This window comes from Melanaphis sacchari, unplaced genomic scaffold, assembly GCF_002803265.2.
Source record: "Melanaphis sacchari strain LSU unplaced genomic scaffold, SCAv2.0 Contig10_pilon_pilon, whole genome shotgun sequence".
Lineage (NCBI taxonomy): Eukaryota > Metazoa > Arthropoda > Insecta > Hemiptera > Aphididae > Melanaphis > Melanaphis sacchari.
In genome coordinates, this window is record NW_020270420.1 from 1,847,813 (window position 1) to 1,953,198 (window position 105,386).

The 105,386-nt window shown below is 27.5% G+C and overlaps 2 protein-coding genes across 6 annotated transcripts; both read right to left on the reverse strand.

Annotated features, from left to right (window-relative positions):
* Positions 1-21,218: 21,218 nt before the first annotated feature.
* LOC112603644 (innexin shaking-B) lies at positions 21,219-65,096 on the reverse strand. Of its 4 annotated transcripts, XM_025352332.1 has the most exons (7): positions 64,854-65,096; positions 64,604-64,761; positions 55,606-56,272; positions 37,355-37,574; positions 33,380-33,668; positions 30,265-30,572; positions 21,219-21,728 (listed from the first exon to the last, which is right to left on the reverse strand). In XM_025352332.1, exons 3-6 carry the CDS (start codon positions 55,963-55,965, stop codon positions 30,332-30,334), a joined length of 1,110 nt encoding a protein of 369 aa, XP_025208117.1. In that variant the 5' UTR covers positions 55,966-56,272; positions 64,604-64,761; positions 64,854-65,096; the 3' UTR covers positions 21,219-21,728; positions 30,265-30,331. The 4 variants fall into 4 exon arrangements, with proteins under 4 accessions (XP_025208117.1, XP_025208116.1, XP_025208118.1 ...); XM_025352331.1 differs by lacking the exon at positions 64,604-64,761; XM_025352333.1 differs by lacking the exons at positions 64,604-64,761; positions 64,854-65,096 and adding an exon at positions 64,302-64,496.
* Positions 65,097-74,252: 9,156 nt separating this feature from the next.
* Positions 74,253-76,573, reverse strand: LOC112603615. Of its 2 annotated transcripts, none has more exons than XM_025352286.1 (7): positions 76,231-76,326; positions 75,910-76,132; positions 75,777-75,841; positions 75,470-75,610; positions 74,896-75,072; positions 74,520-74,735; positions 74,253-74,449 (listed from the first exon to the last, which is right to left on the reverse strand). In XM_025352286.1, the coding sequence occupies exons 2-7, from the start codon at positions 76,100-76,102 to the stop codon at positions 74,390-74,392; spliced, it is 852 nt and encodes a 283-aa protein (XP_025208071.1). In that variant the 5' UTR covers positions 76,103-76,132; positions 76,231-76,326; the 3' UTR covers positions 74,253-74,389. The 2 variants fall into 2 exon arrangements, with proteins under 2 accessions (XP_025208071.1, XP_025208070.1); XM_025352285.1 differs by lacking the exon at positions 76,231-76,326 and adding an exon at positions 76,382-76,573 and having other exon boundaries at positions 74,255-74,449.
* Positions 76,574-105,386: the final 28,813 nt, after the last annotated feature.

Below are 105,386 nucleotides of genomic sequence, written 5' to 3' on the forward strand. Positions count from 1 at the left end.
TTATTTAGTTATTAACTCTAATTTTTGAAATGTCTTCAAGTAACAACATTTAAAAATCACATTTTCAAATATTTTGTATTCCATTTACGGATAGTATTCTAAAGAAGTGCAAACCTATTTTTTTTTTAATTAGAAATGCTTCAATTTTATTTTTAACACAACATTGACTTAAGCTATATTTTTTTGATAAGTTGAATTCTTATAATATACCTACAGCAATAAGAAAATGTGTAATAAAATATGAAAATGTTCTTGTGAAATAAATTTTCACAGAATACCTTACCTCTCAACATTGACTATAAATAAATTCAACAACACATTCAATAATACAACAAAAAAAAACCGAAAGAGTTTTTCATTTTATCGAAAAATCATGTAAAAATTGGCTAAAACCACGCTTACCACAATACATCTTCTTGTAAAAGACTTGTAGACTAATCAGACAGCTTTTAAGCAGATTTTTATATTTTATATTCAGTATAATATAATGTATAAGAAGAACTATGTAATATTTGTATTTATGTAAAAGATTATGTCTGCTAATATAACTAATTTAATTAATTAAAAATTAAAAAAATATTAGGCTTTACTACAACATATTATTTAATATTCATATTTGAAAAATTAATATTTTTTTATATTTTGATAACTTTTTGTTTTTACTATCAATATTTTAATTGAGATTTTTATGTTAAAAAATTATAAACGTTTTTATTCCAAATATGAGTGAACGGGTATTATTCGCGCGTAGGTAGGCAACTGCAAATATTTATTAAGTAGGTAGACCCATTGTCAAAACGAATGTATTTTAGAGGTGTGTTAGAATTAATATTACGTCTTATGAGTATGTATTCGTTTATAAAATAACTTCAAACTTTGATGATGAGCTGTTTTTTTTTAATTTTATCGAATTTTATGATAATTTTTATGAAGTACCTACGTTTATATATTTACGATATTTACTTGAAATTTTCAAAACTCATTACTAGTTTGAATTTCTTATTATCACATTATATCCAACTGTTAAATTAATTGAAATAACTCTAAATTTATTAAATAACGTTATATTGTTCAACGTTGTGTATGCAATATGCGTCACAATGTGTACAATAATTAAATATACGCACACGTAATTATATTATATTATACACAACAGAATTGTTTCAATTTTGCGTTATAGAACTTTTAGTGATTTCAATATAATTGTCTGTCAATTTCTAAAGATAAATTATTATGTTACATAAACCGAAAATCTTATTATACGAGTATACTTGTATAATTTACAAAAATACGTAGACATTTCAGGAATCATAATACACGCATTTAAATATTGAATACGTTAATTTGATTAAACAGTGTAGCTCTCTATATTTTCTTTGACATTAACCACATTAATATACAAATTACAAGGTAACGCTAATTAAATTTTTTTTATTATTATTATTTATGTCACTTAATTAGTAGTTAGGTAAGTACATTATCCTTGGGCGATTGATCAGATCGTGTTTTTATTTTAAATTTACTTTTTATCAATATTTATCGTTATTAACATAAAATATTTATTCCCATAAGTCCTATAAATTTACATTCTACATAGCATAATATTATCATCCCAATAATTCACTATCTAGAAGAGATTCTAGAGAATTGTAGAATGTAACATACATATTTTATGATATCGTGTTATACATAGCCCAAACCTAAGAACGTTAAAGTTTAATAATTAATTTAAAAAGCATTTTCGATATTTGGATTAAGTAATTCATAAGGAAATATATATATATATATATCTTGTGTCAACAATTGATCTAACGTCTAACGTAAGCAATACAATATCGACTAAAAATTTTAAAATATTGCATTACCCGTAATAAAAAATTATTATTTAATGATTAATAACTAAATACTTACGTGTTATAATAGAATGATCACAAATTGTTATATTATATTATTACCTAATCATACTTTCCAACACTTTTAAGTTTGGAAGAAAGTCCGATATTTCGTTATACTGCGATACAAATTTGCAATTTTAAAATGCAACTAATTTCTTGAAAAATAAAACATCTAATTATAGATGGGTTATATATACCTATGTATTATGTAGTATATTTTATTTCAAATAAACACAAATAATATTGTAATTATTATTTTATTGTTATATTATTATAATTCTATTAACCATTTTTATGTTAATAAAAAATTAAACTACAACTATTTTGTTATTATCTATTATTTATTAAGTAATTTTACTTTTATAAATAATTACCAGTGTTTTAATTTTTAATCTGTGCCACATTTAATATTTTCCTATTCTGTCTGAATTAATTTTCAATTTTGCTGGGCTCAACAATTTTTTATTCGCCCCGCACTCCTTAAGTCCTGCGGATAACCCAGTGTACCTATATAATTTACTTCCCTATGACATAGTGACTTTCAAAAACTATAAACAAATACATTTTATACAATGAAGGTAGATTACTTACCAACAATGATTTTATAACGATGAATAATCGATTTCACACGACAAGTAGATATATGAGTATAACATGTATACTCAGATAAATATTATATAGGTACCTACATAAAGCGCTGTAATAACACGGTAAGTAAATCATTAAAATCTTTGTTGTATGGATAACGCTCCAATCAAATGGTTTGATCATCACACCGGTTGCTTATATTATTATACACAAGAATATATAATAATAATAATAATAATAATAATAATAACATATACACGGGCAGATGCCCACGCGTATTTCTCCTTTACACACAGCAGCGCACACGCGTATATATTAACGATTTGAAAACACGTTGAGTCATTGCAGAAATGTTTTAAGTCAATGCGATGACCGAGACTCGTGACGTGAACCATACACATAAAGCTATATATATTATATAATAATATAATGTACACCCTGTATGGTGAATGCACTATGTTTAATAATAACATTTCGTCTTTTGGGATCTCGAAGCCCGTCGTAATCATTGCCGCGGCACCGGCATCGACATCTGAGTGGCTGCATATTATTACGCATATTGGTACTAACAGCCCAACAAAATCTTATGGAGGCTTATTACAGTTTTTCCCAACCGGGTGACTTGTCATGAACATTAATCAATAACCGACAGGCGGAGACAATCATTATTTATTATGTTTATTCGAGATAAATGCGTTTAACCAATATGATAATGTATATTGTAACGTATCGATTTTTATATTATGTATTATTGAGAAAGAGGGAGGACAAAAACAAAGCTCTTACATATTTTTATTATATTGAAACCCATAATAATATGCAATCGTAAGTAACACAGGTGGCATTTTGTAAATTAGTCAATGTGGACATTGTTACATTAAACACATTATAATAATATTACATTCTTGTTACATAAGTTATTATCAGCAATTCTAACAGCGCACCATATAGGTACCCACAGCCTAATCATTATGGACATTATAAAATGTAGGTCGGTGGTTGACATAAGCGCCATCAAAACAAGATATAAGAAGTAAAAGTATCATAGTATAATATGCGCAAAGTTTAACCTTAATCAACTAATTTATTATAAGCTTATAACATCGCTCATCAGTATAAGTCAATATTGTATTTAACATTTTACTCAATATTAATTATTGACGATTTATGGTACCTAGTTAGTAATAGATTGTATAATATGGGTTACCTAAATATTATTTGCATATTATAAATTTAATTTGATTTTTTTAATTATTTATATTACCTTTATCATATAATTACTCATTGTTTATCTAATAAAATATTAATATCATCGGAGCATTTTTGCTTTTACATCTTTAGCGTTTATACCATTATGTATAAAGCTTGTAGGTACAACGTTAAGGCTACTTCACACTACACCGTGACAACGTAAACTGTGATTTTCTAAAACACATAATTTTATAATGTAATGAAGCTATTCAAACGTTTGTATTGATAGACTGAATGGAAAGTATAATACTTGGTGTAACACGTGTCTTGAGTAGGATTGGATTCTATTTCCTTACAGGTGTATGGAATATATTATAGTAATATATTGTAGTATACCACTCGCTAACCGCAAGATCCAGCCAAAAATAGTGACAAATTGTAATTCGGAAAACACAATTGACGTTATAACGGTAGAGTGTGAATTTGCCTTTCAAGCAGTGTATTGATTTATTACGTATGATTTTTTATAATCTATATGACTATATGCGTTCGATATTTTTAATATAGTGTTTTTTTTTATTCTTGTACCATTAAGTCGACGGACTTATTGTGTTTTACAAAACAGTACAATTAATCATTAATAAATTGTGTTAAAATGTGAAAATATTTATCACTATATCTAGCAATTACCTTCTCGTATATTATTATATTATATACATATTGCACACACACACACACACACACACACACACACATACGCGTTTAAAATGTATTCAACAATGTAAATAATGAGCTCATTTGCCGACTTCGAGTGTAAATATTATAATAATATGTAAATTATTTGAATGTATAAGCTCTTTAAAACTATTTTTTTCAAACAATCGTCAATCGCATTATGCACTCTCAACACGTTTTACTGGTCAACATATAAAACTTAAATAATATCTAATTAATGAAGAATAAATTATATTTTTTAAGTATTTTTTTTCATCCACTTCAATATAAGTGTTAAATTAAATATGTGCCATACTTATTCTCGATAAATTACAAGTCAATTTAAACATTTTTTTTTTTTAATTCTAAAAAACAATGGGTACCTACTACCTATAATATATTGTAACTTTTTTAAATTTAAAAACGTTACTAAGACTTGTTTCTCCTATTCCACTTTTATCTGCTGATATTAGTTTTTTTAGTCTGTTATCCTATGTTTATATTTATATTTACATAGTAATTAATACAATTATTTCGGTAGTTAACCGTGTTTAAACGTTACAGTCTACAACTACTTAGATACAACGGATTATAAATAAAAAGGGTTTAGGTGCAATTTAATAGATTCTAAAGAAGAAACGTGCAATCGTATCAATTAAGCGGGTCATTTCAATTCAACCGAAGTCCGTTAAAAACTATTTAAAAAAAAAACACTGTCGCTCAACAATAACAATCGGCTTGTTTAGTAGTAATTCATTTAATCGTAATAAAAAAAAATAAATAAATAATAATACACTCATGCAGTTTTATTTTAAACCAACTCCGAAATAATTACATCAAAACGTGTGTTTTACCCTCTTCCACCCATCATACGCACAGAATTAATGTTTCGATGATATTATACATAGTTTGATAGTATTCGTAAAGCCACGTTACAGCCCACGTGAGTATTATTAACATTAGTCTAGGTACCTACATTATTATACATCACTCATAACGCCGCCGTAAAACGATATTGTTTCGAGACGAACGAATGCGTTTAGTATATAAAAGCGAGCGGACAGATTATTTATACGCTGCAGCGTAAATCCGCAAGTTTTACCGAGTGCATTATACGGATCCATTCACTTTACACAACGCGTGTACACATCATGAATATCATTAAAACTATACGCAGTTGATTGTGCCGCGTGTACAGCGCGATAATTACAACTTACCAGCGTATAATAAGATATTATTATACTGTACCTGTGGCGAAGGCTGGGACATCAAATCATGAACATGGTATTACATTCTCGTAGAATGCGGTCGAAACGATTATTAATACAGCAAGCTGTTAAGCTGTACGTGGCTTATGAAATCGGCACCGCGGAGAGTGTCCAGCGAGTAGTAATAAACTACTTTTTCGCTCAGCTATATGTAGCGCCACCTCGCGATAACACTGTGCAAATCTCTGATCGCAGATCGTAGCTATTGCAATACGATTTATGTTTCACATTAAATACGTGTCAATTATATTATTATTATGACGATATGTCGATATGATACCAACGGAAAGCATAATGCGCGCGACCAGTATAGTGTCGAGCCGTCGAGTCGCAGCACCTGGTTATAAGACTTGGGCGCTCGATGTTAGGGTATTGTATCTAGATAAATATAGAAATGGGAATTTAATACGCTTTCGTCTTACCAATATCGGCAGATGAATCATTATATTTTGTTCTACACATAATGGGCTTAAATAGTATGTACAGATAATGGAATTTAAAGGAAATAGGATAATCGCGTGCATCTTTATTTTTTTTAAGGAGCAATCTCTATGAGAAAATTTTAATTTTATTAAATACACAATGAACGTTTATTTTTTTAATAATGAACATTTTTTTTTTTTTATGAACTCTAGAAGTAATTACTTAGTTGTTTTCAAAAAATATTTATATTTATTATTTTAATGTTATAAAATATTATTTTATTCTATTTTTCTCCATGGCAATGATATACAAGCACTATGTCTAGATATATTGAATACATATACTATATCTAATTATCTAATTAGATCGACACCTATACCTATACCTTTCTGAGCAACCAAAATTTGAAACGAATAAATAATATATTATTCAAACATATTATAATATAAAAATATTAATGATAATAACGTAATAATAGCGCATATAAGAGATGTTTTTTATTCTATACAAGTACATCATACTTATACATATAGGTAAATACACAATTTCATAAAATAAAGGAACATTTATATTATATTATCTCTAGCTTATAAAATATGAATACTAATGAAAAAAACATATTTTTTTTAAATAATATGAATATTCTACATAGTTAGGTATGTATTAATATACATACTCGTATACCTACGTTTTATTATTTTGAAGACATTTAAAGACCAATAAACGGACGCGTTATCGGATTATTATAACATATTATTATAAATCCCTGTACAGTTTCAATGTAAAATAATAAATAACGGACAAATAAGACATTCCAATATTAAAGTCAGTGTTTTGTATATCGATTTGAAAAATTTTTACATGCGTTCTTATTATCTCATACATATATTATGTTATTATGGTTATATCTAAGATAAATGAAAAAAACTGATCATCAAATATTATACAGATCTAAATTAATTTGTATGAATATATTAGTTTATATAAATTGTACTATTTTTAGTGTATTATTAAGGGCATTTATCTTCATAGACGAGACGTGTTTTATTCATCCGTAATCGTTGTTCTAAAATCTAAGCTATAATATAATTATTAGATACCACTGTATAATAATTTTAAGAATTATTTAATTTTTAATTTAATATTTATTTGTTATCATGTACAATTTTTAAATAATATTTATTTTTTAAAGTTGTGTATATACTTATCATAAATATATAATATAAATATAGATAATTCATATGGACATGAAAGATAAGTTAAAAAAAAATTACCCAGCATTAACATTACTTAGTTAAGTGATTTTCTTATAATTGTTTCAATACTAAGTCTCTATAAGTCAGTATCTCTTTAAAGCATCTTTTCAATTGATTTCCAAAAATATTTTCGTAGTTGAGTGCATAAATTAATGGGTATGAATAATTTAAAAGGTGAGTGATATTAAACTGTAAAATACAATATAAAATCAAAATATATTTTTTGTCTAAATAATACACAATTATTTACATAAATTACTATAAAATGCATTATAGTTCAATCCTAAAATGTAATTTTCTATTAACACAAGAACGTATAGGTATATGTGTAATGAATATTTGATAGAAAATTTATTAATAATATGAAATTTACGGTTGTATAACTTTGAATCATATAAATCATATGTAATAATAATTTATATTTTCTATAGTGTAATAGGTAGACATTGGAGTGGCGTATTTCGTGGATATATCTAGAAAGTGTCCAATTTTCATTAAAATATTACTCAACATCAAAAGAAATCTTATTCAAATTATTATATGATAATTAAACAGTATTAAATTTAAAAAAATATTAATCTATAAAATCATAATTTGGGGAAGATTAAAATTCTATATTGAATATTTTTTAGTTATTACTTTATTACAGAATATCTACTTATATTTGTTCTTAAACTCTCTTTTATTTCGTTTTAATAATATATTACAAACATACACAATTTACCACTGATATTTAGTCAATAAATGGTTGCAATCAACTACATAATATCTATTTATTTATAGATACAATTATTACTATTCCTAACCTTGTTTATTCGTGTCTATTATTATTATTATCATGTATATGGTATATATATATATATATATATATATACATATTTATAATTAATTATGCTTAAATATTTTTTTTTAAATTCACTTTTTTATAAAAATTTATAGGTTACTGTTAATGAGATGTTTTAAACTTTCAAGTTGAAATTAAAAAATTTAACTCTTAAACTGATACTTTTTTTTGTTTTCATGCATAATTACATAAATTAAATGGTTTGACTTTACTTATTGCATTGTATAAGAACAAATTTTAACTCACGACCGTACATTACAATACAATGTATGTAATAGAGATTTTTAATTTTCAATAGCTTATTTATTACATAATATAAATAAATATCAATCACATTGAAAACATTCATAATTCATTTAATCGATTAACTTATTTTTACAATTTAATTTTAAAATCATTACAGTTTTTAAAAACAACTTTTAAATTATTTTAATTAAAATAATATGATACTTTTAGGAAATAAATAAGAAATAACAATGACAAAGTTGTAATTTAAATAAATGCAATCAATAATTATAAAATTTGGAATTTATTGCAAATTTTATAACCTTACATTATTTAAACATGATTCAATTTTTCATTTAATATATACTATTATGTATAATATACTATGTATACTCGTATGTATCTATCTGTAATACTTAATATAGTTATTTGAATCAAAACTAATAATTATTTATCACATATTATTTCTATTTTATGAAAAAGCATAAAAAAATGCATGCTACTATTTAACAATAAAGCTGTCAAAAATGTTATCTGCCTTATTCTAAAATTAAGTAAATTCCAATAAAAATAAACTCTATTACACTATATTGTAAGAACATAATATGGTTTTATTTTTATATTTCAGTTAAAATAAACGAGCATGAACTATAGCTATTAATATTATTATACCACGACAGTTTAATTGGTTATGTATCAAAAATTAATCTAGCTTAGTTTTGCATGCATTTTTTATTCTTGGAAATTTATAAGGATTTTAAGTTAAAATATTAATTATGAACAAAGTTTGTAGAAATACATTACGAGATTTATGTATAACATTATAAAATACTGTTATATTAAATACGTTCATACAAAACACTTACTCATGAAATTACAAAAAAAATTCTTCAGTATAATTTACTTTTAAATGTAAAAAAATAAATATAAAGTACACTCATATTATAGCTTAACATTAATTATAAGTTATAACTAATCATGTTACTGTAAGCAGATTTTCATCATTACTATACTTACATATCAAACTATGTATCTTGTAAAATATTATTTTTAACCAGATAATATATAAAATAATTATTCGAATGATATTTTACTTGTCAAATAATTTTTCAAAATAATTTGTGCATGAGCAAAATATTTAGCTGTTCTTACATGCATACAAAAATATTACAATGAATTAAAGTTACTACTTACTGTTTATCAAGCAGAAGATTAAAACAAACAGGAAATTAAAAAAAAGAATTGAGACATTCAAAACACAAATTTGTTTACATTTTAACAGCTTCGGATTATATATCTAATCTTCTAGATGAAAGTTCTGTATACATTGATTAAACATTAAACTATATAATATGTTTTTGGAGAAATGATACATAATGGTAGATAGGTACTTTAATAGGGATACTCATTATCTAAAAAACTTAGTTTAATAAACAGATTTTTCGATCAACTATATCAAAATTAAAGAAACTTATCACAAATAAAATTATTCAAGATAATATTTGTTTAACTTTTATCTAAGCATAATATATATTTGGAATTTTTGAAGTGGTATCACTTGACACTCTTTCTATCGAATCAGCATAACAAAATGTTTTGATAAAATCACTTTTTACTAAATAAAATGTATTTATAATGTAAACACTTTCTTTAAAAAATATAAAAATTAAATTTATATTTTAGGAATTTATCAATTCTAAAATATTTTTTGTGTAATAGAAATCTTTAACAATATAATAGGTAAAATACGTAGTATGGTTATTAAATTATATGCAATAGTAATACATTACGATATTTCACTGAATATCATATAAACGGCCAGAACAGAAAAAAATGATATACTTCTGGAATCACTAGTTGCATCATCAACCGGAACCCAACTATTTTCAATATTTTCATCTCAATCAAATACATCATCGTTATCGCTACCGATCTACTTAACAAAATACAGTTTTTCCCAACGTATCATCTAGTTTTCTAGCAGTACTTTTATTATCACTACTCATACACTACCTTTACCTATGTAAATTAACCTTGTTAATATTACCCAATAGCCACTACTGCCGTGTGCTTATTTTAATCAATTAATTTTAAAAAAAATGATAATTATTAATGGTACCTACACATGTATAGTATGCATATTACACAGTTATAATATAGTAGGTAATAGATATAATATTGTGTAACTGTTTAAGCGTCAACAAAAAATTTAATTTCTGCTCTTTTACTAGATAGGTACACTGAAAATTTCAGAAGCATTATGAGTTAAATTATTAATTTCCATTAAGTATGCTTCCTGTGTTATAAACTTTATTTAATGAATAAAATATGTATATACTATACACGATGAAGCTTTTTATAATAATATATAATATACTTTTTAATGCATAATGTAGATAATATACTCTTTTTTTATACCGAGCTATAATTCATAAAATAATATACATTTCATAATTATATGTAGAATGATGAAGTAGAGTAAGTAGGTAGGTATAATAAAATTTACGTGAGATCTCGAATATTATAAATATGTTTCTATAGAAAAAAATATTGATTTTTAAGAGAATTAAATAAGAGATGATTCTATAGTTTATATGTTGCTCTGTAAGTCGATCGTTTTTAATTCTGGATAAACACGGTATAATTTTAATGGTGTATGTGTTCATTACTTTATGAAATTAACTATCATCATGAACAATATCGATTAACTGAAAAAAATTAGAAATCAAAAAACGACAATTTTACTAAAAATGATTATAGAGCATTGACTGCAATATATTTTACTTTTGAAAATCGAATTATTTGCGGGAAAAATCTGAAAATAGCCAAACTATTAATTATTATAACGCACCTGTATATCAGAAACACAAAACCAGTTCCGGTATGGAGATATATATAGTATGAAATTACGTATTTACAGTGTGAACGTGACGCGATCACGGAGAAACGCGCGTGGGCGGCGTAGGAGGTGACAGTCATGAATGGCGTGGCGCGTGCGAATGTTATCGAAAATCAATAGATCTTCGTAATCCAGACAACAACGATAAAAAAAAAAAAAAAATTATCGATTTTAAAGAGAAAACTTCGTGGCAAAATAAAGAAAATTACTATGTATTCCTTCTAAAAAGTAAAAACTAAACAAAACTCACGGATTTCGTGACATTATCAGCAACGATGATATTACGTCAGGATACACACAGCTTATCTTATTATCGTACATAATACACATATACGTTTTTGATATGTCTACACAATGTCTATATCGATTGAATTTCTTCTGTTCGATACTTTTAAAATGTGTTTTGAAAAACAATCATTATTCCCAATATCCATTTGTTAATAATTTAATAATAAACATAATATATACATATAAATACATATAAGTCAAAATATATATGATTGCCGACCAATGTTTACAATAATTCCAGCGGTTAGAGATATTAGATTAATACAATAGGTAGTTCAAAGTTTTAAATTACGTCCCAAGAATGACGTTTGTCAAACTTTTTTTAAGCTGATTAGCTCAAGAAGTTATCATACTTAAACCGAAATACGCCGAGCGTTATATTCAATTTAAATAAAAATATACATTAACAGTATTTTAAAAAGTATTTTAAATTTATCTAGTAAAATATACTTAAGCATAAACACCATGAACTACAATTAAAATGCATCTACATTTTACACACAAGTATAAATATTACTACAGTAATTCGTACTAATTAGTACCAATTTTGATTAATTTGATTAAATGATTAGTTATATTTTTAAGTTAATATTTCACTCCAATATATTTATCTGGACTCAAAATATACTTATTTTAAAAAGTTGTTTACTTACGAATATTATACACAGTAAAAACTCCAATCAATATATATATATTTAAAATTTATTTTTATGTTTTCATGAAAAAACGTATTTCAATTATAAATATAGCTAGTTTCAAAAATTATAACTCGCATTGGGATGATTAAACTTAATAATCTGCACTGATCGCAAAAAGTGAAAGTAAAAAATTATGCCTTTTAAATTTAATATATACCAACCTACCTAATTTTTTTCATGAATTATTAAAATAAGTGTTAAATGCAAATAAAATATAATACAACGAACGAGATATACAATCTCTTCTACAATACGCTATTGAATTTTAGTAAGAACTTTCTTTCGCACATAATAACTATTTGTTACAAATAGAAATATATTTTCTAATTAAAAATTGAATAAATTATCTATAAAGTTCAAATAAAATATAAAATAAAAGTATAATTACATGCATCGAGTGAAGTCTATAGTGTGACGTAATATAGTATTTTAATTTATTTTAAAATTTATTCAATTGAAATATACATGAAATGGTTTAAAATTTTAATGTGGGTTCTTGACGTGGAAAATATTGTTAATTGTAAAAGATTTATTACACGATTAGAAAGTGAAAGAGGAGAGAGTAATTTTAATTTTTTAATTTTGTAAAATATTTTTGTTTTCTTGTTTTTTTTAAACATTGATATTTCAAGTGATTTTTTTTTTGAAAAATTAACAATACCAATAATTTCCAACGAAATCAGAGTTTTTCAAACTACAGCAGAATGTGTATTTCAGATGACATTAATATTATTATTGTTTAATGTATCTCCGCTTTGCGACAACAAGATGAATGACTACGGTATCGTTGGGTTATTAATATTGATACTAATAGACTAAGCGCTACCTTAACATTCTTTTCTTTTTTTTAAGAAAAAAATTAACCCAATCAAATACACAAGTATAATTAATAAATTGGACCAAATCATTTTTAAAATGTTTAAGGTCTCAGTCCCATATTCGAATTATACATATCACATCATATATGCATGTAATAGTGTCATAGATCATAAAGATTGGAACGTGTATCACTCATAAACCATCGGACCATGACCTAATAGTGATTTTACCAAGCATTTCGGCCTTCGCGTGTAGGATAATAATACGAAGAAAAACGAAAACGGAAACAGACAAACAGACGGGAAAGTACCAGGCATTTATCAAATTGCGTCAGAATAAATGAATTCTTTTTTATCAAGGTATGCCTACCAATCCAATCGTTTAATCAGTAAATTCCATCGGCACTCCTGTACAAAGTTGTATTTAAGACCCCTCTTCTATTATATATATATATATAGATTTGTTTTTAAAGAATTTAACTTATCAAATAAAAATGCTAAAGATTTGTATTGCGCTTAAAACAATATTACAAATAACAATGACTTATGGGTATAATAGTGTCTCACGAATTCACCAACTAACATTTATGCTAATATTAAACCACACATATGCATAAATAAGAGATAGTATAATAAAAACTACTATTTTAGTTATAAGTTCACTTCGCACGTATACATGATATTGTACTCTTAAATACCCAAATCCATAGCTGGGTTAAGGATTTTCCACCCAAAATCGGAATAATACAAATTATACATTTATCACCTAGTCTGGCATACTGATATTTTACTCCAAAAAGTGTTACGTTAAAAAGGCACTTATAATTTAAACATTTTAATTAATAAATTTAAAACACATAAATTGATCAATATTTTATTCATCTATTTAATAAATTAAAATTATATTTACTAAATAAAAATAAGCAATAAAACATTCGTCCTTTTCACATTTTTGTTTTTTTTTTTATTTTTGCAGTCTTCAATAATATCGTCATAAAATAACCGATTTGCTAACTCATATTCAATACTTTTGACGTAAAATAACAAAATAATAAATACTTAACTAATAATATTTGGACCGTTGTCACTTATCGCGAAAATTTCCCCACATCATATAATATAAATAATACTTGGTATAAAGTTAAATTCAAATACGAATTCTAATGTTCCTTTGCGGGTTGCGATTAACTATATGAACAACTATATAATGTAATGTATCCTTAGCTATTACTGCGATTTATTTTGAACGCTTAATATTGACATTGTTTCACTATATCATAATGAATTCAAATTACTTGTGCTTATGTTTTTAAAATAATGTTTCAACGTCAAATATTATATCGTGTTACACCATAATTTTTTTTTTTTTTTTTTTTGTTGCCTTGCAATGTTTTCCGCCATTAGATATCTGTAATCAAAACAATCTAAACGGTAATAAAGCCTTGCCCAAAGCGATCGTCGTAACACGGCTTTTGAACCCCTTTGACTAGTCAACATCATAGTTATATTGTATGGAAAAAATTTACGATTTCAGATGTCTTTTACGAGTTTGCGACTTGTTCTTGTGATTTGCATAATATACGCATTTTATAGATATTTACGCCATGGCTAGTACGTAGGACGTGTTATAATGCATGTTGTCAACAAGTTTGGTTTTTCCATAGTTTTGTTCCAGTAAAAAAGTACTCGCATTATAGACATACGCGTATCGCATAACTGTGCTGGTATATCATAATATTATGTCTTCTATGTCTATATAAGGCCGTTTTTAATAGCGTTGCATACTGCCACCATATATTATCATAATACGGTTGGACTCGTAACAGCTTTTTTCGTGTGTCGTGCGCCGCAACCGTGTCGGACGATTAGAAATAAAACTAAACTGCGTTCCAACGCGGCAATAATATATTATATTATATCATATCATAACGTTGTAGTGTTTTAACGTTTAATCTAAATCGTGTTAAGATGTTGTTGCGAAATTTCGTTTCGTTATTATTAATTATTTTATTATTCGTCCCGTCGGCATAAATAATGAATAACATATAATACATAATATCTTTGTCTTCGTTGTTTGTAGGTACCTATAATATCATAAACATTTGTTGACAACATTATATCATATTAATTATATTATTGCGTTTCACACCAGTAAAATTAACACACAGTGATACACGAGTAAACCGCATGAAACTTGGTACAAAGTTGGTTAAGCGCTGTAGCTGAGAGGGGGGCACACAATAGATAAGTTTATCTGAGATAAATTATATTTGTGATTTTTTTTTTAATAGTTTAAACAATTTTAGTTCGAAAATTGTCAAATAATGATTATTATAAGCTCAATTTAAAGATAAGAAGTATAAGTAATGTATTTTTTCTAGCTACAAAGTTATATTTTATTATTTTTATTTATTTATTTGCTTATTTTTAATCTCAAAAAAATAAATTCTAAGCTTTCCTAGACACTTGATAAATACATTTCTTGGTTTTCATCTACAAAAATATACAAATTCTAATAATTTCAATTTCTAAATTTATTATATTATAAATTTTTATATTGTTTTGCGGTGAATACATTCCTATAAATACAATATCTCGTGTGCGTTTAATGTTTAATATAATACTATGGTCTTTGTATATAATTTGTTTTTATTATTATTATTTTGTATTTTTTCTCTATATATGAATGGCTATTAGATATATGTATATTCCACGAGTTATAATCGATTATTCCTGATACAATTTTTATTTATTTATCTAAATTACATATATTTATAAAAGTCTCAACAAATACAAAACCGGTAACTTAAAGCATTAAGATTATAAAAAAAAGAAATATGAAAAAAAATTACGACACACAACTTTTTTCAATAATTTGAGTAAAATCAATGTATAATGAGAGTGTATTTTTGTATTTCAAATCATTAACTTAAATTATTGATTTGCATTATATGCTCGTTCATAAATAAAAACAATAACTATTGTAGGAGAAAGACTTTTTCAAACTAAAATTTAAATATTTTAAATATCCTTTACGTCACTGACATAAAGTTTTTTATTTCGTTTTATTTATACATATTATACAAAGACTAAAATGAAAAACATATAACTAACGGACACGAAAATGATTTAAAAACGAACACATGTAGTGTGTTGAGTAATAACATAAATGTAAAAACCATAAGCACGTTTTCCATTAAAAAAAAAAATAATAATAATAAAATGACATATTACAATAATAATTGTCATGTAAATATGGTATAGTGCAGATTACATGGCATCCGCGTTCATTGACGTGATTTATTTATTCATTTGTCAATATTGTCGTAAGTGCTTAATCACAATAATAATAATGTATTTCCAGTGGTTAAATAAAAAAAAATCGTGCTGCCAGCAAACACTCCTAACTCCGATTAAAGCAACCAATAACTGCAACCGATTGATGCGACCACTTCGATTGTTAAGGTACGTAAATTATTTTTCGTAGTCAAGATTTGTATGACGCGTCGAATTACACACTCGCAATCAACAAACGTCTTTAAATATTATTATTTTTTTTTTTTTCATGAGAAAAACAAAATGTATTTAAGCATACAACAAGCGTAGCACATTTACAAAAGAGGGGAAAATAACATTATTAGGTTACGATTAAAGAGCCATTTGTTAATTTGGAACTTAACTTGGCATTGATGCGTTAGAACTGTTCGTGGATTAAATTAGAAGATCATAACATAATATTCTTTTAAATTTATGACGAAAAATTACAGGAAGTGAAGGAATATGAAAGCCGTTTACCAATGAATTTCAATGATTTTCTCACCTAATAAATAAACTTTATAAAATATTATTGCTTCTTCCTTAATTGTTTTAATGTTAATGTTTTTTTGAAAACAAATAAAAGAGCATTTATTATCTTTGAAAAACCTGAATAATGTTTAAATTTTATTTCTAAGCCGATCTCCACAATCTGAATTTCATATTGGCTTAAGAAGCATTTTATATATTAATAATTTAACTTTAAAGTTATAAAACTAATTATTACACAAATAAAAAACATTAAACACAATAGAGTAATATACGTAATCAGATAGACGTAATTTATATTTTAACAATAATAATTTGACGGTCTTACAGTTTTTGAAATCAAAAACAATTACTATCTACAGAGTCATATTATGGAGGCGATTTTAAACAGGATAGTCAAAAGTTATCTCTAAGCATCCCCGTATCTCTCAACTGTAAATAGCACAAAAATTATTCAAAATTTATGTTTAGTGAATTTCTAAACAAAATTTCACATCTTGACGGTTGTTACTTATTACTAGTTACCTGTTACGCACTTACGTGTAAAAAAAAAAAAATGAGTAAAAAATACCAAGCCTACGGTTTGCATTCTGGACATACAGTTTTATAACTATATTTATATAGTACTATTAAAAAATATTTTGTCTAGTTAATATTTTTAGCATATAATTTTACATTTTAAATAAATATAAAACATTAATTTTTAACAATTGGATTTCAAAACGTTGATAATAATACTTACAAGTACGATTTTAAGTTATCAACAATAATTCAAAGTTTACTATGACATGACACTTAAAAGACATGTATATATATATATAGGGGGACAAGAATTAAATCACAATAAATGTTTATAATTCAGCCTTACTATTACTTTAATACTATCATCGTTTAGACATGATCATTGTCCCCTGTTCATTCTCATCAGTTTCAGACCACGAGTGCAAACTTCGTCCTTAAACGTTTTAAATCATACCTTTAAGTTTTTTTTTATTATTTTATATGTATTAACAATCTGTAATATAATAAAACAATAAGTCAATTTGATATTTTTTTTTTTTTTTTTGTACAAAGTTTGGACGCTTGAGTAAAGGAGGCGTCCATTAACACCACTTCAAACTATTTTTATTTTTATTTATTTATTTAACGAAGTAAATCACGAGGCCAATTGCGTTTTAATCGACGGGAAGGGTTACCAGGGAGAGACTTAGAGGAGAGGTTTGAAATTAGAGGGTTTAAATGATTATTAGTATTAGAATGAAATATTTTATAGTGTACAAGGGCGATGGTGTAAATAGTTGGAATGTTTAGGTCTTTATGGATTGTATAATTACTAACATACCAAGGTGCATTTGTCAGAAGACGAAGACTAATCGACTGAAAACATTGGAGAAGATTTAAATTTGAATTTTTGGTCGAGTACCAGATTTGAATTCCGTATGTCAATACAAGACGAATTAATATTGTTTGTATAGGTCCAAGTGTTTTGTCACTAAGTAAAATTTTAAAACGGAGAAGTTATTGAAGTTTATGTTATTTTAGTTTCATTGATTTTCTTTTGGTTTTGATGTGAGTGGCCCGTGTTAATCTTTGGTCAAGATGAATACCTAAATATTTTACTGAACTTTCTTTGGAAATAGTTTCGTTGTTGAGTGTAACCGAGAGGCTGTTATTGGAATGAAGTATAAATATGATGTATGATGATTTATTTTCGTATACTTTAATTCTCCAAAGATTAAGCCAATTTTGTCGGTCATTCAGATAAGATTGAAGATTTTCCGTCGCAGTGTATATATTTGGGTCAAAATATACTACGCATGTGTCATCGAAAAAAGTAGCTAGACTAGTAAGGTTAGATTGAGGAACATCAGATGTTTAAATATTATAAAGCGTAGGAGCAAGAATGCTTTTTTGGGGTACACCTGATTTTGCAATGTGAGTATCGGAGAATTCGTTTTCACAAGCGCACTTGGAAAGTACTATTACAGAGATATGAGTTAATAGTAAAGTAGAGAGGAGCAGGAAGAAATCGGGTTTTGTAGAGAAGTCGTACCCACAAATTAAGTAAATACTCTTAACACGCTTACATAAATGAACTCCATTATTCCTATGACTAAATGGCCTAGAAAAAAAAACCAAAACAATATTATAATTCGGAAATTTCGATCAAGAAAAAGAATTTTGATGGAGACAGTTAAAGTTGATATTCTTGACAGTCGATCGCCGCGCTATACGTGAAATATGAACACATAATAATATGATAGTTTATAATAATAATAATATACTTTACTATTATTGCAACCGTCGCAAAACGCGTTTGCGTCGTCTTCGGCGACCGCGACACCGTTTGATAGCGTGTACCTATTATCGATTCTATTGCCTATTGTACACGCGACGACAAATAAATAAATAATATTACGATTATTAACGATCACGATTTATTGTGCGCTGGCGAAACTCGGCGCGATATTGTCACGATTTATTATCCGCGTCCTATTATATTTGCACGCGCGTTACACTTATTAAATGATTTTCAATCGTCGCTACTTGTAATTATCACCGTTAAATACCGCATTTTCAAATGTAAACACACACATTTACACTATGTACACCTAGCCGTTATTACTTTTAATCGCATTACACGCATGTCCGAGAGACGCTGCAGGGATTGCAGAAATTTTCACGATTTCGTAAGCGCGTGTTTTGGTATGATGAGATAAAAATTTGGGTGCAACACGATTAACACGACTGCGAACGTTTTACCTTTTTTTATAACGCGATTGCGAACGAATGTCGCTTATAAAAAAAAAATTTTTTTAGCCGAAAAACGAACGAATGCGAACGTTTTTATAGGCTACGTTGCCAATTTTATAATTTCTGAATATGTTTTATTTTTGTCGGAAATTCAATTAAATTTTTTTTTTTAATAAAAACTATTCGATATGAATAATACAATGCTACATTAAAATTACATTACAAACTAAAATAAAATTATACAAAATAATATAAAGTGTTTAAAATGTTGATTGATTAAAATAATTTCGGAGTATAAATATTAATAATACTGTTACATAATAAACTGAAAAAAATTAAAAAAATAATAGCTTTTCTACATTTTTTTTTTTTTCATTTTTTCTTATTTAGGAATTTCCAGTTTTTTGTAAATATAAAATTAAATCCTTGTGGATTTTATAAATTATATTCATCATCATTTTTTAATGTTGATTTAATTTTAGATTTATCTCTTTAGGCCATATGGTTATGTAAATTGTTTTGATTTTTGATAGCGTAATAGCAGAAAACCCTCATACCTATTATTTAATAATTATTTTAAAAATAATTATTTAAAAATTTGTAATTGACTTACACCAAATCAGCAAACACCGCACGATTAAAAGCAAGTAATGCAAATCGTTGCAAAATGTTCGCAATCGTGCTACGGGATAAGGTCTGTTCGTAATCGTATATCACCCAAAAATTTAAGGTTAAGTACCATTAAATCGATTTTTAAAATTATAAAACCCGGGTTTTGGTTAATTGGTAATAGCATACATGGTATTACCAATATTACTTTTATAAAAATTACATAAAACAATGTATAATAACTGTCTGAATATTATTATATTTATCCTATAATTAATTTAAACATTTATTTTGGTCACAAAATAAAAGTACCTATATGTAATATTTAGTATGAAAAATTAAACTGTGTAACACCTACTAAAATATGTTTTAAAATTGTAAAATTGCATTACTAAAAGTAAATAAAGTAATTTTTCCCATAGGATTTACTTTATTAAAAGTTAAATAAAATGAGGTTCCGATATGAAGTGACATTTTCATTAACCGAACCTTAACTATGTGCCAACAAAACTGTAATTTATTTCAAATTATATACATTTAATGATAACCGGAATCTAAATAACTTAAAATAAAATATAAACAGACAAAGACAAAAATATATATATTTTGCTTTTATGACCAAAATAAATGTATAAATTAAGTTTTTATTTTAGAATAATACATACGTTATAATGCATAAAAGTATTTCAATTTTACAGTCGGAAGGTGTTTTTTTTAAATCTTAAAAATTCAAGTCTGAAATACCAATATTAATTAAAACCATAATTTCTAATTTTGAAAATCTACACGTATAGGTATAATAATACCTAATTATAAACAAGTAAATTTTTAAAAATTAAAAAAACTATTTTTTAACACAACCAAAATTAACATCAAAAATTTAAATATAATATATTTTACTTATTATAACATTTTTAGACAATTTAAATAATTGTATGCTATTGTCTTCTTTTAGAATAGTATTTTATACAATATAATAAAATCTTAGTAGTTAAAATATTTACTCATACTTGATTGGGATATGTCCAATTACCACATCGGCATAAATTAAATTAATAATTACAATTACATCATATTATAAACTATGAGCCATTTTAGGAAATAAATCAAAAAAAAAAAAAAAATTCAAAACGTCTTTTTGTCAATACATTGCCATTTTTCATTTTTTTTTTTCGACAACAGAAACTCTAAAACCAAAAAATTACAAATTTATAGGTTTATATATTTTTTTAACAATTCGTTTGGGCGACAATTCACGAATCTATATGAAGCGCGTTTCTTAGTTCTGATTTCTGACGACCTTTGTTTATTGAGACAGTTGATATGACAGCTGCTTCGTTTTATACATTAAAATATATAATCTTCTCCTCCGCATCCGTTGCAGACGAGATCGATCCATTAACAGTCGTCGTATAATATAGTCGCGTGCAAGTAAATCGTCATTTACCCTGTAACTGTAGAGCATAATAATAATAATAATTAATAAAATAATAACAGCAACAAAACGCAACAATAATTTCATAAAATATATGATATGTTGTTTTCAAAGACATCCGACAAATCAAAAGATTACAAACAGTACCTATTATTATTATTTTTGTGATTTTTAAATCATCTGATTTATTATAACATTATATTATCTTTTCTATCTTTTATTATCACCCTGCGGGTCGTCTGTGTGATATAATATATAATAATATAACCCTGCACATTGTACGCCATAAACCAATACATATATATATATACAACATATACGTTTATATGCTTTATAATCGGATTTTTATACTACAGAACGTAATAAATAAAAAATAAAACATCTTTCCTTCATTTTCAAAACACGCATTGCGTAATCCAAATACATTTTTTTTTGGTTTTTTCTTTTTTATGTCGTCGTAAACGTTGCACTCGATCCGACGAAACACGCGAAGACCCGGACGGCGGCCAATCTACATAGTACAATATATTATTATACACCCTAAACTATACTAGTATATTATATTATATTATTATATATCACTGTTGAGCAACATCCGCTTTTACTTTTACGAAGGTCACCTTACTACCTATATCTACCTCATCTATCCGTAATAGTCATTCCACGACCCCCTATGGATCATTTATTATTACATCGTATTAATAATAAACGATAACGTATTATAATAAAATGTATAGTTTCTTTCCCGGACAGTTGTAAAATAAACAAAAATTAACTATACTGCATATATCTTGACGTCGACTTGATACATTCCCGACATCTACATCATATAAAATTTGTATATACACAAAATTATCATTTACACCGTCTTAACTTTCAGTATACTATGACAGAATTTGATAAATGTCTAATATATTAATGTTACATTCATTCGACGCTATACACAAAATTAATACACGAATATTTCAGTAATCTAATAAAACCAGCGACTAGTAGCGTGAAATCAAAATCGCTAAATACAATATTCTCATACCAAAGTTCCGGCAAGGTCGATTCGGCATTTGATCACCTTAATTGATAAACACGATTTGTGACGCAATCTATAGAGCCATGTGGCCGTTATTAGACGACTATAAAATATTAAAACCAAACAATAAACATGCTGTACTATAATATTATAGTGGACCATTAAACATGTTCGTATAGTGTCATCGGATTAAATATAGATGTGTGAATGCGTGGAAAGCAAAAAAAATTCCTCGGCACTACGCCGCATCGGGTAGACGACAGAATAAATTTGTAATACGCGGAATCATGATATTATGTATTTATATATATTACGTCTACTCTACGTTAGCAATGCAATCATCATCGTCGTTTTAAATTGTATAAAAATATGTATAATATATAATTTATAATAATTTTTACGGGGGATAACTCTCAAAGAATAATAACGCACGAGCAAAGCGTGAAATTATATTTTAATAATTTATTTTAAATTAAATAAACGCTGTCCTTGTAAGAACTAGCAATCCAACAATAAAAAAATTAAATTAAAAATGAGTTATTTTTAATTTTTTTTAATTTTATGTTATATTCATAAATACGACTCTTAGTAGTGTAATATGATCAATCGACAAATATTAACCATTTCTAATTGTTTATGTGCAAATTTGATCGAAAAGTTTTTAATTTAATCTACTTGATAAAATTTACCATAAAATACAGATTACTTTGATCTTAAAGAAACATCAAAAAACAAATGCTATGATAATATAATAACTTAATATGTAAAAGAAGGTGTTATTAGAGTAAAGATGAAAAAATATTTTCATAAACGTGATATTGCTTTGAATTTGTTTTTATTCGTTTACTTGCTTTTATTTTTTATTATTATAATATTAAAATTTCTCAATAGAAAAATGGTATTCAAGAATGCCGAACGATAGTAGCAGTCTCCTGTGATGGATCCATTGTAATGTAGTATAATATCTACATGTTTGTCACATTTTTATTCACATCAATTGTTATATTCGGGAACAACAACAATATAATTATATGTTTAAAAAGAATAATGAAACCCAAACTAGGAAATCAAATTAAAACCGCGGCAAATTCGTTTGAAAAAAAATCTGACGACAATATTTATACACATAATAATAACATGAACGATATAGTATATTCTTTTAGAACGATATTTCTGTAACAGTACCTATTCTACGTACTAATATTATACAGGTGGAAAAAGAGTACGCCGACAATGGTGGACTGCGAAATGGACAACTATCTGATGGTATTAGTGCGGAAAATAATAATATACTTATAAAACGACATGCAATGTCAAACTTTTGATCAATCACATTTTGACCATTTTTAATAAAAAAAATAAAAACATTAGTTGAACAGTATGTATAAAGTGTAGGGAGACAAAATGATCACTCGTCAAACCACTGATAAGTATAAAGATTATTAATACTCAAACCTTAGTACCAACACTACGGTAGTGGTACTTATATTATATATAGTATAACTAACGTTAACGTTCGGGTGTATACCCTTCAAACGTGATAAAATATAAAACGAAATATGTCACGACAATATATTATATATATATATATATATATATCGTATATAATATTATGTACATCAAGTAAACGGGTGATAAAACATAAATTAAAATTATGGTTTGGTAATAATAACAGTGTGGTATAAGGGGTTTGGGGTTCAACTGCACGAAATGTATGGTTGGTATTGGCCTTGATTTTGATTGTTATAATATTATATCATATTATTTAATATTATTATTATTATTATTATATAATGTCAGGATTTCTATGAAATACTACAAGATAACGACGCGTCGTAAGTCATGACGGACCGCTGCGAGTCGTCGACGGTCTATATACATATAATATATAGTTAGTATAGAAGTCTGTGTTCAATATACGACGATAATCTAAAGACGAAATTATCAATATTATTATTTCTTATTATTTGGTTGTTAATTATTATGAAGAACCAGACAAACAAAATTTAGTTTGTTTTCGGACGTCAGTTGTTTCGTTAAGTGTCGCGTGTGTAACAAAATATTAATTATTAAATATGGCATCACAACCTTCATTATTACATTTTTTTAATAAAAAAGTAGCTGTGACTGAACCTGAAAAACATGATGATAATCCTTGTTCATTCACTACTATCAATAATAGCAAAATTGATAGTAATACTGATTTAAATGAATTAAATGTCTATAATTATTAAAATAAAGTTAGTTTATAATATTGATTAGGTAAATAAATTTTTTTAACCCCCCCCCCCCCCCGAAATTAATTTCTATATACGCCACTGATAATGAAACAGCTACATTACAGACGATGTCGTCGAGGCGAACTTTGTTTTAAGAAATCGCCTTATTCGTTCTAGTTTCCCCTGTCGCTTCAGAGAAATGGTAATAAATTGGTGGTCAAATTTTGGACAATAATCAAATTATTTTGTATATTTATAAACCTAAATGTCATTTTATTTTAGCCAAAATCTATATCCTAGATTATTTTGATAGTATTATACAAATTTTAATATTTTATGACGATACACAATTAAGTCGACTCGATTCAACGAAAAACAGAATAAACATCGTTTATTATAAATAGTTAAAAATTATAATAAACGGTAGTATATTATTACACTTCTTAAAACTTTCTACGAGATAGTAGGTACTTACTACTTCTTATTAACAAAAATTAAAAAAATTTCAGTGATCTGTGTACGTTAATAAGTACAAGTGTTAGGTATAATCAGCAAAGCTGGTTAAACTATAAGAAACTAAGAATTATTTGATTGAGAAAAAATTTTCCACCTATTCAAAGTGTTTTGTTTCAGTTCTGCAGACGAGGGAAAAATCGTCAACAGTCGTCGTAAAAATGACATTATTAATATTATTGTTGTTGTATCACACACGCGCGACATCATTACATACGCGGTGATCGTACCAGATGTAAGAAAATTTTTACCATATGGCATGGTGCAAATCATACCTCGCACTACATTATATTTATAAAACTCATACATTGCCACGCGTCCAAGAATTATAGTATAGAAACAAGGGTCTCTGTGTTAAATTCGCTAATGGACACCGTACCAAACGTTATTCCGGGAAAACGTTAAGCAATTTCAAATAATCGTTTCCGTTTGTGCGGAGTATGCGTTGTCCCGGAAACATGTTTATAAGACGAAACCCTCGATATGTATATACATGACGTGTGTCATTGATATCGTTCCAAATGAAAAAAATCATTTTATTATTATTTAAACGCCCAAACATCAAAAAGCTCGGCATCGCGAATTACTGTATATATTATGACAATAAAAAACGTTCCTTAATAGCATGATCGTAAACGCTGAAATCGACTCGCTAATCGCGATACTCGCTCAAAAATAACTTTTTCGCGCAAACCGAAACCGGTGCCAGTTCAGTCCGTTCGTGCTGCAACGATAAATTCACTAAAATACCATATCGTTTCCACAAGAGTGAACATCATATATTATAATATATAATAATATTAACAATAATAATAAACCCGTATGTAACGACGTAACAGTTGTACAAACATTTTAGAAAACTGACAAAATAATATGTATCGTTGTCGAGAAAAAATTGCTATTTGACGAGACGCATAAATATTATATACCTATATCATAACTAACTGCAGTTGCGATTGGACGACTTCCAGTCTTTCCGTCCCGGAACGACTTTTGGTTGTGATACATAAATTTAAATTTACTCATAATTAGTGATTTTTTTTTCTTGATGACGTACGCATCAGTTCTTTTTGTTCAGGATCAATTTAGTGTTTTCACTATTTTATTTTATTTTTTTATCACGATGATTATTTTTTATGTTATACTAACAATGGTCCTCACTTTTGTTTTTATATTTACCGATAAACTCAATTAATTTAGTTACGTTTTTTTTTTCTTTTTTAACATCAAAGAAAATAAATGGTTTAATATATTATTTAAAAACCTTTAAGTAAATACATTTACCTACTCAATTTGATGGATTAAAATAGAGAAAGCTGCTTTAAGTTATTTAAATATTGATACTTAATAATTGTTATGAATATTCTGACCCGGAAATTTAAGAAATATGAATCTGTAGGTACAGTTTAAATTTTTTTGGAATAATTAATACTAAAAATACACTTAAAATAATCATCCGGTATAATTCTAGCTATACTCGTTAAACGCATACTCTGTAGTTTTTCAACTAAAAAAAACGTCATACGAATTTGAAAATGGATCTCAAGCAAAACGACATAGGTATTCACGTCAAAATATTTAATTCTCTACGAATATTTTATATATCATGAAAATTTGACTTTTTTATTTCACTGTAATAACCACTCGTTACGGTCCATTTTTGCACCTATGTTCGCATTACATATATTACGCATAGAAGACGAAAACCGTCGGGTTGTATCCCCGCGGTTAAGTTATTCGTTCGAATGCAACGCGCTGTTAATTGCTATAAATTACACACTCACACGAGTCGATTTCGTTTATCAGACCTTGATGAAGTTACTCTAATTACTCGTTTAACCGAATACAATAACGATATTTGGAACATAATATACACTCCGGCACACTTTTTTTCCGTCGATTGCGTTAATTCGGTGAGACGGATCTACTGCTAATAATGTATACATATATAATAATAATTTAGATAAAACAATACTCCGGAGTGAAAAGAAAACTACAGAATACGTATTAAACGTATTACCAACAGCACTGTTCAACAAAATACATAGTATTTTCGCGCGATACTCAGCAGTGAATAGAACTTGCATTGCTAAATAGTGATGTGTCAACGACGAAATAAATTGTCAACATTTTGTAATTTTAAAAAGTCGGATAATCCGTTAAATGGTTTAGTTAAAATATTGTCCATGTTCAATAGGTAAAATGTAAAAAAATAAACAGCTCTTCGATGACAAAAACAAAATTATATTTCTGACGGAAACAAATAAAAACTTTGTTTACGACTATATGATATAATATGATACGTTTGATATTTTCTGCAGTGGGTTATTTAGATGGAGTAGAGACCAACTATCTTCGCGACACCTGTAGTTGACTGTTAGTATAGAAATAATAACAATTATATTAATCTTATTTATTTTTTATCATCATAACAATTATCTACACACATGCTTGGAGAGGAAAAAATATACGTCCATAATTTAAAAAAAATAAATAAATTGATTCTTAACAACATGTATTGCTCAACCAAATGTTACGTGCGTCTATTATATACGTCTGTATACTAAACGTGTTTGCTTTGAATCAAGCGCCGTCCGACGTCAATATCTATCTATTGTAAAAACTTCTATGTCCACAGATACACATTTATTCACGCCGACTCGATAATAATAAATAATTATTGAAGAATGCGGCTACGGTTCAGTCCTTGGACTATTGTCACGATATACTTACAAACAAGCGTCTGTGGACTCGCACAGCATTTGAGCGTAATAATAACTCCTACTGTTGAACCGGTTTGGTGCTTAACCCCTTGAAAACCATATGGCTAGATAACTGTGAGGTATAATAAAGTTCGAGGCGAAATCATGAGACAAAAATATTTTGAAAACAATAAAATTGACATATATTGGTGAACCATGAACACAATAATAATAGCAGCTCCCTGAGCTCAGGGGCTGACGGTATTTGTCCTTTTTATGCACATTCATTAACTGCTCATAACTTTTCCTACTCCACGAAATCGACAAGGCTAAATTATAAAATTTAATGAATTTTTTACTGATGTATGAGCAAGTTCCTAGCTTAAACAATATGATCTTTGAGTAACCTGAGAATATTAACTTATCCGCAATATTACCATTAATAAAATCTAGAAGTTAATGACTTACACTCAGATAAAACACTTATAAGGATATAATTAAATTTAGTTAGAAATCTAAAAAAATCTAAAAAATAATACAGATATGTCACATTTCAAATTATAGGAATACGGTTATATGTACCTATATATATATATATATATAGGCATGTATTGAAAAACTTAATATCCTAATATAGACATTTTTTCCCCATAAACTTTTGTTCTTAAACAAATAAAAAAAACTTTGATGAAAATATCATTGTTTTATGACATAGAAAAGAATACCTGTAAATGTTATCGTGTAGTAAAAGCGTAATCCGTAGATGCACAAATGAAAACAGTTTAAAATATTTTGAAATCTCTAAGTGTCTTGTATTGTAGTACACGTACCTATATAATACAATATATTTAACTTTAGATACGTCCGTAACGTCACAATATAGAAAAAGAATATAATTGTAAAGCCTGTAATTTATTAACAACTGTCCATGTAAGGGAAAAAAACTATTTACTCATTATTGACATGATTAAACAAAGCAAATGAAAGAAATATATTTATTACGTACCGTGATAAAAAGAACTAACAATTCCATTTTACGCTTACGTATACATAAAAACAATAAAAGAATGCATTATTTTACAATATATACCTATATTAAATAGACCGCGTGGAATACAAAAGATGATCCAGGAGCTATCAGATTTAGACTGTGGCAAAAATAAAACGTAAAATTTCGGTCAAGACCCTTTTTTATGTTTTTTTATTATTATAAGATCTATTAATAAACCTTTATTCAGCTCCGGCTTGAATAAACACTATCGGTAGTCAGAACACAATGAATTCGAGACAAACAAAAAATTTAAAAAAACTAACACTTGTCATTCTCTGCCAACTGCTACGTATATATACTTTGGTAGGTAAATAATGTAGGTAAACACGGTAGAATAAATCTCGAAAAATTGTCATGAAAAATTCATTCTTAATAGTCTTTTTATTACTATCGATTTGGTAGTCATTTTCGTCATTAATCTATAATCTTATAAAACAAAAAATCAATTTATTCAACTGGAATTTGCTAGCTAGAAAATAGAAATAGATAATTTTTTACTCCAAATAAAATTATTTTAGTTGGAAGTACCAAAAGTTGCAATTACTTTTGATATAGTTGAACCGTTGAACGGGTAAACACTATAAATGTATGTAGTGTATAACAATACAATAAAATGAATCTGTGATAATGGTGCGCTTTCAGCGCTCAGCTAAATGTCGATTTTCAAAATAGAATCTTGAAATCTTGCAAATTAATATTACGGTGCATTTTATGGGTATGAGACATCGCAATGACGATATGAAAACATTGGCAATTATAAAATCCAAAATAAGAACAAGTATTTATTTTATCTCCACAAAATGAAAATTGATGTTTAGATAAAATTATATTCATAAAGTGTCTAAAAATCTAAAATTGTAATTGTTAGGAAGCAATCGCAGGAAATGGGGCAAGAATAAAAGCAATAATGATAGTAGACTTAAAAATATTTCCGAAAACGAACAATTATTATTATTTTAACGTTAAGTTCGCACGCCAAAAATACCGTTTCCTCCCAACATAATATAATAAAATTGCAATTTATTGCAATATTTTATACTGACCAAATATTACGTTTATTCGTCATTGATTTGAGCATAATATACTGTTGACTGGCTGTCACCACCGCCGTCATGCGTCCACCGTTCTGACCGTTGAGTTTTTGTTGTGGTACGCTTCCAGTCGGTGCGACAAATCGTGCACAATGTCTCTGAACACGACAGAATCAACGTTGTCGCCGAGAACATACAGCAGCATCCAATCGCCCAACTTCGATCGGCGCACAATGTTTCCGATGGCCTGCCGTTTGATCAACCGAAATCTTATGCAGAAAAGGTACACACGCATTCGCGGTGACACTATTATGATGAACCTATAAAACATGAAAGATTAAAAAAAGAACTAAGTGAAAAAAAATAAGTTTCTTTAGATTTTCTATGAAAAAATAATTGTTCAAACGTTTTATACCCTACGCCTAATCCATGCCGCAGACGACATGCGCTACTGCAGCATTTAAAATATATCAAACTTCATGTTTACCACAAATATGTTTATGACTAAAATCAAATCGTTCGATTTCCAAGTTAATATTAATTATAAAACTGAGCAGGTAGTGGGATTATCCAGAACATAGTTTGTCCAAAAAACTTGAAATATTTTTTTTTCTTTTTCTTTTCATTTCAATAAAATGTATTCTCTACAGTAATAAAAACTACACACGTCATTGAAATTAAATTATACGCTCTTACGCTTGACATCTATTAGATCAAAGCACAGTTCACCGCATTAGGTTCATATTATACATATATTGGTATATATTTATTATGCGCTATTGCAATAGAGCATATGAGTGTATATTATTATCTTCTCATTGGTATTAATAATATATAATTAATAATATATGCTTAAAGAACCTGTGCAAAACGGTAATACTTATACATGTTATGTATCAAATTTTAATATTTATAATATTATTACTGTTATTATTACGACGTATCCGATATATTTTGTTTTAATTAAAAAGTAAAAACACTAAATCGAGAATCGTGTGCATTATTATTATTTTCGTTTTCACGTCGACAGTTCTATTTGAACAGCAGTCAACGTAAAAACAATAAGTCATCGGTTGATGTGTTTTTTCCTGAAGCTAGAGAAAACAACTGCTATACTAATCATTACCTAGACCAACAAACGATATAAATATATATGTATAATAATATTGTTACACATTTCCTAGCGTGCAGCTTCGTTAACGAAATAAAATAAAATGAACGCTAATCTAATTATTACAACTTTCGGATGGATACGCTCTAAAGAGTCGCGTATAAAATATTTTCTCTCAAATATTTGTTTTCAGTTTTAAACACATTAACCTAAAACGGTAATTTTTAATTAGTAAAAATGTGTGAGCTGAAAAATTTACACAAAATACAACTTTGTGTATCTGTATAAGTATTTCATCTGCTATCAAGCCCAAATAATATAGGTAAAAAATAGTATCAATTATTAACATAATTACTGTAGTACCATATCATATTAATTATATTAGACTTAAATCAAAATTTCATACTTAGGTATACTATTGTATACAGAAACGAATTTTTGCATATAAATAACATTATTTGTTATTAATTTATTTTTAAGGACGTTGGGGTTAACCTAACCTAACGCGATTGTATACTTTGTTTTATTTTCTACTTTTAGTAGTTAAACCTGTTATTGTTTACTTATACCGATGTCTTTTATAGAACAACGTTTTATATTTTACTATTAAATCTTTACCCGTAATAAATAATTTACAATGGTCTATAAAACCCTTTGCGAAATGTTTACCTACAGAAGAAAGTAGAAAACATTTTATGTGGATACTAAAGAACCCTGCAGATGGTCTGATATCCAATTCAATGAAATCCGATATCTATTATAATGACTACAATAATTTATATTGTATTGTGTAAATACTATAATTTATTTGGACAATCGCATTTTATTTTGTTGTCCAATTTACGAATTTAAAGGAAAATAAATTATCTCTTAACATTTTCAAATCATTTTATCATACAACGATTTTTTTCGTCTAATTATTTAAATAATGTTGATTCTCATTAATACAAAGTAATAAATTATTATAATTTATAAATAAGGATTGGAAGTTATAAGACTTTCATATTGTTTTATATTCGATCTCTAATAGACCGAGTTTTAAATCCAAACCATACTAAGGTAAGTTTAAAAATCTAAAATGCAAAATACATATTTTACATATTTCATTATTTTTTTGAAAAAAGTACATATCTCATTGATTTCCATACGCATATTAAGTATATTTAATACTTAGAAAAAAAAATTATTTTTTTTTAACCTATGTATTTTAAATAATATTTACTATAAGATTAAGTATTATTTTACATAAGTATTTATTGTCATCGTCGCAGTCAAATATTAATTTGACGACAGCGGAGTGATGTGCAATTTAATCTACGAGTATGTAGCGTTAATATGCCGAAATATTATCTTATCGTTGATAAGTTTAAAGTTATTAATTTTACTTATCGTAAATTTATATATTGTTTATTCGTTAGTAAATTTTTTTTACATACTTGACATTTTACATTATTTATTTTAAATATTTTTTTTTTTTAATTTTGAATAACTTTTTTACATATTTAACATTTTTTCATTCATATCTTGAAAAATTTTTGTGTATATTCACATATATTTCCTGTTTTAGGTTCTATAACTTTTAAGCTCTAGTTATAAATATTATAATACTTTAATAAAACCAAACACGAAAAAAAAACAATTTTCAATGCGAGCATATTGATTATACAACACAATATACGAGAATATATTATGTAACCTTTGCGCGTACCTATAACTATATAAGTACTGCAACAATATAGCTTCGGTCTATGCAATATAATTTTATATTATTCACCTGATATATTGTGCAGACTTAAAAATTTCTGCGGCCACTTCTCTCTCTTCCTTCTTGTAGAGCACATATGCTACAATAATATTATAGTTATTGCCATCAATTTTAGTTCTAATGTGTAGGGAAGAAGATGAAGAGTTCAGTAAACATTTTTTTTATATGATAAAATATAAAAAAAAAAAACCATTTCAATAGTATACGTTATATGACCCAAGATAACTAACAAATATTCCTGTAATAATTACCTGTAAACAATTACGGCCGCCGACAAGACGCCTAGGATCATGAACCAAAACCACAGGAAGACGTAGATCTTTTCATTGACGGCGTTAAGCGGCAATATACATATTGAGTCATGCGTTTCCACTTCGCCGGATACGCCGAATTTATGAAAAATGCATTTGGTCATCCTAGGAAATATGAATATCATCGGATCTACTCGGTCTTCTTGGTCGCTCTCCAGAAACCGGATCACGTCCACGCCAAACGTCAGAAACGCACCGTCAAAGAAGCGGTTCATCATAAACATTTGGCCTGTAGTAATCAGAAAAAAAAGAAGTTCGACTTAAATATTTGTCATTTTTGATATGATTTTCTGCATAAAAATGTAATAAAACAACAACTTAGTTTTATATTTTTAATCGTTCAATAGTCAGTCTTTGATCAACATAATATCGTCGTCGCAGTATTATAATTTTATTATAACATGTTACATTAAAACCGACTAGATGACAAATAACAATATATCTTTGGCACAAAATCATAATATTTTAAAGCATAAAACACAGTTTAAATATCAAACGTGGATAATGTAAACAGTAAATAAATGTCATCAAAAATAGAGCACTTTTCTCAATTCATATGGATTTGAAATAATTAACTAAAAAGTATAATGTTTATATAGCGTTTTAAATGCAATCATTCTTATTTCATAATATGAATATAAACTAATTTTATTTATGTAACGTTAACGTTTAAAAAAATAATTTTATCACTTAGTTGTAGCCATAAACCATAATTATTATAATAACAGTTAAAACTAAATTATTTCGGTAATTTGAATAAATAAAATATTCTTTTAATAGAAAACATATTTTATAATATTTATAACATATACCTTATAATAAAAATTCTTAAAAAATTTTTGTATTAAATATTATGATACATAATTATTTTTCCAAGAACATAAGGGGCTGGGCAAAGCATCAAAAATATTATTATATCACAAAAAACTACTTAAAAAACGTTAACGAACTCAAATTTCTATAATTATAAATATTTACGGTAAAAATGTATGTTTTGAACACATTTGTATCATTTATAATTTGATAAACAATTGAATCGTTTGCTTTAAAATAGTAAATACTAATAATATTAATAATCCATATTTATTTAATTTTGGAACTAATGATGTAAAGCTCTAAATTATAATAAGGATCAAATATTTTGAATGAATATTTAAGTTTTAAATGTGATATATAAATATAAATTAGGCAATAACGCTTAACCTTTAATATCAATAACGTTTTATTTGGCATTTAAAAACAAATAAATAAATATTACACGGATAACTAAAGATTAAATTTAAAGACATGGTTAGTATCTTAGATTTCGGTTAAAAAATTCAACTAAATCTAGATCCATTAGAATCTACGATAAAAAAAAGTTGACAGCAAAAAATTATTAAATATAAATTTAAACGACAAACTATTATTAAGTAATAATAATTTATGAATCGTAGATGATACTAATAATAAATAACTGATAATTACATTGTGAAATGATATTTAAATTATGCTAGTGGTTGTGACATAATTAAAAATGGTCATTTGAATATTAGATCTCGATAATACTGTAATTATTACTTGTTAATAATTTCTCTTTACAATTTCGACTTTTTAATAAAAATTTACAAAATAGATAATTGAAACATATTTTCTCCGATTATTATCATAACAGTTATCATGAAATCGTTTTTATTTCTTCCTACTTCAGAAAGACCCTCAGAACCCCTAAGGGGAATCCAACCCCAAAAAATACGCTACTATATTGTTTAATAATATTTAGCCATATACAAGTTCATGTACTCGGCTCTGTTTAATTCAAATTTCAATTTTATACCCGTAACTTTCGTTTGTGACCTATTTGTACTGGTTTCTACAGTTAAACCCTTCGCTTGTGCTCAATTCCTATATAAACAGGCAATTCACGATTTACCCTAGGTTTGCTGACAACATAGACCCGTTGTATATTTATAAATAAAACCACTTTTTGGTACTGTACTACAGTTATAATACAATCAGAAGAACACAAGTGCATGTATATAAATGCTGTAGAGAATACCGTCCTAAAAAATCCAACCTCTTCCCATCAACGTACAGATATATATTATGCTGCTGTTTAATAATATACTAATAAGACGACAAAACAACCGATAAATGGCCGTCGGCGGAAATTACTGCAGTGTTGCAGTGTGCGAAACGTAACTGTCGTCTGTATGAATAATAAATATATTATATATAATTATATATATATATAGGTACAAATTGCGACGGTACCAATTTTATGAGATTAGTCTGACTAGAGCTGTACTCGTAAATTGGGCACGATTACAACACTGGTCGGACACACAACAAGAGATAAAAAAAAGTATACAATTACTAATATTGACCGCTAGTTCTGCAGTTTTGACACAACAGTTAATGTATACCTAAAAATCAGTTCCGAACCTTGCCACCGTCGCCACACGATTTTTTAAATGGTAGTTATTGAAAATTCTCTGTTGTTTTTATAATATTATACATTATTATTATATAAAACCTCATATATTTATTGTCGCGACCCAATTGATCGTTGGGCGTGAGCCGAATTTCATTTGTACCGCCATCGATATAGACAATTATCATTGTCGTAAGAAAACGACGATCGTTTCGGATGTGATTTTAAAATATTATACTCTTATTGGTCTTATGCGCGTATTGTATAGATACCTATTGTTATTATAATTACCATCAATTTTTTTTTTCAAAAAACCAATGACACTGTTATTGTTATCACTTTATTAGTAGATCTTTCACGACGATTTTTTAAACGTAATTGAATAAAAAATTCACCGCAGTCGCGTGCCTGTATAATTATTTAATACAATACACGATAGATATTTTTGACAAAATTACAATAATAGTGTATACTTTTGAAACTTATTTCGATAGTTCTTAAATATTATATTCACCGTTATCATTGCAATAAGTGAATATTGAAATTTAATGTAATTATCAAAACAAAAAACAAAACTTTTCAAAAAAAAATTTTAAATACTATTTCTGAAATACGCATATTATTATGGCACAACATTTAATAATTATAATATCTTTAAAAAATTACCGATTTAGTTCAATGATTTGTTCGGTATTTTTTTTCGGACAATTTGCATTAGATATATAAATATTAGCTTTAAAATACATTATCATCCGTTGCAGTAAGCGGAAAATATTAAAATTGCATGCTTTCTATATGCTTCGATCGGTGGTCATACACCTGGACCCCAGACGACGAGATTGTATGATAGTGGGCCGAAATCACGTTTTCCCACGCACCCGGATTTGGCAGGTGGTCGTCGTGTCAGTGGATGATAAAGAATATTATAATACTATCGTAGGTAGGTATATACACGTTTATTATATACAGTAATCCATTTATAAACCGCTATACTAATTTGCTCAGTCGGAGCTTGTGATTTTGAAAACAAAAATCTTCAAGGAATATTGTACCGTTAGGTGTTTTGGATAAAAATCTATTTTATTTTCTATTATAGTGGTTTTAAGGATTTTCCGCGTTTTGTGGCAAATAATAACAAATAATAGTTTTTAAATGTGGACATTTTATTTTAAAACGAACTTTTAAAATGAGGCAATGTGGGATGACCTTAAGCTTAACAAAAGATAATGTTATGCAATATTTTTTATTTGTACATCACATACATTATGCAAGTATAAACGTAAAACCACACACAATAAAAATAACACATTATATTTTATATAAGAATTGTTTTTGCATTAAATCTTTTTTAATTTTAAAGAATCTTAGAAACTATGTTAACAAATACACTACCTATCTTTAACTTAAAAGTTATCAATCAGGACAAACTATAGAAAGTTAGTGTTATAAGAACATTATAATTATAATCGAGATACGTATAATATTATGCACCCAAGACTTACCCACGACGTTTAAGAGCGCCATCATTTCACATAAGTAGTACCTGTAGGTCCACCAGTTGTGGTACCGCAGGTTCTCCCACAGATAGTCGAGCAAAATTTTTTTCTTTTGCTTCTTCTCGGCATCTGTACAAATGGCAACATCCAGGTCCATCATTAGCGCCCGGATTTTGCCGCCTTCCCAGTGTTTCCACAGCCATCTGGGCGTATAGAACAATATCGCCTACGTTAAAAATATATAATACATTTAATTTTACAAGGATAATAATATAAAATTAAATTAATTATTATAAATTAATAATAACGGCTGCGTTTTAAATGGTACCTAATAAGTTTCAGTCTCACTGCAGTACATGCGTATACTAAAATACTTGCTTCACCTTTAATCATTCTACACTTTAATTCTCAATCGGGCACATCATCTATATTATACCACTCATAAATATTACTAGGAAATTTAAGAAGGTGCAATCTTATTTTATTAAAAAATACATAAGCGTACGACAACACAAGTTTTAAATATTTATTTCGACAGACACAAAAATCACACCATCCTCCTGTAACTAAGAAAGATTTTGCAGAAGATGCATTTTCATTACTTACAATCTGGATTAAGATTATTCTGATAAGTAGCAAAACAGATAGTGTTATAAACTAATGTACCTATTTAATTCAGTGTTTTTCATGGAGTACAAAAATAACAATATAAAAAGTACTGGTGAGGTCAATAGCCACAGTACATGCATGTAGCGCATGAGCTACAATAAAAACGAATGAAAATAATTATCTATATTTAAAAAAAAGATCTTTACAGGGATAATTGGTTGCAAGTATTCATAAAATTATAAAATATTGGTTACATATTTTTTTTTTCTGAAAGAGTATAAAGCTGAACCCCCTACCCTTGTAACATCTTTACACCATAGTAATTTACTATTCACCGACATCGCGAAAGCATACCTACAAACATGTGTACTCGATAAGTATATATACCAAATGCACGTCACATATACTATTTAATAATATAATATGACGAGTGACCATATTATGTACGATGAGAGACCAAACACGCGGTAGCGATCAATCATTTTGCGGACCGAACAACAAATTGGCCTACATCCCGTACACATACACACACCCCCTCGCGATCCCCGCAGTGGACTTCGTTTTTATTGGCCAGTATATTAAAAATAATTAGAAGTAATTTTATATTTTCTTTGGCACTATTGTCGTAGTTTTGGCACCAGTCTGGGTTATGTGCACATTGTGTCAACCTTCACCGAGAGTGGACTTTTTTATTATTATTTTTTTATTTCTTCGTTTGTTTGGTTCGGTTTTTTCTATTCTTTTTTTTTCGTGCGGCCGTTGAGTGATTTACGAGACACGTTTACCTCTATTCCTTTCGCTACCCTCTCCCTCCATCCCACACCCCGTGAGAAAACGAGCTAAGAAACCCGAATCAGACGTATGGGAAATATTTCGACGGAATGTGACGAGACCCAACGGTTGGACAGACAGCCGTCCATCGACGCCTGTACGAGAATATAATATAATGATATTATAATATAATATTCGGCAGAGCGCCCGTCCTGCCGTCGCCATTCTGTAAAATTTCTTAATTAGAATTGTTTCGTACAGCGGTCTGCAGCGGCGGGACCAAATGGCGTCCAGTTGAATTAATTTTAATGTTATAACTTATAATCTACTCTAGCCAGAGTGAACAGTCGTCGTTACGGTCGGATTATTATTATTATTTGTTTTCTTCATATATATTTATCATATTTTTTATTTTTTATTTTTCATAATTCCACGAAAATTAAGGCCAACACAGTTCAGTTATTTAAAGCTGTATAATAATACACTGTCTCTGAGTATACATATAATAAGATCATAGCAAGGATGCTTTACAACCATTGTCTCTGAACGATGGCCTTAATCCACCATCACATTTTTAGGCTAATCTCGATATAGAAAAAAAATAATAACGTAAAAATGACGCATCTTGAGATCGAACACAAAGCAGACTGAAACGGCAGCTAATGAAGAATAAAATTAATGACCATCCAGTGAGTGATGAACTGAAAATTAAATACCAAATATTTTGGTGTACCTACCGATAAAATGTTAGTGTTACACATAAAGAATACGGTTATTTACCTCAAAAGTATTCTCTATAAAAAAAAAATAAATATATTTTGACGATCTATAGGTAATATATTATTCAGTATTATAGTTTAGTGGAATATTTACAAAATACACGTGCCCAAAATAAGAGTATGTATTTTTTTTTTTAATTTATTGTTGTGCGCCTATACCAAATTCGTGATATACGAACACACGTGTACTGTATACACATGCATAGTTAACTATTGAAATTGCAAAAAATTATGTTAAATCTAACAGTTATATTCCTATTGTTTTCAAAGCAATTATTGGGCGTATAATATTCAAATAAATATATTATATACGTTACTCGTATCTAGAAAACGAATTTTAATTAATTAATTAAAATAATATTATTATCGTGTACGATATGAATAATATTTATAAAATATGCAATATATCTACTCATTTTTAGTACGATGAAAAAATTTAAATATCAATCACTCACATAGTATAATTAATAATATTATTTTTTTAAACATGAGTTTACCGTTTTGTCGACATAGTGAACTTAGTGAAAGATGGGAAGCTTCAAATCCATTTACTATTTAATATAGTATTCAAATGTATATTATGTTTATTGTTTGAACACAAATTATATATAGCTTTGTGCTCGGAGTCCGATGACAAAAAATATCAAAACCTAAAATAAATGTTTATATCTAAGAAAACGCTTAACCTAAGGAACATACCGATGATAATTTATTCGCAATAAAACACCACGGTTAGACATCCCGTCCAACAGCGTAATTCAGGTATCTTATATCACTCGAAGGGAGCGAAAACTTAACATCTCGTCTCTTGTCGTCTTATTACGAATTTATTTGGTCGAGTGGAAATTCGCACGAGTATAATATTATAATATTAACGAATGAGCTTGAAGAGTAAAAAGTACAGGATGAAGTGCAAAAACGTCAAAAATAAATAATATGACCAAACTCGTGTGAGGCTATTATATCATAACTTCAAGCTATTTGATTATTCCGTATAACATTTTAAATATCAGAAAAAAAATAATCATTATAAAAGTCTTGATAAATCTTGTACTTTTTTTATCCAGTTTTATTTATTGTGCTACTCCAATAGTTAATAAAACAACGCGTAAATTATTATTTTATTCAATTTTGTTTCCTTTTACAGAAAACGTACAATGGTCATTTTGAGTAGAATTCAATCGTTAACACCTAAAAAAAAAACTATACCTATTGATACAAGATAAAATGACAATTAAAGGACGTTCTTAATTTTTTTGGTCACGCATATAAATAATAAATATTAAACGTAAAAAACTCAGTAGCATCAGCAAAAATCGAAGTGATAGGTATGCTAACCTATGATACATATATATTAACGTACAATATCATATCTAACTTCTTTATCTAAATTTTTGTAGAAAATAAAAACTTAATAATTAACAAGGTATAATATAAAAAATGCAATTAATGTACATTTCTAACCTTTAAGGGGATTTAATACATTATAATTTATATGTTACACCGTGTTCACCTTTTATAATTAGAGCAGCTCGTTTACCGCCTGTGTATGCGGTCCAATTGACTTGAATATTTCAAAACTAGAACATTACCTACATCGAAAATTAAAACGGAAAAATCAAACTCACAAATAGTTGTTAAGTATACTACACGTTAATTATTCTAAATTTAGACATAATTATCAATGTCGAAAGTCCATCAGCTTGACTTAGTGAATAGAAAACTTTTACTCATCATAGAGTTCGGTTTTCGTGGCAATACCTAAGTGTTAATTCATAACCCAAATCCTGTTTTTTGTGATACCATGACGTCAAAAGTAAAAAGTATACGAGATGCACATTTTTTATACTTATAGTTGCAAATTCGGAAAACTTACTTAATCATAAATCGTTTTGAAAACGGAACTCTATTTCACCACGCAGCAACTCTAATATTATATCTGAGTGCTAACACGATACTATTACCGCATATAATATCGTCTTATATTAGAACGATGCGAACCGCTGCAGTGCAAGGATAACAAAGGATTGATATCAGATGACGCAAATATGTGCATACAGGATATTTCTAGCTGGAAAAAACTCGACAAAAAGTTAATGGATTCAACCAATGATTATATAATGGACGCCGGTTACAAATGCTTTTAAATTCCCGAACATATGTTTTAGATCTACGAGTGTGACAACTCGTCCGAACATCTATTTTGACAAATAATCACGATAAGTGAGTATAGGTAAGCATGCGAGTATATATCTATGGCTATGGTACATAAGCATATAAGTATAGGTATACTTGAGAACACAATTCTTTTAATAAAACTCATTATTTTTTAGCCGCTATAGGCCGCAACCGCTATAGGTATATGTACGACCAACTACAACACTTAAAACATGTACGTATCGTGTACGATTAACACAGAAATGAATTATTGAATTGCAAATACGATTATAGAATTATGAATTCCTTTTCAATTTTTAAAAAAATGTTAAAAAACATATATTTTCAACGTACACATATTATTGCCAACAATACTCTATATTAATTGACATCGCCATTCATACTGCTCCAAAAGATATCTCTCAAAACAATCCAAGGTATAAGACCATAAAAAAAAAAAATCGATAAATAATATTAAGTGAAAGATCTTACAGAAACAATAAATACAGTAGGTATATCTGATATAATATTATATTGCAAAAAATCGAATAGCTCTCGTTCGAATTCAATCGATAAATGTTAACTGAAATTTTTTGTTTAAATATCTACAATACATTTTATAAAAGTATAATATAATATAATATGAAATTTAAATTTAAAATTAATTTAAAAAATACGTGAATGACTGTTGAATGGTATAGTTGATCAAGTTGAAAATGTACTCGTATATTAAAACCAATGATAATATTCACGTGTGATATACGTAATATTATATTGTTGTCATCGCACGAAATAAACGTATTTTCATATCAAGTGATCTCGATATACGTGGATGGTGACGACTTTTGGCCGAAGATTATAAATCATCTCACCGTGCTATTTCCTGTCAATAAATTCTCTTCTATTATTATTGTTTTCAAATCATGATTAGGTATACAAAATAAATATTGTACTATACAAAACTCCTATCGTTTTAGTTAATTTAATTATTTTATAATTCATGTAAACACGTAGAATAAAATATTTTATTTTCAAGACAATCAAAACTAATTTATGTACATATATTTTGAAAGTTGAATTATTAAATCCATTGAGCATTTAAATTTTTAAGCATAAATTTTAAAATTTAGACAGTAGGTGGATACATGCACGTTGTAATATTATATTGTATATACTTGTATTAAAATATAATGTAATAAAACACTAATTCATGACTAACATTTTAAATACGATTTAAGGCACCTAATTAAACAATTGATTTATAAAGTGTCCACTATTAGGTGGATGCTTTTTTTATGTGTGTCTGTGTCATATAATGTTTTATTAGCACGTATGCCTATTGTAATATTCATTTATAGATTGAATGTTTTAAAAATAGATAAAATAAACAATAGGTATATCTACGACTTTATGAGTATCAAGTTAGTTGATTAAATTATGCACACATTAATAGATATAGGTATGATGTTTAATTTTTTATAACTGTTTTAAACACCACGGACAACAAAAGAAATTTTTTTTTTAAACAGAATACGATACAAACTACTTAAACGGCTTTTCTTTTTCGAAATGAATAAAAAAAATAAATATCTTAGTATCCACTCCTACCCTTCAACCACCATGCATTTAGTCATCACTCCATACGGCGGCATAGTTGGCCAGATATAATCCACGATTTTACACTTAACACAAGCAAAAGACAATAACGCGTCCTGCAGCTATATTTGAAACACGTTTTACAAATGACGACAAGATATCTGCAAATCGATAACTCCGGTGATTTTAACCCACAAAATTTTACCAGCCAAACGTTTGGGTGCGGTCTCTGCCTGGGCGACAGGCAATCTTACGGCTCCCATCCACGAGTATTAAATACTTCATACGCATATATATTATATAGGTATCATGGTGTTTAAGCTGAGCGTACAATGTATAATATACATATATATGTATAAGTAAAAGCACGTATAAGTAGATATACTGTACTTTTACCACCAAACGCTACAGGAGTCGAAGAATAGTTTTATTTTTTACTGCAAGTCGTAAAAAATTCGAAACCGGTCGTTGAAAATTGTAAGTTTTTGTTTTCATCTCTCGTAAAATAAAACAACAAACGCGCAAGCGACGACTGCGGGCAATACATTATTGCCTTTACGACAGTGACGGGTTAGAATACGAGTTCGATCGGATAATGTTATTACATAGTGTATTATTATTATGGCCTGGAGACATACAACAATAAAAAAAACCTATTTTGTAGAGTATTAGGTACCATTTTTCGAATTGTCTATTTTAACTAACGTACGTACACAATGTATACTGTACGTATTCCGCCAAAACACCGGACTTAAAATGTATATTTTTCGACGAAAATCTTCGATATAATTATATTTATTATATATGTGCGCTCACAGGATGTTTGTTCACCGTATAAAACGGTCGATTGAAACTTCAGTCGTCCAAGCGGTGACGCGACTGCCTGTTCATCTAAACTATGGCACAAGGCCTGCTACAGTAGTTTCAGAATATTGTTCATACACATACACATACATAATAATTCTGACTAGGACCCGCCGAATTGCCGAGATCCGGCGATCTAAATATAAATTGCCTAAAATAAACAATGGATTGTGTTTTGTTTAGTAATTTACTTGATTTAATGTATTATTGACCCCCTCCATTACCCAAAAAATTAGAACTCTTGACTGAAGGATCATACTATAGAGTAGGTAAAAGAGAGGGAAAGAGTGTAAGAGAAAGACGACAACTTATTCGCTGTGTATTACGCAATCCCTAGTACATAAAAAATTACATGGACGCTGGTCCAAGAGCGCGCTTGTGCCGTTTTTTTTTTTTTGTATTTTATCATTATTGTGATGAATGCAACGCGGTGGCGTTTGAACGGACGTGTAAAAAACATTCTAAACCGGTCCACGCGATTACAACAACAATAATATAACATAATATAATGAGTTTTGTGAAATATCTTTGCGCACAGCGCACACCAACTCGTAAATATAATATGTCAGCACATATTATTTTATTATAATGATTGACAATAGTGTATACAACATATATGGGCGGAGATCCAATTAAATTGTTGGTGGGGTGTTTAAGTTTAAGCAGACTTAAGAGTTTTATTATATCTGTATTTATTTTAGACTTAATTCCGTTAACAAAATGTACCTATACACCAAATTAAAAAATAAAAACACAAATAACTTCCTAATAGGAAAGAAAATCTCTCAACAGAAATATTAAGAACGTTAACCATAATTATTTAATTTGTAATACTCAAAAATATTTTTTAGTAAATACCTTAAAAATGTCTATATCAATATTGTTTTTATATAAAACTGTATAAAATAATGTAAATATTAAAATCATTTAACCCACAATTTCCTCCTAGTGCCGTAACAACTGCCAAATATAATATAAAACCCAACTATAATATTCAAGTGTTAAGATTACTATTTATATGCTTTTTTTTCTTAAGGATCTTTTAATAATTATTTTTAGAAATTTTAGTAAGTAGTAAGCCCCAAAATCATTCCTCCTCTGAATCTCTAACTTTAACTACTAGTATATAAATAAATTAATTATAGACGAATCCACTGATTTATACAAATTGCTCAATTTTATTAGAAACGAAACACCATCGGTGGATAAAACATTCTATATCGTAAAATAATAGGAATGTATTTTACACATACACATATACCGACATAATAATAATAATATGCAGTAACACTCCGTAAAAAAATGCGAGAATATTGCAGAGACAAAACCGATTTATATACATATAAAAAAAAAAATAGTATGCATCTTGAAAACTTGTATTGACCGCCATACCACTGTCTGCTACAATGTCACGCGAGTTTGTTAACACTGCTGCACATTATTCAAGTTTAAAAGTTAAGACTTTTTCCACAACTTTCAACTTTACTAAACAATGACTTTTTTTAAAATGTATTGTATATAGTAGTGTACAAGAAACGGTTCATTTTTTATCGAGCAAAAGTAAAAATAATATAAAATATTTAATATTAAATTAGATAAAAGAAGCGTAATTATTCATAAGTTTTTGTTTAACATGTCAGCGTTGGCTACTTATTAAGGGAAAAAAATGCAGTTTCTAGTTACGTAGCGCGGCGGTCGTACAACATAATAACCAAAAACTATTACAACGGTCAAAAACGACTTAACAGGAAAAAACAATTACACCTCGTAGAATAGTCAGATTTTCGATATTTTATTTTTATTTTTATTATTTGAAAGAAGAAAACTTTATTTAGATTGTATTGGATTATGTTTTCTTTATTTATTCTTAAATAACGTTAAATAAATCTTTAAAAACGTTTATAAAAACTTCTGTAAATATAGAGATTTTATAATAAAAATCACTAAAACAACCTGTATCGAGTCCTCCTCTTTCAAATACAAAATAAAAATGATCGAAATTTATCTAATTATTTTTCAAAATGTGTTGTTGTGTCTAAAAACGTTTTGGCTTCGACACCCTTAATTGGATAATGACGGTAAGCATCGTTGAACCAGCCCAACACCTTCTCTCCAACATATTCCCACTATTTAACGATAACTGTATAATAAAGTTATATGTTGATGTATATACTCGCTTTCTAAAAGTACACTATTAAAAATAAAAATCTCTTTTGACTTATCTAAGTCAATTTCTATTATAGGCCGACCTCTCGATCTAAATTGAACGTTAAGTAAAACAAAAAAAGTGACTCGTCCAGCCAACAGATGTATACAAATTAAGCTTAATAATAATACGTGTGTTGCATGACCTGTAATATTATAATAATAATATATCGTAATGCATACGGGCATCAACTACGTACGAACGCGATTAACCTTTCAAACTCGAAACAATGTCAGGCCATAATAATAATATATTAAAATAATGTGATGTATCATTGACTAGAACACGTTGAAACTTTACCATTACCGTTATCATTGTTGTTATTGTTATCACATTGGTCGATTATCATCGCACGGGTTTTGAATTTTTTTCGTCGAAAAAACAAAATTTTATATATGTCATTAAACGGTGCATGATCGCGTGCGCGAATTCTTTCATCGAAACGTTATATTATTATAAATCGATGTTCGGTTCGTACTACAAAGACAGCAATTAAAAACGTACCTATGGTAAAATATAATGTATAGATATTAAATTACACTAAAACAAGTTTTGGGTGCTCAAATCATTCCGATCGAACAAATCGTTCTGTTTTTAACATCAATGCGCGACTAACCACGTGCACACAACAACGCAGGTGTATTTTTTTAAAACATGTATAGTATATATATAAATAATCGTATATATATATAGGTATTAAATCTTGTGGCTGTATGCACATTCCGAATCGACGCGAAATAAGACCGAATGTCAGTTTCAATTATCATCATTATTATTAAGTTTATATTATCTATTGGTCAACTAACAATATATAACATATATACATGCTATCTGTGTATTCATTATTTTATTATACTTGTTATGAAAACCTGCAATTAACCATCTAACAAAGTATTACAATTTCGCTTGGAAGAGGGCGAGGCAGTTGCCCTTTCGATAAAATAACTCTTTATGACGTGTTTAATGCACCTACCTATCATAGTTCACGCATTGCGTAGATATATGGTGAATTGAAAAATAAGAAAATTAAAATAAATTAACGCAAAAACAATAAAATAATTATACAATAAAAAATACCTATATAAGTAATTGTATTTTACTCAAAAGAACAAAAAATAAATTATTTGTTAGATTTCCATTATGAATATCGATTATTTTCCTTATAGGTATCTAATAGGCGTGCCACGATGGTGCATTAATACATAAATCCGAAGACCTAATTAAAGTATATTTTATAATTACAATATATATATGCCACCATCAATACCACTTGATAGAACCCTAAGTATATATTATTGTTAAATATTTATTTTTATTTTTTTAATTTATTGTTAAGCAATTGTTTTTTGTTATTAGTATAATATATGTATTATTTAAAAACAATGAAGATAAATTTAAAATTCGATATCGTCATTAGTCTTACACATAATATATCGTGTATATATTTATTACTGGCAATAAAGCCAGTTATTGTATGCACATATTAACAATAAAATAACATTAATATTTTATAATACGAGAAAATCTCGTTCGCTTTTAAACGTGATGGACCGATTCGTACATAATGTACGTGGGGCGCTTCCGTTCGCATATTCGCTTAAAAGATATTGCCGCCTGCCGAGTACTCACCCGCGGAAACTGTAGTGGGTGTAAATGTACAATCGAATAACTCGTGTCGGACCTGAACATACATTTAATAAAGTGACTCATAATAAACTTACAGTATGTAAATAATTTTCCGGCGACGAGTCATTTTGGATGCACTTTTTATGATAATATTTCCATATACAATTATTATTGTTTTCTACAAATATAACAACATAACTTGACATGTATCTAATACCATAATATCAAATTTATAATAAACATCTGCAAATCTACTTCGGTTTATTGGAACCGTCGCAAAAAAATAAATAATTTACATAATTTATTTTAAATTATCATTCACATATTATTAATACGAGCAAACCGCTTGCACGTCTAGTCGTCATGTCTGTATACGATAGTATAATACATTTTATAATTTAATGTCTACACAAATATACAATAAACATATATATAATAAATGTATATAAAGGGTGTCGCAAGCGATTACGTCATGATATTTATTCTAAATTATTGTAATATTATAACGTTATATTAAAGTAAAGTCTGTACGAAAGAGACCTCATTCAAAAACAATATTTCAACCGCTACTCTTCTATTTACGAGTTGGGGATAATCTTTAACTTATCGAATCCTCCCATGAATTCTTGAATAATAATGTCACTGTTTCGTTTAGTTAAACTTTGGATGCTGCAACTTTATATCCTATAGTGACGTGAAAATACTTCAATGTGATAAAAACATGATTTTAAAAGAATAGTGGTTGAGATTAGACTTATTTTATTCGGTGAAACTACACAGATAGTTTATATTTTAATATTCCAATATGTATGTAAACCGTCAAATGTCGATGTATATAATTTATTTTTTTTTATTTGCCTACGAAAAATTATAATTTGTTAAATACCTTAGTATAATTATTTTGGACGCTCAAGAAAATAAAAAAACAACGTCTTCACAAAACACCTACTAAGGTTAAAATGAAAACATTTCTAATTGATAAATAACAATTCATAAAAAACTAAAAAACAAATACATAATAACAATATATTCTGTTTACAAGAAAACTAAAACGTGACACTTTTTATTTCATTTTAATTAATTTAAGTACTTATAACTTGTACCGAATACTTGGTCGTGTAATGTTAACATCAACACTACACCACGTCTATACGTGTTAATTTTATTGTACATATTTGTTCCGTGGAGAAAACCAGACATTTTTCTACCCATTATACTGCAATGTTATACACCAGCTGACGAGTAAATATGATGACGATATCAAAAATTTAAAACAGCAATTTTATTTTAATGTATCATAAAATGTATGTACCAGAAACGATTTTATTTTAGTATAGTTGTATAAACGCACAAAAAAAAAAAAATCGAGCGTTGCAGTAAATTGAAAGTAGTCGCATCCGCGATTTTTATGAGCAAGCAACTGGCACACAGCAAATATATGGTAATTTTATACAAAGATACATCAATATATACAAACATAATCATATAATAAATGATAAACCATAATATTATGGTATAATTCACGCAACTTTTCAACATGAATTAATATTGTTATTTATCGTATTTATTTTAGCAGGTAATATACATAATAATATTATAGGTAACTAATAATAATAACTGTGTTTAAGAGTGTAACGCGTAACTTGTATGTCGACCCTATAACCGTTCGTATATTCGGCACGTCTCTGACGTTTAAAGTCGATATTATTTTTAGACATAACCAGCACGTAAATTGCATTGTCCAAAAAAATAAAAATAATAAAACAAAATGTAAAACAAAAACTAAAAAAAAGAACCGTACGCACACGCGTGTAAAAAAAGGGAGGTGGATAGATGATGGGTTTTAAACGGCTGTTCCGGTGGCCACCAGCCAAACAGTCCGTTGTATAGGTATATATGGTATCGTTTTTCAACCGCACGTGCGATGATCTTTACCAGGTGGCACATTCCTCCCCTCCTGCAAACACTACGTTTATTTTTTCCACCATATATACTTAAAAAATGCGTTTGATGCAGCACGCGAATTTAAATCATGTCGATACGTCAGCATTGTTTTTTATTATTATCGTTAGGATCATTATTATAACACAATATGGTACGGTCGTAACGGAACACGGCGAGGCAAACCGCGTATTGGATAGTTGGCGTCGACTAGAGGGGTGAAACTGAAATGATGAATGTGTGGACAGGAAAAGAGGACTAGATATACTGGAATTAGGACAAAACGTTACTTTTAAGCGAACATAATTTTTTCCGAGAGAAATAAACATACATTAGTAAACAATACGAACAAAAATGAATATTGTGAAATATACAATGAATAATATGTATACTAATAATAAATCAATACTAAAATTTAAAAATTATCAAGTGGCAACGAAGTAAATTTAGTAGAAAATGTTTATCAATCAAATCTCCACTGTCTTGTGGACAACATTTGCTCAACATTTAACGCATACCCATATAATAATAATTATAAATATAAATAAATGTTATAAATCCAATAATAAAAAACAAATGCTTAAATCTATGATCGGTGGTCAAGTTCACATATTATATAAATACGATACTTGAGACTAATCTATTATATAGTCTTCTCTGAAGCGCCTTTAATTGTCTTTGTTAATATCGTGAAAATTTATAAACACACTAATTGATCGTATAAATTGATAAACCAATAACACGTAATAATAAAAGACAAAAATAAAAAAATATATTATTAATGTTTAAATTAATAATTACCTATCTACCATTACATTGGGGCGCATAACGTTCGATGTTTTGTTCTTAAATGAGATATGTTAAGTACATTATTTCTGTAAGAGCGAAATAAATTAAATTTTACATGGTAATTTCCAACTGCGACTACATAATATTACGTAGGTAGGTACTAGGTACTGTTTAAACGACTAATCTGCGTCAGAACACCAATTACCTCAATCGCTTGCACAGGTATAATAATATATTATTTAGTATCGGAAATCCGTTATGATGTATGCCTCATTATGGTCTTAAAATGTTCAACGTGATGTCGTTATGAACTAATGTCGTCTATAAGACATTACAATACATTAACACTATAATATATTATAATTTATAATGAACAATTGCTTTCTTTGACAAGCCGAAGTCGACGTTTTGGCGCGTTCCTTTGGTTTTTGATTAAGCGCAATAATAATTTTGTACCGTATCTCGCGACACATGCAAATAATAATAATTATGGCCATTATGATGATGATGACGATACAAACATCGTAACAAAATTATTTAATTTCACGGTACGACTTTCCGTAATTTAAAATAATGAACTTCGACTAAAAGACGTACACATTGGTGTACACGTATAAATGAATATATATATATAATAAAATATTATATAATTGTTATTAGTTATATTATAATTATATATGTAATAACATTATAAATGATACTCATTTACAGCCCAATTATGATTATTATTATTATTATTGTTATTATTATATTTTATGTAATAAACATAATTACCGACCAACTTATCAGCAAGAGATCACTTATGGAATTTATGTTTTTGCAAATTTAACCACGTTATCTTTAGGCACATGTAAATTATATTATACATTAAAAAAACCTCAATTTCATTTTTCACGCAAACACTCCTGTCACATATCTCACCGGTTGCCGTTTGCTTGCTCGTATAAAGTAAAAATAGCCTATGATTTATAAATTATAATTTTTCATGGAATCAGTACAATTGCAAAATAACTTTACGTAAATATAACTATAACTTATGTGTACCTTACCTATAATGTGTTTCACTAAACATGCTTACCACCACTTTAATCTTTAAATTGAACAATTATTCAAATTTTGATTTTTTTTTTTTTTTAATTTTTAGTAGGTATAAGCAGGTATTCAAAAACCATATTTTCAGAAACTCAAAAGTTTTATACCATTTAGAACAATGTACTGAGGCAAAACAAATTTCTTTTTTCAAATTAAGCATCATATTTTTATTGTAAACTATTAAGCAAATTATATTTTTCGTTGTAATAAAATTGAAATAAGTAGTTACTGAGTTATTACGTTTCATGTATTTATTGTATAATAATCCTTAATAGTTGTTTAACACTAAATATAAAATATATGTAATATTTAATTTAATACAGTATTATTTAATATACTCAGAAAATACGTATAGATTAATTATAAAATTCTAATATATAACTATAATTTATAAAATTATGATTAATCATAATTTTGAAATCAACAAAGCCCACACTATCATTAAACTTATTATCATGAACTATTATTTATTAAATATTCATATAATATAATATAATCATATAATATATATATTCATTTATTCAATAATAAAAAAGATGATTTTCGTTCGTAAAAAAGAAGTTGGTATCGCTACAAGATACTTCTAAAATGTATCTAAGTATATAAAATTATAGTCTTTAAGTGTATGCACTTAAATATTCCGAAAATCCAGAATTTAAATAACTTCATTACTAGTAAATGAAAAAATAGAGCCGAACTTGTCTGAATATCTCTGTATAAACAAGACGAATCATATTATAATGATATGAACCTCATTTGATTAATAATAAATCTAAAATTATTTAATTCTTCTCGGTTTTTTTTTTTTTTTTTTTTTTTTAACGTATAAAAATTACTAAGACGGATATATTCAATATTTTCCAACGTTAAGTCGCTTTTATGGCACACAAAAGAGCGTAAAGAAAATATAAAGGCTTTTGTTTTGTCATCACTCGTCATTGATGCTGCAGCCGTATCGTGTATTTTTTTAGAGTATTAAAATGCCCACAGCGACAGATTTCCAATCAAAATCTTATTCATTCATTATCGAACTTATTTTATCTGAATACAAAATTGTAAATATCGTTAGAAAAAAACGCAAACAGATTTGTTTGCGTGGAATTAATTGAATTATTATGAATAAAAATGTTGTTTTCTTGAATTATCTGAACTCCTTCTCTGAACACTTTTAAAATAATTATTTTAAACTTATTACTGCCTTGATATTATCCAAACTTCAATACATACACATACTTACAAGTATGTACTTTTGGTGCCTATATACCCCATATCGACCATATCACATCAATTTTGTACGTTTAAATTATGTTTGATAATTACAGAAAATTTCCTAACAGCCTCCACCATAAAACAGTTATACATTTTAGTCCGATAAAATGAAGTGAGAAAAATATATTAATACCCTTGAAGCCCTAAATCATAAGTATTCTTAAGAATATTAATAACAATAATATTTGTATTCAACATAAAAAACTCAATTATTTCCAATAATTTACGACAGTTTATGGTATCTTATCGTACTTAACGATATCAAATAAATACAATTCAACTTATTAAAAACTACAAAAATTAATCTCGAAAGAATGTGTTAAAAAATTTAAAACAAACTTATAGAAATATTATTAAATTTTTTAATTTTAATAGGCAACATTGAAAACTTTTTTAGTTTTAAATTTTAGGTATGTGTAGTAAATAACTTTTCAATATTGCACATGTCATAAATACTTTTTTTTAGTATGTACAATTAACGTATTACGTATTTTATTTATATATTTTTTTTTAAATTAATTGTATATACTTTATAAAACAACTACATCTGAATTTCCCGTGAAATCATCTGTATAGGATGATAAAATATCGGTCATTATTTCCGTTCTCTTCAGTAACAGTAAGCTATATGGACATTTTACTGTAATATCATTTGGTTTCATAATAATAATATATACATATTATAAAATATGTACGTCAAAACATCAATCGAACACATGTTTGAGAAACCTAAAAATGTAAGAAAGTAATCGATGTCCAAATAATGTGTAAGTATAACATTAGCGGCAATAAACATTATACATATATGCGTTATTATAGCAATAAACATTTTTTTTTTTTTATGGTGCAATTAAAAAGCATATTTTAACGTTTCGTTGTAATGAAAAAAAATAAGTTGATATAAATGTATACAATATTTCATGTTATTAATCTAATTGTATTACTAATTACATTAGTAAATCGTAAAGTAACGTACCAATTTGTTATTGATAACACAAGACTAGCGTTGAAAATATATATATATTCATATATACATCGTAATAATAATTTATGCTGAGAAACGAATTCGGTTTGTCACGCGTGATTATAAATTATAATAATATCATGATAATAATTCATAATATATTTTGTCTTAAAAACAACGTCAACTAAACGCCCATTTTATACATTTGTAGGCCACACATTATATCGTAATGTATTTGTGTAGCGATGATTGTCCCAAGTCCTGATGAGGAGCGTGCAGCCGTGTCAAGCAAAAAAACATTTTAGTGTACTTATTATTATTATAGCTCGCGATGGGATTATTTGTTTGGAATTCATACGATTTACGACCGATTTACGCCGGTTGCGCGGGTCGACGTTTTACGAGTTTACTTATGTGTGGTCGAGAGTTTTCTTAGGCTTTTTTCCACTATTTACTTATTTATTTATTTATTATTATAATTTTTTTTCTTTTTTTTTATTGAGGTTCCAACTACCAAAATTTACTATATTTAAACGTTACGACTGTTACGCAATGTATACGAAACACTAGTTTCGTCGCTTTATAGACAAATACTGTATGAAAAACGGAACGTCATGCATGCATAATATATTGGACATTAATAGATAGACGTACACCGTAAACGGACAAATAATATTGTCGGTTTATTTTTCTTTCGGTTTTCAAGTAAATAACGCCACTGTGGTGACAGCGGTATGACAAATCGCGCGTCATAGTAATTAGAAACGAACGGAAAGAAGCGCGTGTCACTACTATTCTTTCCGAGCATTGTCATCGATCAACGATTACTATATAACGGTAGGTGTTTAATATGATAACAGAGCTCCCAAGCGGAAACAATTTTCTCACTCCTATCGACAGCGTACTGCAAAAACTCTCCTGTGTGTTATATGCAGCAGCGCCCTTCCGAGAAAAATAAATAAACTTATCGCGACGGCGATAGAGGAAAGAAAAACACCACCGTCGAGGTTATCCTTATCAACACTAGCTCCGATATAAATGTATCTATTTTTTATTTTTCGCCACGTCGCAATTTGGGACCGTTCGGGATCCAATATCCTTTCCCCGTCCCACGACATTAGTATACGTATAAAACGTATATAATATAACAACAGTATCGAAATTTAATAGTCTTACGGCACGCGCGCAAATGGTCACCCATCAAATTTGGCGCCCGTGGAATACAACACAAATGGAAAGAATATTACCGTATTTGACTGGACACAGTAAATTATTTTGAAAATGTCTAGTGGAGCTGCATTGATAAAGAATACATTTTTTTATAGTGCGCTGCCTATCCTCAAACACGACGGGACGGATCGACCGAGAGACGAATAAGACGTTGCCATGTACTATAGAACCGGGAAGTGAGGGAGGGAGTTTTTCGTTTCCGCCATGAAGCGCGTGACCGTATCATATTCGCATAATAGCATATTATCGCCATATTTTGTGCTGATAAGCGACGAGTACCAACACAACGTAATTTTATAAATAATAATATGAGACGAGGGGTAGCGTCTTCGCCGGAGAAATGCGGACGCAGCGGTGCCCTTACCTGGAAAAAGAGGCAGAAGCACACCCACTGGTAGTAGCCGTACGTCTTGCGGTCGTCCGCCTTGCCGCGGGTGTTGTCCACGCCTGGGTACGGGACGCTCACACCCACCTTCTTCTTGAACGCCTCCTTGATGGTGTACGTCGAGTGTATCCAACAGTACGTATTGAGCACGTCTTCGGGTATGTCCTTGGTGTGCACGCAGTCGATCGGGTTGCCGACGTACTGCCTGGTGGTGACGATCAGGCTGAACGCGGACAACAGCATCACTGTCAGGCTGTAGTGGAGCCGAAACACGGGCGAGTCGATGTGCACGTGGCTGATTTTCACCAGGCTCTTCAGGCCCCGGAACACGTCAAGCATGGCGTACCGGGCCGGCGGGACACCCCATCCGTAAGCACCGCCGCATTCCCGCACCGGTCGCAGTCGTCCAGGCTGTCAGCTGTCGCTGTCGACGCCGTCCACGTCCACGACGACCAGCAGACGGCCGCCGCCGACCGCACTCGCGGCCGACATCATTGTGATTACCAGGGTTCTACTGCTGTTGTTTTCGTCGTTGTTATTGTTGTTGTTGTTCTTGGTGGTAGTGATCACAGTGTTGTCGTCGTCGTCCTCTTTCTCCGGCCGACGGCACAGTGCCGCTCCTTCTTGTCCTTCTCCCACCAAACACCTGCGAACGAAACGGAATGGCGTTATTAGCAATACAACCACATTTTTCTAAAGTTTACATAAGCGTTTTTCAATCAAAAAAAAAAAAAAAAAAAATGAATAAAATTATGAGATCGATTTTTTGTAAAGCACAAAGTTAGATCAAAAACAATCTACTCAAAATACTGTAAATCGTTTTAAAATAAAACTGACCGATTATATCACGTGACCGAAATCGCCTGTGGCGTAAATTTCGATTTAATAATTTTTTTTAAAAATTATGCGCGGACCTTCTCGATCCTATCCCGACCGCGCCAAGACTGCAAAAGTGCGAAAAGTAGCTCTACGTCCGTATATTCCGTCCGAATATTGTATGTTCGACAGCATAATATTAAAGTATCGTTTACACGATACGACGACGGGGTTTGACGCCTATTTGCGTATCCCCAAGAAAACGTCTCGCGATCGATCTTCGTGCGATATGATATACCTATACGCGGTGGATATTATGTTTCCGATTCGATAATACGTCCGATCCGTGCCCAAATACTCGCCCGTATTTACCTAACACACAGTGAGTATCGTTATAATAAATAATATTTATGTGGACATTCGATATAGAGCTCACGTGAGTGGCGCCGCGTTGTTGACGTACATTTCGAAGGGAACGATCTATTTGCGCGAACCTGACATGTCGCATAACAATAATAATAATAATAATAAATTATAAACACGTATCGTAGCTTACATTTAAAACCGAGAATTTCTTCACAGCGCCTCTCCGCGATCAGTTCTAAGCTAGCCAACGACTTTATTGCTACCAATTTAAATTTGCGCGCGCCATTTCATAATCCACTCATCCACTCACGGCGCGTTTCGAATGCGAATCCTACAATGCACTTCCGCTTTCGTGTATTTCCGATTATTTATCGAATACCTAACTTTAAATCGGTCCCATTACAATGGACAAAGAGTCAAAGAAAACAATAAAAAATAACAAAAAAAAATCATCTTTCGATAATTATTATGATAATCAGTCGAGAATATTATATATATATTACTCGTATGTATATAAGCTCTTGTAGAGAAGACGTACCCGGTTTGTGCAGAGACACGTATACACCTATAGACTATAAGTACACGTGACTCACGCGACACGATTATTAACACGATGTATATACCTATAAAAGTGTATAACGACGACGATGACGGATAAGACGACAATAATAATGGTATAGAATGAAAACGTCTTGTAGATGTTTATCTATATATAAAACCCCTAACAGGATTAAGATATATTTATATTAATATGATTATTATTATTATCGCACACGCATATGCGGTCGTGTAAAAAAGGCTATAATATGTATATTATATATTATGTGTAATGACGACTGTCTGCTTGCCGCCAAACGGCCGAGACCCTAAGAATATAATATTCCTCGTCCCCTAGGTCGTAAAAATATAAAGAAAACTCAAAGACGAAGCCATTTTTATCGTCACCGGATGGACACGTTTAAACCGTCGAGGGGTGACCGACTCGGATCTGGTTTCGGATTATGAGGCACAGAGACGAGACACGGAAAATTATAAATCAACCTCTATAATACACACGTGATAATAAACAAGGCATTTCGTTCGCAAATTCTATATACGGTTTATGTATTTATAAATTTATATTTATTATTACCAGCCTCTGCACGTCTCTAAACGACAGTAATTATTTCGTTATTATTATTGTCGCCGTGAAATAATTTTAACAACCCGATTCGACGCTAAGAACAAACACAGACGGCAAGTACTCAAATCAAAATCGCTGCAGCTGCTGTTGGCAATCATCTCTCGAATCTTAGACCGGCCCCGCTAAAAACTATGTCTTTTTGAACACAATAATAATAAATTATAGTTTGATAAACATTTCTCGACTTCCAAATTACCTATTTCCCAATAACAAATATCCTATACAACCAGTATCATCCATTTTTTTAAGACTTTTGGGCTACTTTAGTACTATGGCACTCTTAAAAAACTTTTTTACATTTTTTTTTTATAAATTTGAACATGTTAGTTTGGTTTCCTTCTTATTGTGCCATAGTAAGTATTTATTTCTTATAATTGTTACTTTTTTTAGTATATTAGTTGTTAATATCCTACAATTATTTAGATGAGTACCAGAGTACTTCTTAAAATTATATAGGAATCTCATTAAACATTTTTCAAAACATTCATGAATACAAAAATATTTTGACGTGCACTGTAGAAAATTGCGTTAAACTTGGAATGAAAATCCTGACAACCATTAGTAATTCACATAGAAGTCATTATTATTAAACGGTCAGCGAAGATAACATTATAGGTATAAATGCATAATTAAAATCATCAATTTAGTAAACATTAATTGGGCTGTAACATAACGCAAAAAACCAGGGCCACAACTAGGATACAATGTAAGAACCCTCGGGAAGCAATTTGGATTAGACCTTTTTATAGCTATCTTTGGTACGCAACTTGTATGCAGCGTCTTTTTTTTTTGGTCATTATTATAATATGCATTATGGCGATGTTTATCATAAACCTTTTAACACGTGCACCGGTACACCGTCGACGCCAACGCCATCGAGTAAATAAAAATTGGTGAACACCACCGTCGACAGACTTAATACTATAATGTAGTCTATAGATACAACTATATTATTATAAATCGAAACGAAAGCGTTTATTTCTGTTTTCCCGCACTGCGCGTATTTAAACGAAAACGTAAATTAATCGAGGTCCTCATCAAGATACTATCGTATACGTAATATATATTATATTCAATAAAAACATATTATAAGCGCATGAGTTATTTAGTGTTAAACTATTTATTAGTACCTATTCGGTTTAAAATTACTCGACACCACTTTTCGGGTTGCATGATACATGCCGTTACCATTATTTTACTCCTCTAGTAGTCTAAATTTTAACACTTATGGAAAAAAAAACTATACAAATGCATTTACGAACCGTAATGCTTACAGTATGTGTTTTATTTTGGTACTCTGTCTGATTTTTAAGAAAAACGCACTTATATTATTGAACGTAATTGAAAAATTTAATTGTTGACACACAAGTTTTTAAGGAAATAATTAAACACATTATAAAGGTAATTATGTATTTTGTCATGCATATTGTTTGAAAATTATATAATAACATGTAAGATTCTTATAATTTGTATAAGAAAACTAAAAAGAATTTTATTTTATCATCATTCCGTTAAAAACTCAATTTAAAAACCAGTATAGTTAAACATATTTCTTGCACCATGCTTATAAAATATTTTATAAGACTGATATTCGATAGAGAAAACCGTCAGTATCATATTAAATAGGTTTTAAACAGCGTTACTCAACCAAAGGTGCACGTATAAACCTCGCTATAAAAAAATTTAGATTTATTATTTATATTAAATATCGGATTCGTCCACAAAAGTTTTACAATTTCTAATCCCTTTTAAATCGACATATTTATAAAAAAATAAATACATTTTCTTACTTATTTAATAGAAAAAATAAATTTAATGTAGAAAATGATTTAATCATTCATTTTTTAATATACAAAACGTTATTAGACCGAATTGCACGAGAAAATTTATAAAATGTGTAGGTGAAATTCGGATAAAAAATATTGAGAATCCCGAATAAACGTTAGTACACCAGTCAGTATTTACTTTTCGACATAATATTATTAATTAATAAATTGAAAGTATTAATTATATTATTATTTATTTATATAATAATAATTGTCATAAATTATATGGATTACATAACCTTTATACTGTAAAATAAAATGATTTAACTATTGATCTATACAGAACAACTTATTATTATTAATTAATTGTCTCGAACGTTGACTAACAACCATTTATCTATAATAATTTTCTGAGCTGCAATGTTATCGTTATAAAAAAATTGCACTAAATTATTATATTTGGCATAGTCCAAGATTAATGAGATATAATATACTTTTTACAACTATCACTAACCAAATTAAAGGAATGCTTTAGATTTCTGCTGTAAAAACAACATATAATCCATTATAATAAAAACTGATGTGACACAACTGACACGTACTAATATTTTGTATAAAATGTTCGTTACGGACTATAATTAGTGAAGATACAAAACTAATCTTCACGATTGTCGGGCTCGGCATAATATTATCGAATAATTTATTATCATTGGTGTCGAAACACGAGAATAAAAACCTACGTATAAAAACTCCAGTAAATAATCCTAGTGCATATAATATTTATTTTTATCAGATTTAAAATAAACACAAACTCGTACAAATAACTTCTGTCTAAATACTGTCACAAGTAGGTGGTATAATTGGTAATATTTATTACTAGCCGACCGTTCACGGCTTTGCCCGTGATTGGTTGTTAATTTTGCCTTCGGACGATGATATATTGATATATAGAATTTTCTATTCAAATGTTATCGTTTAATTATGTAGTATTAAGTGTTTAGTATAACCTTTTGAAAAAAAAATGGAAAAATTTTAAATAGTGTCGTCAGAAAATTGGAACATTTAAATACAATACCCTCCTCTCTACCCCCTCCAAACAAAAATAATTAAAAATCAGATGATGTGATGACATTCAAAAGGGTATTTGGAATAAATATGTGAAAAAAATGGAAAAAGATAAATATTGTTGTAACAAAATGAGAACTTAAAAAAGGCCTGTTCTTGCGAACCTCGCAGAGAAGACTTAAAAATTAACTTGGTTTTTTAATTTTTCAAGAACTTTATTATAAACTATGAGTTAATTAAATCTTACCATAAAACAGAGTGAATAAATGCATGATATAAATAGATAATATCTTTAAATTAATTTAGATATTTTTAAAATTTCATTCCATATAATTATAACATAAGTGTTTTAACTTTTAATGGTAATCATGGTTATAACTTATAAAACAATAATTTTAATAATAATATTGAATATGCGTAAAAATTCCCATTTTACTTCATTTATTTTATTTTTTTATCAAAAAAAGTGGTACTAAAACCTTAAACAGACAATCAGGTATTCAGGTATAACAGTAAAATATTTCAACCAAATCAGTTCAGTAGTTTTCTCGATTAACACGGTCGTAGAAAATCCCTTACAATTTTATATAGTAGTACTTAAAGATATAGATATAGAGCAATACGAATATTTGGTATACATGTTGTTGATGTACGTGCAATAAACTTCTTGAAATAATTCATATCTACACGCCGATATCAAACACAATACAATTTGACGAACAAATAGGCCAAGTTGCAGGTAGCTGTAAACCCACGGGCCACCGTGCCGCACAATACGTATATAATATAGGTATACAATTTTTTAATTTTTCAAGAACTTTATACTTATTTTTTATTGAAAAAAGTGGTACTAAAACCTTTGGCAAAGTGTTGAGTATAACAGTAAAAAATTTCAGCCAAATCGGTTCAGTAGTTTTCTCGGTTAGCGCGGTCGTAGAAAACCTCTTACAATTTTATATAATAGTATGGATTTGGAATACTTCGAAAAAGCGGCATCTTTAACGTGTGCACTTTAACTAAATGAAAACTACGTTTTTTTTAAATCGATTATATACCGAACTAGAAATATTTTTAGTGATACCTTAATACGATAACCAATTTTAGAATCAAATTAATTCTTTTATTATTTTAAACAAAAAACTTTTAGTTTTACACGAAAACACAAACCCTGCGATTTCAGAGATGTGTGAAACAATAAATATAAATAGTCTGAGTAATTTCATTTTTAAAAATTGTACCAGTTTTTTTTTTTTTAATAATAAGGAGTAAAGTTAACAAAAAAAAAATGATTTATTACACATTCCTCGATTTAAAACCCTTTCAAATAAACTATGTCATGTAAATTATTTAACTTAACAATTAAATTTATTATCTAAATCAAGAGTCTTAGTGACAATATCACCATTTTTAATTAAATTATGACTGCCATATAACAAATTGTTGTATCTATAAATAGAAGTAAGTCGTTCTAGCACCTATAAGTTATAATTTCCATCTCTTATCAATTTAAATTTTTGTATCCGATTTAAACACAGATTTATGGTACATATGGATACACATTGAACACGAAAACATGAAATCAGCGAGCTTTTGGGCGTTCTATAAGTGCTAGAGCGATTTCATTTCAACACCCGAACCTAAAAATTAGATTTAACGTCAAACGAAAAAGAGTTAAATTATTTTTAAGGTGGGCATAAATGGATACGAATCGCGGGTACAAAAAAATTAAATTGGTTAGAAGTGGAAATTATGACTTACGGGTGCCTGGACGACTCGTCTCCAAACAAGTATGTTAGAACAAATAAATAATTTTAAGCTCCTTTTCACTAGATTTAAAATATATTTTGTTATTTGTCATTTTTAGTAAAACAATCGAGAAATCAACTAAAAATAAATATCAATACGGTTTTAGATTTTACAACGTTATATCTATAATTAATGGTATCAATAGAATTGATATTCACGAAATAAAACTTATGTAGATATTGTTCTATCTAAACAGAAAATATGTATAAAAAATTAAAACGTAAGTAGACGCAAAAATTTTTCATCTCGTCGAACACAACGAAACAGTGAAAAAAGTAGGTACGTAATAATGTTACTATTATGTAAATACTTAATATATTATAAATTACGTATAAACGAACTATATCGTTTCGTATCAAGATTGTGACGTATTACACAATCATTAATAATTTAATGGGACGTATGGGAATAACGCGAGTCGCTTTTTGAAAACACGGTCGACGAAAGCGACGAGACGACGACGAGTGTCGTCGAAAAAACCGTTACACCCACATTAGGCGTCAGCAAAAGCGAGATTTCCGTTGGATAAGGTAAGATTATAATTCTATTATATTGGCGATACTCACTTTTTCCGGTAGGGTAATACACGGCGGGGAGAAATCCGCGTTTCGGGGGCTGTGTTTTTTTTTCTCACTCTCGGAAACCGGTTCCGGTGCGCGAAACACCGAGTGCGGGCACTTACGCCCCCCGAGAAGAATTACGACGATTATTGAATTCCAACACCGACGTTAACGTTACAAATTATGACGATGTGCAGACGACGCGTCGCCAGATCGAAGACGGTGATCGCTGTCGTAAAGTCGGATAATAATAATATGGCGACGACCGCGGGCCTAGCGCGACAAACCGAACCGAATCCGCCAGCGTGTTTGAGTATATAACAATAACAATAATATATTGTATCACGCACAGTATTACTAGGTATATGATATTATTATGCACTGCGGTTATGCTGTGTCGCGTAGTTGTTACTTTAATGGTGTTGTGCGTCGTCGTCGTCGGCTACACACGGCGGCGGCACTCGCACGACTTGTAGACGTACGCACAGACGCCTAAGTACGGAGACGGAATCCCCTGAGCGCGACCATACGTCTCCACCGCCGCCGCCGCTCGTCACACACGCACGCGATATTCGCTCCACACACGCGTTCTATATTTAAATCGCCGGCCGTGTTCTCTCCGCCCTCCGTTCGCCAGCGCGACCGCGTGCGTCCGTGTTGGTCTGTAAGCGCTTGTAAGTTCGAGTGTGTGTGTCCTGTCAATGTGTCGGTCTGTGTAATCGTGTGCGAGTTCGAGTGTATGCGTGTGATAGATTTTGTAAGTTTGTAAGTTTTTGTGCGTGTGTGCGTGCGTGTGTGTGTGTGTGTGTGTGTGTTGCGGTCTCACCGATTCGATTGACTCTCCCTCTGGAGCCCCTATGGGTTCGTATAATGTATGAAATTTGTGTGATGTGTACCACCTATAGATATATGTTCGAAAAAAAAAGCAACGGCTCTAATTTTATTATTAAACGTATACCCTATCGTCTCGCTATCGCCTCTCTGTGTGCACTGCGACGTCTCGAATGTGACTATAGAAACAATATTTTTTAAGCCGTCGTGTGTTTGCTATGAATTTGAGGTACTAGTAATACTGATTTATTAGTTTTAGGTTTTTAATTATTAACCACTTACGTGTCTGTTTAACGATCGAAAAACATATCAATAATTCCTCCTTCCTGTACGTGTAAAAAAAAATCGTGCAAAACTGTGGTTTTACGTCCGTTTCACAATCGAGTCGTATTTATGATTTTGTTTTGAACGTATTAGTACACATTATTATCTAATCATTTATCAATTACACATGAGATAATGAATTAAATTTAATGAGATACACACTTCAACTGAGAACTGTAACAAGGAAAAAACTAAAAGGCCACGTGATGAGCAGACGTCCAAGATACGCGCGTATTTTGTTCAACTTTAGCCTTTCTTACCGTCCAATCGTTATCCGCGCTGAACTAAATCTCTCAATACGATATTTGTGAAAAAATATATCTTGACCATGACACCAAAGAAAACGATAAGCACAACTCCTATTTGAAATGTATGTTTGTCGTCTTCACTATCACCTGCACTCCACACCGTGCTATACCTTTCACATCATATGGTTACAGTTTATTGTTCAGTCTCGTTTTCAGTCACATTTTATGTATTATAATTTATAATATTCAACGTTTAACTTACGTGGTATTTATTTTAAATTTATTCAATAAACTAATTTCCAACACATTGCCGACGAAGGTACAAGTTGAACTTTGTCCAAAATCACGAAACACGCAGTTGATATGAATCAGTATCCAGATCCAGATATACAATATATATTATATTAACAACCTGCAGGTGACAAATAGTAATGCTTTCAAATAATTTATCTTCATAGGATCATACTATTCATACTATACACATAACCACTGAATGTTTTAATCCAGCAATAAATTTGATACTTATACAATTAAACACAATGTGCATCATACAAAAGACTTAACGTTTTTGTGTTATATAGTTACATAATTTCGTCAAAAAATAAATATCAAAGTTTATTTTTTATAATATATAATGATATCATAAAATCAACATATTTTTATCAATCGTACTCAATAAGTCAAACCATAATTATCAAAGAAAATGTACAGGTCATTTTATACCATATGTAATACCAATTACAGACGTATAATTTGATTAGTCAATTAATTGAAAAACTTGAATATTTTTTTAATTTATTTTTTTTTTTTTGCAATTGCTTATCAACTAATACAACATTACACAACTTTTATTTAAATAGGTTTCTTTAAAAAAGAGACTAGCCTAAAATATTCTTATCGAATAAAATGATTTAATATTACATCATATTTTCAATTCCATGATGTCAGTTAAAATATTTTTTAACCAATAATGACTATAATAACTACATAAAACTAATTTTTTCTTCGTTTGCACTATAGCATAAAAACATATGTGAATACACATCGTTTACTAAATTAATATATATTATTATAAATTGTTTCAAATATATTATTCACCTACCATATTATATTATTCAGCATCCTTATTTAATAATTATATACCTATGCTGTATAGATAGGTTTTTTTGGAATGATAGCTTTCGTTAAAGGGCAATAAAGACAATAAAGTGTATACTATGTTTACAGTTCCCCGCTGAGACTTTATATTGAAATTTGTAAGTTTATACTAGAGGAAGTAGAGAAATTATAACAAATTGTGTTCGTTATATTTCTATCATATATTTTCAATGTAAAATTCGACTGAGAAATAAGGCCACGTAATCAATACTTAATAGGTAGTCGAATGTACTTATTCAATATTAAACAACAATGTACAAAATATTTTCAATAAGTAATGTTCACGAAGAAATGAATTGGTAGGAGGATGTTCAACCTCACACCATAAAATTTCAAAGTCCAATAATTTTTCAATTGAAATTCATAATAATAATTTAATTAATTAGTTATTACTTATTATTTTCAATAGCTATTAAAAAAAAAAAATAAAACATATAACTGGAAAAAAGTTTTGCGTACCTACTGCTTGCAGCAGTTATAATTTATATATCAAAATTTTCATAGTTAAGTTCAATAGTTAATATTACAAATTTTAAAATAATATTTATTTATGGTTTCATAAACAAAATTATGTAGAAAATATGTATTAAATTCGTCGTATTATTTTTTTATATACACTATACCATAATTTTAATTTATTTCATAATATACTGCCATTAGTGCAATCATAAAAATTCGTTTGTATAATAGGTATATGTTTATAGTATGAATACTTATATTAATTAGTAAAAAAATTGTATTATTTTTATTCTACAATAATGTTTAATTTTTTTTATACGTGTATATTGTATTATATTAAGTTAAAATGTTTCAAATTTTAACTTTGGGAGTGGTTTCGATAAAAAAACTGGATCTAGTTTGTACTTTAAAAATGTCAAGATACAAAATTCTTAGTATTATTAAATATTGAAAAGGACGCACACTAGTTGCCTCCCGAAGTCAAAAAGGCCCATAATTTTTATACGAGTTACTTCCCGACGTATCCTACATTTTATCATAAACGAAAAGAGTCTAGTACTAGTTGCCTCCCATTAGTCAGGTAATAAATATATAAGCGATTCCAAACATTTTCAATCATTATGTATCAAAATAAGTTTGTAATTTCAAAATCGTAATTTATGACTTGTTATATTTGATATTTGATACGATTATATCATCTATACAACTAACCATTATGGTAATATACTCTTTTGTGTAATGATAAGATATAATGCAAACCAAACCTGAGCCAAGCTCGGTTATAGTAAATAATATACATGATCGAGTAACGTTTATAGTTGATTTCCAACACTCGTTCTGGTTGTACGATATTATTTTTACAAAATATTTAATAATTATGAACTACCTGGTCATCGGAGGCAACTAATGTAAATTAGACTTTTTATTTACGATAAGGACGAGAGGCAATTCATATATTTTGGGAAACAACTAGTATTCGCCGGGTGAAAATATAACGGAAATTTTTACGAAAAATAGTATTTGACAAAATCGATTTTTTTCTAATTTTAATTTAAAAATAAATATCAGTAGATACTTAGAATTTTCGTCAAACGTTTACATTAACTTTTCCTATAAATAATATAATTTCCTAAATATTTTAACTGTTTTTGTATCTACTATTTTCAAATTTCAAGTTTTTCCGTTTTTATCGTAAAGTTTACTTACTAATTACCATTATTATATAATATGAGCTCATAGACTGTTTTCGCGCAAAATTGTTTTTTGTATTCAATGATCATTGCATTCAAATTTAATACTATTAGTCTTTCAGTGACCAACTTATCGTCTAATGTACACCAAAAGTATTTTTTATTAGTATCTATTATTTACAATTAAAAATAATACAGTCAAATCTTTCCTAATAGACGCCTCCCAATAGCAGACGATTTCTTGGGAACAAGTGCATTTTCAATACTTTTCAATAGGAAAACTTCCGAATAGCGGACACCTATTTTAATCTTAATTTAAAAATAACCTTTGTTATTTTTGATAAAATCAAAGTCATCCATGATAACAACGTTGAGCGTAAATTCTGATGAGCTTAAAGAGACCGATGAGGAAGAAATGAGCACAAGGAAGAAAAAATTTCAAAATTTCACATTACAAGTTTACAGGACACATTAGCTACTGTAAAGGATAAATACATCCTTAGGTCGTTTCATATCTTCAGTAGAGGTAAAAAAAAGTAATATTTTCTCTTCTACTTGAAGTTAAGCAAATAAACTTCCCAACGAAATCGTACAGAGATGACATAGTTTTAAACAAACCGAACTAATCGATTTTTTCCTATCAAATTGAATTGTATTTAAGTATATAGATACCCATGCCTTTTTTTAACACATTTTTTATTATTATACACTAAACATACATTATTACATACATCATTAAAAAATTAAAATATAATAATACTAAATAGCACATAATATGTTTTTGTTTTTAAACGTTTACCCTTTAATCTTTATGAATTTTAAAAATTTACACCCTCTGAAGTCTGAATAGTGGAAAAAATGTCGGTGACTGCAAGCATCCACTATTCATAGGTTTCATTGTAGTAAAATTAGTTACTCGTAATTTACTATAATATTATCCGAGTAATAATTAATAAATAATACCCACAATGTGTATAACATATTAAGATAAACGAAGGTATATGATGTATAAATAGCCATATATGTACATATAATCATGTATACATATAGACATATCATAGTGATACGTGATAATATATCTACTGCAGTAATGTTTATGTACATTGCATGCGTATGACATATGTACGTAAAATAGATGAACTAGTTTGATTATGTATTACTCAAGTTATAGTTAGTTGGAATTGTTTTAATACCTACCTATAGGCTATAATAATAAGTTATCTAAATAGTTTAAAACTTTAAAGTTTTGCGCAATTACCTGTACAAAATATTTCAAAAATCAATACCTATCTATTTATAAGCTTATACCTATCAACTATCAACAATTAATATCATCAACATAACAAATCTTACACAATTTCGTTCACTACAATTAATATGCGCCCATAATGTTTAAAAACATAACTCTAATACGTTATTTATTTTTACAAATTAGATAACTAAATGAGTACTTCATTCCTTTTCCCTAACGAAGTACTTATCGTATTTATAATTTATATTTTAGACTTCCATAAGTATAACATGACAAAAGTAATACACATCGTATTTTAAATAGATATTTCGATATTCCGTGCAAACATAGTGTTGTTTGTTTAAATGCAGCAAAAATGGAAAATATTTCATGAAAAACAAACGGACGGTGAACAGGTCAATTCAATAGTATGTATATTATTATAAACGGTCCGATGTGGTTTAATCGCTGAGCCCAGAATCTGAAAGCCAGAATAGGAAAGAACGACATGTGACGTCACCGAGTTATTTTAACAACAGGATTATCACTGGAATACGTTTTTTCGTCCGCATGCTGTTATAGTATATTTATATATACATAATATACTATTACCGCAATACGCGATCCCCGCACACTGGAACGGATTATTATTATTTTTACTATTACTATTATAGCTATTATTTTTATAATTTTTTTTTTTTTTAAACACCGCCCGCATTTTAAATATACATTACGTTGCAGTATAACACACTTTGAGTCGGGAGGTGTCGCCTGACGGACTCAATTTATAACTTTACGGATTTCTTTCTCTTTTTCTCTCTATCTCCAATCTCCGGATGTAAATAAATGTTAAAATGTATAAATTCTATCCGTAATTACACTAAAACGAAGGAAACGCTTATAATAAAATTACCTATGTTATAATGGCAGACTGGAAGCTGTAGGTAATGATCTATACTGATTTGATAAATTCCATAAATTAACAACTATTACTTTCATTAATGAATGATTATTCTGGTGTCACTACATAATCGCTGGAAAAAGTATAAACAACGTATAAATGAATAAGAAATTATAGAACTTTAATAGGTACCTACTATATAAAACAAAAAGTATAAGAACGCTAAACACATATAAAATTAATAAATTGTGTTAAATATTTCAAAAAATGGGGAGAACAGCATTGGCAGTCACAAACAAATGCATTTCAAAATGTTAAGCTTTCAATTAATTATAAGACTATATATTTTAGTATAAGCTCAATTATTATAAATTATAGAGTAAATTAAAATTAACTTTAATTCTTTAGAAATCAAAAAATCATCTAAGAACAAATATTAGAAGAAACAGCCATATTTTATTCAAATATAAGACAATATTACATTTAATCATTACAATAATAAAATTATAATTTACCAAGACTTAATTGCAATAAACAAATAAAATACCTACGTATCTACATGTATATATTTTTGCTCTGTCTAAATATGTTATAATTATAATTTATAATAATCATAATAGATCTTAGTTTGGAAAAACAAAAATAGTTTACAATAGGTACCTACATTTGAGATGAAGTCACAATAAGTCAATAATTATCATATTATATTAAGTATACCTAACTATAATATTTATTAAAATTCGATTGTCGAATTTATGACTAACGGTAATGTGAGTGGAGGGGCGAGGATCGAGTGAAATTGAGCGAATAAAATATGTGAACAATACCTACCTAAACTAAAATTGACAAAATTGTCTTGTCTCACTGACAAAATAATTTGCACCGTCACTATATACTATAAATTACAATTAGCTATAAATTAAGTTATAGGTTAACCTAAGTACTGGCCATATAAATGTATTAATTTTTCTTCAATAGACGGATATTGATAATTCACTTTTAAACATACAGATTATAATATTATAATATACTCACCTAATTTTTTAGTTTTTGTAATATATTTTTTGTAGTGGATTACAGGCTTTTATCTGTTTTATTATTGCATAAATAAAAATCAAAAATGTTTAAACCATACCATAATTTTACCTACCTAAACATGCTTACCACCCTAATGTGAATTGACATTTATGCGTAGACACCCGATGAATCCAAGTTATTAATGTATACTACCCAACTAGCTTGTGATTGTAAACAGAACGCAGATATGTGCTAATCAAAAATGTGAACGATGTAATATATTTATAATTTAATTTTGTTAGATACATATATCTAAGTATGGAAATTTTGATTCCAAATGTTTGACACCTGCAACGGCACAATATACTATTTATTTGTTATTCATACAGCGTATACTGCTGGTAGGGTATCTACGTGATAAACCAGTAAGTATAAAAACTATAAATTTTATAGTTTTATCTTTACAGTATAAATCATAGATGAGTGAAATACATGCGCATCTGCACAAAACCAAATAAAGCCATAAAAACACGCTTTATGTTAATTTAAGGATTGTAGACGTCATATATACTCGTATAATACAATACACCTAGATGTCATGATAAATGATAATACCTATATAGACGTCTCCTTCGTACGCTATTTTGAAAAACATCGATTTTAGGATAGTTGAACGTAATAAACGTGCAGCAGTGAGTTTGACCTAAAAATAAGAGATCAGGCAGAAACATTAACAATGACTAATAGAATTTCATGTATACAATAATCTAACTCATTAAAACCAATAAGTAAATATTTATGTTTGTAGTTTTTTTTAGATAATAATGAATCAATAAATATTATTATAATTGAATATTTTTCAAGGTATTTTTAATTTTAAATTTTATGACAAAAATATTTTTTGTCATTATTTTTCTTCAATTTTTTACATTATTATTTCTTGAAAATTGAAATACACAGTTTATAAGTATCAATTTACCTAATTTTTCATTTGACTCCAATAGTTCAAGTTCATTACCTACCTACTTTATAACTATTTATTAATTTATGTAATACTAATACATTTAATTTAAAGTTTTTTAAATTTATATTTCAAACTAATATAACTAACTTCTACTCTAACTTAAGATAGTATTTTCACCAAACTAACTTCTAACCAAGTTAGAAATTTGGTAAATTTCAGAAACCAACTTCTATTCTAACTTAGTTTCTATATTAAAGTAAATTAACTTTAACTATTTGAAAAAAATTACTAACTTGCCCAACTTTGCAGGAATCTACTTAATAACAATATTAATTATAGACAAGATTATCATTCTAGTGTTTTAAAAACAAATAATTTGTTTGTTTTTATTCTTATTATAAAATGACATTTATTTCTGTCTACTTTGACAAAATTTAACTTAAAAATGTTAGCAGTTTAACATTAAGTATAAACTACCCTAAAAACTCAAGAGTTGTATCTTAAGTTTAATAATAAAGACTTAAACATTAAATATAAATAATTATAAAATTAACTGTATTTTAAATTTTAATAGGAATATATGAAAATAAAATTATTGTAATCATATCATTTAAAAATATATAATTTTACTTCCAATCTAAAAAAAAAACAATTTTTAACAATGTAACATAATATTACTATTTACAACTATTAATTAAGATAAAAATTTGGAGTGGAGTTTCCAAGAAATATAAAAAAAATAAACAAGTTAAGTTACCAAAACTGTCTTGGAATTCCAAATAAATTGTATCTAAATATTCAAAAATTTTATACTGAAATAAGTATCAAATAATTTACCAAAATATAAATCTCTTTTAACTAGATATTAGATATAATAAAAATTAAAAAAAATAAATAAATAAAACTTTTAACTAAAAAAAAAATGTGGATTTTTAACATGTCATTATTTATTTTTATTATTATTATTATTATTATTAAAAAAAATTAATTTATGTAAAGTTAACTGGATTTTATGATGCTTTTCTTTGACATTCTTTGCTATACGACATAAACTAGAAAAAATATAGATTAAAAAAAGAACATGTAGTAAAAAATCAAAAGGTATTAATATTATCAAACTATAGACATGAGATGTAACTATAGTTACGTCGTATTATGATTTTTAAAAGGTAAACATATATAAAAATAAGCAATGCATACTTTGAATTTATAAACATAAACATATCTATAAATTATACTTCAAATTAAATATTCATATTAAATATAAAATTACAAAATTAAACTAGACTAAATTATTAATAGTTTTTAATTGCAACCTTTTATTTAAAAAATGTATGTTAAATAAAATAATATGTACTATAAAAATTGCTATCTACATGTTATGTATCATAAAGTTTAAAAATTGTACAATAGTTTCTTACTAACATGAAAAAATAAATAAAGTTTGATAAAACTTTTTCAAATGGTTCTAAATCACTCAACTCACATCACTTCTTCAAATCATGTAATTCCAAACTTTATTTCTGAAGAACACTCTTGACAAGTTATTATTTGTCATAATTTGGATGAAAATATCATGCAAATGTAAAACCATTAAATAATAAGATTTGTGAACCATATAACACAATTAATAATTTCTTATAAATTAAACACATACACTAGGATCGATTAAAAACTTTAAAAAATTGTAAGACATACAATAGCTAATTTTAAATCTTAAAATAAATATACATAATTCTTTAAAAATAAAACAAATGAAAAAATGTCCCATTACCTTTTTTTAAGCGTCATGCAATATGTTTGGCTATAGATCTAATTATTCATGTTCATATAAAAATATTTTTAAAATAATATTATGATGAACAGACATTTTTAAAAATGATAATATAATAAAGCGGTTTTTATGTTTTTGAAATACTAAAAATATACAAACCCATAATAAAAAAAGACTTTTACACTTTTTCAAAGCATTGACATTCTTCCCAGTTTTCAATCAAATAACTTTTATCTTTATATAAATATTTACAATAAATGTCACGTTTAACAAAAATAAGATAAGCTATATGAGAAAAAAAGTTAAGATAACTTGAGTGTAGAATAATATGTAATAAAACTTCCTAATAATTACCTTTTAACAAAATATTTTTGAGAATCAAACAAAATTAATTTAAGAATCATTATAACCAATTCTAGAACTATATTCATTATATGTATAATCAACCTTAAATGTTTATTATAATGAAACATACCAATGATAACTTGTAGTTATTTATATTTTAAATTCTTTGGTCAATAACGTATTTAAAAAATATTTCAACTGGAAAACGTCCTTAAACTAAAATGGCAATAGCAATTTGTGTTAAACAGAAACATACAAATAAAACATACCCATATAAACTCTAAAACTAAGAAACAGTTTTTATTAATACCTTAATTAATCAATACATGGCTTATTAAATTACTATTATTTGTACTTGATTAAATGTTAGAGGTACAATACTTTAATTGCTTGTTATAAAAATATGCAGCTTTATTTATTTTAACTGTAATTAAGTAAAATATTTTTAAATTATAATTGATTTACATGAGCTTAGTAAAGATAACATGACGACAAAGTAAACAAGTTATTACAGTAGCTAAAAAAAAATCACTACTTTTTAATTATTAGACAATAGATAAACTATAATAAAGTACATATTATATGAATATTAATTTAAATTAATAGTAAAGTAAAAATATTTGATCATACATCCAAATATTCATTCCACATGGGTTTAAAATTAAACATTTTTAATACTTTTCAGTATTTCTCATCTTATATTATAACAATTTTTGTATTATTATAAAGTAATAAGAATGTAGTTAATAATTCATAATATTATACCTGTACCATTAATGAATCAGCTAAGATTTGTAAATCTTGTTCAGCTTTTACAAGCTAAAAAACATAAGAAATAATTTTAACCAACAATATTATTAATAAATAGTCTAAATTAATTTAAACTAACCTTATGGATATGTTCTAATTTTGATTCTAAATTATCAGTATGAATCAAATTTTGTTTTTCAGTTAGTTCAAGAAACTCTTGTGGGGTCATTTTAATTGAGCCTTCATTATTTAATGGAGTTATCTTTTTGTTATTAGAGATCTCTATACATTGATCAACTTCTTTTTTTATTGATATTAAGTCCATAAACTCTGTGTTTGAATCTAATTGTTGTTCCTAGGAATAGAATAATATATTTAATGAATATGTATTTATTTTTTATTAATGTTTGAATTTTATCAATAATTGTTATTATTTATTAGCAATTTACAACATACTTAATATATAATATATATTTTGATTATTTACACATTTATATTTTATTTTTATTACCTACCTTACAGTTTGAGAAAGATTTAAAATCACTATTTTCATCATGTATTACTGGATTATTAATGAGCTTGATTAACTGGTCTGAAATTTCATCAATACTCTCACTGTTTTCGTTTAATACCCTTTCAATTTTCAACTTTGACATAAGTTCTGGAGGAAGATAATTTTTATTTTCAGCAGACTAAAAATACATAACAAATAAAACAGATAAATAAGATTAAATGAATATTAAAATAATATAATCTAATATTATCATATGCAAATTCCAAAAACATTGTGTTTAGTAAAATACAATAAAATATGTATCTACATAAGCATTTAGTATTTATATATGTACAAGTAATGTATCTAAACATTTCATTTTTATTTTAAATTAAATAACATTATTTCTTTTTTAGTTTTTTGACCAGACAAGCATTGTTGACCCCACAACACACATGTTATTAGAATGTTTAATATAAAATAAATTGAATAATAGTGTAAATTATGTTTTACCAATTAACACATTTTACGTGATAGGCTGTTCTACACTTTAAACAATAATACTAATGAGTAATGATAAATTCATATTAGCTTACTCGAAAATAATTACTCTTTTCGTAAAAATCATTCATTAGTTCTTCATATCTTGGATATTGAGTGGTGATTGTTGTAGTTGGTATCAAAGATTCAATAATTATTTTCCATGTAGCTATGTGTAACTTTGTTGACATATTACCCTAAGAATAAAAATATATTTTGATTTAATAGAAAATTAGTGTTAAAAAAATTAATTAATTAATAGATATCCCAAATAAAATTCCCAAATTGCTATTAATTCAATTTTTTTATAAAAAATTATAATGCCCTAAAAAAATAATTAATTTATTAAATAACTTTACTTACTTCTAAAAAAAATTGCGCCGTTTTTTTAGTCAACAAACCAAAGGACACAAGTATGTATTCTAAATCTAAAAGAAATTATATATTATATTAGTAACAATGTATACCTTTAACTTGCTTATTATTTAATTATTACCATATGTTTTTGAGTATTCAGACTCAGGATCAATATCCAACAACAATTTATATACCAAAACCTTTATAAATTCATCTCTGCTGGGTCCATTCTGGAATAACAATAATTGAAGATTTTCATCATCAATATCAACTAAGTACATTAAGTCGACCTTGGTGAAACGATTTCGTACCCATTCCAAAAAAGCCTTCATAACGTAGTACTGTGATGTACAGATGATGAACTGGAAAATAATAAAAATTATATTCATATACATAATTAATTAATTTACCACTATCCTAAACATTAGCAAGAGAATAAATAGACACAAACAACACCTACAGGCTTAAAATAGTCTTCTTCAATATTGAGGAACAAACAACGATTTAATTAAAACATTGACTATGATGTTTGTAGATTATTTTAGATGAAAATATTCTACAAAAGTGTTATTTAATTTAGAAATTAAACATTTATTAAACGTATTACTTACTTATTCAATAGATTATTGCAAAATATGAAACATAAGGTTAAAATTGGAATAAAAAATTATGTATACGACTGATTTATTACCATAAGTTTAAATAATAAAATTATTTGTTGATATAATATGTAAGTAATATTAATTATTGGCACGAAGAACGAAGATTTTCAAACAACAATCATCGCTCATCAACGTAAAAATATTATCAATTAATAGTGATACGTTAATCTTAATATACAATTTAATAAATAAAATAAACAAACAGCCTGTTGCTGATAAGAAGACAACCACTCATGAGCGGCAAAACCGCCATGTACCTACATTATTATATTCTGTGCTATATATTTTAAATGTAGATCAATTTTATCTTAAAACGTTGTCCAAATAATAAGTCTCGAAATTTCTCTTCTAAGATCATGGTCTAAATTATTCTATTCAGTGCATTAAACATTCTTAACATAGGAATGCACTTTTATGTGCATCATTTTTTCTACTATCATTACGTTGGCCTTGGCTGTTATCAAAATTTAAATAATAATAAAATTATCAAACCAACAATAAAACTATTCAAGATAGAAGCATTTTTCTTGTAATTAAACTTCTTTCTCTCGAAATTTAAAATGAATATTCTCCAATGTTTTAATATAAACACATTAATGTAAGTACATACATATTCAATTTAAGTATATAAATATTGTATATAATTTAATAATAACTAATAAACAACAAGTAACTAAAGTTTTAAAATAATTCACAGTTATTATTTAATTGTAATTTATTATTATAAGTTATAACATTTAAAAATATAATTCATAAATTATGACCAAGTATATTAAATTGATAGAAAATCTATGATAAAGAGTCTTACTAAATAATTTCAATTAAAGCGATATAATTAAATACGCCAATTGTAAAATTTAATATATTAACAGCGAAATTATTGTTCTATATTAACTATTGTAATTTATACCAATTCAATGTGTAATAGAAGAAAATTAAAAAAAGACCAATAATACCCACCTCTGGATCTGCCACCAGTTTACGCAATTTAAATTTAAGTATACCCGGATTACGAAATAAATTCAGCTAAAAATAAGTTATAAGTGTTATAAGTTATAACCATAACGCTCTACAGTACACTTGACTGACCACAAATAAAAATATATTATTATTAGATTATAGATAGGTTTTAGGTCTATATTGTATGACTTATATATTGAGCCATATCGAATGTTACAATTCTGTGACCAAACGAAGCCAGCCGAATACGACTTGCTTTAAGTGTGTGTCTATAGAGTATATAATGGGTACCTTTATAATAATTATAATACTATATTACGAATAATACAGTCGCACGCATAGAAATAATATAACATGCGAAACTACACACGCGAACATATATGAAATGATATACCTACCTATTTAGATACATTATATATTTAAATTTACAGAGTGAATCAAAATTTATGTTACAACCAATTAATCATATTATTATTAGAAAAAGAAAGAAAAATGCAATTTCTAAAAATTTTGCTTGAAAACATAGATTTTTGCATCAACTAATGTTATTTAATCACTAAAATGTATTGAGAAAATAATTTCGCATTATGTTTGCAAAAGATTATAGTATTATAGTATCCCATTTGAATTTTTAAAATTGATCCCCAATTCACACCTCTTTAAGATAAAAATAAAAAAATATTAAACTTACCAATAATTTTAAATGTTTTCTAAGTAAAAAAAACTTTCTTTAAACTTTCATACATTTTTCTTTATTTTGGATATTTTTACGATAAAATGACTGTAACATAAATTCACTGTGTATACGAATGTGTATATTATATATTATATTATACAATTAGGTACATAATATTACAAATACAGTGGAAAACCCACAATTGAAGTAGACCAAGGTTTCCGGGTCGAGCGCTTCGTACAGCGCGAGACACTTGGGTAGTCGGCTGCACGTCTATTATAGACAATAATTTATTGATAATGTTACAATGGTTACATGCTAAATATTACGCGGGCCATAATAATAATCGTTACGCGAAAAACACACAAAAAAAAAAATACTTATAAATCGGAACAATTGTCGATGTATTTTAAATTTGTTTCTTTCAGTGTGGAAAGGCAGCGCTAACACAAAAATCGCAAACCAATTTTTGTTATATATTAGATTCCGCTCACAATAAAATATTAAAAAATTTGAAAATCAACAAAAGTGTTTATTCTACACGTTATTATTCATCGATTCTTCTTATTATTTATTTTAAACACGAGTAAATATTTAAAAAACTTAATGTTTAATATTTAATGTATTACTATTATAATAACTATACATAATTTAGTTGAAAATTCGTACAAAATCACCGAAAAATGGAATTTCTCAAATTTCCTATACAACATATCAAGTAAACGAATTGTGTATGTTTCTACAAAAATAAAAAATCCTCTTTACATTAAAATTTCCAGTGACGTCGATCCTTATTATGCTTAGATTCTTTAAGTGATAGAACCTTTAGGTCTCATAAAGTCATAAATAATATCAAAATTAGAAAATTGTCTTATGCTGTAAGTACAAACAATTAATAATCAAACACAAAAAGGGTACTGTTCTTCTCTACAATAGGTTTCGAGTGAATCATTGTATACGAAAAACGATTTAGAGTGAAGACAATCTTCTAGTTTAAACCAAATCTAATCTAATTTATTTTCGCTGAAAAAACCGGGGTGAAATTTAGAAGGAATTTTCGCCATAGTACACAACTATTATGCTGCTATACTGTCACTTAAATTAACCCTAACCTATACACCTTCATCAAGCGTGTGAAGTTAGTAGTATGGTTTCAAAAGTACGGTGTTCGTAAAAAATAACAGTATACTTCCTCCATTCGCTAAGTCCATTCACTAGTCATCTGTTATTTATACAAGAAGTATTTTGTGATGTAATCATCGCTTAATGTGATTGATGGAATAGAGTGTTAGTTTAATCTGAATACGTGCATATTAAGCACATGATGACGAATATAATTTACTGTTAGAAGACTATAAAAGGAAAAAAATGAGAATATTATTTAAAATACATTATACTTAACATTTATTACAACAAATTTAGTTTTTGTTTTCAAATACTTACAGTTTTATGTGCAATCATTTTTATAGTATTTTGTAATTAAAATGCGATTTGTAGAATGTATTTTCAGTCGTATACTTTTATACGAATCGCATTATGCTTAATATATAATGAAAATAATTTGATATCCGTATAAATGTATTATATTAGCTATAAATTTATATGTAAAATATCTCAAAATCAAAGTTAATTACGTAACGGTCCGTCTACGCAATTATTAGTTCACGATAAATCACTTATAATGTATATGGATTGATAAAATAATATTATGTAAACCATTTGCTTACAATTCTTCTTCTTCGAAAAATAAATAAAAACTGCGTTTGAATAACTTAGAAATTTAGAACATCTATTATTGAGCAGGGTCCTTTGTTATGAATTATGATACTGAACGCTAATCTAACCTATCTTTGCCATACAATAAAATTAAAGTAAATTTATGTCCGAAATATCTATACATATATTCCTTATAAAGCAAGCAGTTTTAGCGTCATGGATATTTATGATTATATTTACATGATGAATTTGACACATTAAATATTTAAATTGTATTCAATGTTTTTAAGAAAAAAAATCTAATTAATTATTTTATAAACCTGATTTTTCAGTAATTTGACTGTATACTTAGTCCTAAAAACGATACAAATATGTGTACTCGGATGTCGCAGGTTAGGTTAGGTAAAACAAATATGATTTGATTAGAAAAAGTTCTCAAGGTCACTTTTAAACCACAGTCACACAATAATATACAAATATTATCACCACCAATACCCAGTATTCAGGGATGGATAAAAAGCTATATTACAGTTATTATATTCCAAGAATTTATCGCTTGATGGCGAGTTGTTATGGAGAGATTTCCCCTCCGGAATCACTTATTGTTTATTGAACACTAAATTTACTAATTGTCACCATAAAAATATTTAGTAAGGACAAAACAATCCTAATCAATTCTGCAGTCGTTTACCCTTTACCCAATTTATGAATCCGGCAACAAGATTCTACGCTATCGTCACTGTTGCATAAAACCTATTCGAGATTATTGCACAACAAATAATATTGGTTACACAGATAACCGTGTGTGTTAAACACAAGTCATGTCATATCGTATCTATTTATATTTTATGTCCTACGCCTTAACCTGTATCGGTGCAGGTGGCATTGGAAATTATTTATTATGTATACATTGGTTAGGAACGTGAATATAGTCTATATATGACTATATAATAATAAATAATAGTATATATATATATATATCTACTACATGTATATAGTTTATTCAATATTGTAATGATATGATATGATTGTGGACCGTGTGACGAATTGACCGGCTGTACAATATTATAATAATAATTCAGATATCGCGTCCTCCGAAGGTCGCCATCGATACGAACCGTAGCGCCGACATCGACTCCTTATAACGCCCGCGTGCGTTTTTTGCCGCCACAAACTCCATTAGTTCCCTCTTATTATATTCGCTTTCTTCTCGGCATGGGCCGACGTGCTCGCAATGTGAGAAAATCTGTACGGTTTCCAAACGCCCATACACATTATGATATGATAGCAGCGGTGAACATATTGCGATAAAAAATATACATATAATGCTATAATACAACTCGCCCTTGTAACACATTTGGGACGACCAACGACCCCGAAGGGTCCGGAGTGCGACGACTTCGCGGGAAAGACTAAGACTACATAATTATACATAATATGCTATACAATGTATAAGTATACATATAGTATACATTGGTAGGTTTGTCATTATTTCGACACGCTGCGGTCGACAATAACAATCGATACAAATTGATAATAAATACGCTTTTTTCCGATGTGTGTACAAATTTAATCTTAATAAAACTAAAACCACAAAAAAATGTGTACTATATTTTTAAAATCAACAATTTATTTTATTTATTTTAGCTCCGTCTAGATGTGTGTTAAGAAAGTCACATTTAATATTAGATACCATAATATCTATATAGTTATTATTTATAAATAATTCTTGTTTTCTTAAAACAGTTTCATAAAATTTTAAAACTGGGAATAATATTAGTGAACAAAATATGTTTGTTGATTATTATATTTATGACGCGTGTTGATATATATTATACTTGGATTTCTAGATTTCTGCCTGAAAAAGTGCTTAAAAATCACATAATTATATGACGGTACAAAATGATTCACCATGCGTGCTCACCCACCCCCTTTTATCTTTTAACAATAAATTTATTCAAGTTATGGTTTAGTGAATTTTCATGTATTCTATTAAGCTATATTATATTCAAAGGTTTTAATTTGTTTTCTTTTACCATTTGAGAAGTATTCTATGTACAGAGTTCGATTATGTCAAATGAAAAGCACCCATTTCTACTATAAATTGTTAAGTAGATGATTTTTGTTTTGAAAATATTTATGGATCTTGAACGAGTATAGTTTCTAAATTATGAAAATCAGAAAATGTACTTAGGATAATAATCTTTAATAATGGTTTTCCATAAAGATATAAAATAGATATTATTTATTATTATAATTATACAATTTTTATACATTTTTTTTCTTCAAACGTTAGGCTTCAATAACAATGGTTATTAGATTGTAGTTGGTTTTTTATTGTAGATGAGAGGGTATTGTTTTTGGAAAACGTGTATATGTGGCGAAGATTTGTCACTAAAAACCCGGATGGTCGCCCATCCGGGAGCAAACGACTGAAGCCAACCGCCGTGCCACACCAAGCCACTTTTATAAATTATTAAATGTTAATAAAGTATTAATAGTTAATACAAATTTTAAATAATTATAGCTTATATACATTCTAAAACTATTATTATGGACTGTTATCACACAAAGTATATAATGATTCAAAAACAACTCATTTAAATTTTAATTTACATATACATAAACGTTTTCCAAAATATAATTTACTTAACAACTTAAAACGAAAAAAAAAATGTTTCTCATTAAAAAAAATAATTTTGTATCGCATCTGAATTCCTTAAATGGCACAACATGTATAAGTAATTTAAAATATAACTTTTAAGTATACTTAAATAATAAAAATCAATATTTAAATAAATGTGTATTTTTAAAGGAAATGAGATGAACATACTTGGTATATACTTTGTACATAATTCATACACCACGGAATGCGGTTAAAACACGAACTTATTAACTTTGGTCTATCAAATATAAAGTATATAATACATTGATGTATAAACTATAGTCAAAACAATATATACCAAGTCGGGGTTAATATATACAGTGTATGGTATTAGAATTAAGACTATTAAGACTATTAACATATCTTATGAAAACATAATTCATATAATACATAAAAATATTAAGCATTCAGTCTCAGTCAGTAATTTTTAGTAGAACTAAAATACAAGGTGTAGTAAAATGAAAACTAAGTTCAGTTATAATTTATAAGAGAATAGAATTTATAGACGTGGACAAAAAAATTTTGTTCTTTTGCGAAGATTACTTGATGAGGTCACTGTAGAATAAAACAGTATGAACAAGTGTATATTATTTTAATTGTATGTATTTATTGACGTACGTCGGAAGAGATCGCGACGTATACGACACTACATACTGGTACATATATGTACATATATATACATACTTTAAACACGCTAAGCACTACAATATACGGTCATTAATCTAACTTCAGACCACTGAAGAAGGTCATCAACATCACTGTTTCTACTGCGTGCTTCTCTAACTCAACAACTATTATAATATTCACATTTCATATTTGTGACGCATCAACGGGAGTTTTTATTTCTAAATACTTTTGTTAAAACTGCTCAATCGGATATATAAATGTACTCTCTGGCTCATTTAAATACCTATGCAATAATGCGTCCTGCGTGGTTAATATAATTACAGATATGTAATATAGATAATTATTAGATATCATTATAATATAATAATCAACGAATAAGTTAAAAGAAATCCAATTTGCTGTTTTAAATGGTTTCTATACATAGATAATAGGTATACTTATATGTACCTACCATAATATTAAGTACATAATTTAAACTTGGTCAGCGTGATATAGTAATTGTGTTGCCATTAGAATTCAGTAAGATTTAAGACTACAAATTACCCAATGGTAAATATATAACTGAACTTTACGTGGTGTAATATTATCGTTGATTTCCTGTAATAAAACAAACGAAATTAAGTTAATTTAAATAATAATATGTAAACAAAATAATAGATACGAACAGGATATTTTCACTCGTCTTGTTAACGTGGTTTCGAATAAGTAGCTTTCAAAAAAGAAAATTAACAATATTTCTAAACCCAAATATACAAGAATTATCCATTTGTGCCAAATTTATCAGCGTTTTACAGTAATTTTACATGATAATAATAATCAATGAAGTATATTTTTATTTTTAACATTATAATAATTGAATACAAATAAAAACTTAACTTATGATTTAAAGATTTTCCTTCGTCAACTAAAATCTACAGTATGTGTATCAGTGGCGTAGCTAGAGGGGACTGTACCCCCCCCCCCCCCCCCCCCCCCGAAAAAAATCTTGGCTACGCCACTAATGTGTGTAATTAGACACAAATCTTAAAAACTAATAAATCTTTATAAATTATCACTTATGAAAATCGAATAATTATTCTGTTATAGTGTCATTCATTATATTATATACATTATATATACGTAAATGTATAGCAAGTGTATCACACACATCATGTATTTACAATCGCGGAAAATAAATAAAATAAAATAAATAAAATAAAATAAAATAAAATAAATAAAATCGTAGGGCGGATGATTAAATTGTTCCCATGCAAAATCTGCAAGAAGTTGTTTTGTCACATTTGCTGTGTGCGGGCGGGCATTGTCGTGCATGGGAACAATTTAATCATCCGCCCTACAGTCCAGATTTGGCACCCAGTGATTTTCATCTTTTTTTACACATGAAATCATTTATGGGTGGCCAGAACTTCAACGAAGATGATGAGGTGAAAAAGGCTATTAGCGCATGGTTACAATCACAGGCATCATCTTTCTATGATGAAGGGATACAAAAACTAGTACCTCGATATGATAAGTGCTTAAATAATGGTGGTAACTATGTCGAAAAATAGAGTAATACATGTATTTTATATTCAAATAAAATTTATGATAAAATTTACACATTTACATGTTTTTATTGCCCAACGGAACTTACTTTCTGGACATACTGTGTATAACTTATAAATTTATAATATAACAGATAAAATTTGAGTGATCCGTCAAAAAAAAAATAAATAACTCTATGTACTTTCAGGACAGTTAACACTAGAATTCAGCATGGTTTAATTCAAAATAGAAGAGTTATAGAACTGGGTTATATAACTAAAAATAGTATCAAAAATACTTTTAAAAATGTTATATTTGTCAAATTGTTTATATTTTTAAATAGCTCAATATTTTGTAGGCACTTGAATACTTTATTTAAAAATAGATTTTGAAACAAATTAACTACGAGGGCATAACTATATAATGATGGAAAATTTCAAGTTTTGTAAGTATTCAAATATCCACTGAATTTAAATCACTATCTCTATATATGTGAGCACTTTCACTCACAGTCAATATATAAAAATGTATCCAAAAATTTTATCCGGAAGTATGATGATCGATATCAATCGATGACTTAAAATTATAAGGTACTATAGATCTGTTACCCACACAATTTTAATATTTAAGTTTTTCGACTTTGCAGGTAAATCTATGAAAATTTATATTTTATACTAATACCGTTTTCTTAAATTATACAATTTTAAATTACTGTAATTATTTCATAATTTTTAGATTTTTTTATTATTATCATCAACAAATATTTAAAATAATATTTATGCAAATATAAAATATGTCTACTCCACAGTAAATACCTTAACGGATATTCTTCCTTCTATTACTAAATGTTGAACACCTTGAATAATGATGCAGAAAACGCCTGCTATATAATCACAGTGACAATAAATATTATACGTACCTAAACACGGTAGTATTAAATAAAAATAAAATGATGTACACACATTTTAATATTATAATTCTATAATATTTTATACGGTAAACATGAATGATGTGCTGAACAATCATAATACAATCGTATAAACTCGATATTATACTATTATTTACTCGGCTCAGCACAACGGTGTCAAATAAATGTTTTTCTTAAAACGAATCAATCAGACATTTATTGTCGACAATAACAAAAAACAGGAACTGTCGACATTGAATTATCATATATTATATTATTATGTAAGCATTATTGCATATATATTATTCTATAAATACCTTGATATACTTATTAATATATTGATTACACAGGTTTACTATAGTTGAAATGTATACATATAATTAAATTAGCGAAACGGCTAGTTTTATATTGATCTATAGATTCGTATAAAAATAAGCCATAGTTAAAAAATACAAGATCGTGGTATATGTACAGAAAAGCTTATTTCATTCAGTAATGTTTTAAAAGAAAAAAATGTTTTTGAAGAAAATTTCGATAGGTTTAAATAATTTTTCCAAAAACATTGTAAGTATAAGGAACATCCTCCCACTATATTGACGCATACGGAACACGTTTCAATACTGTAGTCAGACGCAAACAATTTAAAATATCTGTTTTTGAAAAAATTATTGTTACAATAATTAAGTATTTATTTTTTGTACATTTAAAGTACTTCAAGTATAAATTATACATTGTAAAAGCAGTCAAGAGTAAATTATTATCATCACTTATTGAAAAAAAAAAAAACTAGAAAGTAGAAAATCTCAAGTGTCTAAAAATATGTTGGTAAAATACTATATTTTATAAATTATATCTATAAAATGCTAATATGAAATGAGTTTGGCAAAAATTCAAGTTTCAACAAAGAGAATTGTAGTAAATAATCTGCATATTATTATTCAGTACATGTATCATATTCTTAAATTATCCTTATATTTTTAAATAATTTTTCTAAGATACGTTGTACATATAAGGCTTTATAAAACATAGAGTAGACTTTTTCTGTTCCACTTAAGAATATTATATATGTATTTACACATATATTTTAAAAATTATGATTAAAATAAATTAATCAACCCGGTTTCTATGGTAACGTAATTATATTATTCATTGGTTGATAAGAGCAATCTAAATACTAGATATAACGTAAAATTATAATGTTATAAACATTAATTTCATTGTTGTTGTTGTTTGATTTCCAAGACAATGTAACGATCAATAAAGAAACTGTAATAAAAAAAAAAATTTGTACCAATCAAACATATATATATATTATGTTTTCGTGTATGTACTAAAATAAAATCGAAATCGTAAAAAACTGTATTGTAATAAAAATTCTCTATTTTTTTTAGTCCCAAAAATACCAATGAGATCAAATTTCTACCAAAAACCGTCTTTAATTTTGAATTTAAACATTTTTATCGCTCTAAAACATAAAAACAAACAAAACACAAAGACTAATATTAAAAAATGTAGGCATATGAGTACCACTTTGTTGTCATTGCGATAATTATGCTAAATTTGAATCCAACGACATTATATCGTTGTATTCTAAAAACGATTTTTAGCCGGAGATGGTCGTCTGTATCACGAAGTATATTAAATCATAATATGTTTTTTAATAAAGTTATTTAAGTCGTTTATTATACTATTAACATTACGATAAACTAATTAAATTTTTTCCGAAAACATTGCATGTATTATATTATTATTATTATTATTATTATTATTATTTAATTATTAAAACAATATAATAATATTGTTTAAGTAATTTACAGATTGCCGTAAAACTGAGTGAAGTAGTTCATAGTACAAATAGATAATATCTTAAAACTAATCTATATATTTTAAAATATCATTACACATAGTTAAATTCGCTATTTACACAATAGTTTTAAGTTGATTTTAATAAATATATTTTTTTGGATTATAACAAAATAATTGATGTATTATTAATCATTAAAATATTGTGTAAATTCGTCAAAATTTCAACTTAAAATGTCTCTAAAAATAATTTTGGTTGTATATTTTTTAAGTTTTTTAGTTCCAACATGAGCTATTTAATAGGAATAATGACGTATTAAATTTTTAACCTTAGCTGAAGAAATGGAAAATCTTATACATTTTTCATCAGGAAATATTTATATTTTGTAAATTTTTGTAATGTAAACGATTTTATAAAAAATTAAACTAGAGAAGCATGTAAAAAAAAATTAATGTATTTTTATCATATTTATATAAATATAGAAACGACTTTAAAAGGATATCGAATTAAATTTTCATAAATTTTAACCAAGCAATATTTATTTATTTTTTGTTATCTATAGAAAAAATTAAAAAATTAAAATTTCTTAAGTTTATTTTTACTAAAAATAGTTAAAATATTTTAAAAATTAAACCATGCATAGAAAATTATAATATAAATATTTAGTTTCAAATATTTGCTATTATTCTTTTTTTAATAATATTAATAAAAAAAAACCATAATTGTTTGAGGAAAATTATTTAGTATACAGACAAATATTCAATTTACAAACTTAAATTTCAAACGATCATAAAAAATGAATGTGATTTTCCAGTTAAATTTGTTTTTAATAAAGGTAGAAAAATAATATGGAATTATGGATTACATATTAAAAAGAACATTTTTATAAATTTCTAATCTCAAAATAATTTATAAATTTCAACGAATTTTGTTAAAATTATAACTTTAAACGCTTTTAAAAATATATTGTGATTATAAAATGTTCGATATTATTTAATGAGCAAATAAAAAGTTATATCCTACTAATTTTTTTAGCATTTTTACCAAGTGCTAAATTTTTTATTGGCATTTTTAGAAGAAAAAAAATTGAAAATGTTGAAAACTACATTCTATATGTATAAGAAATGCATACATAAAAAAAATCTATGAACATTTCTTATATATCTTACGTTATTTATTATGTTACTCTAAAAAAACAAAATTGTTTTGTTGAAAATGGGTTTTTTGTGAAAATTTCCGTTTTACCACGTGCATGAAATTAGCCTCCACACTTTATTCTATCAATCAATCTCAAACCTATATTTATATTTTAAAACTTATTTGGAACTATTTGAAACCGAGTTTATGAATTTAGTACTTTATACTATTTCCAGAAAATATATTTTTCCACAGTGAGGAGAGGTGGCCACTTCAGGCAGCCATCCACTGTATTATATCCACCTTAAATCTTCACCAATATTTCGGATGGACTTAACGCACGACTTTTCCTTAATTTTTTATTTTTTTTTCTGATTATCTTAAAAACCATGGAGAATGTTGACCTTTATAAAGTATAAACTAAATCCAATTTGTAATCCATAATCACCCGCAAAATTGAAAATCGAGGTATTTTAACGACTACCTGCATATTATTCTATATATCTATTCTCATATACAAAACACACTCAACAACTCCTAACTAAAATAAAAATTTACCTATCCAAATGTATGTACTGTCTCGATTAATATTTTTGATAAAATATTTTTTTCATAAAATTCTTTAATGATAAATTTAAAAAAAAAAATATGTTCTACATTATAATTTACAATAATATTTTATTTAATAATTTTCAATACATGAACTAAAATGCTAACATTATTTTTTACACCAGTAATATATCTGGTTAGTATTTAAAATAGTTAGTTGAAATATTTATTTTTTAATTTATTTGATAATTCAACTGAAAATTCCGGACATTCTATTATAATATAGAAAAGCGGAATATCATGTTGTTGTTATTGCTAACATAAACGACATTGAGATTAACTAGCTATGGTTATATCACACATAATACGTTATTAATATTATATTACATAATAACTTATAATACTGTATGCATTGATGAATTAATTTTATACTGAAATATAAAATAAGTATAGGTGTATAAACAGTGTAGTTATTGGTTATATACTTATATATATAGACATACGAGTATACATATCGAAAAATGTGTGAATAAATATTGAGTCAATTGTTGATCATCGTTAAACTATGCGTGCGTTTATGTTTACTATTTCGTATGTTTATATAACTAACATAATTTTAATATTCAGGAAGGTTTAAAGGAAGTAAAAACTTTTAATAATATACATGATGATCTTGTATACTACAAATATGAAAGTTTAATAAAAAATAACAATAGATTATAGTTGTATATTAATTAATATGTTAAAATTATTTAAAACCAATAAACGTCAATATTACTCTTAATATAATATATTTATACTATGTACACATTAATATTCAATACTTATTGTCTAAAATATGTATATATATATATATATGTATCCATATAGTTTTGTTGTATAAATATTTGGTATGTAAATACATAGTTTAGATTAATCATCATATAAGGAAAACACTTCTGAGCCACAGAGCCTGTTTTAGCAAAAGCCGAATTCAATCTTATAGGTACTTCATAAATAAAATAAAATGTTTTTACAAGTCCAAAGTTGGAGACTGACTTCATGGATATCTTCTTTATAATATTGCTTTAGTTTTCATACATCCAATCCGTATGATCGATTTCCTATTTATAACCATAATTTTAAATTTTAACCCAATACATCGAAAAGGTCATTTGTTCCTAACTAAATTTAACTCTAAAGTTTAGAGTATTGATTATTATACAAAATCATATAAATCTTTTAGTGCCAACTGTACCAAGTTGTTTTACACAAAAACTATACAATAATAATTAGTATTACGTCCATACAATATACGATGTTGTAATGGACATTTTCTTGTTTTTCTTTGGACATTTCAGATGATACGATTGTCCTGTGAATTTTTATGGAATACTAAAAAGGTAATATTTTTTTTATGTTCTTAATAACTCATATTGCAACGTCTGATTTTATCATTATCTTTGTTTGATGTTCGCTTAGTACAAACCACAAGGCCTCACATGCAGTTTATAAACATAATTAATGAATACGAATGAGGAAGGACACACGCGTTTATACCATTAATCTAATGCTACCCTTTTACAACACTTAATCTATACGCCCAAAAGTTTACAAGCCAATTGTATAAGTTTTATTTGATACATATTACTAAAAGTAAACCACATGCATGATCCATCTTAATCCTTGTAGCGTCACGTCCTCGTATGGATTCTAAATAATTCGGGGTCAAGTAAACGCAACGTATATATACGAATACACAATCATCTCTATTATTATTTTTTAACTGTTTGTATTATGTTTATTTATGAACTCAACGATTTAAAAAAAAAAAACAAGTATTAACATTTTCAATTATTAAACCCCTTAAAACCAAGAGTCAAAATTAACAACAAACACTGTTCGTTAGACTATGAAATAATTTTAATTCTAGTTACAGCAATTTTTTTTTTTTTTATTTAATTTTGGCTTATCTATTTATAAGTATATTGTATTATACTAAACGGTTGTGTATTAATAGTTATTCATGAATACTGAATATATTTGTTTTTAATTATCTCTGATATTTCACTACTTACAAATTTGCAACTAGAAATAAAATAATATAATTTACTTCAATGCGATGTACCTACAATTAATATTAATACAAATAATCCATTTAATAAATGTTAGTAAATGCTACCCATCTGATTGCGTATATAATTATTTAAAAATATATTTTAAATATCAATTTTTTTTTCGGCTTTTTCATTTAAATTATAAAAATAATACAAGCGAAACGCAGCCTACAAAAAAATATGAATTATCAGCTCAATTTTAAAAACGATTAAAGACTTACCTAAATGTCTTATTGGTAAATTCATACACTTATATCGAACCTTGAACACCGTGACGCACGTTACTCTATTCTAGAAAATGCTAAATTATGTAAGTATGAGCCTAAAATACTAATAGTAGGTATATATTTGTTTTAAAAATACCTACCTTGAATTATACCAATGAAATTCAAACATAATTCACATTAATTACTGTGTGTAATACTTAAAAGCCAATAGTAAAAATCCTGTCGTCATGACTTGGGTTAGGAACTTCATGCTCTAAAAAACCTTAAAATACGCATGCATTTATGTTCTTAAAAATAATCATGTATGCTCTAAAAATATGCAAAAGTGCTCAAATACACTCTTAAAATTATTTTATTTATTATTAAAAAACCAAAAATTACAAATTTACTTATTATTAATTAAGGTATTTTAAATTTAATTTTCACAAAAAAAAAAAAACTATACCTATAATAGTATAAATTGTCTACAATTCTATGTTAACTTTATTAATGCAAGATGAAAACACACATGGTACAAACGGACGAATTGACATCAACTGACTATATTCGATATATTTCTTATCGGTCGATTTTATGCTTTTTACAACACACAAATACCTAATTGGAAAAACACACGGAAGACAGATTATTCAATAATTAAATTTATATTTAATCATTTTAATCTATATTTTTCTAATTCCTAGAAAATCTATTTTAAATATTCTCTATGCCACGTATGGTTTTAAATTTTTTTTTAAATAAAACATATGAAATATGTACTTAAAATACAAATATAACAAAATATGAACTTATAAAAAAAAAGAACTGAATGTACAAAATACATAAAATATGTAAAATATGCAAAATAAAAATAATAGATTTAAACTTCTAGTTCTTTGAAACAGATTTCTATACTACTTAACTATGTTATGAATGGTTGTTGAAAAACATGCAAACTCCTTTAAGTCCCTAGTTCTAATCATGACCCATATTTTAGGATGAAAAAAAAATTTTAGAACGCAAGAGAATTGTTTAAAATGTTTGCCTGAGATTTCAGCTCCTTTTAATCCTTCCACCAAAACATCGCATAAAGTATATACCCACCAAGAATTTTCGGATAAATAAGTTATTGAATTAATTTATTGAAACGTATTTATAATAAAGCTTATCAGTGCAATATTTATATACACACCAATAAAATTAATGTCGAAGCCAACTGGCCGAATAATCATAATTCTTATACAGTAAAATATTTTATAATAAATGTTTAAGTATTTAAATAGGAACCTAATGAATAAATTTTAATTTCATGATAAAACAAATAAATTTTAAATTATTTATCAAACGCCGATGAGTGAAAAAAATACAATAAGCATTTACGATATGAACCAAAATACAAATCTATTAATGTGTGCCTATATATATATACATTCATTATAAGGTCTAAAAATTATCAATGTACCAAAAAAATATTTATCTAATAAAATCCATATACCTTTAAGTATACTTATATATTGTAATTACTAATTTTAATAAGAGTTCCGGGGGAAACGCAGAATTACACTTTAGGCTTCATCACTAATTTATAATAAAATAAATGGGTAGTATTAAACATTAGATATATAAAATAATAGGAATGTCATTTTTTTCAGAGGTCGAATGACTTTTAAATATTATAGGTAATAACTAAAAACAAATCATAGGTGCGTGTTAAATGATAATGACTAGGAAATCATTCTTTTGTTCAAATTATGATCACAATATGCTTTGTTAAACGGCGTAATTGGTATAAAAAATTGTTGGTAATAAATAATAATTATGTACAATTTCGTACTAATCATTTGACAAAATAATAATTTTGTTTATCCCTTAAATGCGTCATACATAGAACTAAACGTCTATTGAAACAATTTTGTCATGAACGTAACCGCGACGGTATTAGCATACGAGTATAAAAAAATACTTGTATACTATAGTATGCAGTTAAAAAAAAATGACGTTTATTAATACTGTTCTACACAAGATTAATTATTTCCAATATTTTTTTAAGCAATTTGAATTCGAAAGAATTGCCCATGTCAGTGCCCGTCGCATATTATAGTTGTACTTTTATATATAAATATTGTGATTGATCGGTGCTATCGCGTCTTATGATGCATATTTATATATTATACGTAGATATCGTTAAGCCACCAACTATAATTACAATTTGAAGAAGCAAACTTCGAGTTATTCAATACATTGTTTTATCCAGATCATAATTATTGAATATTTATTTGTCGTAATCAGAATAAATTTATCTATTCACTTAAAATAATACATTTTTTTATTAATATTATACTTATTTCCCGTGAAAAACAATTTAAATGTTATTCTTGTTAGATTTGTGGTAAAATCAAACACAAAATTACTTTTGATTTTTTTCCGTAATTAAAAGTATTATATTTAAATTAATATTAATTTAAATTAACGGGGGGGGGGGGGGAAAAAAGATTAATTTCAGATTAATAAATATTAGATTACATATTTAACAATTATTAAATATTATAATCAAATAGTATTTTTGTATTATTTTGCATATTTAATGCATCTTAGACTTTTTTATAAATTCAATAGTATTCAGTTTTACAGTATATTTTTATAGTTATATAGTTTTTACCTATGTTTATAATACAACCTGCAAGTACCTATACATTAACCATCTCACATTGTTTGGCTGTTATAAGGTACACAAAACTACAGAGTCCCTTAAAAACATAAAGTTTTTATATTTAGGAATAAGTTAAATTTTAATTCCTATTTGATTATATTATGCATGTTGCAGTAATAATGTAATAGTGTACACACATAAAAATAATAATTACTCGTATAGTTAATCAAAAATAACAATAAATTAAACATAATATACTTAGATATAAAGGGAATTTTGTATTACAACTATTTCCTATTCAATAGGTACCTCTCTATTTTAAGCTACCATGTACCACGTTTATTATAGTTTGAACTGTGTATCAAATTTATAAATTAATGTATGTATATTGTGTATACATGTGTAAAACTGTTTCCTTCATAACTAAAGCTCTTGTAGATCACTAATAAATATGTCTACAAGATAATACAATATTGATACTTAATTAATTAAACAATATTTTATAATCGTACATTTGTTTTGATTAAAACTGTGTGACAACAATTAAATAAAATGGATGAGAAGTGGTGTCCGTGAGTGATCAACTGAAAAACGTAATATGCGCTTTATTTAAAAATAAATTAAAAAATTATGTATTTTACTTGTTGTTTATTTTCCCTGTATTTTAAATACCAAACATGTAATTAAAAACACCTATTAAAATTATATTTTTAATGTGTTTTTAAGTCATAAATTCACTCGATTAAAAATAAAATCAGATAACGAAAAATGAAAACATAAAAAAATTATTTGGTAATAATTATATTGCGTAAGCGACTTAAAACACGCACCGAAAATAAATATTTTATAGTAATATCTTTCTTTTATGAGTAGAGATAACTATAAAAATAGTACGTTTATATGTTTGTAGTAAAAACATCAATCATATTTATGTCGTATCGGGAAGAGATCTTATGCAACACTCTTTTACGATAATTAATGAACAAATTCTTGAGGGCATTTCGTATCATACTATTTGCACCTGAAAATGAATGATAATCAATTTGTATAACAATATTTGTGATAGATATTTTACTCGGGGCGATTAACTTTTTACCTATTACTAAATATACTTCAATAACTGCTATACACCGCAATAAATATATATATATATATATTATCATTGCAGTAAGACTATGTACTGAAATCAGGAGATAAGTAATTAATATAAAAGTTTAAGAAGTTGATTTATGAAGATTGGCGTTGATGTTATTCATTTGACTTTAATCGGTTAGTTTAAACGATGTAATAGCCAATAGGTAGGCCTGTGATGATTATATCCAAATGTATTACGTATTACGCACCTGTCTTATTATGTACTCATCATACATGATGAACAAATCATCTGAATCGATATTAATATCGTTAATTTGTTTATTTTTCTATCCATTTTTTTTCTCGAAAAGTTGAGAAATGATATAGACTTGACGTTCAAAACAAGTAACATTCTGTCAGTCATATTAATGCATAAATATATGCATTAGATCTTAGGTGCTTTGGCTGGCTTTCGCTAATGTAATTATATAATTCTTTCTATATGCAATATGGCTTGCTCACAGCTCACACGTTTGCAATTAGGATTTTTAGTACACAATTATTATTAAAGCTAATATCAATAGTGTGAGAAATACCAAAAAAATAAATTTCACAGTTTTTACATTCTTTAATGTCTGTTTATTCAAAACAAATTAAAATGATTATATTATGTATTAAGTAATTGAATGCAACTAATAAATTAATGTAACCATAATACGACTTACGTCGAATATTTAAGAAATAAACATTTTAATGATTATATTTATTGAAAGAAGGAAATACGCATTTAGGAATAACTAAGACTCTAAAATGTATGATTCATATAATTTTCAAGGACAAAAATGACAATATTATGAAAATATTAGAAAATATGTAATTGGTAAGTAAAAAAAAAATATTGACATGTATTTATTCTATGAATAATACAAACGGAAACATTATACATATTTCTATATACTTAATCGTATTGTATTTTGATATTTTTTTGAATTCCTATAATAAAATCGCATCAGTGCTCGATCGGACAGCAGCTGTTGAATAACATTACTATATTATGTAATACTTATCTATAATGTTATTATAAAGAATAATATAAACGATGCAAGTGCATTAAAAATCATAACAGGGTAACTAATGTTAATAAGTAGTGTGATGAGATTTCAAATTCTTTGCTTTTATTTATTTATTTATTTATTATTTAATTAAAGATAATTATCAATAAATCGTTGACGTAAGTTCATATTATGCTTGGTCCGTACACTCTTAATTCTCCGATTCCCTCGATTCACTTACTTGACTTATAAAAGTGCGCCAATAACTCAAGTTCGTAATATCAAAACTGTTTTTAAAGGTTTTTTTTTTTTATATATCCAATTTTAATATACAGCATAAATATAAAAAAATCATTATGGAACTGTAGATAAAGCGATACAATTAACATCACAATTAAAAATGTATAATATTAATGGTAAAATAATAAAATTTACCTAAATATAAACTATGTTAAAAGTTACTTTTTCCTAAACATATGTATACAGCCACAGTTTTATTAAAGCCATACTGTTATGTTAAATAATTAATGATTCGTGAATGCCGCTTAAAAACTAATAATTAATGTTAATATTAAATATTATATTATAGGTATAGGATTTTGATGTTTCACGATACAAATATTGATCATGAGTAGAAATTAATTGACTTAAAATGCACAATTTTTTACAATATGTTATTGTTAAATTTACAATCTTATATGTTAAAGTTACATGACACTTTTCAAGGACACTTCAAATAACCCAAAGACAGTTTTCTAAAAATCACATCATACAACCCATTAATATGGGTATGTACTTATTATTTAAATACATCAAATTTTGCAGGTTATGTTTTTCGATAAGATATTTCAACTTTGGAATATAAAATTAGATTATTAATGCACCACTAATTGCACCAAAAATATTGCAAGTAAAATAAAAATAAAAATATATGGAATCCAAAAATATTATAAACAAATTACGTCAAAAGATGTTAAGAATTGATATATTATTGTGTAATTTAATTTTTTCATCATTTATAAATAGTTTATAATTAGTATTATAAATGCAACGAATCAAGGAAATAAGAATTAGATACACAAAATTAATTTATGATTTTTTTATGTCAAAAGAAGAACCCCCTATATGCGAATCATGGGGTACATAACTCACAGCAAAACATATCTTAACGAAATGTCAACAATATGAACAGGAATAAATAAACTTTAACAAGACCGAAACTCATGACGCCCCTCTTAGACCTAACCCGGAACAAAACAAGAAAATTCTTAATTTTTAAAATTAACGAATATAATTTAATTTTAATATGTTAATATGAATGTAACATAATGTAAATACTTCAAATAATTGTGACTATAGTAATTAATGGTCCTTGCTGCCGAGTTTTAATTAAGATAAATAAAAGAAAAAAAGTTAAGGAAATGTTCAATAATTTATTTTCAGTAAAAATATGTTTTAATTTTTAACATAAAAATATTTTGACTGTGTTTTTTTTTATATTAGCTGTATTTTAAGTAAATTAAACTAATTATCTAAAAATATTATATCTACTATCTAACAATATAATATATGAATCGCGAATATTTTCGATTTGTGATTTCGTTATGATATTTTCTGGCGCAATCGGTGTTTACTTATTTAATTTCTGATAAACGCAAGGGTGCAAGGCATGCATATAATTCAGGCAGTCTACAAATCGGTACTATTAACGAACACCGATTTAAATGACATTTGACTGCAGTTTACAATTATTGTCACAATTAACATAAAAATTTGTTTTTGTGTAATGTACAATTATCGGTACACATACACCTAATCAGTTTATAATTTAGCCACAAGTCGTATCACATCCAATTCACCAATAAATAATATGACGCAATACATAATGTCCGACGTCTATATTAATGTTATTATTGATTTTTGAAACGGGCGTACATCATAATATGACACAATATTAACACCCGTCGTTAGATATCGCAATGAATGTAATGAAACGGATACGGATAATAACAATGGTCCCCTCGACAATGCAACACTCCCTAGAAGCATTATAATATACGATGCATACATATGTTCATACAATATATTTATTTATGTGTACTATATAAACAATACGTTTAACTTATACGTGTAATATTATTTTGGACGTACATATATTGATTTAAAAATAAAAACCTTTCATTTATTCACACCGGTTGTTTTTTAGAATACATCGACACGTCTTGTTTTGTTCTAAATGAAAAGAGTTGCAAAAATCTCTTACAGTTAGCTAACGACGAATACCTTTTAAACATGACAAATCCACAGTAACAGAACAACGAACGATGTCTATATATTGATTAAGCAACGACGCGTTTGCAACGCTGAAATAACAAACAAAACGTTATTACGAGATTTACGATAATCGTAGTGCATCTGCTGTGGCCGATACCTTTGTTGGTTGTACACTATGCATATAATAGAAACATAATGATATAACAAAATAAGCCGTCCATTTTTCAATAAACAGTTTCCTCTATAATTCGATTGTTCTGTAAATTTACACAGCAATCGATTGACGAAACAATCGTAAATAGATGTACGGTTCAATTAACTCCCGATGACAGCGTTTGGTCTTTTGTTGGATTTTTCCTTCAAGTCATCATAAGATTTACGGTCAAATACTAGACACTAAAAAATTTGCTTGAAAAGTAATCAATCAAAATCAAAAACTCGACTTTTAGAGGCATTATCAAGACGTGAAACATACACGCGTAGGTTATTCGCCATACGTATACGATATTAATATAATATCTATATATTTTGTTCAGTTGGTTCCGTTATTGTATGTACGTTTTTTAAATTACACAATCTTTAAGCTCTTAAGTAATGTTACGGACGTTAGAGTAACTGTTAAAACGTCAGTAAACCTCACTAAGAGTTACTATTGATATTTAATAAGTATAAAAGTGCCTATATAAATGTATAAACACTTATCTAAAACTTATGAATTTTTAACGTATATCCTTCAATAAATAAATTTAACAATTATAGGCATAGCTATTTTTTATAGCAAATTCCGAAGTAGTGAAAAAAACATGTTATCAAAATACAATCATAAAACATTATAATAGTTATTTCTATACAGTTACATCCGCGACGTGTTTACGAACACGATTTGTAAATAAATCAATTAAAAACCAGTGTGGCTATGTAAATTACTTGCTGCTGTTATTATTGTGTTCAGGATATGGGTATAACAAAATTATCATAAATGTTTTTAAATTAATCAACAACTCATCAAATCAAAGTGTTTAAATTTTTTTTTATTATTATTATTATTATAACATTTTAATTATGTAATTATGTATTTACTATAATATTGAGCTTTTAGCTTCAGAACTACTTTTATCATAAAACTGTTTTAAAATTGTTATTAGATTAATTCAATAGGTCTATAATAACCATAATATAATTATATAAAATATAAATATAATTTGAATTTATTTAACTAAAGTTATTTTGGGATTTTGAGTTATTTTTTTATAAAAACATTTATTAATTTTTATATTTACACAAACTTTACCCATAATATTATTTTTATCCTAGGACTTCCCATTGATTTTTTGTGAAAGACCGGGTTATATAATAATTATTATTTTTTTAATTTACCTATTTCATTAATTATATCCAGGTAATTAATATTTTTACAATGTTATAATCATTAATAATATTTCTAAAAACAGTTGGTGTATTATATAACCTAGATAGTAGATATTAAAGAAACTCATAAGTACTTTTACTACATAACGAATATCAGTATAAAAGCAAAGGGGCTACTTCAAATTCGCCCAAAGTTCATCACTGTTTAATTATTATTATAATTAATGTGTTATGTACAAATATAAGATTTAATTATGGTATACAATATTTTATGTACATAATATATACTATATAGATAATAGATTGTGTACATTTTTAATAATAATATTGTATAATATTAATATATCAATTTGAAAATGGGTAAGTTAAGTTTAATTAACCTATCTTTTACACTAATTCAAAAATTGTATAAGCAATTATGTAACCTTTAATATTTTGTTAAAAGTTAATAGTATATTAAAATTATGATATGATGAACTCATTCAATCGTTTGTAGTGGTAAAACGATAAGCCCTTAATAATTAAAACATCTGTTACAAGATTTTTGCCGGTCTTTCTGGATTCACCAATTATATAACTGAATTAATAAATAAATTAAAATATACATACATTATAAACAATATAAACATCATCTGATTCGTCTATTTATACTTATATAGTTAAATATTAATTTATAAACAATCATACCAGACATTCCGTTTGAAACTATAATTTTATATTATTTACTATTTAATCATAGTTAACGTGGATGAACTGTAAATGTTTGATTACGTATCATTAAATCAAACAAGTTGTGTTGAAGTATTTAAACCTAATCTAAGAATAATTTAAGAAATGATTGTTATTTAATATCGAATACGACTGTGAAAATATACACTGAACATGGTACGTACTATTGTTAATATTTGAAAAGTAAAGTACCGATGGATTTAAAATATATATAGGACAGGCGTGCGTAACGATTATATGCAACATTGTATACGTATTTTGTTGATATTGTTATGCAGGTTTTTGTACTCCAAACAAGTGCGGTGGAACCTATTCGGTAAAGAAAATGGGTTAACCAGCCGATCATCCGAACAAATCCGCACGGTTTATAATCTGTTATCTAACTATATTCGTTCGATTAAACCATTTTAACGCGTATTAATAATGTCGAGCGGAAAACAGATATAAATGCATACTTTTTTATTTTGTTTTTTTTTTTTTTTTACGTAAAATTTACACGTCATTATATTAACTTAACATGCTATGAGTTAATTCGATTTGTTGTTACCACAACAACAACGCAGCAGTGAGATGATGTAAAACACACTATTTTGACAAAGTCGAGAATATATTCTACAATCTTTATACATATACATGTAATATAGAATCTTTCAAAATCAGAATTTACAGTTAGGATAGATATATTATAATTTATAATACTGATCGTTTCTTTGAAATTGAAACCGGCGATATGTTAATTAAATGGGACACAAAGATTTGTTTTAATTAAAAATATTTGTACCGTTATTAAAGAGCTTAGATCGAAACAAATAATAATAAATAATAAATAAACAGGTATTTCGTTTTCTTCGAATAAATTGTGAGTGTGTGAAAAATTAAGAACCGCATTTTTCAAGCCGACTAAAATTATATTCTATGCAGCAGAGACGTATTAGCTATTGCATTTTAAATATTCAATAAAAAATGAGTTTACAATGACTTAGCCGATGTCATTCGATGGTTAGGTAACTTACACAACGTAATAATTATCAATTTTCCGGCATAAATAATAAAAAAAACAACCGATTTATTTAGCACCGGCACCGGCGGCACCGGCTTTAAGTAAGATGAGGCTACCATGACCTCGAGAGTCGAGATGACAGCGTCTCTCGTGATTGTTTTAACGACTAGTTCTACAACCCATCTATGAAAGATAAATATGCTGCAGATGATACAGTCTCTTTCTAAATTATTATGCTGAGTAACGTCTGAGTAAAACACCGAGACACGTTAAATTGAAACGCGATGCTTTGGCTACCAAATCTCAATCGAAAACTAATATAGTTGACCCGACGTGAAATAAATCGATCAGATACGCGAGAAGCGATTTTATTATTATACATAAAAATAAATCATACCTCGCGCACAAGTCCAACACCAATCGCAATGGTATAATGTGTTAATTTACGTGGGCGTGCGTCATACTCTGGAAGCGCAGTAACGTTTTAAAGCCCATTAAACGCACTAATTCTATTTAATATCGAATTAAACTAATGCGTGTTGATGATGATGAGGAAGCGTTAGGGCATTTTGATTAAGATCGTATACTGTTCGATTGTAGTCAAAAAAAAAAAAAAGAAAAATACTTAATAAAAACTTTACTAGTATAAAATATTTTGCAATGACTCAATCATTGATCCAATACGGCATGATGACTTGGTGTGGTTATAATAACACTTTAAAATATAATTTGTCAATTAGACAAGAAAACTAGTTTGGATAGTAAAAAATATCTAAATACCTAGATAATGTTATCTATATTATTCACACAATTTTATAGTATTTATATTTTATCGCAAAGCCTAAATATCAAAATATATTTGTAGATTCGATACAAATAACCACGATGTGCAATATATACTGTAGATCTCGCCGGAAAATTCGTGGAAATTAGGTTTACTTTGAAATGTTATTTTTATAACTGCATAACATTAAAATAACGTGTATTCAATATCGATAAATTTATGGCAACTTGTTTGCAAAAGCTCGCCCAGTTATAAACTGTAGCTCAAAGTTATTTATAGTAACATAAAGCCACGACTTAGACGGCGCCTGATCGCGATATTAACTTTGAAATCGGATGGCGATGGCATACATTTTATTCAATAACTTTGTCTATACGTTTCCGGCGAGTGATATTTTAAATGTATTAATTTTTAACACTTTTATTGAAAATTATAATAAATAAAAGGGAATGTAACGGGAAAGGTTCAAGCGATCGGGGGAATATTTTAATGTGATGGAATTACAAATATACCTTGCTTACAATAAACAAACTGGGGCGCATAAGTAACAGTAAGTAGGAACTCGATGGTGCGTTGAATTACTGAATTGCTTCTATACATAACCGACCTGGAGACATGCCTTCTATAGTACACGAGATCGTATATGTGTTTTTGAACGGCTGACAAGAAATTTATACGATTTTGGACGCGCCTTGCGAAATACACGACGTCGATAAAAAAAAACAAATCAAGAGCTGGCGAACAATGCGTGTCTATAATATGGAACAAACCAAAATCATTCAATGAAAATATTATTATTATCATTGTTATTGTTATTATCATTTCAATAGATTACATCAGAACCTCGTGTATGCGTATGCGCACATTTAATGAATATCTATCGAAAAGTAATACTTACTTCATCAATTCATGTGTGCGTACAGATATACGGTATATATATGTATATAAGTATATAGATAATATAGACGTATATTACTCATTTTCAGAAGCGACTTTCCTGCCACATTATGGAACCGTAAATTCCGTGAATGACAATATCGAACAAACGCGTCAAAAGTGTAAACACGACCGATGAAATGACGTTATGGATGAAACGTTGCCCGTCGGCATTTTCGAATCGTATTAACCACCATCCCAGGTACGTGCTGTACCTAAGTTTCAATATTTTCACGTGAATCGCGGTCAATGTCTCTATTTCTCTATTGGAGTCTGAAACGTTACAATAATTTAAGGTCGACGAGTGTGTGAGTACAGACGCATACACATAAAGCTCTTACAAAATATAGTCCAAAGTCTAGTTGGTACGGGTGGGGTAAGTCAGCGTGTTTTTCTGTTTACTTTTGTTCACTATTTTCACAAAAAAACACGGTGACCCAGGCAGATAACTGTCTAATACAGTAATACGTGTATAAAATCGTATTTCATATCTGTGGACAACGTACACAATTTTAAAGTCTGTGACTGTTTAAAAAAAAGCAAAAATATTATCGTTCTGTATTTGTATGCCAGTCGTGGTATCAAATTATAATAACATTTTACTACAAAAATATGATATGTTATATTGTATTATTGTAATACCTTTACTTTACGATCGTTCGAATTGTATTGTCATTAACCCTGCAATAGTCCACAAGTATGCGGTTCCAATAATGCTTTATCATTATGTCGTATATATAAGTACAAGTGGGATGCGACTATTGGTTCGTAACATTATACATCTCCTGACTTTCCTATACTTAGAATAGCATTTAACTACCTATTTCTAAGTTTACTTCACAATATTGTAATTGATTGTTTAACCCATTTTTAATATATTATATCCTAATAAAGACTATTGTCAAAACCATTGTTTGTTCACATTGCTGTGGCATTGATAATAATAGTTATAGAAATTAAATGAACAATGTCGTAATGGTTATATCATGTTATGATAAATGAATACGTATATTATAATATAGGTAATATTACTTCATGTTACCTGTCATGTTCAAAGGAAATATAATAATAATTACACTTACACGTCGTCATAATGTTATCCAAATATTCTTAAATCTAATATTTATATTAAATATATTAAAGTGTGATATAAATTTATAATATATTACGCAATAAACGTGCACATCGTACATGTGTATACATTTTATATTACGCTTAAGATGTTAAATGACCATTTACATTTTTATGAATAGTTTCTATTTGAAATTTACCATATTAATCGATTACGGTGTACTTACATGGTTATTATATAATCATATATGTATATCTCTACATAGCCTAGTAGGAAAGATTTTCCGATATTATAAAATCGATTCTATGAAATATAATGTGAGGTAAAGAAAATGAAATATAATTCCTTTTTTTTTTTTTTAGTTTCAGACGAGTACCTATAATTTTATACTATTATTAGTATTATATTAGTAATTATTCGTATATGATATATCATCAAATTCTTCTTTTAAAACTTAATGACTTTTTTTTAGCTTAGTGTATAGACTATTCAAGTCCTTCGCCGCAACCACCACTTCCTCTCCATCTATCTCTATCCATAACTAACTCTCGCTCTAAGATTTACATATCCAAGTTTTGTGACTCTGTCTATCCATCTTTGTCTTGGACATCGAGCATATTTTACACTTCACTTCCAACTGGTGACTTGGCCTTGTCTGTTATCGACCTCGCCACACAATCGAATATGCCCTGCCCATATCCTATTTATTTATATCCTTTATTTTCATAGTAACTATTATATCTGAATCTCTAACATGCTTATTACCTCTTAGTTCTTTCTTCGCTCATATTCTTTTTGGATTTGTCGTAATACCTTCTCTCAAATCTTGCTAGTTATGTTATCTATTTTATGTGAGGTTTCACACGCATATAGCACAATCAAGTATATCATTACTAAGTATAAAGTTAGTTTATATCTGATTGAAACTATTTTAGATTTTAATATTAACTTAAATCGAGTTTATTTTCAGTTTCTGTTTGTATTCCTTGTGGTTATTTTCCACGTTTAATTCACCTAAGATATTTGAAGTTTTTATGAACTCTATGTGCTCTTACCACTTAAAAACTCCAAATATTCCAAAACAAATCTTAGAATAATAACTAATGCTCCATGGTTTAATGAAACCAAAGTATTCACAAAGATCTCCA

Excerpts from the sequence above, each read along its gene's own strand:
- LOC112603644 (XM_025352331.1), bottom strand. The coding sequence starts at position 55,965 with ATGCTTGACGTGTTCCGGGGCCTGAAGAGCCTGGTGAAAATCAGCCAC. Across the intron at positions 37,575-55,605 it reads GCTTCTGCCTCTTTTTCCAG|GCGATATTGTTCTATACGCC; the intron begins GTAAGGGCACCG and ends TTTTTAACGTAG. Across the intron at positions 30,573-33,379 it reads GCGGCCGTAATTGTTTACAG|GTTCATCATAATAGTGTCAC; the intron begins GTAATTATTACA and ends CATGTTTTATAG.
- LOC112603615 (XM_025352286.1), bottom strand. The coding sequence starts at position 76,102 with ATGAAGGCTTTTTTGGAATGGGTACGAAATCGTTTCACCAAGGTCGAC. Across the intron at positions 75,842-75,909 it reads TGAATACTCAAAAACATATG|ATTTAGAATACATACTTGTG; the intron begins GTAATAATTAAA and ends AATTTCTTTTAG. Across the intron at positions 75,611-75,776 it reads CGGCGCAATTTTTTTTAGAA|GGTAATATGTCAACAAAGTT; the intron begins GTAAGTAAAGTT and ends TTTTATTCTTAG.